We start from the raw sequence: 116,000 nt of genomic DNA on the forward strand, positions 1-116,000 counted from the left end.
AAAGTGCTTCAAAAATCTTCGTTACGTCAAAAAAATTTATTTAGTACGTACGTCTTTATTGAAATTAATACCCTGTCTAAATCTTAAAATATCTAATCGAAAAAGTAAAGCAACTTTGGGTTCTAACGAGAACGCGCCGAACATTGCGGGTGGCATCTAAATGCTTACGCAGGCGGTCACGCCTCCCAAAAAGAGTTGAGAAAAAGCTATTTCACGTGCTCGCTGTTAAACTGGTCTACGTTTAGAACTGAGTAGAACATAGAAAAGTACAGACAATCGTGTAAACATCGTTTTATATAAAGCTTCACTTTCAGTGGCGGCGTGCGTTCAAAAAATTTGCATACACTTGCATTGAGCTGCATTTCTTTACACGTTTTAAAGCATACAACTAAAGCTAAAAAATTAATATTGATTAGAAAATTTTTATATTAGTCTAAACTAACAAATAAGTTTAAACTTTAATTGTAATAAAAAAAATTAGTTATCATTCAAAAAACGGATTTCACCAACTATTTGATATACAATTTTCAAGTTTTTTTTAACATTTAGGAAAAAACTTTTAATATACAAAAATTACTAAAAATGCAAAAACTAAAAGAATAATATTGTGATGTTTGAGTAACCCTTGCTACTGTTTCAAGTGAGTTTTTAGAAGGTGAAAGTTGGTGTCTCAGTAAAATGTAATCCTCTGGAGGCGTGGCATTTCCGCCGCCATGTCTAACCAGCGATGACGGCTTTGTCTACTCTAAACTCTTAGATTCAGGATTAGAACAGGTTTAGATTTCATCGCTAATAAATGCTCTATGAAGATAGAAGGTCGGATAAAACGCTTACCGTAATTGCCTTATTAGTCGTTCAATAAATCGGATCTTGTATTTCAGCATCATGGAGCGATCGTTCTCGTTAATAGACGTAACAACATTTATGTGTGATCTCCTCTAGTCGTGATGTTGCATCGAAAAGGAGATTTCTTCTAAATTTTTTTGATATCTTATTGATGTTGTTGGCGCCATTTACTAGCCGACCATCTCTGTTTATGAATGCGTTCAGTTGACGATGAGTACTGCCTTTTGACACAGCGTTCCCACTGCTGATTGCATTTAGTTCAGCTGAAAGGTATTCCTGCTGAGTCACTTGAATGATTAGGTTTTCAGCCTTTCTTAAGTCTCTGATGAAATGGCTTTTCTAACCTTGGTGTCTTGTTTATCAATGTGTGCCCTTATTATCCCTAGTATATGATCAAATGACTCTACAGCAACTCTCATACAATCTTATATGTTTTTTTGGTGTATTTTCCACAAAATTCTTTCATTAATACAGTCCAAGCAGCCTCAGTAAATCTTCCCAATAACGTTGGATGCACCCAGTAATTTCTTTTCTTCACTTTTTCCTTTTCTATATAAACAAGCCAAATGCAATAGCAGCTAGCTCTTTCATCTTTGCAGTTCTCACCAGAAAGTGGTGGCACGCAGCAAAACAAGGTTTCATCTGTGCTTCACTGAAGTCTAGTACAGTATCTAGGCCATGAATTCGCTCTGATAGACGCAAATGATATCGCACCAAGTGTGCTTTGAGGTGACATTCGTTTGACGCCTTACCCGCAACAGCTTCACTCAATTCGCCTTTAGTGTGCTCACACTTTTATGCTACCATTTTCCTACACTATCGTTACTATCCATGATGCCCATTCATGACATTTTATAGGTTTCATTACATCTTCTTCAACTAGCCTGTCTATCTCTTTTTCAGCTGGTTCTTTCAATGCGAGGGGTATTCTATAAGCTTTTCACTGATTGGCTTACACCTTTTTTCATGTATAGTTTAGCAGTAATGTTTTTCAACATTCCTAAACCAGGCTAAAACAACTCAGTGTGATAAGCCAACACCTCATCCAGTTAAAGATCCACTCCACCACTCGGCTTGCCAATTCCTCCGTTGTGCAGAATCTGATACCAGTCCACAGGAAGTCACTGCACTTAGTCTCGTCCCAGAATAACACATCTTACACCAGTGACACTTACAACCATAAGCCTCCCAACCAATCTCCGCATTGTACCTCTGCCTACATCCTTCCTTTACATGCTGCAGATTCACCTGTAAAACTATAAAATTTCTTATTGGAAGCCTGTAAAAAACCGTCTAGATTTGCAATCGTATACAAAATCAAGAATACATGTGTCATAGAGCAGCCAGTATCAACTTCCATCAACAGATTAACACCACTAACAACACAAGTTGCAGTTATAAGTGAGCTCCTTTTTGCTTCAGTTGCAGTGTTCACTACCTCTGATGTTAATTTACCAAATTGGTTCCGCCATCATCACTGTCTGGCTTATAATTTCATAGATTTTTCACACTGTCGACAACTCTCTAATTCCCCCGCTGCTTGATCTTCTGCTCATTCTACTACCCATAGGTTTTATGTGCCCTTTCTCACACAAATAGCTTGAGCTTTCTTAAATGGACATTTCTTAGCCAGGTGAGAGACACATCCAAATCTGTAACATGCTTTTGTGCGAGCTGTGGAGTTTTGCACCTGTCTCACACTGTCGACCTTTGTCTTCATATCGTCTATCATTGCTACAAATTTTACTTGTTTGTTTGAATATCATTTGTTCATGGGCATCTTTACGAGCTCCGAGCATCAGCTTTCACTTGATCAAAAGTCAACTCTGAATTCTCGAACAGCTTCTCTCTTAACCATTCATGTTAACAGCTATACACTTATTGATCCCTCAGGTATTTGCTGAGAAAATTTTTTGCAGGGCGGCAATCCCAAAGTAACCTAGTGTTTCTAACTAAGTAAACATCTATTGACTCCTGGTTCTTGTATAGATGATCTGAACGTATGGCGTTCAATTAGAACGTTAGCTCTAAATCTGAAGTGCTTATTAAACTTTGGTAATATTTCAGCGAGGGTTTCTTCATGGTCATCAGCCAGTCCAACTGTGTTGTATATCCGTAACAACTCCGACCCCGCTTAGAGTCAATAGAATTAAGCCGACAGCTTAATGTCATGCTAGCTTTAACCCTTTAGAACCCAAATGCTAATAAACATGAACTTAAATTATTTCCTTTTGAATTCAAAACCGAGAATCGTCAGTTTGGCTAAAAAAAATTTGGTTCACCCACTATTAAAATGCAATCGGCAGCGTGTAACAGATATGTAACATTAGGCTTCGGGGTCACGATTGCTTTTATTTACAAAAAATCAAACAAAAGTGTAAAATATAACAAACATAAGTTGTTGCCAAATGTAGGCCTACTGAATGTATAACATCACTTGCCAAACCTTTGGGCCATTTGGAGACCATTATTTAGTGTGATACTCCAGAAAACGGTTCATAGCTCCAGATCATAGCTACCACGACCTAGTTTTTTTAGTGCTTTTTCATCTTTCAGTTTGCACCCACGAAGTCGGTTTGATGGCACCGTACCGATAATGCATTACATTACGTAATACATCCATTGTTCCTTCAACTTTCTGATTTGAGGAAGACTAGTGAATGAGTTGTCAGCATAAATTTTATTTTGATAATTTTGCTGTAGAGCATACCTGAGCTTCAAGACGATGTCCCCCTGTCCCAGCTCGGTTCTTTGGCTATCACCTCTGGTATACATGTCAAAGTCATAGAGAATGCCGTTCATGCCAGCACAAGCCCAGATTTTAAAGCCCCACTTGTGAGGTTTATTACGTATGTATTGACGTATTGGGCTTGTTTTACCACGGTAAGACACAACCATCTCGTCAATGGAATTGGGTTTTTTGGAGTAATGGTTATAAACTTCTCCCTCACTGCATCTAACCATGGTGCAACCTTCCACAATTATCAATTTTCTGTTCTTCTGTCACAGTGGTATTGTCAACAATACGAAGATCTTGTAGTAGGGCCTGAAATTCATTCCTTGCCAAGATAGAACACGCTGGTTCATATACGGTGTCCAGCTCCCAATATTGCCTAATTCCACTCATTTGAACCAGGCTCATTAAAAAATAAATGTTGATTGGTCCTTTTTCTTTTTTACAAGTGTTTAGGGATTTTCCAGACTTGCATCCTGTACTTATTTGTGTGATTGGTGACACGTTCCAGTCTGCCGTTAGTAACAAACCTACAAAAGTTTTGGAGAGGTGATTTGATTTACATATCTGCTGGCGGTGAAAGCTCTTCTAGAAAAGCAGTGTCTATGGAGGTAAAGTCCTTTTTCCTCCATCAAGATCCATTAGGTCAATTAGGTACTAAGTTGGCCGACGGCTCATCGATATCAGCTTATGCAGGTTCATCGACCTCATAGCTGTCACATTCCTCGAGCTGCAAGCAACAAAAAGTGTAAAATTGAATAAGCCATTCAAAACTACCCATGCATGTGTACACACAGTCTGATTACACATAAACAACACACATGGTCTTGAATGTGTTCAATTGTATTTTACCGGTTGGATTTTTGGAGTCAACCAGTCTTCATTAGCATTGCTATCGGTTTCCTGGATATCATCGGCATTGCTGTCATCACAGCTGATCATGTCTATTATATTCTGCACACATACTCGCCTGGCTCGCTGGTTGCTACCACTGCCACTTACAGAGGCCATTTTTCACTATAATTGAGAATGTATGGTGGCTGACAGAACAGTTTATGCATTCTAGTGAATATAATGGTAAGCCCAAGGCTCTGTCATACCTTGACTGCATAGCGAATAATAATCATAAATATCAAGAAGCATAGTCTTTCAAGCCCAATGTTACACCGGTGTAACAGGTAGTTTTAAAACTAATATTTTTTACAAAGTTTTATTTTTGATAACATAAACACTCAACATCATGACCAGAAAAACGTGTAAAAAGAAGTGAACAAAAAATTAATTACTCATCTAATCTAATATCTTTGTAGGAAGAAATTTTAGTCCTTGTTTTGAACTCATCGGAAAATGATAGAGGTGGCCATCTTGAAAATCTCACGATGATCACATGATGCTTCAGCAGCCAATCAAATCTTATTATTTATTGTTACACATGTGTAACTTTGGGTTATTAGTTTTCCAAACCCAATGAAATCGTTTTATTATGAGTTTAAAAAATAATTATGATGGTGTATCAAGGATGTAACATAGGGCTACAATGGGTTGAAAATAGCACACTTAGCACTGCCTGTTTAGATGTTTTTTTCTCACGTAACAGTTTATGTTTTAATAGTATGAGATCATTCAGTCAATGCAGCACAAAATAACAAAACTCTGAAAAGTGATTACCAGGGAATATTGTGCGGGTGGCTGATATATCAGCCACACGGCAGTCTATCAATGCCTGGCTGCCAGGGCTGATTCCAAGAGTTGACTACGGCTATTGCCTTTTTGATTGCTTCATCAGTCTTTTCAATGACTACAAAACTCGCTATATTTTGGCAATTCACGTTAGCTTTTACCACCATGATATTCAATAGTGTGTAGTTTTGTGGATAGCGTCAAGTAAACAGATCTCGTTGCCATATTTGTTCAGAAGTTATCGATCTCTGGTCTGATGCACGAGCATCAACTTTTCTTCATTATCTGTGTATTTTTGGAGACACCATCGATTGTTTGCTATTGATTGATCATTTGTTTGGTGTCTTGGTCATCAGAGTGGGTACTGAAAAGTCCCCTTGAGATCATCACCGAAATATAACTTGCATATTCTTGAATTCCTTCCTTTTAAGTTAGTCAAGCTTATCTATAGCAATCTGGTCATCATTATGAAATTGAAGCACTTTGTCTTGCGGCTGGATTTCGAGGGGTGAGTTATGAATCTCACTATATTATATTGATATGTGATAGAAAACTTATGGCATAGGCATTACATATTAATATTTTATTTAATTCTACAAAAAGATATGAAAAGTATTGATCAGGTATATCTGTATAACTTACTGGTTAACAGCTGTAAAACGATCTATACAGTTCTTTAAATTTTCGGCTGATGGATGGAACCCTCTATTAGATTTTGGTCGCTAATTACCATGAATGAAACAAAAGCTGGTTTCGACAATATCTGCTAGATGCCTTGCAACCAATTTGGTTTGAGTCACATACAGCTTGTTGACTAGCACATTTAAATGTAGGGCTCAGGGTTCCATGTATGTGAGACAGTATAATTTATTAGGCAACCACTAAGAGCAACCTTCACAAAGAAAGAACACAATAGACAGTGACATATCCAAAACTTCACAACTTGTAGCCCATTCGGATATATGCCAATTAGTGTTTTATTATCAACAGTGATGCATTCACAATGCGATTTTTTAATAGTTTTGTTTACTTCACCAATTGAATGGCCTTGGTGCTCAGATGCATAAGTAATGGTAATTATAAATCTCTCCCTGAGAAAACATTGTGCCATCTTCATTGCATTTGTAGATGAGGCAATTAATTACTAGTCCTTATCTCTCTGAATGCCACTCATGTAGTCAAGATGAATCGAATTGGTAGAAATCAAATCATACACATCAAGCTGGTGTAAAATATTCGATGATAAAAGTAAAAACAGATCAAATTATGCCCAACACATACTCCTTGATAAGTTGATGTCGATGTCGAATTTCAATAGGTTATAACAGCCCAAGCATTTCAAGAAAATGGCTGGCTGGGGTTGTTGCTGGGTTATTGCTGCTCATTACATTACCACTGTAGTTCACCAGAGAACCTTCTTCAAAAACTATTCAAATTGGATGGAACTGAACAAAAGGACACAACAGCGTCCATGGTTATTTCAGATACTGAAGATGGGATGTAATAAAGACATGGTATAAAGCTCAAAAAGAAGTGTTGAACATAATCCTTGGTAATCAAGCAAGGACAGCCCTGTGACATGAAGTGTCGATGAAATACATTGGACCCGTTCAAAAATTATGATTGCCATCTGCGTTATGAATTTGTTGTTGGTGTGGTACCTCAAAGCTAGCTATAACTATTTGCTTAGCAATGTTGGCTTTAGCAAGGCAGTTAAGTTTCCATGAGTCCTGTATATAGACTCTTTTCTTTTCAAATTTGTGATCCTTATTCTGAGTTTGCTCAGCCTGCAACGTTCAATAATCCTTCATTTTGTTGATGTCATCAATTCGTGCGCACATGCGCTGGTTCTTGGAAACGCCGCCATATTTGTAGGCAAACAAGTACCACTCTCGTTCACTTTGCAGATTTCACTTTGCATATTCTCATTCACTTGGAATAGTATTTTAGTGTTATGTCGTGTTTACATCGGGATTCTCTTGAAGCAAGTGTTCAGCGTCACTATGATGAAAAAACTAGTGAGAGAAAGACACGCCTATCAAACTGGATAGGTTGATTTTGTCCATTTCCCAATTTATGTGACAATTTGGCTGTCATACCTTGTTTGAAAGAGTCACAGGCACTAAAGGTTTGTTATAATCAAAATGAACCAAAAACTCAAAAGACTTTAACAAACTTGTTGATTTTTCGATTACTTTTTGAGCAATCAACCCCCGAGCGTACCATCTCTTATCTTTCCTCATTAAATCAGTCAGAGGCTTTATGACTTCTGAACAGTTCGCAATGAATTTTCTATAAAAACTCAATATTCCTAAGTCAGATTTTAACTTTTTTCAGCCAGTGGTACTCTTGCATTAATGATGCTCTCAACTTTGCTAGGAACAGGTTTTACCCTTACTTAATCAATAATATGGCTCAGATATTGTACCGATGGTATCATGAATTTACACTTTTGTTTGTTCAGTTGGCCCAATTTTGTTCACCTGCCCATCACCATATCTAAATTACTATTCTCTAGTTCAGAAGTTTCTGTTACAAGTATATCATCATAATAAACCTGTTCTCCACATAACCCATTCAACACCTTCTTCATCGCATGCTGCTAAATAGCTGGAGCTGTTTTTATCGGAAAAGTTTGCCGTTTTAACCACAACTACCCTTTCAACATAACAATTGTCAGTAAGTTGCCATGCCTTATCTACTCTCATTTCATTATATGTCGCTGATAAGTACAGAATTGTAAAAAATTTACTAACAACTAATTTAAATAAAATATCATCTGTGTATTTTGGGGGAACAACCCTTGTAAACACCGGTTAACAGTGGGCTTGAAATTTTCACATAATCTAATGCTACCATTTTTTTACACTATGCTTACTATCCATGAGGTTTATTCACGACATTCTATAGGTTCTATTATATCTTCTTTAACTAGCCTGTTTATCTCTGACTCAGCTGGTTCTTTCAATGCGAGTGGTATTCTATAAGCTTTTTTCTGATCGGTTTACACCTTTTTTTTCTAGTATTATTTAGCAGTAATGTTTTTCAACATTCCTAAACGAGGCTGAAACAACTCAGGTGTGATAAGCCAACACCTCATCCAGTTAAGGATCCACTCCACCACTCGGCTTTCCAATTCCTCCATTGTGCAGAATCCGATACCAGTCCACAGGAAGTCACTACATCCAGTCTCGTCCCAGAAGAACATACCCTACACAAGTGACACATACAACCATAAGCTTCCCAACTAATCTCCACATTGCACCTCTCTCCACATCCTTCCTTTACAATCTACAGATTCACCTGTAAAACTATAAAATTTCATATTGGAGGGTTATAAAGTGACATGCCTAAATTTGCAGTCGTATACAAAATCAAGAATAAGTGTCATAGTGCATCCAGTATCAACTTCCATTGACAAATTGACATCATTGACGACACAAGTTGCAGTTATAGGTGAGCTCATTTTTGCTTCAGTTGCAGTGTTCACTACCTCTGATGTTAATTTACCAAATTGGTTCCACCATCATCACTATCGGGCTTATAATTTCATGGATTTGCTACACTGTCGACAACTCTAACATTCCCCCCACTGCTTGATCTTCTGGTCCTTTATATTACGCATAGTTTTATGTGCCCTTTTCTTACACATATAGCCTGGGCTTTCTTAAATAGACATTTGTTAGCCAGGTGCAAGACACATCCACATCTGTTATATGCGTTCTAACATTGTTTGTCAAGGCTACACATGCTGGTTGTTCGAATATCATCATTTGTTCATGGGCATCTTTACGAGCTCGAGCATCAGCTTTCGCTTGATCAAAAGTCAACTCTGCATTCTTGAACAGCTTCTCTTAACCATTCATGTTAACAGCTATACATTTATTGATCCCTCAGGTATTTGCTGAAAAAGTTTTCTGCAAGGCTGTAATCCCAAATTAACCCAGTATTTTTAACTAAATAAACATCTATTGACTCATCTGGTTCTTGTATAGCCGATCTGAATTCATGGCGCTCAATTAGAACATTAGATCTGAAATGGTTATTAAATTTTGTTAATATTTGATCGAGGGTTTTTTCATGGTCATCAGCCAGTCCAAATATGTGTATATCCGCAACAACTTCAACCCACCCAGAGTTAACAGAATTAAGCCGACAGCTTCATGTCTTTATAGCTAAAAAATAGAACCCTCAGCACTATCCGTTTAGATGTTTTTTCTCATGTAACAGTTTGTTTTAAGAGTATGATATCGTTCAGTCAATGCAGCGTAAAATAACAAAACTGAAAAGTGATTACCAAGGAATATATTTCATATATGATTTGCTGATATTTCAGCAGCACAGCAGTCTACCATCAATGAGTTTGGCTGCCAGGACTGATTTCAAGTCTTGACTACAGCTATTGCCTCTTTGATAGCTTCATCAGTCTCTTCGATGACTTCAAAACTCGCTATATTTTGATAATTCATGTTAGTTTTTACCGTCATGATAATCAATAGTGTGTAGTTTTGTGGCTAGCGTCAAGTAAACAGATCTCGTTGCTATATTTGTTCAGAAGTTGTTGATCTCTGGTCTGACGCACGAGCATCAGCTTTTTTCCATTATCTGTGTATTTTCGGAGACATCATCGATTGTTTGCCTTTGATTGATCATTTGTTTGGTGTCTCGGTCATCAGAATAAATGCTGAAAAGTTTTGAGATAGTCACTGAAATAAAATATGCATACTAATGAATTCTTTCCCTTGAAGTCAAGTCAAGCTTATCTATAGCATTCTGGCCATCACTATGAAATTGAAGCACTTTGTCTTGCAACTAGATTTCGACCGGCGGAGTTATGACTCTCACTATATTATATTGATATGTGCTAGAAAACTGATGGCATTAGCATTACATATTAGTAAATATTTTATTTAATCCTACAAAAAGATATGAAAAGTATTGATCAAGTGTTGGATTATATACTGGTTAACAGCTAACACGATCTATGCAGTTCTTTAAATATTCAACTGATAGATGGAACCTTCTATTAGATTGTGGCCACTAGTTACCATGAAACAAATTAGTTTTCACAATGCCTGCTAGATGCCTTGCAACCAATTTTGTTTGAGTCACACACAGCTTGTTGACTATATGTCACTCGGTCTTGCGCTCACCTATCTGTTGGTAGATGTCCTAAATGCTAAAGAGTCAATTGCATATTGATTGATATTTTATAAATTAACGACAGCATATGGGCTTTTACATTTGTAGATAAAATTTGACCAGGCATTTAGACGATACTATTCAGTGTGTTGCTGGCACATTTAAATGTGGGGTTTAGGGTTCCATATATGTGAGACAGTATAATTTATTAGGCAACCACTAAGAGCAACCATCACAAAGAAAGAACACAATAGACAGTGACATATCCAAAACTTCACAACCTGTAGCCCATTCGAATATATGTCAATTAGTGTTTTATTATCAACAGTGATGCATTCACAATGTGATTTTTTAATAGTTTTGTTTACTTCACCAATTGAATGGCCTTGGTGCTCAGATGCATAAGAAATGGTAATTATAAATCTCTCATTGCGAGAAAATTGTGCCATCTTCAATGCATTTGTAGATGAGGCAATTAATTACCAGTGCTTATCTCTCTGACTGTCACTTGTGGTAGTCAAGCTGAAATAACTTAGTAGGAATCAAATAATTATCATACGCATCAAGCTGGTGTTTAAAATACTCGATGATAAAAATAAAAGCAGATCAAGTTATGCCCAACGCATACTCCTCAATAAGTGTATGTAGATGTTGAATTTCGATAGGGTATAACAGCCCAAGCGTTTCAAGAACATGGCTGGCTGGTGTCGTTGCTGAAGTTGTGCACTTCAAAGATTACATTACCACTGTAGTTCACCGGAGAACCTACTTCAAAGACTACTCAAAGTGGATGGAACTGAACAAACTCAATTTAACCTTTTGTTAAATGGAGATTAAATCAAAGTTTTTTTTAATCACTGTTAGTGATTCAGTTCTCTCAGTGAAAAGTCTCTTTTTTATCACTATCATTGTAGCCAGTCATACTGAAGAGGGGCTCACTTGTCACAAATGATTGAGGACCATAATTATTTAGACAAACTTCAAAAGTTGATATGGAAATAAATATAATAAAAGAAAGCAACAAATTACATTCACAACCAAACGAGAGCAATCCAAAAAAAACAAGCAATATATCGTCAGGATCAAGAGAGAGATAGATAACTTCATGCATCGTCTGTTTAAATAACTTTCGTAATATAGTAAATAGAAATATTACACTGCTTTTTGTTTCCTTTCTCTGTTATCTTCCTTGTGATTGGCCGTAATAAATCTTATCGCTGTAATTGGAAAATACCACACTATGATCACGTCCTGACTAAAGCAAAAAGTTCCTCAGCTGTGTTGATGTTGATCAGACTATAGACATGAAATAAATAGTGTGGTAAGCCCGGAATTCATTAGGAAAGAGTAAGGAACTTGCAGCTGATGATCTTTATTGGTGTAGCAAGCTAAAATACTGTGTTCTGCTAAATAGTTGATCTGTAAAAAGTATCTGAACTTTCAGATTTTTTAAGAAAAGATTGGCCGATTCAAATACTTAACACCCATATCTGCACCAACTCTAATGCCAAAATCGGGTCAACTTTAGCTGATCTGAAATTATGACATATTTTTATGGCATCTCTGCCAACTCTAGTGTATACGAGCGCATAAAATACAGTGTAAAAGAGTTTCATATGTAACCACGGCTCTGATGGATGCTGATTCGTTCTGATCTTGTCGTACAGTTGTGCTAAGTTTAATTTGGTGCCTTTTGTGTTTATAAAGTATGACAACATCAAAAAACAGCGTCAGTGTATCATGTAATCGCGAATATTGCGTACATATTTATTGATCGATATGCAAGATATCACGACATAATGTAGGAAAGAGATATTTGAACTGTTTGAAACCTACATATCTCGTAAAACGTGTTTAAATCATATATCTGAGCACTAATCAAATGGGACCACTGATGGACTCAGTTTGGTGAGGAAACAGCAGACACGTACATTCTTATCAATAGTCGAAACAGTTTTTCCCCATCTATAAGCTTTAAGAAGTCTATTAGTATTGGTCCATCTATAATGCCAAATTTCAGGCATACAAGACCGATGACTCTTTCGACATGAATGCGAACATTAGCATTTTTACGGAACCCTTCTACATTCATTTGGTGTAGCTGGGATTTGCTTTTGGTATTAGCCAGAATGGCTAATTCAGCTTAACAAAGGCTTACACCTTCCTCAAATGTAAATCCTCGATCAACCATCACTACATTACCTGGCAAAAGATTTTCCAAAATTCTGAGTTTTTCAGTTGTGTTTATCAACATGCACCCATCCGAACCAGTAGAAATAAAAGTGATGGGCCCTGTGGGGCTATACCAATCAAATATTTTACGGAATAATAATGCTTATAGTTCGAGTATGCATACACTTTGCTGAGAGAAGCACTGGGTTTTTCAATTTTCAATTCGAAACAATCTAAAATTACAACACCGTTCTTAGCAAAATATTTTCTGAATGACCTGGGCATTGATACTCTTAAACGTTCTCTTTCGGACTATTTCACACAAAAAACTTAGTCTAACATACAAAAGATCGAGGACAGGATGAAAGCATATTTGAACAGCCGAGAGTGATATATCAAGTCGGTATGCTAAATCTTGAAAACAATTATTTAATCTGAGCTTAATCAGGCATAACATAAATTGATTTCTTTTCAAAAAGCATTTTAACAAATTACTCAACTGTTTTTAAAATAAATCAAATACTACTTTTATAGTTTCATAATCATGCAGTACTGTATAAAAAACTACCTTTTTATCATTTTTATCAAAAGTAGAAAAACTATAAAGACCTTTTCTTGGAAATGTATGCTTGCATGTAACAGGCTTCCCAACCTTTTTTACTCTGTTCCCCCTAGACCTGTTCAGAAGTTTGAATTCTTCCCCACAAGTAATACATGACTAATAACAGCCAATACAAATTATAATCAGTCTTCATTGTACATGTACAAGCACAACAAAATATTTTCATACAATATGTAGCTATGTAATTATTGAGATTTCTGTTGCTGCTCATTTAGGCACAGTACTTCAGTACAAGGATTTGTTTTGGAAAGGGCACAGTGCAGATCATCTTGTACCATCAATTGATCCCAAGGTTTAGACGTAACGGTAAGTAATGTTAAGAAGCCGGACTCACCTGTATGTTTGGTCACAAATGACAGCAATTTTAGCAGAGCAATTGTCGCTCCCTTAGGATAGTTAATGAGATTTCTGTTGCTGCCCTTCCGCACAGTACTTCAATCCGAGGCTTTGTTTCGGACAGAGCACAGTGCAGATCATCTTGTGTCATCAATTGATTACGAGCTTTAGACTCAATGCTACGTAATGTTGAGAAGCCTGACTCACACATATGTAGTCACAAATGGCAGCAGGTTGTTTACGGCATTTTTCGCTACCTTAGGATAGGACGTGGTCGTTGTTGGCCAAAAGTTGTCAATTGACATTGTTACGAATGAAAGTTTTGCAGCCGAGTCAAATTTAAACTCCAGAAACTCATCCTGACAGTCATCTAGTACGACGTTGACTTCACCCTGTAATGGATTGATGGTCAGATCCATGTCTTTGTTGGGTATCTCAGGGAAATATCTTTTGAACTCTGGGAAGGTGTTCCAAATGTTCTGCAATCTCATTCTGAATTCTGGCAGGAAGAGCAAGGTTGCCACTGTTCAGCAAGTTGTTTAAGCTTTCAAACATTGCAACATTTCCAAAAAAGACTTTCCTTTTCCAACTCATCAGCTTTGCTTGAAAAGCATTCAGCTGATTGATAATTCTGATCATGTCAATATTAGAACCCTACATCTTAAGCTTTAGTCGATTAAACTGCTCATAAATATCCGCTAGATATGCGACCTGAATAATCCAGTTGTCTGTGAGCTTTCTATGGGAACTCATTTCCTCGTAGCTTGGTAAACAATATCAACAATAACAACAAGTTCATTTCGGAGGCTGAAAACTCGATCCGTGACGTAACCTCTTGATGACCAGCGAACATTTGTGTGATATTAAAGAATTTGGTGCCTAGCATCCAGGTCGTTGCAAAGTGCCTCAGATAGCCTTGTGTGCAGTGCATTGCTCTTTAGGTAGTTAACTAATTCAATGATCTCCTGTAATACAACGGAGAGTGATAAAGGAAGGGTTCTAACTGCCGGTGCATCATACAGTAAGTGCTCTTTACATTAAGTGACACTTTTTACAAGGGCTTGAAAGCCTGATCTTGTACCTAGCATAACTGATGCCCCATCTGTACAACAGCCAATGACATCTTCTCGTTTTAGATTTACTTCATCAAAAAAGTTGGCGACAACATCTAAAATGGCTTTAGCTTTGTTTGTGGCTTCCAGAGGTACACAACCAGAAATTCATTTCTCTTTTATTTCTTCATTTTTTACATCGCGCGCATACACCGTTAGCTGTGGGCAAGAAGCTACATCAGTTGACTCATCCAGCTGAGTAGCAAAGAGCCCAAATAGAGATGACTTTATCTGCTAGACACCCTGATCTTTAATGTCATTGGTCATGTTGCTAATCCTTCTCTGCACCATGTTATTAGATAAAGGCACTGTAGCCAGCTTCTTCTCAGCTTCATTCCCCAATATAAGTTCCCCCGCAATCAGTGTACATGGCTTTATTAGATCTCCTTCGATGGTATGTGGCTTTCTGACTAGCAATTTCAGATGCTACCTTGTACGAGACCTCCAGTAGTTTGGAGTTTGATTCCTGAAAAGTCCCACTCGTGTCTAGCCTCATCTGCTCAAGCTGTTTTCCATGTTGCTCAAAGAAGTTTTGATCCTTTTCTGTATGTTGAGAATGTACTGAGGAGATATCCTGCTTCAATTTGTTAGGTTGCATTGAATTATTGCTCAATACTTTCATGCATAACACACATCGTGGCTTTTTTCACCGTTGCTATCTAAACATTAAAATCCATATTGAATTAAGCTCACATCATATTTTCGTTTTTTGCTAGTACTCATTCTGTAATGAAAGTTATTATTAGTTCAATATTTGAGCCATATTTTAAAATGAAAGTTGTCGTTTGAACAATTTTACACACTCCACACTCCCACATACACGAATGCACATAATATACTGACTTGATGAAAAGCAGAATATGCTATACTGCAGCTATCCTGTTGACTGTTGAGTAATTACTGTTACTAGTATCTACTATTACTTGGTACAAGCAGCCAATAAGAATGCAGCGCTACTGAACATCATACTATAAGCAAAGCATTCATGCCTGGACGTAGCTGAACATCCTAACATGGCAGATGACTAGTATTTCTTATGATGGAAAGTGGAAATTGTTAAATGAAGGCACTTGGACTTACACTACAGAATAGAAAGAAAAAATCTGAAAAGTCAGACACCTCTCTGTTCTCCCCTGTATGTTTAAAATTCCCACCAAAAAGGAATTACCTTTTGGTTGGGAACCCACTGCTCTAAGAGACATGCCTTATTGTCATTTTCAATTTTTTCAATATATCAAATGCCAGATCTGTTTGAGTTGCTACCTCAATGGTAGATACAAAACTGTCAGTTTGTGTCCCTTTTTCACATGTAGTAGTTACATGCAGGTGCTTCTAGAATGTCTTTTATATGTGAGTAATGTAAACTCGTTGCATTGTCATTTTCATGGACAATAATTTCAGCAGCAAACGAGAGTTCTGGAAGGCCACGAGCGTAGATATGGCATTCGATACTTTTCTTTGCCTAATTTTCGTTTGCTATGATGATACCTTGCATGCGATGGCTCTGGTATGGTATCTGCCATGCTGGATTATTTCCGTCATGCAGATATGCATTGTCACCTACAACAACAAAAACAAGCTGCATACAGATGATACATTAACCGTATATACTCTGATGGATAACACATTAGTACCATTAAACATACATTTACAAATTCTTTCTAAAGAGATGATCGCATATAATCATGAGATCATCACAGATTTATCAACCATTCGTTACCAGTGTCCACTAAATTATAGACATATATGACATGTGTCATTTAAGCGTGAGATGAGGTTAAATGAAATAAACTATCTCTATTTGTTATGTAAGTGGAGAGGGGGTGGTTGATACAAGTAATGCTGTATTATGTTATTTCACTGGTTTTGTTATTGCCTAATGCTAATGTAGAAAACTATTCACTTTTGATTACCAATGGATGAACATGTTGCTAGCCACTCTTGTCACACCCTGAAAGTCTGCTAGAATTCAGTGAAGATCATATATGTTGATTGAAAAAGGAAGTTATATTATTTTTACATAATAAATACACCTGTAATAATGTTCACTGAAACTTGTACTACCAACAATATGGTATGATTGTAATCTCCGTCTATGAGTAGTAAAAACTGGATAAACATTCGAATAGCTGACTGAGACAGGAATAGTAAGCCCAAAAAATATGAAAATACACGACTATATGACCCTTTGAATATCCCACACAGCACATATTCAGTCATCAGAAACTAGCCTAAAGATAAAAACCATCACAATCTACAAAAGCGCCAAAAGTTACAAAAAAATGGCTACAATGTAAGTAATGAAGTGTTAGTTGTAAATTCTGAGTTACTTATAACATGAACAATCAGTTAGAGATTGGCAACGAGAAAACACAGCATGTTTACTTTGGCTGACTTTAAACAATTACAATTACGTTGGTTAGCTACAATGTTTCTTGTCGCAACAAATACCCGCTCTGATGACACTGACATAGCCTGGATGCTCAAGTATTTTTGGGTTTGCTGAGCCAAATAAGAGAAGGTCTCCCTGTGGTCTCGTCACCATACTAGTGGGTCCGACTTCATCGATAGTATCAACAGGGAGGCATAGAGAGAAATAACATAAATGAATTTTGATTATCAGATTAAAAAGTTATTTCATCAATGGATCATCACTGTTTTCATTTTTTTACCATAGATAATTAATTATCAATAATGCCTTGCTCAAGCAGTCATGACTATCTAATCCCAATCTCATTGTGCGCATTTGATTGGCAACCACAGACCACAATCGATTGATTCTGCCTAATGTATGAGAAATGTTATTTAATGTATCCACCCTTTTTCTCTCTGCTCTAAAATCCAAGTCTTGAGAGCTGACTCCATAGATGGATAGGCTTCTAGCAATAATGCCCTATTCTGTGATGGAAGTTCTGTTAGCTTGGCACCATTTGTTGTTTGGGCCAAGTTCCTCAAAGCTGTCTTATTAGCTCTCCATCTCTGCAACATTCTCCTATCAATACCATTTCTTCTAGCCACTTCATCCAATTTAGCACCTTGGTCCACCTCCTTCACTAGATTAAGCTTGTAGGCTACACTGTAGGTTTTTCGTAAAGGTTTAGCACAGTGACTAGTGGACATTGTTGTATCAAATTAATGAGTTCAGTCTTGCTGCTGCTAACGATGTAAAATAACTGAACGCCTGTGGTTTGCTGCAATTTGTTTAATGTGGTGAGTTTTGCACTCAGTTTGGTCCATAGTTTCTGCTTCGATGTCAGCAGGTATCAACACGCTCCCAACCACTTGTCTCTCACTCGTGTGTCACGAATTCATCTCGACTTAGCGCAATAAATTCTTCTTTAGTCTAAAGTATTCCATAATTGTAACCTTAAAAATAAACGAGTAGGTCGCCAAAACCCCCGTACATAAAAGTGTATCATGAATGCGATTCTATGGCTATAGCGCGGGAGCTGAGCTGAGACCGCATTTATTGAGAAGCTGTCCTGAGCCTCACGTAAGTTTTAAAAGAATGGTCTTTGTCGCGGTCTATGACCTTGAACCAGAAGCTGCGCCCAACGACAAGCTGTGCGGCTTGAGCATGAAGACTTGTAGTATTCGTTAAGTTGTTTCTGTCTGCGCTCAGTCAGGTCTTCACTTGAGGCACTGTGATTATGTTTTGCTTGTTACAATGACTTAATGGATGTTAGTTGGTTGTTAGTTTTATGAGCTCTTTGTCAAAAGTCCACTGAACACTGCAATAGCAGAAAAATAAGAACGTATTACTATTAAAGCCTGGTTTCCATATGACAGCGCAATGATCGTGCGCGGCGTAATGATCGTGCGCAACGCATTGCGTCGGGTGCGATGCAGTGTTTCCATAGCGCGCGCGTAGGCGTCATGCTTTTAGGAAAATGTGGGGTTTTCCAGCTAAACGTTTTCGCTTTCGTCATTTCCGATTTACTCTTTCGTATGGGAGACAGAATTCTTCGCGATATAAACATCATGGTGACACGCAGGCGGAGGCTTCTACTTTTGCTGTACCTCAGGAGAAGGATGCGCCGTAAAATCAACGCACTCAGAAGAATGCCCAGGAAACATGCATTTTGGATACGTGGTTCACTCAAAAAAAGGAAACAGCTTGGCCAGTACCATACTCTTTAAAGAGTTGAGGGAAGGAGATCGGGAAACCTTTTTCAGGTGAGTTGCGTGCGTCAGTACGTGTGTGTTTTCTTCTTTTTCATGCACGTAATAATAATGATAACGGTAATAATAACATTATCAATGCTGACGTACATACATACTCTAGTATCAGTTAAAAATCTGCGATGTGCTTATTGTTGCTTATCATCGTTGCTCAATTTGAAGATATATGAGGATGACACTTGAGCGATTTGACCACCTGCTCAGCTGTGTCTCACCATATATGAAAGCAAGATTCTGCCGGAGTTGTGAAGCTATCTCCCATGAGGAACGCTTAGCAATTACACTCCGATACCTTGCAACTGGTAAGCTGGAACATGATGCCTTTGATATATTTGTATTTTATATTTATGTATTTCACTGCTGCCTAACAGACTACAATCGACAAATCTTGGCCATTCATTGTTATACACTTAAAAACATGCTTACCTTGTGTTATTCAATTAATTGTATTAAAGGTAATTGATTACGTTTAGGGCAATGGTATTTGTTGTTGCAGGAGATTCTCAGCAGTCTCAAAGCTTCGACTTCAGAGTTGGACGCGCAACAATTTGCAAGATCGTTCGTGAAGTCTGTCAGGCTCTGTGGGGCTCTTTGAAAGATCGCTATCTAAAGGAACCACAAAGCAAAGAGGACTTTACACTGATTGGAGACAAATTCACTTCTGAATGGAATATGCCAAACGTCATAGGAGCATTGGATGGTAAACATGTGGCTATTGAATGTCCTAGTGGAGGTGGCTCGTTATATTATAACTATAAACATTTCCATTCCACTGTTCTCATGGCTGTCTGTGATGCCGATTATCGCTTCCTAAGTGTGAGCATCGGTAGTTATGGCAGCGAGAATGATGCTGGGATTTTTAAACAGTCATCTTTTATACGAAGGTTTGACCATAGAGTACATGATCTTCCTCCACCCACACAGCATGGTCAGTACTCTATCCCATACTATTTGGTTCGAAGAGAGATATTTCCACTTACCAGTTGGCTCATGAAACCATGGCCAGGCAAAAATCTGAGCCAAGAACAACAAGTATTTAATTATAGACTCTCAAGATGTAGAAGAACAATAGAAAATACATTTGGAATACTGTGTGCACAAGGCGTATATTCCGCCGGCCAATCCGTGCAAAATTGGATTTGGTAGACCTGACTGTCCAGGCCTGTGTTTGCCTCCATAACTACCTGATGCTCACCGATAATGCTAGGTACAAGCCAACAGGTTTTGTTGATAGCTACAGCGATACGGGCGACTTGATCGAAGGCGATTGGAGAAAAGAAGTAACAGAGGGTGGTGGTGCCTTAGGCAGACTCAGACCACGACCCCTCAACCATACATATACTGCAAAGGAGATCAGGGAATGCCTCACAAGATATGTCAACTCGCCAGAAGCAGCACTTCCATGGCAAGTACAGCTTGTCACAAGCACTGGGAAGCGGCAACATGGTGATACTGTGCAATGAGTTCATATTTCTTGTTCACTTAATTCAATCTGCGTGTCAAGTTATTTTTTATTTTATGTTTCTAAACTGTCATGTGACACTATATTATGATGTAAAACAAGTTGAAACAATACACCACAATGAATTCATCACAATACATGAAGTCACCACAATCAGACTAACTCTATTAGGATGTATATACATATTTATATGTGTGTGTATATATATATATATATATATATGTGTGTGTGTGTATCTACATATGTGTATATATGTATATATATATATGTATAATAGATATATGTATATATAGATATATGTATATATATAGATATATGTGTACATATATATATATATTTATTTATACATATATATATTTATACATATATATATTTATACATATATGTACATATATATTTATATGTACATATATATATGTACATATATATATATATAGTTATATGTACATACATATCTATACATATGTATATTATCACACATAAACATTATATAGAAGCTCTAATATTATATATATGCTTCTAAAGCATTTGCATGAACTGGCTAGTTTCTTTACTCCACTGCTGCTGCTCTTGCTGTTGGTACGTAGGCTCCAACCACTCAGCGTCATCCAAAATTCTCAGGATGTCGAGTTGTGCTCGGCTTTTCACTCGTCCTTTGAGACGTCGAAGCTTTGGCACAATGCTCATAGCAAACAATTTATCCTCATCTTCCTCTTCTGGTTTTTCAAGAGCCTTCAGGATTTGTTTATCAATCTACAACAATGAACCTCAAATAATACATAAGAAACATAAATAAATAATAAACATATAAAATAAATAAGAAACAGATGAATGAGTACAATTTAGCAGTAACAGATATTTCAATATGGACTACCTCATCTGCCTCACTCTCCAACTTGCTAGCCTTTGACCATGGTCGTTTTCTAGAAGAGGTATATTTAGTTTAGCAACTGGACCAAATGACGGAACAGGTGATGGAGCTGATGATGGAACAGGTGATGGAGCAGATGATGGAATGGGTGATGAAGCAGAGGATGGGTCAGGGGATAGAATAGGTGATGGAGCAGATGACTCAGATTGTGCTGATGTCACAACTCCTCTTTGTTTGATGGGCGTGAAGAGCCATCGATATTGCTCATACTCGGAGTCTTCACATATTATATCTTTTAGTCCAGACCCAGAAGGCCCTGCTCTTGCTCTGACATATCTATGGAAAAGAAAATAGTAACAAGTTACCACAACCATACTTCAAATACATATACTTTTATTTTACTACATTCACTAACTCACTTAGCTGATACACTTCCCTACCGTACGTGAACGCCTTATTTATTATTAGTATTACCAAATAATAATACATATACACAAGTGAAAATGAAACTAATTATTTTGAATCATTATCACGCTTTTTTCGCATCGATTTTGTTGTCAACAATTCCTAGTAATCACCCAGCATGCCCTGTGCTAGTGTAAACATATTAGAGTTCATGTCATCATCTTTCACTACGAAATTTTATTAATTTTTTGGTCTCACCTTCCAATCCTCGTTCGGAACGAACGATAGTATTTCTGGCACATTGCCACCGACGATTCCATTCTCTCTGCCACTTGGTTCCACGCATTTAATTTTAGTCTTGGGTTTCGAAAGCACTGGCTAGATTTATTATATATAGCCGGATATTCTTGAATTATTGAGAGCAGTTCAGATGTATTCATTACTGCCCCGCTTTCCTCTCCAATGTCTACGCTTTCCTTCTCCAATTTTACTGCTGCGTATTCCACCACGCTGATTTCTCGTAAACAATAACACTCGAACGTTTGCATTATGGGATAGGTTGAAAAGGTCGCGCGGTGTATTGTGGGATATCTCATCGCACGCACCCATCGCAAGGATCCATTCTGTTGGATCCTTGCGATCAGCGTACGCATGTCGCGCGACCTACGCACGATGTCGTGCGCCTTGTTGCGAGCCTTGCGATGGCATATGGAAACCAGGCTTAAAAGAATTATGTTTGGGAATACATAATATTATACAAACAAAATATGATAGCGTCAACGGCTCTTTTATTTATAATCACAATATAAAGTAATATACGTCAGGTGAGGTAGAACTTCCAAGCAAGTTATAGTGTTATATGATGGTATATTTACCTGTTATGGCTCTCTGTACTGTATCTAATTGATTGGAGAGCCCTAATTAACTGCAGTCCAAGTCTCAAGGTATAAGGGTTAGTTCATTTATCACCCATTTCTAACATGTTGTGTACTTTATTGCAGGAGATAACTAAAGATTAATCCAAACTGCAGGAATAACTTCAAGTACCATTTTGGGATAACTCATAATTACTCTGTAATGTAATTATTAACTATTACACTGTAATAATTACACTGTAATGTAATTATTAACTATTACACTGTAATTACACTAACAATTACAACAGTAACTTATAATAAATCTTCCAGGAAACCTTTAGTTTTTCGAGATTGTTCAAGTTTGGGTGTACTTGTACTGTTTATGACGGTTAAGTACTGGTTGACTCTAACTTCAAAGATGATTAGAGGCAGAAAACTTTGGTGGCATACCTCATTGTTTCTTGTAGTAGTATGTGAGTTGAAAAATTTTAAACATGTAAACATAAACTGCATTTTCTGTGTTTATTTTGAAGTTGTCAACTCCTGACTTGTTTTTTGTACCCTTTTGTATACGAGGGAAATAAAAAACGTCACTTGCTGTTTCTGCACAGATCAGAGCTTATTTATCTATTCATTTTCTGCTGAATCCAAGTAATATTAGATGTTTGCACCTAAAGAGACTGGTTCTCCACTAGCAGCTGCTTTGGTTTCCATTGTGATATGCTCTTGATTTCGAGCTGTTTCATCAAATGCTTTGAAAAAGACATGGTAACATTCCTCAGACTAGAGAATTTAGATCAGCAAGGAAAGATGGTCTTTTTTCAAGTGTGATTAATTCCATGATTTCTCTCCCTTGGTGATGCCTTTTTCAGGCCCTTCAAGAGTTTCACTGAAATGCATCGCATTATTTTGTATTATCTCAATAGTGTGAATAGTATTTTTGACATATGTATTCAATACCGCATCAGCGTATACCAAGATCGGTCTACACATACTTGCATATGCAAACTGCTTGATCTTTTTTGGTGCTTCGTACATGAGGTGCTTTATGCGCCTATGTATTCTTGTATATATTTTGGTCAAATTTCTGATCTGATTGTACAGTTATGTCAAGCTATGTAGCAACTTCAGCCTATTCAGCGAACGAGGATCCGAGGGTGAATGTTGTTTCTGTTTCCATATTATGATACATGCTTTGTTTTAATGGCATCTTTCGGCTCTTCGACCAGTTGTACACAACATTTGAGGATCACTGGAATCTTTTTGGCGTCCGACTGAACTTTGATAGAGTATGAGTATCAACACAGTTTGATAGAGAAGTGTGTTGTCAGTGCAGAGGTTAATTTTGCAAGATAAACCATCTGGTAGGTCATTTATATAACCAAGGATTATAGATTGTTAACCAAGTAGCCGAGAGCTCTAGAACTGAAACTCTATTGGCACTCCCTCTCAGAGGCAATTTCTGCAGTGATTTAGACTAATTTAGCTATGAGGCATTCAAAAATTGGTCATTCACATCTCTGAGAAACCTCACAAAATCATGTTTTACGATATCAATAAAATGTCTTCAGTAGACACAATTGAAAGCAGAATTTTAACAATTTTTATAAAATTATTTTGCATTGACTTAGGACAAGTCAGCGAAGTCGAAATTCATTTTTCTATCATTTTATGTTCTGTGGTTGTTACATGCACTTGTCTAATAAATATTTAATAGCTTTATTTCATGAGAAAAAATGAAAGCTCTATAATTATGTTCGATACCCTGACCATTTTTAGTATCTACCTGACACCGATGAATCATAGAACATTGAAAGAAAGTTGTGTGCTCTGTGAAGGTGGTGATTAATAGTACTGACATCAATACCAAATCTTACAAAACTAGCTGGGTTACTTTTAAGTATCGCATGCTCCAAGTATTTGTTTAACATGTTGAGTTCTTGGTAATCACACTCGCTATCGGCATCCTCTGCTACCGTGCATCATGGTAGTTGCAGTGCACGCATGTGCAAGGCAGCTTTGCTTTTACACAAGCACATCTCTGTTACCATGGTAGTTAGATTTTTCGGCTAGGAAATCATCTGACATTTGTTCATGTGCATAGCTTTCAATATCACTAAGGCGGGCATGCAAATAAATCCCACTTGCTCCCACAAAGGCATCGTCATTGTTTTCATCAGCAAGCACTGCGCGTGATAGTGCATCAGGCACCGTATGATATTTGCCAGGCTTATATACTACTTTCAAATTGCATTCCTGTAGTTTTAGAGAATACTTTGCTAATGCAGTAATGAGTGAGCTAGCCGAAATGCTAGGGATTGACAAAAGGCATAGCACACCTTACCACGCGCCTACCAATGGTTTAATTGAACGGCTCTTTAGTACATTTGCCAACCTTATGTCAACTGTTGTGAATCGTCATCAAAGTAATTGGGACGAGCTTACACCTTAGGTTATCTCAGCATTTAACAATACTTCACACACTAGCACAGGCTTTACGCCTACCTACTTAGCTTTTGGACGGGAACTGGACTTGCCATTTGACTTGTGCATACCTGCGACTCTACCTAGATCACTAAAGCCTGGTTCCCATATACGTAGCAAAGCACCGGCGGTAATATCGCGCAGCAAAACACTTGCGGTGCTCGGCGCAGTTTAATGTTCACATAAAAGCCACATCGTTAATGATATCGTAAACAGAATTGCGTAATCAAATAAACTGTTCGCTCGCCATAACGTTCCTATAATGGTGACCTTTACCCGTACAATGCATTTCGGGAAGGTTTTGCCTGCGGTCGTTTGCGAAATTTGAACAGCGCTAAACTATTGCGATGCCGCCGTCAACTACCGGCGATCCTCGGCGCATATGTTCCCATTTCATCGCTAATAACCTGCAGTGTGTCGCCGGGGCTTTGCGACGTATATGGGAACCGGGCTTAAATGAGGACATGAATGTAGCGGAACTGACTCGTCATTGGTTGGCAGACGCATGGCGTATAGCCAGTGACAACTTGGACTCTGCGCAGAAAACTTATCAACTGTACCATGACATGCAGATTAGTGGTCATAGCTTCAAGGAAGCTGACATAGTGTATATATCCGTACCTAAAACATTACCTGGACAAGTTAAGAAATTCACAAAAAAACTGGCACGGACCATATATAGTCACCGGAATACGGTCACTTAATGCCTATGTGCGAGCTTTAGGGCTTGATGGTAAACCGACAGGCGTACCTTTTGTGGTGCACATGGAACGCCTCAAAAAAGCCAAAAAGCCAATTGAATGTCATGACCCGCCTAAGTATAGAGGGAAAACTGCACCACGTAGGGAACTTTGCGACGGCACAGTGAATACTAAGACAACTGACGCAGACGAGAAACGACAACCACCACAACCCAAACCAAGGTATAATTTAAGACCAAGACATTAAGATGAGCCAAAGATTTGAATTTTGACGAAGAAAAAGGATTTTTTTTAAAGTAAATAGGTTACATTATATATACGAAGTAAAAAAAAGGGGGATTTTTTTTTGTAATAAATGGTAAATTATAATATGTATATATATATGCATGGTAGCTATAGGCGGCCTCTAGTTACTTCTTCTGTCTCGTTCCTGCAAAGGAACAGGGTGTGAATGAGCATGTGCGGTAGCGCGTAATATGGGATGTAAAAGAAATTAAGGAGGCTACAGTGGGTACGGACGTAATAGCATAAGCGTAGTACTCACCCAATAACCATCCCAGCAGCTCGACGGCTGCGGTGGATAGCAACGGGCTAATCGTCAATAGTAATGGTAACCACTTGGGGATGTCCCAAGTGACCCTCTTGAAGCTTGTCCTAGTCCTCTTCTCTGTAGATCAAGATGTTCAGTTGAGCTAATAAGATGTTCAAGTACAATGGTATAAGAAAAGAAAAAAAAGAAAGAGAAGATAACTGTGACCAAACTTACCATCAGTCATTGAGAACAATGGCGTAGATAATCTCATGTTTGCTGGATTGTGTAGTGTTAATCGAACCTTGCCGTTCAGGTTGTAAGGATGAACTGACCGATACTCTCTGAAAGTTGTCTGGAGAGTTGCTGCTCCAAAGTCAGTCAGGAGCTGACTTTTGTTGAGGGGAGGGGTGTGAGATCCCTCCCCCACCTTTGTGTTTGTGAAATTATTATATTCTTTAGAAGATTGGACAAATATACACCATATATAAGCAGCAGGCCATGAGTCCAGGTGTGCTGGACAGCTCGATTTACGACAGAGCTGACCAAACCAGGTGTCTGGAGATGAGACAACAGCTCTAAAATAACACTGATATAAATTGATGTGATGCAAATGTAATAAAAGACAGTCTGTTCTCAGTAGATGCTGGACTGGAGCCAGGGACAATTGGGCTGCAGTACTATTTATAACATATTATCTTTTGTGGTTAACTTTGAGATTGAATTTGAGTTTTTGTAATTATTTGTAATAGTTCTTTGTGCAATTCAAATTGTGTTCTGAATTCCTGCAATGCGAATCCACGTAATTTTACAATTCTCTTTAAATTTTTGTAATCAAAGAAAATAAAAGTTGAATAAGCTCCTATTATATTATGCTTTGCCAGCTGCAAGTGGATCACATACTTTTACAATTTTCTTGTAAATTACACTTTCTTGTATTTTCTTGCACTCGTATTTTCTTGTACTTGCATTTATTAATCTTATAATTTAGTTTCAGCATTTTAGCACTTTAACCCAGGAGAGGACAAATACCAAAGGACATCAGACACTATATGCACAAACAATTGACCCTTGCAATTAACCACGAGGACATTATCCCTCAACTACACATATATACAATGGATGATGGACATTATATACGGTGACACTATACAGACATTCTATACTACTCCATATCATCCGATACCGTAACCACGCACTATCTGACATATACATATATAACTGGACCCTCTCATCAACAAAACAACAACAAAAAAGTTAAGTTAATCACCCCAGTACCCTTTCAGCAGTTTAGTAATGAATTCTTTTGTCTATATTTTGCCTTTTTTTGTGTGTTTATACTATCGGACTGCCTCTTTTGTTCAAATATTACAGGCAGACGGAGCCCCAAGTATTGGCAGAGGGCTAGATTGAGCTATGAAGAAGAGATGAGTCATTGCGTCACCTAAAAGAAAACAATACGGACTTATTATACAAAAGTTCCGTCACTGGGTCAGTGACTATTTCCGGCGAGGGAGGTGTAAAGGCTAAAAGAACATTCCCATCACAGTTACAAAGCCACACAGCTAATACTTCAACAAACTTTATCCACATCATCTTTATTAACATTATCTTAAAGAAGAAACCGGCAATATAAATATGACAATACCGCCGGGCTGCATCACATCCATCTCCGCTGTAGCAGCGATTACATGTTCAACAAGAAACCTAAAGACTACATTTACACCCATTAAATATATCCTACGATCTCCGCTTCTGACAAATACACCTCCGAAAAGATGAGAAGACAAAGCACTGACCTAAGAACGAACTTATTTTTTAGTAATTTTATAATAGACTCATCTCCTCTTCATAGGCCAATCTTAGAATAATGTAACCAAATCTTTTAATTATTATTTCCAATTTTTGCTATACAAAGCTGGCGCACAATTCATTCAGCGCCATATATATATATATTCTTGTAATTACCAGTGTATCTACGTTATTAGCTTCAAGACTCGTGTGGGAGTTATCGGTTGCTGCTAGCAAGGTTAGACTATCTTATATTCGTTATATTTTCATAATTATATCTTGTGCATCTTTTCTTATTTCCATTTATTGTAATTGTATTTTGTGCATTAAGAATAATTGTTACATATTTTAAAAGGCATTATTTAATAAACTTAGAGTGGTGTTTTTTGACTACAAACAACTTCATTAATCTCAATCATAACAATAGTCAGACAACTGCACTCGAAAAAAAGATCAGTACTCATTAGAGGCTGAATCCCTGAATCGTTGAGTTAATCAATAATCACAGTAAAGACAGGCTCAGAACTAAGTCTTTACATAACATGTTGAGTTCGCTATCGGCATCCTCTGCTACCGTGCATCATGGTAGTTGCAGTGCACGCATGTGCAAGGCAGCTTTGCTTTTACACAAGCACATCTCTATTACCATGGTAGTTAGATTTTTGACACCTGCATTTAACTGTTTGCAGATTATCAGGTTGGTGATAATGCCGATTTGCCACATCCCTGCATACTTAATAATTCTTTCACGTATTATTTACCCATGTAAAAAAAAGGATGGAGCATTGATGTTGTATTGTTGCCTTTTTCCATATTGCTGCTACATATTTGGTGTAATGCACATGTTCTTTAATTGATTGATGACGGGAAGGAGGGACTGACTTGTACCAGACTTGGACCCAAATAGTCTAGCTGGTTGATGTCCATGCCATTTTCTTGGATGCCATTTTCCTGGCCATAGTCTGCAGGTCTAGGTAAACAGAGAAAATAAGGTTGTCGCCAAACTTGAAATGATTTTTCGCGTCCTTGTTTTGTCCGCTGACAGTTGATATCTGTTGTGATGAGTTCCCAGTGACATTTTTAACTTTTGCTGGCAGAGGATGAGACTACATCAGTTGGAGAAAGCATGCAAACCTATGAAACTCTCACATAGATTATCTCTGAGCATAGTCGCCTTTGTCAATAGCTGCATGTTGTCCCTTTGTCCAGTAAAAATAGCTAGTCGGCAATTGATATTTTTGCTATGGGCAAGTGCCATGATAGCAATGTCTAGGTCAGAAGACTCGATCACCTCCTGTGAATAATTATCAGCAGCATGAGATGCATAGCACGAGAGTTGTTTCTGCCGCTCAAGTGAAATCGGGGCAACTCTTGAACCCCGCCAAGCAGTAACTGATGCTTGGTTATAATAGCCTAGACATCTTCAAATTGTTAATATATTAATTACAAATAATTACAAAATATACTTTCAGCACTACCAGTGTAAAAGCCGTTAATACCGACTCACTGTCGCACAGTCGATAGCAGACTGGATATACCAATGCAATCCAGCAAGAGCCGACAACTCAGACTATTTATCACAGCCGATAGCAGACTGTATATGGGCTTGTCCATAATTGTGAACAAATACTGACAAACCAACAATAGTGACAAAAAACATTGATATTATTATGAGATACGATAGAGCAAGAGAACGGACGAACATGACCAAAAACAATTCCTACTTACCAGGAGTAGCCGCAACGGTGGTATCTACCTCAGCAGTGTCTATTTTGGCAGTATCCACTCTGGTAGTACTATTTTGTTAGTATCTACTTTGATGGTATCCACTCTGGTGGTATCTACTCGGGTAATGCTTGTCTCGTTGACACAGGCTCTCACCATGCCGAAGCATGTGCAGCGCGAGATGTCACAGGGCCAAGAAATAAAGAGATAAATCGTAGGACAGTTATCAACCCTTGTAAATATAGATCACTCATGTCAGACTCAAAGTCGAAGGAGAAATAAATCACTGTATCAGAAAAGGCAGTGGGACAACGCCCACGAGAACAACTATTAGGAGGAAGACTGAGTATACCATTCTGAGTTTTGAGAATTCTGAGCTATTTGAGAAAAGAATGAACTGTCACCAATATCCAGAAAAATATTTCGCAGAACCTCGTGACACAAAAGAGGGCTCGTATTGGTCACTATCTTCTCGCTAATCAACTGATATCCCCGCCCACTTTTCAAGGCCACCGATTGCGCAAACTTATAATTTACTTCCAGACAGGAACAGAGCAATTGCACTCCAATCGTACCCAATGCGATCCCTCACCGTTAAGCGTTTGATTAACTAGACTCAACAGCAACATGATTTATTACGGAATATTCCTATCATGATTGACAAGTCAACGGCTACACCACTAATGACCATTTGACGAATCACCACTTGGAAACTCTCTACATTCACCCACTTAGAATTCACAACAGCTTCTCTTGGTACACTATCACTGTCAGAAAATAACTGAGATACATACGAGATGAGTTTGATTTATTTTGATAGGTTTATTACTTTGAAAAAAAATTATATAGGGGGCAAAGGAAAGAAGGAAGAGGCAAGAGGTCTACACCTCGCTGGCACACTCTCACCAGAGGTCCTGATGCGTAAACTGCCTGCAGTCTCAGCAGAAACGGGCCTGTGGATGCATCTTATGTATACCCTCTAGGCCAGGCACTCCAGACCTCACTCCGGCGACCTCGCCCAGTCCTCTTCCTTGAAGCTCTCCTGCCACCCTGGCAGGACTTTCGCAGTTTGTAACTTCGAATGAAGACAGAACATCTCCTGAACCACTGATTAGAAACAAGAAGATGATTAAAGGACACATCCCCCGCTCTAAAGCTCACATGGCCTGTTTGTCCAAATAGCTGAGAAGTCTCTTTCCCGCACCATTGGGCGCCTCGCCAGCTCAATGGGCACTACCTTCGCCAGCTTCCAATCAGTCACAGAGGTGAACCCCGCAGCGGCCTAGTTGGCCTTAAAGATGTAGTTGCCTCAAAAATGAAATTAGGACCCATAAAAGGCTAAAACATCAGCTACAATTTGATGCCATTTTTGTCTTTGTAGACCAACCCTGTCCAGAGATATATGCGTTTGAATGAGACCCTCTTTTAAAAATCTCACGTTCCAGCGGGTGGCTATTTCGTGACGTCACAAGCTTGTTATCTGAAACGAAACCACAAGCGATAAATATGAGGTCGCTTCGTTAGCCAATCACGAGCGCGAAATTTTTATATAGGCCGTAATAAATGTTATCACTCGTAAAACGGGTTGTCTGTGATCTCGAAGATTCTCCTAATTAGATCTCATTACTCGTTACTGATTCAACGCGTTTCAACAATTACTAAGTTATACATAGTTTTAAAATGGCTTCAAGTTCGAGCGACCGCTACTCAGAGTTATCTGAGCAACTTTTAGTAAAAGATTAGAGTAGACAGCCTATGGCCAAAGCTGACAGGCGTCAGCAGCGTTTTGCTGCAGAAGAAGACAGAATGGAGGTAAATTAACTTAGAGTCTTCTATACTTTAGTAAATGTAATATTTTTTATAGTCATAAATACATATACTAATTAATAAAATGATAATTCTTTGCTATCTCCAATCATCGTTTCATTGCTTATCTGCTGTTTTACCTAGCTGTAATATTTTTTTCGAATTTTCTTTGGTAAATTAGAGTCATGATTACAAATTATTTTCACTCGTAGGAAGTGGGTAAAATCGATTGATCATTGCAAATCTTTAATTTCCAGAACCAAAGCTTCGAATCGTTGGCTTGGCGTACTTGTGCCTTTATTAAATGTTTATTCGTTTTTAAAATTACACTCGCAATCTATTTAACTCCCAATTTGGAAGCTGTCAATAGATACGCTTTAGAATGACATATATTTATTGCATTTTTTTTACTGATTACAGAATGTTTATGTCGTCCCACCAGCCGAAGAAGCTTTGTCAGTGTGGAAACTGCCATAAAGTGGAAAGAGAGACTTGAATGCGTGCTGCATAAGCCATGATGTTTTGTTTGAGTTTGTTGCAGTAGATGAATTTGTCTTATTGTATCAGCTAATACTATCTGAGTGGCCACGACTTGATGAATATTTTTAATAAAAGTTTTATGCCGAGATGAAAATATTTTTGCTTGTAAAAATTATATAATAAAATAATATTGTTGAAGATAATGCAAAACATGATTTGCAGAATATTGTAGTGAATCGGATATGGTATATGGGTGTCCGCAGAACTGGAGAATGTGAGTTCAAATCCAGTTTGCAGCAGACTTCTCATTCTTAAAACTCTATCCCTGTCTATATTCTTTTCAAAGAGGTGGCTTGCTTATTTCACTTTTCTAGTATTCGGTAAGAATACTACTAGCAAGAAACGAGTACGTAGGCAATAGGTAATAGGCGACATAATGTGGGCGGGGCTTATGGGAGGCTGTATATCGTTTGTATGGGTAGATGCAGAACTGTGCTGATACAAAGACCGCGTTCTACAAAAGTGACTTGACAGAATTACCGTAGACCGGTAGAATTGGTAGTCGATACCCAAATGTTTACACAACATTTGGAGAAAGTGAGTAGAACAAATTTTCAATTTTCGTTATTTGAGGCCTTTTAAACATTCATAATAATGCATCTGTAGCAGGATTTAAAATTTTATTCTAGCCAACATGAGCAAATACAAAATAAGATATATGCCAATAGAGCCGCGTAAGACTAGACTTTTATCGCAAATAGCCGATGTGAATACGAGAGATAGAGACAGGTTGCCAAACACGTGACATCATTTTTGGCGAGGCTGGGCACGTTTTTGTGGCCTGAGCGTTTTTACGGCGATCAGATTTTTTCGGTTTTAATCTTCAAATATCTTGGCAATGCGATCGCGTAACACAAAAAACAACATATCAACTGATAGAGAAAAAAAAATGCTTTCTTTTAAGATCAACTTAAATTTTGACGCAACTACATCTTTAACGAGGTGACATCAGTTTGGGTGGAGGCCTCAGCTGTTGCAGGTTGTCCTTAGCCACCAAACAGCCACTCGGCAATATCATTGAGCCTATCACATACAAAATATAGATCAACACACCGCTGGTGAGTAAATTAATGATAATGCACCTAGCTTGAAACTATAACTGTCAACGTGCTATCCAGCCTAATTTACTTTCTCACAAATGCCAAAAGCTCAGTAATAACCGTTTTTGCGAATGTTCTGTTTGCCATGTTGCCTGTAAATTCTGCTGTGAATTTCTCACAGTATTTATACTATGCGTTCCATAATACCATCAATTCTTTTCTAAAAAATATGATATATTGCTCACTGCATTTTAACAACTATATTTTTTAACAGGTACAGAGTGTCGTAATGTTTATCAACCTGGACTAGTGGCAGATTGATTACCTAGTTTAATTAACCACACCATAGTCCACTTAACCTTAAAATGGAGATTAACTATAGCCACCGTAGAAAATAGGTGGTGTGCCTCACTTCATCTAGTGAAAATTGACTGAGTTTTTACGATAAACGTTATTGTGAAATAGACATGGCACATACCAGAAAATGAACTCATTTAAAACTTTCAACTTCTATTTTGAGTTTTTATTTTTAAGATAAGACAGGTTAGTGATGAACACAGATGCTTGGATAAATTTCTTCCTGTAGGTAGCTCCAGCAGTGGAAAATAAAAATGCCTTACCCACAGTTGAGTCATGCTTGCTGTAACATATTTTTGTGATTTTAGATTTCCCAGAGGCACGCCAGTTTTTGCTATAATGTTATATGAAGTTTCTATTTCAAGATTTAGCCTACCTTCCTAGCCATTAGACCAATGACTACAGCCGGCTTACAACTGTCCATACATACTGACATACGCTAGGACTCGTTACTTTGCCAAGGGAGACGCGATACAAACACCAGGACAGTAATACTTGATTCCGAAATGACAATTGACACTCATCTAAACCTCACGGCAAACTAACAACCATATACCTCTACGACTAAATTATGCCACATTGTTTTGAAAAAAAAAAAATATCTTCATGGTTTTGGATTTTAACTCATGGTGTTGGTTTTATTGATTGGGATTCCAAGTTTAATAATTCTGGTACATGGGTTTTAAATATGACCATTTTAACTTTATAACTTCTATTTTCACTTGATACATATTTTTACTACCTTTACGCCAACAGCAACCTCACCATGGAACGCCGACACCGATATGAGGACATATCATTCTTTGACAAGGGAAGAAATGTTGTATGGAGTTATTGCCAAAACAAGATACCAACGGGGAATGTAGCCCGACCACAAAATAAGCATGTGATACCGACAAGTAGCAAGATGCCGAAAAGACATCAAAAGATTTGATAATTGAAAACGTCAAAAGAAAATTATGAACTTTAAAATTAGAAGAAATCAATCATAGAAACTTCGTCAACACCATCTACAGAAACCACCGAAAGAGTATATAAGCAATTGAATATACCAACCAACACCAAGCACCGCTGAAAATAACTGAACTTACTTTCACCCTGACCCAGTACTTTTCCCTGACGTACGCACAGCGCCAACGAAAACAATATTATGCAATCATGACATCCAACCCGCAGGATCATCGTTCTTCAGATGTCATACCCAAAGACCGTGTTCCCTCCGATTGACTAACTCCTACGACATAAAGATATAATGCTGAACATTTATTATACCTGTCCTCAGGCTATCCAAAACACCTATAAAAGAGAGCAATTTTATTAGCTCATTCTCTTTTGACGCCTTGTAGATGTACAAGACAGAGCTTAAGGGCAGATACAGCTGTTCGGCGTAAGACATACTACTTAGCTTTTACTACTTGTTATCTTTCTCCTGCTCTAGAATTTTGCTACTTGTGAATTAGGTTTTGGTTCATGAGAATAAAGAATATTGCTATATCAACATTTAAGGCTTAGCATAATTAGACTTGCACTAAAGATCTGGGTCAAGTACTATAAATTGAACTATCCACTCTTGACAACCATAACAAACAAGGCAGCTCGCCTGTGCTTAACTAACCATAACAGCTTAGTTAGATTAAAGTAGATGCAGTGGTTATTGATCGTTGATGTTAGTGTGGTGTTCAAGTGAGTAAATTCCTTAAATATCACATATAACAGCATTAACCATTAGTCTTGCTCTTGTTTATTAATTGGACAAATCATGTATGTTCTCATTCTAGTTTATTGGTCTAAGCTAACTAAGTGATAGCGATTTCTCCAGTCATTGTTGTGCTGCCATTCATCTAGCTAGATTAAAAGAGTCAGAAACCTGCTACTCATGATACACCTTATCAAGATGAAGACGGGCCACCAAAGAAAATAACAAGATCCAATTCTGCTGTCCACTTATACGCATTAAGACCTACACTTGAACATACATGTATATGCTTGATTTGTGAAAATAAGGTGCGATGCTACACACACAAATCATTGCAAAGCTGTCCTTCATGTGGCCAAAACTGTTTCTGCTAGTATGTCCATCTATCATGTAAATTAACTTAAAATATGATTTCTTCAGTTGCTTTGACTATGATCAAATAATTGATAAGCAGTGCCCTGTATTGTTTTGCAGACCAACTTGTGCTGGTACGGCACCAATGATTGGCATCATATCGCCCTACAAGAAACTATGGCCCTCACAACGGATTTACACTTTTATTGCCATCATCAAGCATGGTTTTGTAGAAACAACTTGCTAATTTTGCGAGCGGTGCACCTGTCTACATATGCAGATAGATTGAAGAATGCTGCTACCATCCAACATGAAGAACGTGTACTTGGTAGAACATTGATCAAGATGTGGTTGCTTTAGAGATGGCCTCTCATAAAAATTGTTATGATGAGTATATCTGCGCAATGCTCAATACACGACTGCGTAAGTAGTGAAAATGTTGATCAATCTTGCCTCAACAGAATCAATTAACCCTTTTGTAAGTGATGCAACATTAATGTCCCCCGGAGTTTTGAGCAAAGAGACATTTATGTCATTTGGGAAATCCCAAAAGCCGTTATTCGTCAGCCATTTTGTTATTGTCTATTTTTGTTTAGCTCTTCAAATATTCTTTTAGCTTTATATTACTAAACATAATATTATTGTGTTCGCTATAATAGTCAGTCAAACCTAACAAAAGAACAAAGTTCTTATTGTCACTATGGCGATCAACTACCACCGAAACATCTATCGCAAACTACTACTACGCCTAAAACTACTATCGAAACGAAACAAAGGCAAGTCAAACGAAACGACCATGTCGAAAAATTGCTACTAAACCAACTAGGAGAAAGATATTTCTGATTATGTGGTTGAAACTGATGAATCTTGTTCCAGTGGAAGCGATATTGATGCCAATGATTTCGATGTAGAGTCAGAAACCAGTAGCGATAATGATGAATCTGAATGTGCCGACGGTCATGATCCACGACGACGGTGGGGTTATGCAAAGGTGACTGCTTCAAGAAATATTAAATGTAGCTACTTCTATGTGTGTGAGTTATATTTATTTTAAATTTCATGTAGTTATTCCTGTAAATAAAAAAGTTGACGTTTTATGTATCCCTATGTACAAATTGCTAGTCGTTTTGCAAATATATTCCCTCTGTACACCAAGGTTTAATTAATTAATATACTTGCGAAAGGGTTAAAATTGTTCGCTACTTACCTATGGTATTTGGAACTTTTTATGTAAGGCAACAAGCAGAGAGCTGCGCTTCTAACTGCAGTTTTGTGGATATTACAGCCCAGATTCCTAGAGGACAACTGAGTTAGAAACCTCAGAAGACTAGTTCATATTTATGGCAGACATGATCAAACTACCATAAATTCAGAGACTCCAACCTATTGAGGATGTGGGGCCATCCTTGTAGATGCCATGGCGCTTACCCAAGCCCTGCCTGCCAGTGCCATTCTTTCAACATTCTGTCAACTGCTGATACCATTCTTGATGTGCTTATTGCTCATGCTAAAAAGTACAATGCTGCTTGTGTGGATTTTGTGATTTTGATTTTCGAACGGTTGTATCCATTAAGTTTTACAGCAGTGGGTAAAAGTTTAGCTTCCACAGAGCAGATGGTGTTTAAGGTGATACAGTTTGTTTCAGCCCCCGTATCAATCTTGAATGGAATCTCCAAGACTTTCTGCTTGTGACTTACATTCATAGAAAAAATCCAAGATTTAACAGACTTGAGATTCAATTTGCTTGGAATAGCGTTTACCGAGCCAACGAACAGACGATTCATCTGTCTCTCAGCGTTGCTTTTGGGTTTGTGGCATACCTTTTCAAAATGATTTTTTAGACTACAGTTGTTATAGGTCTCTCCATAGGCGGGGCATCGGCCTCTAGCATGGCTATATCCACAATACTTGCATTCTTTGCGAGGTTTGGGTCTTTTAGGTATAGCACCCAAGTCCCGTTGAACATAATTAACACAAGATTCAAGAAGCTCATTCAGTAGAGTATTTACAGCTGTGTCACTGGTAGATAATCAGGACATTTGATGTTTTGTGATTTCTACAGCCTGTATGTCATCCAAAGCATTCTGTAGGTTGATGGCCCGGTCCCTAAGAAGACGTTCTTTCAGTTTAGCATCAGATAACCCAAATACAATACGACATAGCAGCATTTGATCACGCAACGTACCAAATTCACACTTGGAAGCTTCTGTTTTCGATCGTCTAACAAACATGTCAATAGACTTGCCATCAGTTTGATTCATTGACCAAAATACATACCATTCATACAGCATGTTTCGTCTAGAGTTACAATGTGCCTCAAATTTTTATAATACATCAGTTAATACGTCTCTGTTTTTGCCAACTTCATACTCAAACTGACTAAATATCTCTGTAGCCTCCTCACCGGCCTGATTAAGCAGTATAGCTACTTGATGTCTGTTAATCAAGTAGGCTTTGGCTGCTAAGGCTTTGGCTGCTAACCAAGAAATGAGAAGGGCATATGAAATGCAACCTAGTTTTTCTGCTCTCATAAAGACGGATGCAAAAAAATAATGGTCTTCGGGTGTAATCATAGATCATCATGACTCTTCCAGGTCTTATCTTGTAGATAATGGCCACTCCATAGTCCGGAGAAACCGTGTTCCCTTGAAACCTGATCATGCTCGCATGACTACAGTTTCTTCTAGGAATGCTGATGCACAGTATTCTCCCACAGACAACAGTGATGTTGCAGGCTCCTGCCAAACCACACCTGAAATACTGCCTCAACCTCCGACATCTCCCAGAAGTCCTGCATCTGTTTATGAGCGTCAGCCTCGAGCTAATGGCGGAGTCCTTCCATCTAGGTACAAGGACATCCACATGGAGTAGGCGTTTGGCCCATTCCAAAAGAGTCGGCTTTGGCCACTCCTTACCCCTGTAAATAGTTATTAGCTACTAATCATTTGTTATCTTTTTAACCTATACCTATCAACATGTCCCAAGACTAGTTAAACTATTGATATTCATTTAAGAAAAATACTCGTTCTGTCAATCATGCTTAGGAAGGAAGATGTAATGGAATTAATTAAGTGCACGTGACATTTTAATGCTCGTAATTGCAGTGAAAGCACAAACAAGCACATACAAGCAATAAACAAGCAGACTACAAACACGAACTGGATTGAGATTCTGATCGCGCTTTAGCAGTTAGTACCCGTCCTCCTGGCCGGCCAGTCCCTGTTCTTCCGATAAGCTCTGACTTTTACTACGATACCTGTATACAGGTAATTTGCCTATGATACATATTATTACAACGGCAATTCAGCATAGTAAATACAATGCAACTAACTATATTGCGCTAAGGATAGCAACACTTTTTACAACAAAAGTTTTGCTGCTGAAAAGGAATTTTTATTATTAAAAAATAAAGGATTCGTAGCGATGGTGTATAAACAATAAATACCAACAATAGCGCAATCTAAGCAGTTGCATCGTATGTACTATGTTGAAGTGCACTCATACTTTTATTGTGTGTCATCATACGTTTCTTGGACTATACTAATTGCAAAAGCTGCTAAATTCGTGCTCGCTAGCACTATTCTAGCAGCACAGAATAATTCCGTGTGTTTCGTTCATTTCGTGATTTTGGTCAGAACCAACAAAAAATTTGTTACGTTTGGGCCGTACTTTCACTAACTTATTATTTGTCCATAAATCAACATGATCAAACGAAACTTCACTAGTTTCGGTTTGAATCATCTGGCCCAGCATTTATAGACTGTCATGTAAACAGCAATGAAATGTCACTACACACTGACAGCAAATAAGTTTCCAAGTCTGTGACTGACAGTGATTATTAAAGACAATCTCGGTCTAATTTCAGTTCAAGATGTGTAGCCCTAAAAACTTAAGACGCCTGTCACTCTTGGCGGAATAAACAGTAACGCTCCCAAACATCACTAATAAATTTGTGAAGGTTGCTGGTTGAGTCAGGCTTTTGATTAGCGGAAGTGCAAGCTGAACAAGTTTCAATTTTTCAACGCAACCCAATGCTGCCAGAATGGATATTCGTATTAAAATAACGAATGTGAAGAAAGAGGTTGTTTTGGTTACCAACTTGAAATAGGTGACGACAGTGATTTTAAAAGTGACGACAGTGATTTTAAAAGTAACTATTCTGACAACAACTTTGTGTGGTAGCCGGTAGGACCCCACAATTTGCCTCGCACAAACAATAATATTGAAGGATGGCACAGACACATGCAAGCAAACATCAGTACCTACCATCCCAACTTCTGACATTTCTTGATCATACTTCGTAGAGAGCAAGCAGTAAATGAAGTCACCATCACCCAAAGGATAGCCGGTGAACCAGGGCCAACGCAAAGACCAAAATATCGAGCTATATCGCAGAGACTACAGGCCATAGTTGCAGACTATGATAATAGACCAATTTTTGAATTCTTATGTGGTATAGCACACTATATTCAAATGTAACTTCATGATTGTCTAAAAATAAATGTCCATACATGTATATGTTTTGCAAATATATGTGAATTACTGTCTGTTTGTATTAAAATACAATTTTGTGATTAGTTTGTAAATAAATGCAGTTATTTAAGTGTCTTTCATTATTCCATATTAATTACTAGTTAAACCATTACAAATTAGCAAGTAGTTCATTTGTTTTAAATCAAAAATTTACTGATTTAAATTAAACTGTATTATTATCTATTACTATACGCTGGGCATCTTGCACATACATGGTTACCTCTACAATAGCCATAGTCTTTAATAAAGTCTCTTGTTCTTCCCTGGCGTCATCCCCTCATTCATCTGCCTCACCCTTGCAGAACCCTTACCCTGGGACTTTAGGGCAGTCGGGTTGCTTCTGAAGTCATTGCGAATTGCTGCTACAGCGTGCTTTCCATCTATTTCAGTTTTCTGGTTTTTTAAAATTATTTCCTTGGCTCTCATCTTTTTATTTATGTCTTCCAAACCAATATTTGCATCAGGCTGGGGTTCTCTTGACAAAGCTTTGTCACTCATGCCTGTCAATAACCTCACCTTGAGCATCTGTTTTTGCTGCTTTTTCCAAATCCGTACTTAGCAGCCAGTTCATACAGGTTTCTAATATATTCTTCATTAGATACCTCTGGCTTCTGATCTCGACTGCTCAACAATATAGTGTAGTGTAGAGTGGTGCTCAGTGGATTAAAGTGGTTCGTAAATGCTGTACCTGTCCTTTCATATAGCAGCTGTAGGTTTTCTTTTACTTCATCATTAGTTGGAGTTGCTATGACCAATTGTGCATGTACTTTTTCTACCTCCTCACTCATGATGGATATTAGGGTGTCCACCTGCCTAGCTGCAGACTTCTGATCCAAACCGCTTGCTCGGCAGTATTGTTCAAATCGAGCCAACCATTCAGTCAATGTCTCTTGTAACTTACTAAAATCTAGCTCACCAGGTGTTTTTATTCCAGAGCTAGCCATAATATTAGCTGTATATATCTCTATGCGATCGTTATGGCTCAACAACAATCCTGCCTATGACGCCATGTTTTATGTTTTTATGTAGATGTTGGTTCTTATAAGTGTTTCGGAGGAGGTTTTATTATTCACATGTGTATTGTACTACTCTCTAGCTAGCTATACCTTACAAGCTTGGCCCTTCATGCTGAGAGCTACATAATGCGTATATAGTAAGTATGTGATAATATTGCAAGATACTAATTAAACAGCAATAATAACATTGGCCTTTCCTTGACTGCAGCAGCAATGAATAACAATCTTGATACATCTAGCAATACTGTGACAGTGCTAAAAAATAAACAAGGCAAATGCTAGCAAGGCTGGTGAAAGGAAGTGTCTCATCTTTGAAACTACTAATTTAAAGATGAGTACTTACTATTCTTTAAACTATTTATTTATATAAATTTTTTAAATAGATATTATTTTACCGTGATAAATAAATAAACTTTCATGCTTTTAACTACAACTAAGAGTAGAGAACTCGTAAATAGCAACAAGTTCAAGATACCAACTGCCCTGTGTGATTGTGTTTGCAAAGTTTAATTGAAACAAAATCTAGTGAATTGTTGATGTTACGCAATAATAATAATAATCATAGCTTTATATAATTCGATGCAAAGATATTGATACTTTTCAAAATTTAGAAAAAATCCCTAGTTTTTCTCCCTCCACACTTGCGCTTCCAATTTTCATATTCTACCTATTTTCATATTAAGGCTTTTTATTTGTTTACGTTTGGAGTTGTATAAGCAAGTCTTTTTTATTACACTTTCAATGTTCTACCAGCTGTTATCTCTAGACCATAATTACTACATGTATATGCACTACTTTGTTTCTATCACTCAATCAAATAGGATAAGTTCGAACTCTGTTTATTGCGCTACAGAATGTCCCTTGTGTTGTATTGTAATATCGGAACATTAATATTCATACATGCGGTAAAAATGTTGTCACAAAAGCTTTGTTCTAAAAATAAATAAGCTAGCTGGTAAAAGTCAAGCGCAGGAAGGCAAAGTTTGAAATACACGAATGTAATATGACCCACAAAGATCTAGCTACATTGTTGAGGCTCGCTATAAAAGTTGAACGCTCACAGCTTGTTCATGTTACTGAAGCAAATCAATAGCTTACAGAATGATTACGTATAACACGGTAATACATTTGGACGGAATGGCAAATGTAAAAACAAATTGTCAACCAATTCAAGCGGTCTTCACTAATACAGATGAGAACAAATTAGAAGACTAACTTGTTTCTAAAATTCAAGATTATAGATCATAGTTTAAACACAAATAAATTGTGTATAAAAGGGACGTTTAGATAAGAAACAGAAAATATTGTTAGAATACAGCACGAGATTCGCATGTAGAAAAACTATTTTCTATTGGATCGGTTGAACCGGCTTCCTTGTTGATGAGAATCACCATAGTAACCACCCTTAGACTGAGATCCCTGAGATTGACTCGCATAGGATGACTGCATATGAAAGCTCTGGTTGGACGTTTTACTCTGACTATTTGGCTGTGTATTGCCTTTGACCTTTCCTGCTAAAACGCATTGAGAATAGTAACTGTTGGTAATAGGGCTTTTTTGATATTAAGGAAAACTGTTAGTACGCAGTCTAGAAAACTACATAAAGATTAGCATTGTCTTGCCAAGCATACAGGTAAACATTTTGAAGCAGATATCCGCATAAAAGTGTAAGTGCACCGCAAGTGCTCAAAGGTAATACCTTTGAGCACTTGCGGTGTCATGCAAGTGCTCAAAGGTATTACCGCATGTGACTAAGTCTTGGAGCTTTGTGAAAAAAGATTAAACTAACGGAAGATGAAGCTGAAGTAACAGAAAATAGACTGAGAACCGAACAAGCGGGTTGGTAGACACATTTTGTTGCAGGGTATATAGGCAATCAACTACCACAAAACAGCATGTATAGAGCACACGCTGGTCCTTGGACTGCTAGGTAACTGAGCTACTATATGGGGTGGAGACAAATGCGACATGGATATGAGCTCCAAAACACACACTGATAGACAAGTCTATAGTACAGTGACATGTTCAGTTTATCATCGTAAAGCCTTTGTTCCATCATGACTTGACTGGGTTGGAATAAGGTGTCTACTAGAAGTGACTGTAAGTAGAATCAGTAATCCTTTCTACCAGGTCTTGATAGTACAAGATGTTCATATGAATTGTGGTTGAGCAAAAACAAATGCCACGACAGCAGCAAGCGAGGCAAAACATACCCATGCATAACCTCTGTTGAAAGCTTGGTTTCCACTAGGTAAACTTGATGTAAGCAATGAAAAATAACAGGAGTAAAACGGTAAATTGAAAACCTCAACTCAGAAATTAATGCTTAAAAATAATCAATAATTCCACAGGACTTTAGATTAGCGGCAATATATAACACCAGCATGCTACCAGTGCTTGAGTTGGCTGGGAAAATTCGTTATAGAAAAATGCTATCAGGTTCATCCAAATCAATGCACATTCAGCTCGGACATAATATGTAATATATGATATATGGTTTACAAGCAGTAAATCATCATTTTGTCTTACACACAGATCTGGTGTACAGTTACTGTGTTCCCATATGCGCATGATTCGCAAATTTGAGCCAATCCGCAAGTTATCCGTGTCATGGAAACTGGCATAAATCCACAAGCTAGGCGAGTTTTGCGACCGCAAAATTTTATTGAATCCATAATGTTTGCGAATCACGGAGACTGCTCTTGCAAATCATGTGCATTAAAATATCTATTCTAAATATTTTCACGCTTCAGTCGTTTTTAACTTGGATTTGAGCAGTCTCCAATGTTCGAAGGAATGCTGCTATGCTTAGCTGACAAGACTGTAGCTATTTATAGTCATTAATTAGGCTAATACTTGACCTATGGGGTCAAGCACTGACGTTAAATGCACATCGTGCAGGTGTTCATTGAAACACTCGATTGCAAAGTGGTCTAACTGAACTTGTGCACAGCCACAAATGCTATCACGCGAGTCATGGAAACAGTGAATGGCTACGGCGTTTTCAAGCTGTTATTTCATCTATGAAAAAATGAATATATCATTTAGCTAGTTGCTATCTTAAAATTTGAAACCAAAATTTTGAGTCAAGTTTTTCTAGGTTTCATGGCAAAACAGCAGCGCCTGACAAAAAAGTGAGCAACAGCGAGTCTAAATAAGCCAGTCAGAATAAAGGCCTGTCTACAGGCACCTGTGAGCCTGGCTTTTGGCTAGCTTATTGATCGTGTTGTATTTTCTTTCAGTTTCTGTCCGCATATCTTTTTGATGCCCAACATTAAATTGATAAACAAAAACTACAACAGCAATAATAAGCGTTGTTATAGAAGTACATGTATCTTTGTTATTCAGATAAGCGAATACACGTAATATCTGAATAAATTAGAGTAACAATATCACTGTATTGAGAAAATGGACAAAAGACGTTTCCTGTTCGACAGTCACTTTTTACTAAACAAATTCGAAGCCTAATGGAAACCAAACTTAGCACAATTATGAAACGTGCACAAGAGGTACAACATTGTTAACAGATAAGGGTTGGTACCTGCAAATCCTTTACCATGTACTGGAGTTAGCTCTACTTACAATTGATCAAAGCACCAGAATTACTTCATAGTAAATACATTAGATTTATCAAGTTAGACACTCTGCGGAAGAAGTGTAAAGAAAAAATTATTAATCATATCTGAGTACTAAACAACATATCTGTATCAGACAAACTGCAAGACTACTTAATTGTCATATTATATAACCTTCCCAATATGTACACCAGCTGTATACAACAGATGTAAATCGATTCATGTAATAGCATGTGAATTTGTACGCAACTTACTAAATTTAAAGAATTAAAAGTATATAAACATCCTCTTTTGCAATTGCATTAAAACATAAAATCATTAAGCAAATCTACATGGATAATACAAACGAATATGGTATAGCCTTTATGCTAACCAGGACGACTTTACACGAGACAACGTAGATATGTGTTTACACTAGGCGATATTATGAGCACTTATGCAGTATCAAATCAACTACAAAGCTGGCATGTATGAACAGCAAGTCGCACGATGATCAGCAGCAGTTCATTCCAGTATCTGTGGATCAACATACCAGGGTCAATTGACCGATAGTGAGTGACAACACACTTTCTATTCCTCTCATTCGTTAGTGTTCTCATGCGACCATTTTAAATGTTAGATATGTTACCAATGAGTGCACCCTAGTGAATTGTATTAGCCATTACTATAGTTCAAAAATTGACCAATAAAAATCGCTGCTATAGATCAGTATAGACAGCATGCCAATTGCATAGCGACTTGGACCATATAATCGCATCGCGCAATCGCCTAGTGTAAACATACCTTCAACATCTACGACATAGAAAGCTAGATTAAGGTACATACTATTCTGCCACCAGTAAAAAGGAAAAACGATTTCACACATACCTCGCACTAGTGGCAGAAACCGAACCCCCACGACTAAAACAGGAGCGACATACTTCCTAGTCTAGCCAATTGAGAAGGCTGGTTTGACAAAGCAAGTTCCAGTGACTGGCTGGGGGGGGGGGTGTGACAGTTTTGTGACATGCTATATTTGGTGGTTATTTATGCCGTAAAGCCTCTATTTGAACGCAACTTCTATTTTAGCGCCACTATGGGAGAAAATTTAAAAAATAGAGCGTCACCATTTAATTGAACGCCACTTCTGTGTGACCGCCACTATTTGACATTCTTTGATCTTTACGAACCCATAATAACAAGTGATCAGTAGAGAAGTCAACAAAACTACTAATAATGACTAGATTACATCAATAACAATTAAGTTTAACAATTCCTTGTTTCTATTTGTATTGAAATCCGTTTTCAACTATTTATGGTTTTTCCGTTAAACATGGAATGCAACACCATAGAAATAATTAGTAACAGTATTAGGTTAATATTAGTTCCTTTTTAACGGGGTTTTGCTACTTTGATGGATGTTAAAAAAAGTTTGTGGATTTACGAAGGAGTCTGTGCTGCTACATATTTTGAGGCTACAAATTTGAGGCTATTTCGATTACATGTGGTTTCTCTTTATTCGTGTGAGTAGTGTAGCTTATACATGTATTCTAAAGTGCGTCGCATAAAGGTTTTGCTTTGCCAAAAATTTTGGACACTAATATCGACTAGCTCAGCTGTGCCAAAGAAGAACAATTTGGAAGGTAATGAACAGCCAGAAGAAAATGAAATGGTCTCAAATGATGGTAACGATCAGAACTCAACTGGCCGCCGAGCAAACGAGGCTAATATTTTTGTTTTAAAAATTTTAATTTTTTGTTTCTGATTGTAGGATAAATATGATTTATGTCACTTGTGCTTGAATATATATTTTGTAGCCTTGGATAGATTATTATTATTATATAACTTATAAATTTGCCAATTTATATCATACATGTATTATTTTATAGCATCATTGCAGAAATATGAATTCGGCTTAAATTGGATCGACGCTCGTAACCCCTCTTCTATTGCGCATAAAAAGCCAGTTTTGGCTGCAACCGGTAGCAAACATATTAATGATTGCAATGAGCTTTTATTCAACCTTGTTAAATATAATTATAGAATGAAAATATGAATTCAAATTTAAAACAAAATAAAAAGTTGAAAGCTTCAACTAAATGCAGCGCAGGGTGTAAGGTCTTCGTAGATTAATTGCAAGAAATAAATATCAACTGGTAGAGACATGTATCGTTTTCCCCGTGCATATGTATTTATTTAGATATCTACGATAGGTTGGAAGTAAGTTAGCAAATTTCTTCCACACAAAGGCTTAATGTCGCTCCACCCGAAAAAAAGTGCGAAATAAAGACGACATTTGATTTGCTTAAGGGTTAAATTTGTCTTCTCAATATTCTGATGAGGTGTTTGAAAAATACAACGCCACCCTTTATTTAAACGTCACCTCTAATAAAGCGCCACTCCAAGAGAAGGGTTGAAAAATAGAGCACCATGGCGTTCAAATAAAGGTTTTACGGTATATTGTTTGTAGCTGCATAGAAAGCCAAGGGAATGCTGATGAGCATTTAAACTGAAGCTATGGAATATTGTCTCGGTTTGACTCTGAAGGGTAGCAATCTCATAATATCCATAATTGCATCTCAAAAGGTGGCAATACTTCAACAAGTCTGAGCAAGTCTTCATATTTAACCCATGAGAATAGTGTACACCCTCAAATACTGCCGGCGCGCTTAGATGCTTCATAATAAATTTTATAATCTGAAATCACCTGCTACTAAAACCTCATGTGTAGCCAAAGAATTCAAAGTCATACTGACTGTGTTAGTGATCCTTCCTTACCATTGTCTGCCCGAGCCTCATCGCGGCTCATAGAGACTCATCGCCGGCTCTGGACCAGTAGTGGAGGGTCTCATTTGTTAATGCAATAGAAGGACAACTGTTGTTGTCATCATGTTTTCATGTTTGTGAATGACTAATTTAAAAAAAACAAATGCTAAGCATTACTTATCTATTGCCAATCGCTGTTCAACTATAAATACCTTTCGATAAAGCAAAACTTTTACAAACTATCACTGCACACAGGTGGATCGAATAGCAACTCACATCGCGATTTCCTCAACAAACTTCGTAAAAAAAATCATGACTCAGAATCATCTAGTGTAGGTACTATTTAAACAGAACCTAAAGCTTCCTCCCTACATCATGACACGCAATATACCAGCGGGAAACAACGCCATGACAACAAGAAAAGCATACCTCTGTCGTCAGCGGTGGCAAGCATGGATGGGTCAAACTGAAGTGTTCCACTCCAAGGAGTTCGTTCTGTAAAGCTGCCGAGGCTGACATTTGTGACCTTGACCGGGACCTGACCCTTAACTGCTGGCATCACGGGATTGATACCGGGCAGCAGTTGGCTGTTGTCAGACAGCATCTGCTGCTGTTGCTGTGTAATGGAAATGGCATCCAATTAGAGACAGGACTGCAAGACACAACTTGTATCTAGAGACAAAATGTGATCGCAAAAGGCAACTTATCAGCACTGCTAATAAGGATGATGGCTGACAATAGTCTGGTGCCATAGGCTGAGTGCGCAAGGTCGGGGCTTCTAAAGACAGTCGGTGTACCTGGAAAATTTAACACCTCGCTCTAAATTATTTTTGGCTCAGAGACTTTGAGCAGTAAAGGAATGAACTACTATACAAAATTGAACTGTTGATGTAAGCATGGAAGTATGTCTGGATTCAGATGAGTATTTAGGAAAATGTGCCAGCCCTAGAAGTAGGCAAGACAACAGAACAGGTTGTGGGTTGTACTTAGAAAGCCTGGATGCAAGGCAACTGTTTTATCTATAGGCAATGTCAGAGCAGTGAGGAAGAGAAAGTCATGCTTTGAAAAAAATTAATATGTAGGATCTCAAGCCATAAAATTTAGATATTGTAAGGAAAATGTCGGTAGCAATTCTATCCATTTTCCTTCAATCTTCTTCAACTCTTTACATCCTTCTCACTAAGAGGATGAAATGTAAGTTGAGAGGCAATTCTGCCGTTTAACTGAGTCTTAAGAGGGTTTTTAGAGTGAATCTCATTGTGAATCCAAATAATCAAAAGCACACCATCTTTGGCTCAGGAGACAAGTAGAGCAGTCAAATATAACACATTTCTAGAAACATCTTTGAAATAATAATTTTTTTTATCTCCTAATATTGTGTTGTCACTCATACTGCCACACAGCAACATTTACACATAGCAGGCACCACAAATAAAACACATTCTTTATAAAGTGTATTTATCATTCAAACTGATATGAGTAGGCGATACTTTCAAACTGAAATGTGACTTGACCAGAGGCTATTGTGAGGATTAAAGGCTACCGTGAGGACCAAAGGCTACCGTGAAGACCAGAGGCTACCATGAGGACCAAAGGCTACCGTGAAGCTGACACAAGTATGATCACAACAATCAGGAAACTAATGAAATATTCATTAGTTTTGTTTTAAAATGTCCAAAACATCTTACTTTTGCTGAATTTTAGGAACAATTTCGGTACATAAAATAACCTTTTGGATGTATTAAAGACTTTCCTGTTTGTCGCCTAATTTCAATTGCCAAGATAGTTGAGATATTCGAATCATAACAGCACGCTAAGGCTATACAGTCCAAACCCAAAAACTCAACTGCACTCATAAACACATGATTCATAAAACTACTTTTCGAGATGAAGGGCTATTCCCAAGACAAAAAAGATTTTTAAAGCGATTCGTTTGTAAACAACTTTATAGGTGAAGGTAACCCGCTTGACAGCATTTGCAGGTGCCGGAGCAACTGGAATGAGGAGTGCTGCACAAGTGATTACCAGAATGCTGCACAAGCAGGCGAGGCTGACTACGGTGCAAGAGAAGCATGCCTGAGGTAACTGAGAATATAGCGACTAGTCTAGACTTGCCTTACCTCAGCAGACCTCTCATCTCCGTACTTCAATTATTAGTGTTACATTGTATTACAAGGTTTAAGGACATATTAGTGTCCTTAAAAAACAGAAATGCTTTAGCTCAGTTTATTGGACTGATTGACACCTGTCGACAACTCATTACTGCTGCTGCTTCCAATCACTAGAACTGCAGTGGGCTTACTAGACAGCATCAGAGTACAGTAGTCCTCATGCACCGTATACATCACCAGTTTAGTTTATTACCGTTATAGCCTAGTCGGGATAGAATCATGGTGTCTTCTCATGAAGATGGCTTGCAAGCGTACCAAGGTGAGGCATATAAGCAGATTTCCATGGCTATAAGAGAATATATCTCTACTTATGTTAGTCTAGTTTTACCTCTTGTTGCAGATAGTAGAGGGATGCCTTCAGTTGCTCTTCCTCAGATACCGGAATTCCATCAATAATGGTGAGTGATGGCATCCGGTAAACAAGAAGGGGACGGTGCATGAGGCGCCTCGACACGGGGCAGCTAACTAGGCTGAGCTCTACAAGCTGTGTGAGAGGGGACAACTTTTCAAGCTCACTCAGGTCCTGAATCCTATTCATTCCAAGATAGAGCCTCTGCAGGCTTTCCATGTGATGCATGCCAGGGAGGTCCCTGATTCTGAGTAAGGACAAAGATTTGAAGTGATTTAGAAATTTAAACATATCCTAGCAGATCTACCACCAGCATGCATCAGAAACATATCATAGAAAAGTAGCCAACCCTATTTAATTATACCTTCTATAAACACAAAACTTGGACTGAAGAGTTTCTAGCTCCTCGTATTATGGTTCCAAGCTTTATGAGGCTCACAGAAGCAAACTAAAATCTTATTTTAACAAAATACAAAATATGAGGGACTTAGACTGTGATAATCTGTAGTAGGGGGCGTGTCCGTACACACCTGTTCTCCTCAATGTGAAGCTCCTGTAGGTTCCACTGACTCACAAAGCTATTGTCTGCCAGGGTCTTAATCTTATTTCTGTCAAGGACAAGTTCTCTCAGGTCATGCAGACCCTCAAGACCTGGAGAAATAGGAGCAGCAGAAGTTACCAGACAGGAATCATCACGGTCAGGTAAGCACATAAAACAAACATTTGCTGTTTAGTGATAGTAGTCGCCACTACATTGTCAAGAAGTTGGACTATATTGAACAAGCATTCTTCAATAGTCATGAAAAAGCAGTTTTCAAAAGATGGCTACCTTGTTCAAAGGCCAATGGGTTAATCCGATAGGTTGTGTATCTACGTTTGATTTTAAAATTGATAGCCCTAAAGTTCATAATAAAAGCAGTTTACCTGAGTGGCATTTAACATGATAACATAAGCAAAGTTTAGCCATCTCAACACAATGAATAAGCAAAAGGTTATATTTCCATCTTACAGTTATAGTTATAAAACAGTTTTACTAGGCATGCAGCTGACTAACGCATTCATCAAATGCTAACTGTGAATAAAATCCAAAAAAATGAAGCATATCAACTACAAATTTTATTTTAGTTATGAAATGAGTTGGTTAATATTGAGCTCCTTTCTAGTCATTATTTTATATTGCGAAACTCAGTTAAAAATAACAGATAATTATATTAGCAAAATTCAAATAAAATTGGTTGCCTAGTAGCTTCTCAAAAGTTTTAAAAAGTTCAGAAGTTGAAATATAGAAGCACATTTACCCCAACTATCCTCATAGTTGCGGAGTAAAACCATGGCAACAATGGCTTGTACAGAGACTTACATGTACAGTGCATGCCTACCTCCAACCACCTGCAGCTCATTGCCTTGGAGAAAAAGAGCCTTGAGGTTTCGAAGCCTTGAAACTTGCAGCGCTGTCAGATCTTTGATGCCGTTGTAAGCGAGGTGCAGGACTTCTAATGATTCAAGGACGGGAATCAATCTATCTGATGAGTATTCTGATTGGCTAGCCTGCTCTCCTTTGGTAGTTATGCTCTCAATCTTGTTGTAGTTAAGACACAGCACCTACAGTCAGCGCATCAGCAAACTATCAGAGTTAAATGCTACGATGTCATATGATTGGGGTGGAAGATTCACATCTTATCTTGCAAATTTTTTTAATTATCATAAGCTAAATGCAGGCATAAACCTTAACACTGCCTTGAAACCTATAGGATGAGCATGACGAGAAAGGTGAATCTGTCTGAAACAAATGTGTTTCTCATAGATTGTTTGCTTTCCATTAAGTTTTCTTGATTGGGACTACTATCTTACTTATCTACTATGGAGCGAAACTACCGAGTTGCTTAGTCAACTGTAATTGCACGCCAAGTTGAATCTTAAGGCATATGTTGTTAGCATGCCGCTGTCATGAGTGGTGAAAAAACTTAGCATCAATATTCATTCACATTCCAGATTGACCTCTGTATCATGAAGGCGACCAGCATGGATCCTTGACCTCCAGTTGCCACGGTGTCTGGAGACAGGCACATGTAAACACCAAAACAAAGCACAAATAAAGCTTTCAATCTTATCATCAGTTTAAAACTGGTCATAAAATAACTGGCATCAATCTGAATGAAGCAATGTTTATCACAATATTTTAAATTTACTCTCCTCCCTGATTCTTCTCCCAATTTAGAATATAACAGATTATAAACACAAACCCGGAGGTTGGGCAGTTGTACGAGCCCCCCAAAGCTTGTAAGATTGTTGTGCTCCAAGTTAATACTTCTCAGGTTCTCAAAGGCATTCCCATTCCCCAAGTCAATAGATCTGAGTGCCTGCTGTGGCAGGTCCAACTCTCGGATATCAGAAAACGCAGAATGTCCTACTTTCTCAGCCACAAAATCTGTTGTTAAACGACCTCCCAAGATCTCTCTTGCTTGCAAGATCTCCCCGTTATCCTACAACATCAAGCCCTCAATTCATACAGACAAGAGAGAATTTCCATTTCCAATTTCCAACAACTAGACTGGTAATTTGGAGTTGTCCTCCTACTCTGTGGAGTAAGACATAGTGTAGCTTTCCTAACAACAACTGGGCTGCTAAACTTACCACAGGAAGACCATCAAAAGCTTTGAGCGAACTGAGATGGTAGATCATAAACAGTCTGTAGTTGTCCGACCCTGTCACTGGGTTGTCACTGAAGTCTAGTATGAGAAGGTTCTGACAATTCTGGAACGATTAAACAAATTGAATGACTGTAACTGAATGAGTGGTTTCTCATGAGGTAAGTTTGGCTAATTAAGATTTGCAGGCAGAATATATGAATTATGACAAATAACAAATTCTATAAAAATAACAAAGTGCAATACTGCAACATAGGGCAGAGCTGCAAGATTTCATCTGAGTATTACACAAATTATATTAGCAGTAGTTTTTCCCATCCGTGTTTGACAAGGTTAAGGTTGGGCACCCACACTTCCGCAAACCCTCTAAACTAAATTACACAGGCTTGTCTAAGAATCCTATCAGCTAAACAAACAATTAGGCAGACAGAGATGCCCCCATACAGGCATACGTGCAGGCATACGTACAGGCATACGTACAGGCACATGTAGAGGCATACGTACAGGCATACGCATAGGCATACATACAGGCATACGTACAGGCATACGCATAGGCATGCGTACAGGCATATGTAGAGGCATACGCATAGGCATATGTACAGGCATACGTACAGGCATACATACAAGCACACGTACAGGCACACGTACAGGCATACGTACAGGCATACGCATAGGCATACATACAGGCACATGTACAGGCATACGTACAGGCATACGTGCAGGCATACGTCCAGGCATACCTACAGGCATAGATACAAGCACACGTACAGGCACACGTACAGGCATATGTATAGGCATACATATAGGCATACGTATAGGGACACGTACAGGCATATGTACAAGAAATAAGCATTCAAGTAAAAAAGTAGATGAATGAACATATAGACAGACAGAACGTGAAACAAACAAGCATGCACATCATAACATGTCAATGAATGAACATGGTATATAATACAGGCTGCGTATGGCCCTATCCTGAAAAAGATCTGACATACTTATATATAGGTCAAATATTAAAATGTGAACCGTGGAAAGGCTGCTCACAAATACCTTGAGATAGAAAGCATCTCTACTATTGGTGATTCTGTTCTGGGACATGTAGAGCTCAATGAGTGCTTTACACCGCTTGATACTGGAGAGTGAAGAGATCTTGTTATGATCAAGAGCAAGATAGTGGAGATGAGTCAACTAAAAACATAAACAACCAACAAACAGAGTTTTTATTCTCCTTGCATTTTCCTCCTCTCTCTAACTATCTAACTCACTACCCAGCATATACTGAACAATACAGACGCAGCTCGGAATGTTTACATCAATTCATCATACAGGTTTTGAATGAATTGTCAGCCCCTGCTACTACCTGCTCTAGTTGGCCTGCATCAAGGTGCACAAGGTAGTTATCAGAGAGACTGAGACGTCGCAAATTTGTGAGTCTATTCAGCCCCTCAAGCTTGTAGATGCAGTTGTTATTGAGATAGAGCTCCTCCAGTTGGTTACAATGGTCCAACCCCTGCATGCATTTCACATGATCATTACAGGTAGGTACAGTGAAGCAAATATAATGTTACATTTTATGATTCAAGACTTCTAAAGGTCTCAGTGGATATCAGAAAACACTTGATGAGTAACTAGCTATTACATAGTGTATAACATGAAGATTGATGTTTATCCTACGAGAAGCTCACTAAAGCATAAACTACCTGATACGACCAGGTAATAAATTACCAAAGGGGGTGAACCAGGAATACTTGGCTGAAAAAATACAAGTGTACAAGTATGATGGCTATAAGGTAAGGTAATTAGCTTTTCATTCAATCACCATCAACTACAGGAGGGTCAGAAGTAATAAATAATCTTTTTCAACAATTTTTTTATAAAGGTATATAAGATAATATACATAGCATATACCAACTACAATGCTACTGAAGAATATACATAGTATGAAATTAGTTACCCCTGATCGTTTGCATACCCCTTATGCTACAGCAATTCCTGGTTATATGCACATACTATTGTCTCATGTCTGAAGATAAACCCAAGCTGAAATCTACAGACAAGTTCAAGCAGGTGTATAATACGCACACAGAGGTAGCAGGACCATACCACAGAGCGCCAAAATCCTATTTAATGCTTCACACAAAATATGTGAGGATACACCGAACATATAGATAAGCATTCAGCAGAAACATATATAAAACTGTGTGATAGATAGGGGTTCATCTCTTAGCACAAATAAAGCAACCAGCCAACAGAATAACACACCAATTCTGACTGCTGTTACGGAGGACAAACAGAAAATGAGATAAGGAAAAAGGCAGAGGCTCATATAAAATCATAAGTACATGAGTCTAAGTAGTTCACTGCAAATCATTCTTTGATTTAAACTCCAAAAGTTGAAATCAACTCATTATATTGAGTGTTTTGGAGATGCTCGGAGCCCGATGCTTGCTGAACCGGATAAGCCTCCCAAAAATGAATTGCGATGTAAAATACATGTAAAGCAAACAAAACAACTTCTACATAAAGCTGGTGACTTTCACATAGCTTGGCGCTATGCTCACTTAAGTAGCCATTCATTTGCCACGCTGACATGGATTGAATTATGAACATTGTTGTATCACCACAACTAGATGACAATTTCAACATTGAAACAAAAATCACTGCAGTTGAACCAAATATGTAAACAAACGAACATTACCCACCGTCTCCGCTATCTGGAACAAAAAGGAAATTGAAAAATGTAGAAGTAGAGCAGCAGCAGCCGAGAGTGTCTAATAGAAGGAACATGAGAGTAAATGTTTCATGCCTTCACCAGTAAAGAGTTGTATACTACCAGTCATAGTATGCACTACAGCTCACATAGTGAGCTTTAGTGAGCTATGACCACGACTATGTGAGCTCTACGAGGAATTAGCTGAGAGTTGTAAGAAACCAATAGCATTTACATACAGAAATGACTAAACTGCCAGGCATTAAATATGTCAAGCTTTATTTCCTTTACAATGTAACTCAGATACTAAGCATAAAAGGCCTGGCCCCAAACACTGGCTGCCCTGCTGCTGCATCCTCCAACTCAATCTTAATCTGGGTTCGATCAAATCCTAGAGATTCGGTGAGTCAGTCTCAGGAGTTTGGTGAAGGTCTCTCAAAGGCGATAGCAGAAGTCACATTAATTTGCAAATTGGCATCTTTATAAAAGACTAGTGGAATGTCCGGTGTTGCACAAGTACTAAAAATCAGCTTATAAACAGTAAGAGGTAATGTATGTAGTTGCCTGCCACTTGTCATTAGCCTTGCACATTGCCAATGGCTAGTTTGAGTAAGCTTATTAATAAGAGCCATGAGAGCAAGCATAAAATTATGTTGCGCCGTAATAGAGAACAATAGCATACTTTCACCCACATAGCGACATATATCGCCCAAAGAATTCATCAATCTCGAATAGCCTCATTGGTAAGGTATTTGCCTGGCGAACGAGAAATTCAGCGATCAAATCTTCTGCTATACGGATTGTTCATTCCAATGTTTCATTAGCTATAGCTGGACAAACCGAAGTACACACACAAACTTTGAGATTTATATATATATATACTGTACATGTAGATAGATAATTTGTTGTGAGTCTATGCATTTTATTGGTTTTGTTCTTTCACACAGTGAAGTTAATGCACAGTTCATTTTGTGCACCAGTCAACCATATACTTTTGTCTCAAATGTGGAAACAATCAAATTTCATTTTTTCAAAAAAGGCTTCGGTGAAACCTCATATGAAACAGAAGAAAGGAAGTTCAGTACATCAAACAAGATTAACAATGTTGCTTTAATTGTTTTATCATCAGCTACGTAGCTGCTAGCATTAATTATTAAAAGCTATATTTCCACACCCTAGCTGTGGTATGCATGCCATATATGATGCTACACCATGAAATGAAGATATAAAAGAGCTTTGCTTACCTCCATCTTGACAATGTCATTGTGACAGAAGGAAGCCCACTTGAGATTAATCAGTTTGTCAAGAGCAGACAACTTAGAGAGGTGCTGCCGATCAAGGCAAAGCGAAGTTACCTATGACCACAACAGCAAAGTCACTAAGCAAATAGCCTGATAACATGCTGATTAAATATGAGTGACAGATGGTAGCATTTGAATTCTCTGAGTTTCTATAGAAGCAATGCTTGATTACATGCTGCGAAAGAAGATTCCGGAGGACACATGAAGGGTATAGAGCAAGCTAGCCAGACTAAAGCCTTTAGTCAATTGGTCAATTATCAACAAGACTTTGATAACAAAAAATTGCTCAACCAATGAATCAAATAAAATTTAAATTAAATAAAATAAATTAAATTAAATAAAATTTGATTCATTGAAAGCTTCATGAAACACAAGATAAACAAGTAAAACTTAAGCTCCAAGGAGATACAAGACGATTGAGTGTTTAAGAGGAGATGAAGTCCGCTAACCTTAGTGAGCCAAAGGCTGTCCGAGTCTGAGACTCTATCATGGAGGGAGCGGGAGGCAATGTGAGAGTTAATTTGTGCTGTTGAACCAAGGCTAAGAGAACGTGGCTTGTTCAATTCTGTCCGTCCATGAGACACAATATGTACCTGTATGAGATCAACGCTTGATGTGGGTATTGTCCTAAGACTTAGAGCAATTTTTTGACGGATATTTTAAAAATTTTCAAAAATTCTTGATCTTTAATTTACTTTTTTACACATGACACTCTTAATGAGCAATTTGTTTAGATCTCGTGTCGGCCAGCAGAGTTTATAATAAAAACAGTTTTAAAATAGTGATAAAGATTATATACTTGTCTTTATGGTTTCCTTCTGAACACCAATTATAAAGATGCAAGTTTGAATGCTCTCTTCATAGCACCAACATGTGCGTCTCAGTAAAGTACTATGACACGCTAGTCATGGGTGCAATATGTAGAGTTACCCAGCGCAGACGGATTGCTAGCAATTATGGCAAAGGTAGCGGGTGCAGCTAAATATTTACAATGACCTTGCTACTTAGCAGTGATTGGTTGAAAAAACCACAACACACCCTTGGAGGTTCACCAGCTACATAATGTGTGCTAGTTTCAGTAAAATTTGAAGTTTTAGAAAAAAAATCTTTTCTCAATATTCCCACAGGCTAGATTGAGGGGCCTCAGAGACCGATCCTGGCTTGCGGGCCAGTTTGGAGAACCCTGGTTTACATACAAGTCGTCATGTGACAGGTAAAACCATTTACAACATCGACTAGTGTAAACCGACTTTATGTATAGCAATCTTACAGTCCGGCATGTAGTTACAGTTCAATGCTCTGTGTAATTACCTTGGTGTACACAATGGAGCTTTGTGAATTCCAAAAATCACCAAACGACTTGAAAATGCAAATTTACAATATCGAATCGAACCGCGATATATCGCGAATCATCCGTCTATAGACATTTTACAATATTATTATGTAAAAAGACTTGCCATATTTTGTTAAAATGTTTTTTTATATTTTAACCTTAAAAAAAACTGTTTTGTGTTCGTGATACTTAGAGACATTTATTTCATGAATGGCTGTATGCGTGGAAGGCCATGGAATGAGCTTACAATACGACTAGAAGGCCCATGCATTTCAATTTTCGTATCGCTCACTATGAAAAACTGTCAAGAGTGAGATACATTGCCATTACATGAGTATATCATTTATTCAATTGACGATATCTTTTGAAACAGTGACCATTTTCAAATCATCTACTTCCAAAATTGTCACCAAACATTTAAATCGCCATATCTCGAAGCCCTAACACAATCTTCCAGAAGGTTCCACGAGTCGATGCTAAATATGGCAAGAGAGTACACTGAACCTACAGTACTAAACAAGTATATTAGCTACTTCATAACGGTTTTAAGATATTAACATTGGAGGACAATGAAGTTATTGCAAAATAAATTGAAGAGTCCCTCAAAGTCTTTTTAGATTGAATGTGAGAATGAAAGACCCCATAATTATGAAAGACCCTAACAGCAGAAGCTGTTGTTTCTGCTCAAATACCAGACCTGCAGATCATCACAGTAAGAGTTATAAGGTTAAATGGCAGCACTAGTATCGAGTTGCTATCCTTTAACGCTTATTTACCAGGGTAAAACAATCCCACTGGGTTCAGCAACACCTGTTATCACTTGCCAGTACACGATAAGGAGCCCTGACTACTAGCAGTCTCACAGTGTTCAGCAACACCTGTTATTACTTGCCAGTACAGGAAAAGGAGCCCTAACTATTAGCAGTTCCACTGTGTTCAGCAGCACCTGTTATTATTTGCCAGCACACGATAAGGAGCCCAGACTACTAGATGCAAAGAACAAAGATTGATCTGATCTCCTTCCTAGTTACCAAAACTTCCTCACTTGTGAGATTCTTGATCCAGCTGCTAGTCTAAGCGCTGCGGTAGCCTCAGATTCTGATATGGCGGTGTTGTCAAGTGTCTGCAGAGACTTCATTCTAGCAATAACTCTCAGCCTAAAGTCGAGTGGCTGTAGCAAATAAACAAACTTAGCAAATTTGTAAGCCACAAAAAAGCTTTACACATTAAACGCATTAATAACATAACAAATGATTACAACTAGGAGGTAAGGCTACCTTGAGCCAGAGGTTGTGCTGTGTCATAAGATGCTCGAGTAAAGGTGCATGCTTCCTCAAAATGGCAAATTCATCTCTGATGTAGCGCATACAGTTCCATGACATGTCTAAGGTGCGAAGGCACGTCATGTTCTAAAAAGACAAATTAAATATGAATAAGCTAACTACAGAAAGTGACTTCATGCAGTAACGCTCCCAGAACCTAAAGAATAGCATGACAAATGATAGGATTTGCACTCAATCGCTGCATGTGTACAGTCTCACATAATATAAACACACTGAACATGTCAAACAAGATATAACTGTATGAACAAGCAAATGCTGTCTGGTATCTTTAGTGTATGATAAACATTTACAATGACTGGCAGACTTTCAGCACCAACATCTACACAACTAGAATTGAAAGCTAAGTAAACAGCTACATCATTGGTTCTAAGCAACTCAGCCATACCAATCACGTAGAATAGTAAGTCAGTGTATCTACAGCACAGACTTAGGCAAAGGTTAAATGAGGAATAGGTAAGCTGCTCTAGTAGGTCAAGGTAAGCAAAATTAAATTACCGTAAATATGCACCACTACACAGAATACGTATATCTACACTACTACATACAGCATACACTGTTACACTGCTACATACCTTACATACTGTTACACCACTACATACAGTACATACTGTTACACCACTACATACAGTACATACTGTTACACTACTACATACAGTACATACTGTTTCACTACTAGTTACAATACATACTGTCGCACCACTACATATAGTACATACTGTTACACTACTACATACAGTACATATTCTTTCACCACTAAATATAGTACATACTGTTACACCACTACATACAATACATACTGTTACACCACTACATACAGTACCTACTGTTGCATCACTAGATACAATACATACTGTTGCACCACTACATACAGTACATACTGTTGCACCACTACATACAGTACATACTGTTGCACTACTACATACAGTACATACTGTTATACCACTACATACAGTACATACTGTTGCACTACTACATACAGTACATACTGTTACACCACTACATACAGTACATACTGTTGCACCACTACATACAGTACATACTGTTGCACTACTACATACAGTACATACTGTTGCACTACTACATACAGTACATACTGTTATACCACTACATACAGTACATACTGTTACACCACCACCATCATTCTGACTACTAATTTTGAATGGTAAACGCAAAAAGCTGAAGCAGAGCAGAGAATTGCAGCTGCTCACCTTCATTCCATCGAGGGTTGTCAGTTTGTTGAAGCTGATATCAAGTGTTACAATCTTCTACAATGTCAGAAAAACCAGCATTGGTACAGAAAGGGAGCAGCAACCTTAGAGACACACTTCAGGATGACACGATTGACAATGTAAAAGAGGAACGCTGTATACACCTTCTATCACACAAGTATGTTATCCCTCATCAATCACTTTCACATAACCCTACCATGTTAACCAAGTCATCCACTCGGGAGAGGTTATTGAAGCTGGCTGTGAGGTGCTTGAGGCAATGCATGTTGCTGATACCAGTCAGCTTTGATAGCCCTTGATTATGTAAATTCAGCTCTGTCACATGCTCTAAGCCCTCGACACTCAAGTAGGCTTTCAGGCTTTCAACAGACAAGGATCCAAGTCTAAAAATAACAGTAACTTGTGTTTACATCCTCAAGGTACGTGGCACACCTTTGAATATAAACAGCTTTTTTGCGTGTAAAAAACAAGAACGCTGCTAAAACTATTTTGACAAACAAAAGCATTTCTGTAGGCTGATTAAAACATTATTAAAAGTGATCATTAAAAACACAATTAATAAAAAAGGAATGCAAAAGTTTGTTAAAAGAGTCAAAAGAAGAACATAAATACTAATGTCGATTACAAAAGAGAGTTTTAAACCGAACAAAGCAAATCCAAGAGCCAGGTTTAGTAATGTTACAACTTAGTCTGTGTACCTGTCGGTTGGGTTGGTTATAAGCACTGGTTGCATTTGCAATACATCTTCATCAGAAGGGAGGCTGAGCTTTGTTCCAGGATCAGGAACTGACTGCAGAACTGTGAAATCAAACTGTTCATAGAGATCAGAAGGCTTCAGCTGAAAAAATACACATCTAAAAGTAACACTTGTGCAAAATATGTTAAAATACCAGGACAGGATTAAACTGTAAATCAAACCTGCTGCCTAACCAATAGCGCCTCTGCATGCTTACAGTAGCGGATGTACCTACTGCCATACCACATGTACTTAAAACTGTAATATTCAGTATAGAGAATAGGTACGGAACTAACTAATATAGTGTAACATATGTTATCACAATTTCATACCTAATAGATAATTTACTGTTCATATATATTCATATATATTAATACTCATCACTATATTATTAATACTCATCACTATATTATTAATACTCATCACTATATTATTAATACTCACCACTATATTATTAATACTCATCACTATATTATTAATACTCATCACTATATTATTAATACTCACCACTATATTATTAATACTCACCATTGTGACATACTCAAAGTCGACTATGTATTCAGGCACAGCCATTTCGTGGTCAAAAACAAACCACTCCGACTGTTTGTCACTGCATTCACATGTCTCAGCTGGATTGTTCCCTCCTTGCACCATAGCCGTAGATGCGACTCTTGCTGATACAGGGCGTGGATACTTCTCAAAAGGTCGGCCTCTCCAAGGTTTGTACACAGAATCACATGTTGGGTGCCCTTCTTTTCTTATACTGTACAAATAGAAGAATATTTAGTAACCAACCAGCGTACATGTATAAGAAAAATGAGAATAACAGCCGAGATACATTGTCATACTTCAACATACAAAGTTCAACTATTGCAATATCTACTTTTAATGTCCAAACATTCCAGCGCACAGAAACGATTATAAATGCTTCAAATACTTACATATCATGTTGAACCAATTACCGTTATGTTTAAGGAAAAACCTTTATTTAATACACTGCAAATGATTTTTAGGCCGAGAGAAATATTTGCTCAAATTTTTTTTCATGTCAAAAATCTAGTTATGTTTAGACAACCGATATTCAAGATTTGCCTGTATTGACAATCACAGGCTTCACATACCAGTATATTGATAATATGTAATAGTTTACATCTACGTTGAAAAACGGACAGGAATTGAGCAACACTTAAGAGTGTACAAGTTATAGATGTGCAAGGTGTTCAGATGGATAGGTATTCCACACGTTTGTGTCTTCATATTAGCCTCATCATCCTTGACTGACTAGCAGTTACTATTGTCTAATGGCCAGACACATTCTTCATTTATTTATCAGAGGAATCTGCTTGCACTTCCTTCTTGAACTATTTTTTTCTGACGCCAGTGTCTGGAACCATGCAAGGTCTTCAACTTAGACGCCAGTGTCTGGAACCATGCAAGGTCTTCAACTTAGACGCCAGTGTCTGGAACCATGCAAGGTCTTCAACTTAGACGCCAGTGTCTGGAACCATGCAAGGTCTTCAACTTAGACGCCAGTGTCTGGAACCATGCAAGGTCTTCAACTTAGACGCCAGTGTCTGGAACCATGCAAGGTCTTCAACTTAGACGCCAGTGTCTGGAACCATGCAAGGTCTTCAACTTAGACGCCAGTGTCTGGAACCATGCAAGGTCTTCAACTTAGACGCCAGTGTCTGGAACCATGCAAGGTCTTCAACTTAGACAGCAATAATTGGCCGCTTGCTCTACTAGTGTACTGAACTGAAAAGTAGGTTCATGAAAACGCTCATAAAGAAAGCTATTTTATAACTGTGTAAAATACAGTATCGATTGTAGCATTTGGCTGCTACAACAGCCAATCATATTTACTAATAATGCGTATCGTTTTGTAAAATTTTGTTTGCATCTGCACAGGTGTCTCATGATTAGGTCCATTAGTCTTCTTGTCATTTTCAGAGAGTTTTCAGAAAGGCTTTTATTAATAGTCAAAATTCGTGAGGTCTGCGCTAATCTCAGTGTTTGTCTGTCTGTCATCTGTGTGTCCAGTTTTAGCAATAAAGTTTTATGAACAAAAAATACAGTTTGCTCTAGATTTGAACTCGGAACCTTCAGGTCTGCAGACAGGCGAGCTAACCACTAAACCACATGGCCTAATTAGTTTTGCACATCATACTTATTACACCTGCCAATCTTTCATGCCAATTAGTTAAAATACTCACGCTTCAGCTAGTATGCTTAAAGACCATGACGCAATCTTTTGTTCTAACGCTAGCCTATGTTCTAATAACAGCTCTCATTATAGTTCTAGCTTAAGTTACTCAAATTCATTGGGCAAATTTATATTTAATGCCAATTGATTAAAGATGTGGCTGCGTCAAAAAAGTCGATTTAATGCAATTAAGACCAATAAAACGCTAAAACATCAGCTACAATTTGATGTCATTTTTGCCTTTGTAGACTAACCCTGTCCAGAGATATATGCGTTTGAATGAAGTCATCTTTTAAAAAGCTCCCTTTCCAGCGGGTGCTTCGTTCGTGACCTAACTAAAGCGATGCACTAGTCTAGTGATACAGAGTCAACTAGTGATGAAAAGATTCAACGAGCGATAAATATTAGATCGCTCCATTAGCCAATCATCAGCGTGAAATCTCTATTATTAAATTGCATGGACATCGATATTTACTGAATTAATTAACATCGGTACTTTAATGAATTACTAGATCGACGCATTTTATTGACAAACAACAGAATTGTAAAAATTACTGTAAAGTTACTGCGAAGGTGACTCCGAGTTTTTTGAGCATCAGGTGGTTAAAGTGCTACAGAAGAAGATAGGAGAATGGAGGTAAATTTCTCTTTTACTTTGAGTCTCCTATAGATATACTGTTGTGCTTACATTCAGATTATATTTCCCTGTTTGAGGCTATAATGTAATTTCCTGTGTGCGCGTGCAAGATAAGGACGCACAGTGAGTTCTTGACGACTTCATTTTAATCTATAGCATCTAGCAATACAATGGCTTAGATTGACGAATATACTAAAGGCAATAATTTTAGTACTCGCAAATACATTTACTAATTAATAGAATTATAACTTTTTGCTATCACCAATCATCGTTTTATAATTTTTTGTCATTTCACCTAGCTATATTTGCTTCCAATTTTCTTTGGTAGTTTTAGCTAGTAAATTAGATTTATGATTTGACTTTAGATGTTCACTTCTCACTTGTAGAAAGTGAAGAAAATTGATTGATCAATGCACATCTTTAACTTCCAGAACCAAAGCTTGGAATCGTTGGCTTGGCGTACTTGTGCTTTTGTTAAACATTTATTCATTTTTAAAATTACACTCGCAATCTATCTAACTCCCAATTTAAAAGCTTTCAGTAGATACGCATTAGAATGACATATCTATGAATGACATATATTTATTGCATTTGTTTTACTGATTACAGAATGTTTATGTGGTCCCACCAGCCGAAGCAGCTTTGTCAGTGTGGAAACTGCCATAAATGTGAAAAAGATACTTGAATGTGTGCTGCATAAACCCTGATGTTTTGTTAGCATTAGCTGCAGTAGATGAATTTGTCTTATTGTATCAGCTGAAACTATGTGAGTGGCCACGACTTGGGTGGATATTTTTAATACTAGAAATTCCCCTGTCATACAGCCCACGACCAAAGTGATAATAGAAAAATAAAGGGTACTGCTGGTTGAGAAATGCAATATTAGCAGTCAAATGGCACTGCAGTGCTATAGGAGAACTGCAATTGTAGCTGCAATGGTAGCTGTAATGTACTGGGTGTTATTATGTACTACAAACAGCAACAATGAAAGGAAAAGATTATATGTTTATATCTCTTTCCTGCAATAGGAGAAATGCAATATTAGAAGTAAAATGGCAACCTGCTGTGTAATATACACAGGCTGGGGGCTGTATATCATTGATTATAGCAACCAATATCAAGAAGTTGTGATATTCATCTAGATTTCTGTATTTATATCTAAAAGATTATGCTGAATTTAAAAATCTAAACAGATTTTCGCTGGTCGTCATAGAAATAGATGTATATCTATAAGAAAATGTAGGCCTCTTACTTAATTTTGCAGATATTAAAAACGGCTTGGCAGTACCGCGATATTGGGCACAGCCGCAGTATCATCAACAAAATCTTTAGAAAAATAATAATAGTAACATATTGTACACCATCGGTCACTATATACTTCGATCTTGTAAATTCGAATGATTATTCTTATAACTAAATCTTATAATAATCGTATAAAATCAAATAATTATTCTTACAATTAAATATTGTAATAATCTTATAAGAATCATTAAAAAAAATCATCGTCATTTCCTTTACTTTCACTGCTTTGGACATCAGTTGGAATACCAAATTACTCATTATAAGTGTCCAAAATGTCAGAGTCCGGTAGAATCAGCAAAAAAGAAACGATTATTTTTCAGTACTTCTACGTTAATTACAGAAACTGTCGGCAATTGGACAATGCCATTAACTGGTGAAATGTGCACGTTTTTCTCATGAAATGCGCACGACTTAATGGTTCTACTCTCTGTCGCACGGCCTTATCAGCGTTTCGTTGGCCGGTTTTAATTTTGATTTAAAAAAGCTTGTCAAGTTTTTATAGCGATTTTAGGCCAAATTAACCGTGTATATTTATGTATCATCCGATCAGATGGGTTAGTTTTAGGATATTGCAGAAACTTTTCAAAGACTTGGTAACATATTTAAATATGTTTATATGTGTTTGTATTGTTATTATTCTTAAACGGCTCTACATAAAAATGGTTAAATTTTTTGATTGGATTTCGGTACAAGGGTTTGGTAACGGCCGTTGATGGATAATTTTTCGGGAGTTGTGTACGCATATGCATTTATCATAAAGCGCCCAAACAATCGCTTCGCTCGTGTTTGGTCATGGGAAAAGCTTTATGATGGGATGGAATTTTTTTGGCTTATAAAAATTATATAATAAAATATTATTGAAGATAATGCAAAACATGATTTGCAGAACATTGAATACATCATAGCCCCGTTGACACCTGTGCTGAAGTCTTGTCTGATAGATAGATTTATGAAGTGCAATCAGAGCTGCATGGACAGGCGTTTTTGCATAGCTCGATCATTGGTTTAGTACTTGACTTGAACCAACTAATCAAATGTGACCAGTGAATTTTTTCTACAAATTGATACCGATAATGACTCGATAACGCTGACAGTCGACTATACAGTGTACATGACTTTTAGGGATGAAGTTTGTTTCGCCACATATTCTTTTCAAAGACTTGCTTGCTTATTTTACTTAGTAAGAAACTAGTTTTCGGTGTCGGCAATGATGTACAGCCCCTCCCACAGGATAGGCGACGGGCATCATGTGGGCGAGGCTTTTGTGGAGCTGTATATAATTAGTGCGGGTAGCGATGGAACTGTGCCGATACAAAGACCTTGCTCTACATAGTTTGCTTGACATAATTACCGTAGACCGGTAAAATTGGTAATCGGTACTAAGATGTTTACACAGCATTTAGAAGAAGGTAATATGACAAGTTTTTAATTTCCCTTGTTTGAGGCGTTTGAGACATTAGTAATAATGTATCTGTAGCTGAATTTAAAATTCTATTCTAGCCGACATGAGCAAATACAAAATAAAATATATGCCAATTGAGCCGCGTAGGACTAGACTTTTATCGCAAATAGCCGATGTGAATACGAGAGATAGAGACAGGTTCTATCACATGTTACATCATTTTGGGCAAGTCTGGGCATGTTTTTTTTGGCCTGATTTTTACCACGATCAAATTTTTTCGATTTTAATCTTCAAATATCTTGACAATGAGATTGCCTAACACAACAAACAACATATCAATTGATAGACAAAGAAAAATACTTTCTTTTAAAATCAACTCAAATTTGACGCAACCACATCTTTAAAATACTCACGCCTCAGCTAGTACGCTTAAAGACCATGACGCAATCTTTTTTCCAACGCTGGCTCAATTTATAATAATGGCTCTTATTATAGTGAAGTTTATTAAAGTCATATTATAGTTATTATAATATAATATCTATATTAGGCTACTATCTACATCTAGTATCTATATATCTACTCGAATTCATTGGATAAAGAAATTTTGCAAATTAAAAATAATATTGCTAAGCAAAGTCTTTTTATTACCCTTTTTATTACTCTTTTTATTACCCTTTTTATTACCCTTTTTATTACCCTTTTTATTACCCTTTTTATTACCCTTTGTATTACCCTTTTTATTACCCTTTTTATTACCCTTTTTATTACCCTTTTTATTACCCTTTTTATTACCCTTTTTATTACCCTTTTTATTACCCTTTTTATTACCCTTTTTATTACCCTTTTTATTACCCTTTTTATTACCCTTTTTATTACCCTTTTTATTACCCTTTTTATTACCCTTTTTATTACCCTTTTTATTACCCTTTTTATTACCCTTTTTATTACCCTTTTTATTACCCTTTTTATTACCCTTTTTATTACCCTTTTTATTACCCTTTTTATTACCCTTTTTATTACCCTTTTTATTACCCTTTTTATTACTCTTTTATTACCCTTTTTATTACCCTTTTTATTACCCTTTTTATTACCCTTTTTATTACCCTTTTTATTACTCTTTTTATTACCCTTTTTATTACTCTTTTTATTACCCTTTTTATTACCCTTTTTATTACCCTTTTTATTACCCTTTTTATTACCCTTTTTATTACCCTTTTTATTATCGTACAACGCCAGGCATTCATCTAGTTTAAACCTAAATCCAATAAAAAATAATTGTCAAAATATGAATCGGCTCTAGAAGACATCCTATGAAAACTAGCAAATTACTGAGAAATGTTGTTGCAGGCGCAGAAGTAGAACATATGCAGGCTGACTGATTGCAGCACCATTTTTGTTCTCGCGTCTGCTTACCTCTTGCTGTCGGAAGCTCGCTGAAAATGGCCTAAAAAGACCTTGGCTATCACAGCCTGACCCTGTCTGTACGGGTAGGGGTTGCCAATTTTTCCGTGTGGTCGGCTGTCAAGTGAGTGTTTAATTCGGCCTCTGTCAGCCAGACTCAAGCAGTTGGAGAATGTTACAGCAGCATGCTTTCCTAGTTTCTACAAAGAAAGTTTATTCCTTAGCCATGCTCAACATAATGATAACTCCTGGGTACCAGGACCATTGTAACAAGGCCTTTATTCAAATAAAGACAACTTCTGCTTTATTTGAATGAAAGCACAAGTTGTCCTTATTGGCACAAGACAACACACACCCACCCACACGCACACACACATGCACACACACACACACCCACGCACACACACCCACGCATGCAGGCACACACACACACACACATACATGCACGCACACACACGCGCACACACACACACACATGCATACCCGCACATGTGCACCCATATGCACATATGCACCCATATGCACAGGCACACGCACATGCATGCACACACAGGGTGAGCATAGCTGAGAGTGATCCATCTGAAGCTGCGCCAACAGAACAAACATTGATTCTACCTGGCAACTTTCCGAGTCAAGAAATCCTTCCTCAAGTATGCGAATAGGTTGGACTTTTCCACCAAGAAGCTCATGGTCCCACATCCAGAAAAGGTATTCTATGTTACTCTTGAGAAACTTTGCCCTGCACAGAATGTACACAAGATAGCTAGAAGTGAAAAGCAAGTGTTTCAACTTCACATCGCAGAGGCTAAAACTTTTACTAGGTCTCAGCATAAGACCTACATTTTAAATAGTTTACTTATTTATATATGAATCTCAAAGTTCATCGTCTGACCAGTTATAGTGATAGGTTTATGAGTGCGCTTTTGTTTGTGGAATGCGCTTTGTGCTGGATTTGAACATCATGTCAATTGCAACCGCAAGTTTGCAATCACTCACACCTAACCACAAGGCTAAGTTGTTATTATCATTAGTGCCATTTTATCTATGGTATCTTAATCGCTAAATAGGGCACTTTTTTTATTAAGTAACATTACCTTTAGCATATGTTTTGTATTCTGAAATTTTTAAAAGACTTTCAAAGTTCATTACTTATTTTTTTAAGTTGTAATTTTCAAATGTGATGTTTCAATTTCAAATGTCCTATTACCAGTATTTGCTATTACCTATTTCCGGTTCTGCCTTGTGGCGATCGCTAAAAACTATTAAATTTAAAACATTTACACATGGACTATTGTATTATCTCGAGTAGGAACTTCATCTATATTCTCTTTCCATTCGGCCAGATAAAGCATCTGACAAAAACAGTTTGATATCTCAATTTAACATTTGTACCAGTATCGCGAGGTAACAGTATCGTCGTATACAAAGGTTGGATGGATAGCTGGAACAGTAACCTTTTTATACACATACTTATATGAATTGATTGTTATTATTAATTCAAGATATTCATGATTTTCATTTCCTTTTCTCAGTTCGTATTAATTGTCTCAGTATCAAATCACTTTTTATTGTAACAAAACAGATTATCTAGCCATTACTCACTAATTACTTACACCTTTACAGTTGTTTTAATTTTCATCTTAATTTATTCAAACTGCACAAAACATTTCTCTCATGATATGAAGTTTAAAAGTTTTAATGGCAAATACTGTATGTGTTAAACAAAAATAAACTTCCCATTTATTACTTGGACAACGCCAGGAATTCTGAAATATGTATACTAGTTGAATGCCCGGTGTACAGCTAGTATATATATAGTATTTACTATTTGATATACATGTACATGTATATCAAATGTATACTAGCTATATATATATATGTAGCTAGTATATATAGCTAGTATATATACTAGCTATATATACTAGCTATATATACAGTATTTACCATTTGATATACATGTACATGTATATATCAAATGGTAAATGCTATATCATTTACAACAAACATTTGTGCGTGTGGGTGTCTGTGTGCGTGTGTGTGCATGCATGTGTGCGTTTGTATGTGTGTGCGTGTGTGCATGCGTGCGTGTGTTTGCGTGTGTGTGTTTGTGTGTGTATTTGTAGATATATAGTATTTACCATTTGATATACATGTATATATCAAATTGTAAATGCTATATATCACTTACAACAAACATGTGTGTTTGTGTGTGTTTGTGTATTTGTATATATATAGTATTCACCATTTGATATATGTGTATATACCAAATGAAAAATGCTATATATATATTCTTTACAACAAACATGTGCGTTTGTGTGCATGCCTGAGTGCATGTTTGTGTGTGTTTGTGTGTGTGTGTTTATGTGTGTGTTCGCCTGCGTGTTTGTGTTCGTGTGTTTCATGCGTGTTTGTGTGTGGGTGTGCATGTTCAGCTTTAACTATTAAAATTTTGAAATGAAGAATCCATATCACAGAAGATTTGATCTCAGAACCTCTCCTTCGCCGACAAAATATCTTACCAATTAAGCTACACGAGATTTATGGATTCATTGGGCGATATATGTCGCTATGTGGGTACAAATATGTATACCGCTCTGCATACAGCGCAACGTGACTAAAGCTTGCTCTCACAAGTCGCATTAGTGCGTTTAACAATTTAAGTTAGTTTAAGTTACAAGCTAACTCAAATTAGTCATTGGCATTGTGCCAGACTAATGGCAAGTGGCAGGCACCTACATTACTTGTCAGAGTTTATAAACTGATTATTAATACCGTGCAACGCTAGACATTTTGCCAGTATATATATATATATAAATACTCACAGTATATATATATTGTAACGTACAAAATTTATACTTTTATATTATATGTATATTTGATATCGTAATATATAATATATAATATATATAGGTTATATAAAAATTTTTTCTCAAGAAATCAAATAAATTGAATTTTCTTCTTTTCATTGATTTTTCGATTTCTTTGATACATTTGATTTTCACTCAATTTTACTCCTGCATTTTGTTTGTGTATTGTATTGCACATCTGAATGCTGGAGAACTCACTTTTCATAGTTAGTGACTTACATGCTTCGATTTGTCAAAACACACTGAGTTTTGCAAGATCATAAAAACCAAAGAACTGATGATTTTTTTGAAAGGCTCATTATAGAACTAAATAATTTAAATAATTTTTTTTCCGGTCAAACCTGTTTTTTATAATCTGCATCTATAAACAAAGATCATTCATATTATTCAGGGTTATATAAGGAACCATGCTTGTACATTAAAACTGTTCCGTTATTGTTATCAATATTGTTATAATTATTGCTATCGCTATCGTTATTGACTTTAACCAACTGAGCTAATCAGACACCTTTCAAAGCCTCTGAATGATTGTGTCAATCAGAGAATAAATATTGCGATGTGATGGAAGTAAACAGATAATTGGACATTGGCCAGCAATAACAAATATGAGAACACATAGTACAATACTTGGTTTGGACATACTTGTTGATGCTGTCGTCAGATGGTCCATGTTTGAGAAGCTTGGAATCAAAGCGGAAGCGAAGCATTCTGTTGTAGACTCTGGTGACCCGATGTATCTTTATGCCTTCGATGCCAAGATCTTTGTAGTCAGCAGCACAGAATCGTGACAACATGAGATCTTGGCACGAGTTAAACCTGTTATCAGAAGATCTTAAATTCATCTTCTGACTAGCATGTATCAGGAGTTAACGTGATGACAAATAAGCCATATTGACAAGCGATGAACATTCCACAAGATTTAACAAACAGATGATAGTATCTAATGGCATTAGGAAAAAGAGAAGAACATGACAAACTTGTATTTGATGAAGAGGGTGGCTAAAGCAATTGATCAGATTGTCTAATATACAAGATTGTTGTGTTAGCTCCTGTTAAGAGGTAACTTTCATCCCTACTTTTCTATGGGTAAGTAGGGTGAGTTTGTTATAGGTAAGTAGGGTGAGTTTGTTATGGGTAAGTAGGGTGAGTTTGTTATGGGCAAGTAGGGCGAGTTGGTTATGATTAAATAGGGTAAGTTTATAGTCAGAAACAGTAAGTAAGTCATTCAAGCTAAATGTGACAACTAACCAGGGATCTATTGGAGAGCCAGTTTCAAACTTAATATTCCCTCCACTTTCAAGTTCAAGACAAAGCCTGTCCGTGAGAGCAGAGAGTGTCTGGTTACACTGGGCTATGCAATTGTCATGCACAGCGAGGGCCCTAAAAGAAATACATGCAGCACTTCGCTGTTTTTCTAAGATAAAACAATTTATATCTCAAAACAGAACAAACCCCGGTAAGATATTACTAACACCTGCAAGGAAATGTGATGCGTACACTAATTAATCTTTGCTATGATAAGAGTCACGTCTGTTCGTCAGCCATGCTTAGAAGTTAGGAAAAAAATGCGTTGCACATAATTTGAGCTCCAATATTTGGATTAGCAACCGGTCACATTACCAACTATGTCACTCACCCAACTTGCATCATCACGGAATAATTGTACACAGACTTATTACACATGATGATCTCTCACAGCACCTACTAGTTAAATAATAAAATAACAAAACTGGATGATTTCAAACTAAAATATTTGACTACATTCATTGTTAAAGCAATAAATTAAAGAAACCTAAACATAATCACTCCTTACTCAGTGCAGCTATTCTCCCATTTGAGAATTCTCTCTTTGATGGCAGCCATCTTGATTTCCATTTGAGAAAGGAGTTCATCTGCATTTGCTGGAGCAGAGACAGCCTTGTAGAGGCGGTTTGTCTCCAGTTGCAGCTACAATGTTGCCATAACGGTTTATAGAATGTAGTTATTCAAACAACCGTAGCGCATTTAGCAATCGAAAAAGGAAACCTGCCTGCGGCTCATTACAAGCAGAACTTGAGAGAATTGGTAATGCTCAGCAGCATGTTTCATTACTACACAGAAAAGTGTACATCGCATGACATAACCTAAATGTAAAGTGTTCTTTTTTTTGCATTTCAACTGCTCTGAGTTTCCGGAGCGGAAAGCATGAGGCTGAGATACACCCTCAGGAGGTCCAAAACAATGCCATGATTTTGTTAATATCTAATAGCTGTTCAAAATCTTTGACTTCCAAAAGACCAGCAAGTCACAATTTCTTCATGCAAAAGAATATTTGTAAGAAAGTTCTAAATTAAATTAAATAAAGCCAACACTTGTTGGCCGAAGCAGAAAAATAATAGGATTGCCAATATACGAGTGTACGATGTATGAGTGTACGATGTATGAGTGTACGATGTACGAGTGTACGATGTACGAGTGTGCGAGTGTACAATGTATGAGTGTACGATGTACAAGTGCATGATGTACGAGTGTACGATGTACGAGTGTACGATGTACGAGTGTGTAAGTGTACGATGTATGAGTGTACGATGTACAAGTGTATGATGTACGAGTGTACGATGTACGAGTGTGCGAGTGTACGATGTATGAGTGTACGATGTACGAGTGTACGATGTACGAGTGTGCGATGTACGAGTGTACGATGTACGAGTGTACGATGTATGAGTGTACGATGTATGAGTGTACGATGTATGAGTGTACGATGTATGAGTGTACGATGTATGAGTGTACGATGTATGAGTGTACGATGTATGAGAGCTCTGACAATGGTGAGTCTGACAACAGCAAAGAGGTCAGACAAGCCCATAATTATTTTAACGATAAAATAAAGACTACAAATAAAAGCATTGCATTGTTCATTTGAAATTTTTAATGGAGCGCATCATCCTAAAACATTACACATGAACACATGAGTGGACAACTCTCAAGCTTTGGTCATCAAAACTATTTTAAACTGTCTAGCATGTAAAGAGTTAGGAGTAGTTGCAATAGGTCTCTTTCAAGGTTAGTTAATCACCATCAGATATTTAAATAATAAAATATATTAAAATATCTAAAAATAAAAAATCTGCGGACCTGTTTGAACTCCTGCCAAAGTTTGGTGAGCCTCTCTCGTTTCCCCTTGAGCACCGTCTGATCTCTAAACTCATTAAGTTTCCTGATAAAGCAGCTTGATGTCCTCTCTAGGACCTTTAACTTCATGTTATAAAACATCTTCTTCTTTAGCACCGTTGACTGAAAAAACATCGATTTTAATTGCCTTTATTGATCAAGATGAGGATAATTAATGAAGTGTTTTTGTTAAAATGAACAAACCATTTTCTAAAGGACTGAAAACTAGAAATCTTCACCTCAGCCAGCAGTTTGTATGGCTTGTTGGCAATATCATGGCCGTCAAGCCTCTGCAGGTTAGGAAGGTGATATAGCACCTGTGTTGTGTAGTTACATAACAGGCAGATAGGGTTGGCTTTATACTGCGGATCATTGAATCCCAGGCTATGAAGGTTAGGAAGACGTGATAGAGCCGTCACATCCTGTGTGTCAGTCAATAATGATAATTATAGTTTCAATATTTACAAAAGAAATTTACACATCAATAAATGAAAAGCAATTGGTTTGTTCCAGCACTAAAGAACAGATGACCTAACAGGTACTAGTGTTAGAGTGATGACTACCATTACAATTCTATTTTTCCGCTGAATTTTATGTGAATATTCCTTTCTTTTAGCTAATTATTTATATTAGAATAATTAGTATTATGATAATTAGTATTATGATTATTATTATCATTATTAGTATTATCATTATTAGTATTATCATTATTAGTATTATCATTATTAGTATTATCGTTATTAGTAATATCGTTATTAGTATTATCATTATTAGTATTATCATTATTAGTGTTATCATTATTAGTATTATCATTATTAGTATTATCATTATTAGTGTTATCATTATTAGTATTATCATTGTTAGTATTATCATTATTAGTATTATCATTATTAGTGTTATCATTATTAGTATTATCGTTATTAGTATTATCATTATTAGTATTATCATTATTAGTATTATCATTATTAGTATTATCATTATTAGTGTTATCATTATTAGTATTATCGTTATTAGTATTATCGTTATTAGTATTATCATTATTAGTATTATCATTATTAGTATTATCGTTATTAGTATTATCATTATTAGTATTATCATTATTAGTGTTATCATTATTAGTATTATCATTATTAGTATTATCGTTATTAGTATTATCGTTATTAGTATTATCATTATTAGTATTATCATTATTAGTATTATCATTGTTAGTATTATCATTGTTAGTATTATCATTATTAGTATTATCATTATTAGTATTACCATTATTAGTATTACCATTATTAGTATTATCGTTATTAGTATTATCATTGTTAGTATTATCATTATTAGTATTATCATTATTAGTATTATCATTATTAGTATTATCATTATTAGTATTATCATTGTTAGTATTATCATTATTAGTATTATCGTTATTAGAATTATCATTGTTAGTATTATCATTATTAGCATTATCATTATTATTATTATTGTGATTACTAGTACGCTCACCAGTTCCATGCATTGTGAGAGATCATCATGAGTAATCAGTATGTGCATAATTAGTTAATGAATCACTAATGAACTGAGTGGTGTAATGGTAGCATGCTTGCCTTTGAATCTGATGCCTTGAGCATAAGTCCCAAGAGAAGCAATATTTTTCCTTTGGATAAGCAGACAGACACTGCTCTTATTATAGTAAATATTAGTATTATCATTGATAAATGATATCATATAACATGGCATTCCCATGGCATCTTTAGCTATCTTATCTTCAATGAGTTTGTAGGACGAGTTTGTTATGTTACTCGAGTTATATTTACCAACTCGACTAGCTATCTTATTTTTGTCGACTGCTTTATATACCATTACTGGCTGAACGCACGCCGTTGCTTGGGTAATAAGGGTCTTTGCACAGAAAATTTATTTTTATTTAACACATAACAACAGTTACCATTCTAACTTTCCAACTTGATATCATGAGAAAGTTTAAATAAATTAAAAAAAAATTAAAACAACTGTAAACGTTTTCATATTTTGTCAAACAACTTTTTAAAACATTTATTGAGCATCTTATTAACCAACAAATCCATAACTACACTATTAAGAAAACATTATTGCTGAATCTCAATTTGGATTTCAGAAAGGGAAAGGAACTCGTGAAGCATTGATAGAATTCACAAACAGTACACTCGCAACTTTAACAATAGTCTATCTGTTTTATGTATATTCATTGACTTCTCAAAGGCCTTTGATACAATAGATCACTCTATTTTGATTAATAAGCTTAAGCAAACAAATTTTTTTCATTCGAGTTTAGAATTAATTCAAAATTATCTATCAAACCGTCTTCGAAGTGTTATATAATTCAGAAAATTCCCCAATCTTTAGTAATTAAATGTGGAGTACCACAAGGATCCATTCTTGGACCAACACTATTTTTGTTATATATAAATGATCTTGTAAAGAGTACTGATAAATTTAAAACCATTTTGTTGCTGATGATACTAACTTATTTTATATCGCTAAAAACCTGAATAAAGATATAGCTATGATAAACAAAGAATTAGGCGTGATAAAAAATTGGTGTGACCAATACAAACTAACATTGAATGTTGACAAGACTACTTTCATAGTCAGTCATTCAAAATCCACAAAATAAACTTTGATTAACAAAAACATTTCCATGAATGAACAAAACATACTAATGACAAATGTTATGATTTAATGTAAAATAAAACAAACTAACCAACTTCATATCATGAGAAAAATGTATTGTGCAGGTCAAATAAATTAAGAAACAAAATCAAACAACTATAAAAGTGTTTAAATGTAAATGTCAAACAATTAGCAAGTAATAGCTAAATTAGGTCTGTTTTGCTACGATTATAATAAAAGATTATTTGGTAATGATACAATTAATGTGAACTGAGAAAACAAAATAAAAATTTTGAATATGTTGAATTAATAATAACAATTCGCACAGAGAAGTGTGTGTGTGTATAAAAAAGATTACTGTTCCAGCAGAAGCTATCCATCAAAACTTTGAATACGATGATACTGGCACTTCTTGATACTGGCACAAACGTAAAACGAGATATCAGACTGTTTTTGTCTGGTACTTTGTCTGACCGAACGGTGAGAGAATGTAGAGGCTATTCCTACTCAAAATAATACAATAGTCCGCATGAAAAGTATTAGCCTTTACCGATTTAGCAATCTAACCTTACAAAAAATTGGAAATAGAAGTGTAATGGCACATTTGAAATTGAAATGGCACATTTAAAAATTACAATATTAAAAAATAGGTAATGGTAGCAAAAGATTAGCTGTTAAACAATTTAAGAAATAAAAAATGCAAAAAGTAATATTAATTAATACTCAAAAATGCACATTTAGCGTGTGCATACGATATACGGCGTATGATGAGAGCAAGAGAATGCAAAGGACTGTATAGCTCAGTGGTTGAATGTGTGGTTTGAAACTTGCGGTCGCAGTCTCCATGAGTTCAAATCCAGCACTCAGCGCCCTTTCATTCCAAGATTTTTAATAGCTATAATTGGACAAACTAAAGTACACAACTTTGAAATTCATATATAAGTATATAGATTTAAATCTTACTTTAAATGAGACGAGTGAGTTTCCGGAGATTTCTAGAACTTCCAAGTCAACGCAGTGGTCGAGAGAGTGACCTGAGATGAGACAGTTTGTTAGTGATAAACAAGTAGTAGAACAGATGCATTCAACATAGTCTTAGGTACAAGTAATCACTTGAACGTTACAATAAAGATATGCAACTCTAGAAACAATTTATTCAGACTTAATATACCGATGACACAAAACATAAACACAGATATTATCATACTTCAATGCATAGAAATATTGAGAGATTGAACGAAATGTTACCAATAACTAGATGTAGAACTTTTAAATACTAAAATAAGCAGTACATAGATATTAAACTAAGCAATATCTAGATAGAGAAGAAAGTAATATGAAAATAAGCCAAGCAACAAACTAAACAATACCAAAATATACAACTATGCAATACTTGGCTAGAAAAGCAAAGAATATCTTGATAGAAAACGAAGCAATACTAGGATACTAAACAATTGATACTAAACTAAGCAATACTAGGATATTAAACAATTGATACTAAACTAAGCAATACTTAGAGAGAGAGAATTTAGACACTAAAAAGAGCAATACTCACCAATAGCATTGATTTTATTACCAGCCAGATTTAAGTCTCTGAGATTCGACGAATGCTCAAGGCCCTGAATGCATAAACAATCATAGCAATTAACATGAGTCCAACATCTGAAAAAATAAAGCTGACAAAAATGCCACTTCTCTAAAGTTATTAAAATAAGGAACAGTCTGAAGATCTAATCAGATCATGAGCATCAAAAAACATTACAAACCTGGATGCCAGTGAGACGGTTGTTGCTTAACCAGAGAAGCCGAAGTTCACTGAGAGAGGATAACCCTTGGATGTGGACTATTTGATTGCCATACAAGTAAAGCTTTGACAGGCGCTTTAGGCTTGATATGCCACTAATTTTCTAAAGCAAATATTTTAAAGCAAATATTAGCATAATATTAATGTTGAAAAATGTTATAAAAGAGTACACAAAGTCTAGATGCAAATGATAGGTTAGCAAACTGAAATGAATATAACAAACCCAAATAATACTCAAACAAACATCAAGTATGATAATATCACATTGAGCTTGTGTCAAACTTTATCACCTTAATTCTACATTCTGCTATCCATAGTTCTTCAAGTTGAATCAGTCGGTTGATATGATCAATTGTCGTCACCTCTTCTTGCCCAACAATACATAGGCAAACCAAATTGGGAAAGCAAACTTCTATTTTAGGCACTAGGCGAGGAAATCCACTGAAAAAAGCCTCAAGAGTCTCTATAGATGTTCCTTCTACTCGAGCTTTTTCATAAGAGAGTCCATTCATCGTACACTGCAATAGGACACAAGCAACTATAAAATGGCTGCAAAACTGTGTCAATGTGTGAAATGACAAGTTGTGAGAAAAAAGATTAAAAATAAACATACAACCTATAGATAGAAAATTCAAAAAAGACCAAGACACATCTTACGCCCTAGGCACAGCAAATATTGTTGATTGAGAATGGCTAGTAATTAAAGTTAAACTAGATTTAGAATAAAACTGAATTTTGGGACGCAAGTTCAATAAATATTTCTCTCTTCTTGTTTTAAAACCAAACTGCCCTATGCTTTAAACAGGATTTTAAGTGTAGTAAATACTTTTTGTTGCTCCCGTAAAACTGTCATATAAGAACATCAAAAGACGAAGCATGGAACCGGCTTAATTAAGAAAACCTACTAATCACAAGCAAACTTCAAGTAACAAAGTACTGCAAAAAAGACTAGACAAGTTTACCAGCTCTCTGAATATTTCATCATCGCTCTGTTTAGATGGAGAAGAAATAGCCTTTTTCAATTCCTCGGGTATCGAAGGAGCAGAAAGCGGAATGTCCATGTTGCCAAAATCCAATTACTGTCGTCTCAGAAGCTGCATTTTATCCTGCAACAGAATTTTGTTGGTCAACATAAAACTTCATATAACGTAGTACTAGTTAATATGCCCATTAGACTTATAATATTAAATATTTTAGATATTCACTTACTCCGAGCTTTTTATGATATTCCCAAAGGCTCCGCTGAATGGATGTAGCCGACGAGTTCTTGATTGAGGCAAAAGTGCGTCGTCGAAAACAAATGTATCTGACTCACCTTATTGTATATCATTTGTGATTTTTTTTTTCTTTAACAACTCTATTTCTTTTTCCATAGAATCACATTTTTGTCAGAGAACATTTGGTCTCCTTTATAAATTGAATATTTGCAGCATTCCCTGTGTTTGTAGGTTTCTTGGGAATTGTAACTTCCGTTCTCTTAAATCCAAGAGCTCGTCATTTAATAATTGCCTATTTTTATTACAATCATAGAATAAACATAAGTTTTTCATCGAAAGTTTTTCTTCACATTTGTGATACGTTCACAGGAAAGGCCCGCGAGTGAATAATGAACTCCGGTTATCTCTCAGCCGAGCTATGCAAGCTTCCGCCCTATGAGCAACAATTTACCCATCTCGTGAATAGCTCGATCGTTATTGATACATGTATAGCTTTCATAAATAAAAGGGCTGTCCGCTCTCGTAACAACCCGAACGTTTGTCTATCAGCATACCAAGAATCATTCAAATACTAGGCACTGGTGGACGAAGAAACCAAAAATTTTACGTAGAACAGTATATTAGCTGCATAAAGAACAACATGTAATGAATAGATAAAAAAACAATTAGCATGCGAAAATGCATGATATGCCTGCATGCAATTAAATGAATACCGTTATGTGTGCTTATGGAGGAATCGCGTAATGGATGCTTGTTCTGCATCCACACATACATTGGTGTTGAATTTGTTTTCTCATTTTATTCTATCTTTGACGGTTTAGTTTTTGTGCTTTTTCTTAAGTTGTATGTACTAGTTGATTAGTATTGGTTTAGACTTCAGACACCAGAGAAAGTGCAATGCTATAACTAATACCTATATTTACTAGTAAATGGTATATCTTTATTTCTGCAAGTTCAATATATTAAATATACAAACTAAAGAAATTTGTTAGTTTGGATAATACGTAGGATGAGTTTGTTATGAATAAGTAGGATGAGTTTGTTATGAGTAAATAGGACGAGTTTGTTATGGGTAAGTAGGATGAGTTTGTTATGGGCAAGTAGGGTGAGTTTGTTATGGGCAAGTAGGGTGAGTTTGTTATGGGTAAGTCGGATGAGTTTGTTATGAGTAAGTAGGGTGAGTATGTTATGGGTAAGTAGAGTGAGTTTTTTATGGGTAAGTAGGGTGAGTTTGTTATTGGTAAGTAGGGTGAGTTTGTTATGGGTAAGTAGGGTCAGTTTGTTATGGGTAAGGTGAAGTAAATTGTACTAGCCAAGGATAGACGACTCCCAACTCAAAAACGAGTTCACGCAAACTCGATAAATCAATGAACAGTTTCGTGGGGAGCCGGTAAACAGACTCGAGGGCGAACCGATAAACAGACTCGAGGGCGAGCCGATAAACAGACTCGATGGTGAGCCGATAAACAGACTCGATGGTGAGCCAATAAACAGACTCGTGGGTGAGCTGATAAACAGACTCGAGAGTGAGCCGATAAACAGATTCGTGGGTGACTCGATAAACAGACTCAAGAGTGAGCCGATAAACTGACTCGATGGTGAGCCAATAAACAGATTCGTGGGTCAGCCGACAAACAGACTCGATAGTGAGCCGATAAACAGACTCGTGGGTGAGCCGATAAACAGACTTGTGGGTGAGCCCATAAACAGACTCGTGGGTGAGCCGATAAACAGACTCGTGGGTGAGCCGATAAACAGACTCAAGGGCGAGCCAATAAACAGACTCGATGGTGTCTTTTTTTAACTGTTACACCCTAGTAAGCCAAGCGCAATAATTCTTGATGTTCGGTCAATAGCACTTATAGTGAATGCAGCTATGATACGCTGGCTAATATCACAATGCTAAAGTCAGAAACAGTGACAAGAATTTTATACACTATTTGCTTTTGAAAATCAAGCAGAGCTATTGTAAAGAACGCAGTATCTTTATTGGTGTTATATCTCACAGCACCAAGCAGTAACACAACAGCAATGACAAAACTGAAAGGTTATATAGCAAACCAAGGGAAAAATCTACAGTTGATTGGCTGCACAATGATTAGGTCAACCGTTGCCACAATAAAGTATTTCGAATACAAAAATGATGATATTTGTCACTAATCACGCAATATGAGTATTAATAATTTTTTGAGTATTTATATAGTAACATGCAAATCTTAAAACAACGGGGCCAACAATATAGTAATAAATTGTTAACATAAAAATTTGCTAATATTAAACATACATATAATATTATACTACAACGAACATGTATTAAACGAGCGCATTATAATTGACTGCTCAGATTTGAATAAACGGCGATAAATTCAGAGAACTCTATTACGCACGTTAGCAGTCTATAAATATGAGTACCGGACTGATAGTCACTTCATTAGTTCCTCTCTCCCATCTCAGCTCTCCTCGGGGCCACCATTCCATCCAAAAAGCTCTGTCCTGTGGTGACAATGGTGGGAATTCCGTGTCATACTTACCGCCAACCTTTTTTATTACAAGGGTAAGTTTGCTTTGGGTAAGTAGGGTGAGTTTGTTATGGGTAAGTAGGGCGAGTTTGTTATGGGTAAGTAGGGTGAGTTTGTTATGGGTAAATCGGGTGGGTTTGTTATGGGTAAGTAAGGCGAGTTTGTTATGGGTAAGTAAGACGAGTTTGTTATGGGTAGGTAGGGTGAGTTTGTTGTGGGCAAGTAAGGTGAGTTTGTTATGGGTAAGTCGGGTGAGTTTGTTATGGGCAAGTAAGGTGAGTTTGTTATGGGTAAGTAGGGTGAGTTTGTTATGGGCAAGTAGGGTGAGTTTGTTATGGGTAAGTCGGGTGAGTTTGTTATGGGTAAGTAAGGCGAGTTTGTTATGGGTAAGTAAGGCGAGTTTGTTATGGGTAAGTAGGACGAGTTTGTTATGGGTAGGTAGGGTGAGTTTGTTATGAGTAAGTAGGGCGAGTTTGTTGAGTAAGTAGGGTGAGGTGGTTATGAGTAAGGTGATTCAGTTTTGAGTAATATGTAGGGAAGTTTGTTATATTAGATTTGTTGGGGTGGGATCCTTAGACATGAGCCCTATCTAAAGAACTCTCCTTGCACCATTAAATATATTTTAGTCAAAGTATTTGAATATACCAATGGCTACACCAAACACCCATAAAAGGCAACAATTTCCAGTTCCCATTGCCTTTTTGGTCATCTGAGGCTGACAGATCTGCAAAGAACTGGGCAGAGCATGAACAGCCGGTCATATAAGGCTGTGATATTTTTGACTATTTTATCCATTTTTCACTATTATTATTTTTAAGTTTTATTAGTTTTTATATATAACATATTTAACTTGTAGAAATAAAAATGTATTCTTTACTAATAAATATTGGTTTAATTACAGCTTTGCATGTTCACTAGTATCTGAGTCAATACTATCAACTAGTTCATACAACCTAAAAAAAGGCACACAAACTAAACATAGTTAAAAATAGAATAAGATGACAAAGCAAACTCAACACATGTTTCTTCTAACAACACACATAACAGCACGTTACTGCTGCCACTCCATCGAAAAGATGGCCTTGTTATTGAGGTCATATACATGTAGATAGTACCATCAAAAAATAGAGACAACAAATAAACACGTAGATTATCACAATGGAATACAGTAATTGCAGGCTAAGTTTAGAATCTGCAGCATGTTGGTGATATGTATATTTCTCTTTATTATAATAGAAATTGAAGGAGGTGTGTAATATCATGGCACCGTTACATTTCTACTTTTGCTCTGTGGCAGGAAATGACAACTTCAAATACAGTATTTCAATGATTAACAACGATGATAATAATATAATTTGATTTAAATGTTGTACACAAAACAAAAAATAAGCTTATACTCTTTGCCGCTAACTAGTGTTCAGAGCGGAGTAATGCAGTAGTGAACTAGTATTTCAGATAAATATGAGAGCGTATGTACATGTAATGCGTAATTTGCAAGGGCTGAGAGTAATGCCATTCATCATGTAGGTTGTTTGTATAGTCTAGGCAGCATAGAAAGTGACAAGTATTATAACAACACAAAATAACGAAATTAACAAAATAAAATATTGCACTAAATATCAAAATAATCGATCAGCAGCATGGATATAAAATAAAAACTAAAATATATACTTCATGTTGTAGCGATTGTTCGCAGGTTGCATGTTTTATGCAAAAAGAAAAGAGGAAATCACTTGACATGTGTACGTATTTGCTGATGTGCAGCTGAAGAGCCATGTCGAGAGAGTATAATCCTTCATGATAAGATTCTGCTAATTGTAGTTTCTACAAAGGATAGCAGTATTTTTTAATTTCTCAAGTGCATACACACAGATGGCAGCACACGACTGGCTGAACATGGGGCAACGCTTAACGTTGCTAAATTCTATCTTCCCTTATTGAGTATATAAAACTTATTTGAAACTTCTTATGTGAGACAAAGAGAAAGTGACACATAAAGAGAAAGTGACACATGAAGAGAAAGTGTCGCTCAAAGAGACAGTGTCACATGAGAAGGGGGTGTCACATAAAAAAGGATGTCACATGAAAAGAAACTGTCACATGAAAAGAAAGTGTCACACAAAGAGAAAGTGGCACATGAAAAATGGTACTACAAAGTACATACATTAGATGCCACTGCAGTCACCATCGAGAAGAGGCTTCATTGAGAGGCAACTTGGAGAGTCAGGCAGTTCTTCAAATCCTGAGCTCGCACTAGATGTGACACTCGGTAGTCTCTCGTGCTTCATAAGCCCAATTGGAGAGCTCATAAGGGCTTCATTCTGCAGTATGTAAAACATAGCCTTTGATCTTGATAAAAAGGATAGTTTTCTGTAGATATTGAAAGACTCTTGCGCACCAAGTGTAACATGATGTTAGCATTTTCAATACCATCAAACCTTTACATACAAAGTTATTTATGTATTTTGCCTAATTTGTTTTATCAAACAACTAAACAAGAACACTTCAGATAGTTACAAATGCAATAAAACGAATACATTTTATAAAACTATGCAAAAACTGAATGTAACAAAACCTGTTATCTGTGAAAAACTAATAGTAATGATCAATAAAAAATGTTTTTATTGCTACATTATTATTATTTGAAACAGAAATACAGGTTCTACACAGCATAGGGTCTGAGATGTGGATGGCAACAAAGATAGGATAGAGCCTAAATTTCTTTAAACTAGACTGTTAAGTCTAAATGTATTTAATATATGTTTTTGTTGATTTTACACTTTTTGTGTGTAATTTTTTTAAAGCCATTATAGATTTTTTTGAACCTGCAATGCTTTTCAAACCTTCAAACATCGTATGTTAAAAATTACTTCAGGTGTGAAGTCAAGGATTTTTTCAAATGTTGCATCATGCATGGACAATTTGTATGCTGAGGTCAAATGTGATTTGCTAAATTTAAAAACAGCTGTTTCGGTATAATTAATTATTTAGGATGTTTGAATGAATCATCATAAAAAATAACTTATTTTTTAAGGCAAATGAAAAAATACCATTGCTTAACCTTTTTAACTGTGTACCAACTCTGTTAGCTAGTAGCCAGATCTCACCTCAAGCAGTCGGCTCAGCTGAAGGTGAACAAGAATGAAGTCTGGTCGATCTGTAGGGTGATACATCCAGCATCGATTCATTAGTTGTCCACTAAAAAATGTTGAAGACCATCATAAAAATAGTTTGTTATATGAGTAAACCATGTCCCATTTGATTCCCAAGTGTAAACTAGTTGGTACATGTATGTAGGGTACAAACTATTCATTTATATATATAAACCTCAATGTTTGTTTGTCTGTCGTTGTCTGTTTGAATGTTTGTCTGTCAGGCTATAGCTATTAAAATCTCACATCCGGCTGGATTTGACCTCACGAAGATTGCAACCCCAGATTTGCAATTCAATTGTATAACTACGAGTCTACAAAAGCTCTTACGATTCAGAGCCCTTACTATATAATGTATACACACTTTTACCGATTTGACACGCTAAATGACAAATTAGTTGAAACTCTATAAACTCTATGAATCACGATGATTTTTTGTCCTCGCCGTACTAGGGCTAATTTTTTTTTCACAAATTGATATCGACAATAATCCTCTCGAAATTAAAATTTCGCGATTTTATCTCAGTTCAGCGTCATCCATTATGATAAAAACGGGTTCACAAGCAGATAAGTTATGAAATTTTTATTAAAAGTTTATAAGATGCATACTAAAACTTCTTTCAAGTATGTATTTAGTAAGCTAAATTCATATAAGTTAGATTCAGCGTTTATATTACACGTCTGTCTTGAAGGTAAGAACTCTGCACGTAGTGCATTGTAATGTTATGTTTTCTTGCAGATCATAACCACAAAATGCTCTAAGGTATTTAGGTAACTATATTTACTAAAGTTAATATATTGTTTTGTTACTATTTTTTAATGATGATGATTTTTACTAGACAGTGATTGCACTAGATCTTTACTATGGGTTTTTATACCACTCTATACATCTATACGATATTTTCGCTTTAAGATGCCAACACTGAAATGAACTACAATCATATAATCGTATACCAAACAATTTTTCATTATAATCGTAGCGAAACAGGCTATATTTAGCCATTACTTGCTAATGATTTCACATTTACATTTAAACACCTTTATAGTTTTATTTTTCCTCATAATTTCAACAAAATGCTTCTTTCATGATATGAAATTTAAGTTATTACATTTGTTCGAAAGTTTGAAAACTTTTACAGCTGTTTTATTTTTTCTCTCAATTCATTTGAACTGCACAAAAACACTTTTGCCATGATATGTAGTTTAAAAGTTGGAATGGTAAATGTTGTATATGTTAAGTAAAAATTAATTTTCTGTCCAAATGCTTTTTTATTACCCGGGCAATGCCAGACATTCACCTAGTTATATATATATATATATATATATATATATATATATGTACATTTACACATATAAAGAAGTCTGTATGTACACGTACACATACATAAATTGGGCGACATTATAAACTTTAAGTTTCTATAGGCAGTTGCAATTACAAGAGAAATAATCTTTCAAAATCACCGAGCAGGGTGATTTTGACACCTGCCACATTTGCTATAATTTGCAACTAGATATGGAAAAGGAGTCCTAAGCCTAAAAACAATCAAGAAGGCATAGTGATATTTGGGTGACATACATTGAGACATAGTGATATTTGGGGTACATGCATTGAGACATAGTGATATTTGGGGTACATATATTGAGACATAGTGATATTTGGGGTACATACATTGAGGCATAGGGAAATTTGGGGTACATTCATTGAGACATAGTGATATTTTGGGTACATGCATTGAGACATAGTGATATTTGGGGTACATACATTGAGACATAGTAATATTTGGAGTACATACATTGAGACATAGTGATATTTGGGGTACATACATTGAGGTATAGGGAAATTTGGGGTACATTCATTGAGACATAGTGATATTTGGGGTACATACATTGAGACATAGTGATATTTGGGGTACATACATTGAGACAGTGATATTTGGGGTACATGCATTGAGGCATGATGGTATTTGGGGTACATACATTGGCTCGGGGCAAGTCTCTGGTGGGTTCATTTTGTAGCCATACTTCACTTTTGTTGCTACCTCTCCAAGGTCCATGCCTGTGTATGGTTGTTCTCCATAAGAGAATATTTCCCATAGCAAAACCCCATATGACCTGTAGATCATACCAATTATGCAACGACAACATATTTATACATAATGTGCATGTAGTCAGACGTAATGTAAGAGTGCAGAGTGTTAATATAACTAGTGTTGGATTAAGTCTGGATTATATCACCATAAGTCAGGGTTAATCACACGCTACATCAGCGATCATCTGTGATAACATTGTTCACACTATCACAAACCCATCCATGTTTACATCAGTAAATAGTCCGTAATGTGATGTTTTCATTACCCAATATGGTTGCTAAAATGATGAAATACTAGTCCCGCAGCAACTATCATAAATATCAAACAATCCGCGACAGCCAATCACCATACTCGAAGTAGTGCGCACTATCATTGATGCTCGGCGAAATATCAGAAAAGTTGACAGCTGCAATGTTTCCTGACATATCCACAATATCTCGGAGATGTCATCAGTTTACACCGCACACAGTCGATAAATAATTGTCAGGAGGACAACTCCGACATACACCAGCACAGTGCGAACCAGCCTTTGTTAATTAACACTTGTTTTACAGTGCGAACCAGCCTTTGTTAACTTGTACTTGTTTCGTGTTTTTCTTTGATTCCAGGAGCGGTTATACCTACCAACCAGGCTTTATCTTATTCAACACAATTTGATAATCTTTGCTAGTTACGTTGAATGACATTTTATGAATATTGAATGTTATCATAAACTTTTGTTTTGTGATGAATATAATGCTCACAAATTTCATAACTCTCATGCTTATAAAATTTGTTGGGATTGCTGCAATAGTTGCCAAAGTTGTTAATTTTAGTGTAAAAGATATTTTTAAACGCACGCTGTTAGGATTCAACTTACCAGACATCAGATTTACTCGTGTGTTTGTGCTCAATGATAGCCTCTGGTGGGTACCATTTGATGGGAACTGGCTTCGAGCTGCTAGGGCAATAATCCTCATGGTAAATATCTCTCGATAGACCAAAGTCTGATATTTTAGCTACTCGATCTGGTCCTTTCTCAGTCAGAAGTACATTCCTTGCTGCTATGTCCCTAGAATTGCGCAATTAGTTGTATAGCAAAGTGACAGAAGATTCGTGTAAAATCCTTTAAGACCATTAACATTGAAAGGTATCTCCTGGTCAGTAGATAAAAATATGACTTAGTTATTTATCAATAACACCAGTTAGTGTAACATATACATGTAGAATATTAAACATATATATTGTTATTAATCATTTAACTAATAGGGTTCGACATACATATACTTCTCAAAGTTTGTCTGTGCTTCTGTGTATCTGTCTGCGTCTATGTATGTACAGCTATAGCTATTAAAATCTTGGAATTTAAAATTCCGCATTATGATGGGTTTGAACTCACGGAGACTGCATCCACAAATTTTCAATCCATGTGCTCTACCGCTGAGCTATACAGGGCGTATTGATAAAAGGTTCTATCATGTATGGTGTAGCGTATGCGCACGCTAAATGACATATTATTTGAAACTATGATTTCTATTAACTCTATTAAACACAATACTTTTTTGTGTTTTCTTGAGCTTCTATTTTTGGTATTTTGTAAGGTTCAATTGCTATATCTGCAGTCAAGGCCAATTCATTTCCCGCGGAAAATTGACATTATTTTCGGAGGAAGAGCTTCAACATTCTCTCACGGTTCGGTCAGACAATGACAGTACGATATCTCATTTTTTCATTGGTACCAGTATCGAGAGGTGCCATTATCGTTGTATTCAAAGTTTTGATGGATAGCTTCTGGTGGAACAGTAACCTTTTTTATACACACACTTCTATGCAAGAATTGTTATTATTAATTCAACATATTTAAGATTTTTATTCTGCTTTCTCAGTTTGAATTAATTGTATTATTACCAAGTCATCTTTTATTGTAATCATAGCAAAACAGACTTACTTTAGCTATTATTTGCTAATTATTTCACATTTACATCTTAACCCTATTATAGTTGTTTTATTTCTTTAAATTTATTTGATCTGCTCAAAACATTTTCTTCATGATACAAAGTTTAAAAGTTACAGTTGTTTGACGACATTTGAAAAGCTTTACACTTGTTTTTGCTTACTCTCTTAATTTGTTTTAACTACACAAAACATTTTTCTCATGATATGTAGTTTGAAACTCAAAATGGCAAACGTTGTTATATGTTAAATACAATTAAATTTTCTGTCCAAAGACTTTTTTATTACTCGGGCAACGCCGAGTTGTACAGCTAGTATATGTATATAGGTCAAACCCCAATAGTTAAATAATTAATAACAATTGATTTTACATTAAGTTGGTGTGAAAAGGTACAACAAGCATTAATCTGTACATCCAAAACATACACTAATACTACCACAGCAGGAGGCTTCTAACACTACTCACATAAAAGTTTATTATTTTAGCTCAGGGCTTACCGGTGAATATATTTGCTTTCTTCTAAATATTTACATGCAGACACAATTTGGCTCGCTATTTTTATCAGGTCACCAAACAGCAGAGCTGGTGTGGAAGTCTGCAAACAATATACATATGAAATAATTATTTGTATAACATAGGCCATTTGTCAAGCATTGTCACTTGTCAAACATTACATCTGCATCCTTCCCTCTCACGGAAGAAGGTTACAGTTATGGGGGTCCTACCACACAAAGCTGTCGTCAGAATAGTCACTATTAAAATCACTGTCGTCACTTTTAAAATCACTGTCGTCACTTTTAAAATCACTGTCACCTTTTTCAAATTGGTAACCAAAACAACCTCTTTCTTCACATTCGTTATTTTAATACAAATATCTATACTGGTGGCACTGGGTTGCGTTAAAAATCTGAAACTCGCTAGGTTTGAACTTCTGCTAACCAAAAGCATGGCTCAACCAGCGACCTTCACAAACATATTAGTGATGTTTGGGAGTGTTGCTGATTACTCCGCGAAGAGTGACAGCCGTCTTAGGTTTTTAGAGCTATATTTCTTGTACTGAAAATAGACCGAGATTGCCTTTAATAATCACTGTCAGTCACAGACTTGGAAACGGATTTGCAGTCAATGTCGTGGCATTTCATTGCTTTAATTATTTGGCAGTCTATAAATGCTGGGCCAGATGCTTCAAACCAAAACTAGTGAAGTTTCGGTTGACCGTGGTGATTTATGAACAAATAATAAGTTAGTAACGGTACGGCAACACGTAACAAAATTTCCGTTGGTTCTAACCAAAATCACGAAATGATTGAAACACAGAATTATTCTGCGCTGCTAGAATCGTGCTAGCGAGCACGATCTCAGCAGCTTTTGCAATTAGTATAGTCCAAGAGACGTATAATGACACACAATAGTAAAAGTATAATTGCAAATCAACATAGTACACACGATGCAACTGCTTAGATTTCGTTATTGAATGTATTTATTGTTTGGGCGCTATAGCTACAATTTGTTTATTTTTTAATTATATTTCCTTTTTAGCAGCAAAAGATTTGTGTAGAGAATGTCGACATCTCTAGCGCAAACAAGTCAGTTGCATCGTATTTACTTTGATAACTTTCTGTAATAATTTTCTTGTGTGTCGCATTATGTTTTCGGACTACATATATCTTAAAATTTGCTAAAGTCGTGTTCGCCAACTAATAATAGTGCGACTTAGACAGTTACATCGTGTGTTCTATGTTGAAATGCTTTCGTATTTTTATTGTGTGTCACGGTACATGTCTTGGACTATACTAATTGCTAAAGCTGCTGGAATCGTGCTCGCTAATAATTTCTTTAATCTGTTAAAAGCGTTCGTCGACAAACTCGGTGGGCATGCACAGCTCAAATAATTCTGTGAATTTCGACCGATTAATTCTGCGTTTTTCGTGATTTTGGCCAGAACTCCGAACCAACGAAAAATTCGTTACGTGCAGCCGTACCTTTAGTAATCTTATTTACGCAATCCTCGTCACCTGCATTGGTAAATGGTCGTCTCGTCTGTCACTTTTTAAATATCCCTGTCGTCGCGTCGTCAGAATCGTCACAAAACATGGGAGGACCCCCAGTTATCATATTTCCGTAATCAAAATATTCAACAGTACAATAACTTACGTTTTGAGAACGCTATCCAAGAGTATTAGTTTTCGCAAACAAGCATACTATTTATTGAAGTATCACCTATTCAACATTGCACCATTGTGTTAGTGTGCTACCATTTTTAGACTTATACCCATAAGCAAAAGAAATCCTCTACTGTGTTTTGTAAATGGATGTACCCCGACTTAATATTTCAATTAACCTACAGCAATCGTACTCTATATTTAAACACTGCAGCGACTGCCGTTAGCTCAGTTTAAACGGAACATTTGAAGTTTAAGTAAGAGCTGGAGCTCTTATACTCTATTTGTAGTGAGGCCAGGCATAGCCACAATGGTTGCTACAACAGTTATCAGAAAGAAATACTCGGTATATGTATAAAACATCATTACAAAACATATTAGCCTAGTTCTGGTAACAATAAAAAACATTTTTAAACTACAGCAAGCATTATTCATGTTTATGCATGTTTTTCAAAAATTTGAAGTCAGTATTTTGTAAGGAGAACATTTAGTAGCAGTATGTAAAAGAGCAATATATAAAGAGGCTGTTAAGAGTTGTGTACTCCTGCTATCCTATAACAGCGCTCATATCTCCATTAAAAATACTTCTGCTAGCTATCTCTACATAACTAATGCTAACTGCTTAAAAACAGATAGTTTTCGCCTCATGTTAGCCTTTTCTGAGCTTGATAGTCAGCCATTGAGTTTGCTTTGATAATGCTGTAAGTATAACCTACCTGTTCATTGGGTCTGTTCTCTTTAAGAAAAGTAAGTAAGTCACCTCCCCTCAGTACATCCATGGCTATTCCAATAATACCATTAGACAGCTCACACACTCCTATTATCTTTATGATGTTAGGGTGGTTGAATGAGCTGTGAAAAATATAATATTTCTATCATCAACCTCAACAAAAAACGCTGTTCAGTGTGTTAAAACATTCTTTGAACACTCACCAAGCGGGTGAGTAACACTCAGTACCACTCAGAGCGGGTAAGTAACATGACAAGAGTCAAGTTTGAGTTAAAAGTTAAGATTAATATAGTAAGTATGGCTCAGGTCTAGTAACTTTAATATCACAACTAGAGGCTTCAACTAACTTGATGGTCTTCGCTTCCTGTAAAAACTCAGCACGAGTCTGCGGTGAGTTGTCTTTTGGCTTTTTTATGGCAACCGTCATCTCTGGACTATTCCATGAATCAGTCAAGGCCAGCCTTGCTTCAAAGACAGTGCTGAATCGACCTTCACCAAGGTGACTATAAAAACACAAAAGACTAAATTCTAAAAGCTCTAACATAGTCACACCTCTACTTACAACCCCCTCACCATATGAATTATCTAGTGTGTTGATATGATGCGTAAGCAAATATTTTATTTCACTCTAAAAATAATTCCCAACATACAATTCTTGAGAATGCTTAAAATATTGCAGTTGACAGGTAAAAAAAACCATAAAACAATATAAAAATGGTACAAACCATATTAGCTAAATTATTTTAAACTAAAGTGTTTAAATTAAACTGTCCTACACCGTGTAACACCATACCTAACTCTATTTTCAAACTTATGCGTTGCTAAGCCTACTTTTCTTATTTGATTTCCCTAAGGTAAATTTTTATTAATTTTAATTTAAGTAATTTGGTTTGTATAAATAATATAGTTTTTAAAAATCAGCTTTCAGAGAGTTAAGTAAAATGTAATTTTTTGATGCTATGTATAAATTACCCGCAATATTTATTATGGTATAAAATGAATCAAACAAATTGCAGTGTGTTTTTATGAGCCTATTATTTTTAATACATGATAGTTTAATATGCATGTTGAATTGTTCTTATATTACAAAAGCACTTTGTGAGGTATAAAACTAAACTAGCACAGCAAAAAGAATAGATACTTTTCTCAACAGACTTCAACAACATTTAGGCTTGAAGAGAGAAATAATAATAATAACAACACTGAAGTAGACGAAGGTGAGGTGCTGAGACATATGAGAAGGATAGGGGAGACATATGAGAAGGATAGAGGAGACATATGAGAAGGATAGGGGAGACATATAAGAAGGATAGAGAAGACATATCAGAAGGATAGAGGAGACATATAAGAAGGATAGGGGAGACATATGAGAAGGATAGGGGAGACATATAAGAAGGATAGGGGAGACATATGAGAAGGATAGGGGAGACATATAAGAAGGATAGAGGAGACATATAAGAAGAATAGGGGAGACATATAAGAAGGATAGGAGAGACATATAAGAAGGATGGAGGAAACATATGAGAAGGATAGGGGAGACATATGAGTAGGATAGGGGAAACATATAAGAAGAATAGGGGAGACATATGAGAAGAATAGGGGAGACATATGAGAAGGATAGAGGAGACATATGAGAATGATAGGGGAGACATATAAGAAGGATAGAGAAGACATATCAGAAGAATAGAGGAGACATATGAGAAGGATAGGGGAGACATATGAGAAGGATGGAGGAGACATATGAGAAGGATAGGGGAGACATATGAGAAGGATAGGGGAGACATATAAGAAGGATAGGGGTGACATATGAGAAGGATAGGGGAGACATATAAGAAGAATAGGGGAGACGTATAAGAAGGATAGGGGAGACATATAAGAAGAATAGGGGAGACATATGAAAAGGATAGGGGAGACATATAAGAAGGATAGGAGAGACATATGAGAAGGATAGAGGAGACATATGAGAAGAATAGGGGAGACATATAAGAAGGATAGGGGAGACATATAAGAAGAATAGGGGAGACATATGAGAAGGATAGGGGAGACATATAAGAAGGATAGGGGAGACATACGAGAAGGATAGGGGAGACATATAAGAAGGATAGGGGAGACATATGAGAAGGATAGGAGAGACATATAAGAAGGATAGAGGAGACATGTAAGAAGAATAGGGGAGACATATAAGAAGGATAGGAGAGACATATAAGAAGGATAGAGGAGACATATGAGAAGAATAGGGGAGACATACAAGAAAGATGGAGGAGACATATGAGAAGGATAGGGAGACATATGAGAAGGATAGGGGAGACATATGAGAAGGATAGGGGAGACATATGAGAAGGATAGAGGAGACATATGAGAAGAATAGGGGAGACATATAAGAAGGATAAGGGAGACATATGAAGAATAGGGGAGACATATAAGAAGGATAGAGAAGACATATAAGATACCGTATCATTGTGATCCTTTCTTCAGGAAGTGCATCTGGTAGTCCGTCATATGCTGCATATGTGGGATTGACATCCATCTTCAGTTGTGGGTGATTTTCAGAAAATTGGTGCTTATATCGGTAATCCCCAGTTTTCTTTAGCTGTCGTATAGCTGTATACACGTACAGCTTATATAAGTATAATGATTTATTTGCATTACTCCCACAAACCGTTACCATAGCAGTTTAGATATTGAATAAACTCTAAAATAAGGTAACACAGTTTTTTTAGAATGAGCACCTACATGGTGCTAGTGTTTATTACAGGAAATATAATAACTAACGGTTATATCACAGGCTATGTTATTAAACTTTGTGTTAGTACAGGTGGTACTACTACGTGTTATGCTCTTTTAAGCTGTTCTATTGCAAGTTACAGTATTCCAAGCAGCATGGGTGCACAATGTTGTTTCTATAGTTATAGAGTCAATTATCGCTAAATGACATAATCAGAGGTTGGCGTGTTACAGCTTATAATTATTCTAACTCAGTATAAACTCAGGCTACTTATTTTTAACTATATTCCTTCAGGCTACCGTATTACAGGCTTATATAATCACATTTATAAGTCTAAGTAGCAACCTTACCATAAACCAGGCAGAAACTCAAGACAAGAGCGATGGCACCAGAAGTAACAGAAACAATGATAATAGCCGGTCGTGATTTGGAGCTCTGTGGTAGGACTAAAAATAAAACAAGATCAGCATCAGCGTACTGCATTATCAATCTCTCACCTACTCAATACTTCTTATATTACGTATTTTGAATGCCCAGTTCTACTCCACCTTCTTTTTACTGTAGATCTAGACTGTGGCCCATGCTTGTATGATTGATAATTATACAATGCCATGGCAACTAGTAGAGATGGAATGAACTCTAATATGCCACAGTAATATTAGTGAGCACACATTGTCAAATTCACCTGTTGGTACATGCCATCTGCTAATATATGTCACCTGTTGGTACATGTCGCCTGTTGGTACATTGGTACATGTCACCTGTTGGTACATTGGTGCATACCATCTATTGGTACATGTCACCTGTTTTTACATGTTACCTGTTGATACCTGTCACCTTTTGGTATATGTCACCTATTGGTACATGTGAACTATTGCAATAATGAGGTGTTTCTATGTAGTCCTTAGCAGCTAATGAATAGTTTATTAAACTTACTACTAGGCGTTTCACATTTGTAAAGGTGATGTTTGGGAACCCATTTGCTGTTGCAAAGGCACTGATAGTCAGAATAGCTGCCATCTAACCATTGGCATGGCCTGTCATTGCATCCACATGGAGGTGGTTGCTCTGTGACCTCCACAAAGCCTTGTGGGTATTTGGGATTAAACGGGTCCCTTTGTTTTAATGCTTGGTACTCAATGAGACGACTGTTCCAAAATGAGGTTCCCTGGGAGCCAGCCGAGACGGAACTGTCATCTTTGGAAGCTGATCCTCCTACATGCATGGTATAATATGTAAATGATTGAGATGAAACTTTTTTGATAACTTGTCATATCAGCTCTTTTTACCCTATCACAGCAAGGGTCAAACTGGAGTGGTTTGTTAGATTGAAGAATCTATATAAAACATTTGCACCCATAAATCACTTTCCACAAAGCTAATTTTTTTACAAACTAAGACTGACACTGGCGCTGTTTCTTCAACAGCTAGTAAAAGTCTCACGACATCGGGTCGGGAAGCTATTTAAAAACTTGAACAGAATGCAGCTGTAAGTCATGAAAACTCATAAAACTAGAAGGCAAATCTGATATAACTTCCACAAAATCCTTTATCTGACCGACAGCAGTTAACCTGAGTCAGAAAGCAACACTGTTCAGCTACATGTATATTGTGTGAGTTCAGACTCAGATGAGTAGGTTCACAGATACAGTACGATCATGTACATGTAAGTAGGCATTCTTCTAGTAGCCACAGTTGCAGATGGCTGTATTGCCAGATGGTTTCAAGAAAGTTATAATTACATTTATCCAGGACAGAGTTATTTTATTTAGCCAATCCGAAAGCACAATAATTTTTTAGATTATGGCTTTCACAGTAGATATGTAACCACGTAAATATGCATTCTAACTGCACAACACTCTGAAAATCTTAGTTGGGTGATCTGTGTATTATCCTGTGATTTTATCCAACATTTGCTCTGAACACATTTTTAACAAAGCCGGATAAAATCATAAACGATTACATACGTATACACTTGATGTATGTACATACAACAAGGAGTACACTGAATGCACGTACATAAAACAAGGAGTACACTAGATGTATCTACATTCACCAGGATTACACCTGGTAAATGTAGATGAGATTAGGAGTACATTTTGCATTTAGATGTGAAATTTAATTCATATTCTAAATAATACCTTTTACATAGAAGCATAAATTTAGTAGTCTACCCTAGCATCCTAGTATCCTAGTACCCTAGTACCCTAGTATCCTAGTATCCTAGTACCCTAGTACCCTAGTACCCTAGTATCCTAGTATCCTAGTACCCTAGTATCCTAGTAGTCTACCCTAGTACCCTAGTATCCTACCTACTCCACACCTTAGCAGCCTCTCTTTAGATTAGTTATTACAAAACATGATTAAACTTTCAGCATTACCGGATAGTTTTGCTTACCCTGATAACCCCCACCTCCTCCTCCTGCTGTGCACCCACCGCCGCCTCCACCGAATCCTCCCGGAGTGTTAAAGTATTTATTATATTTCTCACAGCCTTGACCTCCTAAAAAGCTTGTATTATTTTTGCGTAGCAAATTGAGATGTTGAGCATCTTGTTGTAGCGGAGTCCAACTTGGATTAACCTGAAGAGAGCCTCCAATTCCTGAAAAACACATAAAATCAGTTGTGTTGTATTTTACCTTTCCTCTCTAGCCACTTGTACTTACTGTTAATCAACTATTCATCACGCTGTCACCCCAATACTATTTTTAAAAGTTTGCATTCCAAGTAGTTTGTATAAGATCTCTTCTTTATATTCATAAGAAATACCTGGTCTGATGGGGTATTCGGGGCAGCTGCTGTTGTCACAGTCGACTGCCATTAGTGCCTCAAGGTCTTCAGGACCTGTTTGATCTATCCGACCCATGCCACCACCACCTCCAGCAATTGCCAGTAATATCATAGTACCATTTCTTTCCTGTGGTAAAGTAATTGATGATTTACTCAAAACTGTCTTTTTTACAAAAAAGCACACACAAATTTGAAAAAAACCTAAACATCTTGAATTGTAAAAGAATGTTCGTAAGCACGGGTTAACCATTATTATAAAAAAATGAAGATAGACAGTAGAAGAAAATACAATAAGGAATGCTTCTTCTTCACACCTGTATGTCACAAATGCTCAGAGTACCTAATACTATTCCACAGTTGTTATCCTCCTCTGAGGAAATTATTTAGTGCTCCCCGCCAACCTACATCGAGTAACTTACCAAATACACTAAAGAGGCTCCTCCACCCCCTCCTCCACCACCATATTCCATGTCTCTTCCAACACAGTCTTTTGGATTCTTCTGCAATGACACACAATAAAGCACTTGCTGATCTTAGAAGTAACTGTTTAGGGGTCAAGGGTGGCTCAGAATGTGCTTCATATAATAAGTGTATAAATTAGAATAATGATAAAATGTATGGCTGGTTACAGAGAAGCTAAGAGTGCTCTCAGGCTAGGAATGCTTTCAGACTACCCTATGTATAGGCTACTTGTGATGTGTTCAGATTCCAATTACACACCCCTTACAGTTGTAAGAGACTCGATCATGGTACCCGAGGGTACGCAGTCACCAAGTCAGGTAGGGTATTATTGACCGTGAATAATTGCGTATGAAAACTTTAATAACTTTATAATTGTAGGCTATGATAACAGGATACTTGGTTTACAACAAACTTGATCAGTCTGCGAGAAATACGCTCTATTGAATCAATTCACAAGTCAGTCATGAATCACTGAATGCTGCATTTAGGAGATAACTCCAAGTTTTTGACTATTTGTAGAAATACTTGAAAGCTTATCAAGGCCTTCATTCAACATTACATTATATTGCAATATATATATACTAGTACCCTGACAATTCAACTGGATGTAATAAATATATGTACAATTGTTCCAAAATGCTAGAAAGCAATCTATAAGCGCAGGTGTTGGAGTGGCAGTTCAGCAAGTTGAATGTTGTTGCTTGGAGTATAGTTGTTTGATAGAATGTGTTCCCAACCTCCAAGCAGGGGGTGTTGGACAGATGAATGGACATGGTTTTCATTACAGAAAATATTTTCTCACATGTAGTTATTTAGGACTTGCATGGGGAGTTTAAAAGCCCCTTAAACATTGATATTTATGGTGATATTATCATTTCATGGTACAATTAGTGTTTTAGGAGTATATAAGCAATTAGGAGATATAGTTACAGGCTACGAGCTGAGTTTCTTAAAACGCTTCTCATTGAAACTTTAATTGCAGTGGTAGAAACAAAACCGTGCACTAGTTTCAGGTTACAATATAGAAATGCACATTTCTAGGATGCTACTTTTAAAATTTATGCTTTTACAAGAGTAATGTGGTCTCGCGCTAATGTCAAGGTCATGAAACAGATTAGAGCAAATACCAACTCTTTACAGATAGTAACAGCTGTCAATTAGCCTTTAGAGTTGTGTCCTTTAGTTTTAAATCTGCCGATGGTCTGCTCATCTAACTTCGTTGCTTATTTTTACTAACAATTTTGTGCAATATTTTGTACTTCATATACGTATATTGTACGTATATGAAGTACAATATACGTATATGAAGTACAATATACGTATATTGTACGTATAATTTGTGTCAACAACAAAAACCTAGATTTGCTCTCTGTAGTCTTAGCGCATATTAGTACAACCGTTACTAAAGATGGAGTATCTCTAAGCCATTTTCGCTCTCTTGGTGATCAAATGTTGGTTTAAAGGCTTCATTGTAATGGTATCCACCTTACTCTTTTAAGAATTTAGACAAGCTGTATAATAAGGTGGAAATTTTTATGTATCCTGTATTTGGTGGAGGCTATACCTAGGTAACCTGTATTCAGTGGAGGCTATACCTAGGTAACCTGTATTCAGTGGAGGCTATACCTAGGTAACCTGTATTCAGTGGAGGCTATACCTAAGTAACCTGTATTCAGTGGAGGCTATACCTAGGCAGCCTGTATTCAGTGAAGGCTATACCTAGGTAACCTGTATTCAGTGGAGGCTATACCTAGGTAACCTGTATTCAATGAAGGCTATACCTAGGTAACCTGTATTCAGTGGAGGCTATACCTAGGTAACCTGTATTCAGTGGAGGCTATACCAAGGTAACCTGTATTCAGTGGAGGCTATACCTAGGTAACCTGTATTCAGTGAAGGCTATACCTCGGTAACCTGTATTCAGTAAAGGCTATACCAAGGTAACCTGTATTCAGTGGAGGCTATACCTAGGTAACCTGTATTCAGTGGAGGCTATACCTAGGTAACCTGTATTCAGTGGAGGCTATACCTAGGTAACCTGTATTCAGTGAAGGCTATACCTAGGTAACCTGTATCTGGAGGTAAATAGATTAAGACACCCAGTATTTTGGAAATTAACAGGTCAAGATACTCATTATCTGGAGACTGATATATCCAGATATTCCAATTTAGGAGGCAGCTGTTGCCGTGTAATTTTTATTTGAAAGTAGATTTGTCCTAGTGTTCTGTACATATGACAAAGTTTGATATATTTGGAAGTACATTTGTACGTGTTTTTTGAAACAAATGCTTTTAGGCAGCTTTGATCTAGAAACAATTGTGGCTAGACACCCTTGAGCTAGAAGCAGGTGCGTTTAGGTAACCTGGATCTAGCAGAAGGTCCCTTCAGGCACCCTTGCTATAACAGTAGATATCTAGGGACCTGTGATCAAGAATCAAGTGTGTTCAGCAGACCTCTGTCTAGAAGCAGTGAGATATGAAAATATAGAAAAGGAGTCTATTGCTATATAATACCTTGTCACAAGCGTTGGTTCCAGCTTGTCCAACAATAATGTACAACTGCTCTCCCTTCACCAGTTGTAGTCGAATGTGCAGACGAGATGGCCATATACTTAGAGGAGTAGCAAGGTTCCAATACTCGGTATATCCTCTCAGTATACCCGGTGTTGTTTTAGTCTCAGTTCCAAAGCCTCCGGTTGCACCATAAAGAATTATGCTGCAAACCAGCCAGATAAACTTGCAATGCGTTTTTATGTTTGTCTTGTTTTATTGTTTGTTTTTAAAAGTTTGTCTCGTGATAAATTAGCAACAATAACATTACTAATCTATATGCTGTATAAATTTCAATGATTGTCTATCTGTCTGTTTGTTTTTCCACGTGTCCAGTTATGGCAATAAAGTTTTAAGAATGAAAAATCCTCTGCACACTAGATTTGAACTCAAAACCACCAGTTTCACAGACAGGCATTTATTCAATGCAGTACACCGTCCACTAGCTATACTATGGAATAAATTGGGTACATACTTAGTACACATTCTAATCCTTCACGGCCTCACACTTAATACAGCAGCTAGCGTTAGGCGGGAAGCCATATTAGAAGAAAAGTGCATGGTCATAAGGGAAAAAATGCACATGGCCAACATAACTATTGCAATCAATATAGAGCTGTAGTAGGCACAGCAGCCGGTACAGTATGAACTACACAGAAATAAACAAAAGACCTTCATTTAAAAGTTACAATGGTAAACGTTGTATATGTTGATTACAAATAAGTTTTCTGTGCAAAAACCTTTTTATTACCCATGCAACACCGGACATTCAGCTAGTAATAACATCACTATGAATAGCGCATTTAGTCTAGGATCAAGAGCTATTAAAGGTGGTAAGGTGTATGGACTTGGTGTTGGAGGTGAAGAGCATGTGGAACGCAAATGCTGAAATAGCTGCCATAGTGATTTCGCTTTAGGTGCTAAAAATTATCTCTACTCTGTTTAGCCCCAAAAAAAGTGACAGAATGCAACAGACTAAGGAAAGCTCTATTATCTCAGCCTAGTGGCAAATGGTAGAGAAACTAGGAGTTGTGGTCTAATGGATACCACCACTAGTAATATTACTAGTAATAACTGCCTGTGCATTGTATATGACTTTTGGAAACATGTTCCCAAGAGACTAGTAGTCAGTGTTCAGCAGCATACATTATTATTATTAATAATAATACAATTTAGTCAACAGTCTGGCTAGAATACTTTTTTGCCATTTTGTAGTCTGTTCATGAAGTAAGCTAAGTGCAACTAATTCCTGTACCAGCCATTCTGAATAAAATAGTGACAAATGTCAACAAATGTTATTTGAGTGGCTGATGGGTCAATGACATACATCATAAATCACCACAAACATGCAAGAAGGGGTGAAGATTTCGCTACAGAAAATCTCAATGAAATTTAGCTATTAGACCTTAGAGACTCTTTATAGAGAAACCTTAAACTATGAGTTTGTGATTGAACATAGTGGGTCATTTTTTTCTTCATAAAAACATATATTTGCTGCCAAGGCATCGTCAGAACAACGTAGCATATGAGAACTTCCTACACAGTTTAAGGAAGCCTTGGAACAGAAGGAAAAATAGTGTGTATGGTTAAAAGGCTATGAGCCTAGGAGACCTGCTGCAACATATCGGCCAGGAGACCTGCTGCAACATGCCATACGAGACTAATCAATATTATGATTCACCATCAGTGCTGTTTCCCTATTGAAAAGAGACTAAGGAACCATGAGCCTTCATTTATTTATCTACTATACTCATTCACCGCTTGAGAATAATGCTAGGGAGCCGATCACTGCTGCCCGAGTCACTGCTGCCCGAGCGAATACCTCATCAATAATTGTCTTGCCCATATTAATAACAAAAATAATTATGTAATAGAAGCGTATAAGGTCTTATAGCTTTTTGCAAACCAGTTGCTTGAATTGAATTACTAAGAACATGCCAAAAAGAGTCTTGCAAAAACTTTGCTATCAAACAATTGAAAATTTTTGGGTCCTTGACCATTTCTCTGAATGTCGTTTTGAGAGCTTGCAGAACTGATGGGTCTAACGATTAAATATTTATTACCTCACAGTCTTATTCTACCTTCAAGCAGTTGAGGCAGGTGCTATTTACAAAATATGGATGCAAAATGATTGTTACACTGTGCATTGTGTAAATATAACACCATTGTGCACTCTGTGACTCACTTGTGACACTCTGTGCATGTGTCACCATTACGGACATAAGCAATCACCCAAAAAACTAAACATGAAATTCGTTGCGCACAAACACTGAAAAACAATGTAAACCTGAAAATATGGTGCAATGTATACCAATCCATGAAGTAAGTATTTTGGAGGCTACTAACCGTAGTTCTATAGTAATTCAGCGGATGACATTGACATGGCCAGCCAAAACTTTTAGTAGAACATACTCTACTCACTTGTAAAGGTTTGTTTTAGGAACCCTCCATTTTTGCACTCCTGGCATATTCAGGTCATCCATGGTGACATTGACATAGGGAGTACGGTTAGTGTGCGCGTACGACTCTCTGCATTGCTCTGAAGTGGGTCCAACAGGACCAGTAGACTGACATGGGAAAAACCAATAGCTTGCTACAAGTAAGAGTGTAATTTTATTAAGTATACAGTGGTATGCTGAGGTCTCAAGAGAACCCTAGACCACAAAGAAATATAAATATTAACTCCTATATATTCATTGATATAAGTAAGGTAGGGAGATGAAAAAGAAACCATTTTTCTAACTTAAACATTGATGTATTACTTTGCAATTATTATAATTTTTTCTACATGACTGTTTTCATCATTCTGTTTAAATAGATGAAGATAGAATAGAAATGAAAGAAAGCCAATGCCGGAAAAGGAGGAGTGTAGATATATGTATGTCTATATCCGTCTGAATCATTGCAGGCCTTTCTGACTCTTGATTTCAAAACCCCTCAGCAAATAGTATGTTAGTCGGAACCTCTAAACATGCTTTTAGTGCACCAAAACATCCTAACAAAGCTTTCTAGTGAGGGCAAAATCAGTAGCAGAAAGAAACTTCCAACTGTCAACATCCTGTATGACTCGTTGTTATTGAGTTAACTACTCCCAGCTGACCAACATGTAGTAGGGACAACTTTTGAGAATACATTTAATTCAATTATTATGTAAAACCACTCAACCAAATAAGTCAGCAGCAACATGACAGACCCCACGTAACATTATCATACTCGTATTTACCCTATATATTTTATAACCTTCTAAAAACTACGTAATTTTTACACAGAAATTGGTATAACATTTAGCCTAAATTTCAAATGAAGTCTGAGGGACGATAATTGTGGAACAAACAGACTTGGCAGCTTGGGAAGCAGACTATTCTAGGCCCAATCAACTTTGTCAACTGTCAGCTTTTTTACCTGCGCTTGCTTCCTCATAATGCCATCTCAAATCTTATCATCTACTACAATCCCAATGTATTCTCTTAGGCTGCCAGAATGAATGCTTAGTTTTTGTAAACAAGAGATGAATTTGGTTGCAAAGTTTTGGTTCACGAGTGATGTCACCACTCAGAACAAATGTCAAGAAGTGTTACTTGAACAGCTGAAGGGTCAATGACATGTGTGGTATATTTCCACTGCCATCCAAGAAGGGGGCGGAAAGCAAAAAAGATATTGCTGCAGAAAGTCTCATCAAAATTGAAAAATTATAAATTTTAAAACCGGTGCAAAGAAGGTGGCAGGTTTAGTGTAAGGTAAACGCTCACTATGATTTATCTGTTTTGTAATAACATGATGAATAATGATGATAATTATAACAGGAAAACTCTGGCAGCGCATTCCTCCCAGAACAACGTTTGAAAAATTGCAGCAATGCAACCTTTAAAATGAAAGAGCACTAAGTTTGACAAGCAAGGCTCTGAGGCAGTAAACATGACTGTAAGTAAATGTATGTGTAAGTCAATGTAAGTCAATGTACTCACTGGATCTGTTGGCGACGGACAAGTTAGCAGCGGTCGTGATATAGGCGGAGAAGGTCTCTACAAAGACAAGCATCACAAATACCGTCATGATGAGGAGTGAGCTGTACAGGCTCAGTGCCATTGTCTCCTATAGTATTTTACCTCGAGATAAGGTGCTCCAGGACAAAAACCTATTTGTTCTGATAAGAACAGAACCTATTAGAGAAATGATGACTCCCAGAGGAGAACAAGCCTCTGGTACATGTACAAGTAAATTCTAAACAGCTAAAAGTTTTTCTGAGCGAGCACGTCAATGCGTCCTTAATGTCAACCGCCTGCCAGCTGTGATTATCCACTCGATTAAAAATTTAACTAGCATACCGCTGCCTCTTCTCCGCTCGTCTATCGAACACTCTGATATTCATGCTGTCAGACTGGGCGGGCGCTTTGCTGATTACCATGGTATAGTGCAATGGACTATGCAATGAGTTGGTGTGGCATCTCAGGGGAAATATTGCACTGATGAGCTGATAACACTGAGTGACTTGAGAGAATATACATAATTTATATAACGTTCAAATGATGAGTTTATATCATGGCATATAGGAGCAGAAGCCAAAATAGTTCATCACTGTGTAGGATTATAGATGGTGGGTGTTTATACTAAATCCTTGGCCAGTAAATACTTACGCTATTGTTCTATATAATCTAGCACCTGCTAGTTTGGGCTGCTTGTTTGTTTAAATCAACTAATGAGCCGTAGTATATTGTAACATGATAAGAATATTTTTAAAGTGGTTTAGCAAAGTTTTATTTGGTGTCATTTTCTTTCAGTAGGTTGTGACCCAAAGCGAGATATATATATCGATAACTATGTTACTGAAATTATTGTCTCGACAGTGCCCTCAGCAGCCCCTTTGGGCAGGCACTTACCAAGGTTAAACTACGGCGACAATGTCATATACATTGTACCTTGTCCAGGGTTAATAAATGCCATAACTACCACCTGATCTCCTCACCAGTAATTACCTTTTTGTCTGACATGCATGCTATTGCTGCTCAGCCACTGCTCATAAAGAGTTTCCAATTTGGTTTTAAGATTGCCTGCCAAAACTTGACTGTCTTGCCAACATAGGCGTAATCAAAAGCGACATCAAGTAGAAGACTGTTCATACCTTGCAGTCAAAAATCTGGGCACTGTGGCAGAGCAATGTTTGAATGTTTGAGCATTCGCACGCACATACATCTACATGCATGTACGTACATGTATGTACATGTACGTACATGTATATACATGTACGTACATGTCTGTAGATGTACGTACATGTATGTAGATGTATGTATTGTCTACTACTGAAGGTCTATGTTTAATATAAGTTAGTAACTGGTTAAGATTTAACGAAGAGACATCTCTTTTCTATTCTCTATGCTCTTTGCTTCCTCTCTGCCTCTCTCCTTCTTCTTCCTCTCTGCCTCTCTCCTTCTTCTTCCTCTCTGCCTCTCTCCTTCTTCTTCCTCTCTGCCTCTCTCCTTCTTCTTCATCTCTGCCTCTCTCCTTCTTCCTCTCTGCCTCTCTCCTTCTTCTTCCTCTCTGCCTCTCTCCTTCTTCTTCATCTCTGCCTCTCTCCTTCTTCCTCTCTGCCTCTCTCCTTCTTCTTCCTCTCTGCCTCTCTCCTTCTTCTTCCTCTCTGCCTCTCTCTCCTTCTGCTTCCTCTCTGCCTCTCTCCTTCTTCTTCCTCTCTGCCTCTCTCCTTCTTCTTCCTCTCTGCCTCTCTCCTTCTTCTTCCTCTCTGCCTCTCTCCTTCTTCTTCCTCTCTGCCTCTCTCCTTCTTCTTCCTCTCTGCCTCTCTCCTTCTTCTTCCTCTCTGCCTCTCTCCTTCTTCCTCTCTGCCTCTCTCCTTCTTCTTCCTCTCTGCCTCTCTCCTTCTTCTTCCTCTCTGCCTCTCTCTTTCTTCCTCTCTGCCTCTCTCCTTCTTCTTCCTCTCTGCCTCTCTCCTTCTTCTTCCTCTCTGCCTCTCTCCTTCTGCTTCCTCTCTGCCTCTCTCTTTCTTCCTCTCTGCCTCTCTCCTTCTTCTTCCTCTCTGCCTCTCTCCTTCTTCTTCCTCTCTGCCTCTCTCCTTCTTCCTCTCTGCCTCTCTCCTTCTTCTTCCTCTCTGCCTCTCTCCTTCTTCTTCCTCTCTGCCTCTCTCTTTCTTCCTCTCTGCCTCTCTCCTTCTTCTTCCTCTCTGCCTCTCTCCTTCTTCTTCCTCTCTGCCTCTCTCCTTCTTCTTCCTCTCTGCCTCTCTCCTTCTGCTTCCTCTCTGCCTCTCTCCTTCTTCTTCCATTCTCTTCCCTCTTTCCACTCCCTTTTCTACTTTATCCTTGTTCTTTGCCTTTTAATACTTCTTCCAATATAGTGCTCTCAGTTTTAATCTTTTCAGTCGCAGCTTCACTGCACGTGAGGTATTTTTTCCAAGCTTAAAGTTCATAGAATGTGCTCTCTTATATCATTAGTTTCCTTTTAATGTAGAAGAAGTTCCCGGGTGTAAGGGTTTGTATGTATGAACAACCCAAAGGGCTTCATGCCAGAGTTTACACGCTACCCAAGGGTAAGGGCCAATGTTTAATACATGATTGTTTTGACACGAGTCTGCTAGCAATGTGATGACAACTAGCCTGTGCTACAGTTGTATGCACGGCAAATGAGTGCCATGATGCAACTTATTTCATTAGAGAACTATTCAAATATACCTAATAGAAGAACCACAGGCTTTTAGGGTGAAACTGAGTGCAACCAGTTTGAATCAGCACTTTTTGCAGCACTTCTAAAGTTGTGCTGCAGCCGTTGCCAGTTGTTTAATGTATTTAAATTATTAATTATCTATGCATAGTGCTATGGCAGATTATCTTTTTATAAGGAATTGTTTTCTCTTGACAAACATGGTTTATAAACTATACTAGTGAGAGTGCCTGCCTCACCTGCTGAATGCGCAAGGGACGAGAGAGGATCAACAGTTATGAGCTCATGGAAGCAACTATCACCAAAGGTAACATTCGCTATTCTTGTTGTTCCATTATGTTCTGTCGAGTGGCTTGAGAAGGATATGTGGAAACTAAAATCAATGTTTTAAAAAGGTAAAAAGTTTAACCTTGACCGATTCCAATTCAAAATTTAAAAACTTTATATGCATTTTCATGAGATGCAATAATGATAATATAATATAATCTCTATTAATCTATTATTATCATGTTTTTCTGTTAGTCTGAGTAAACATTATCATTATGTGGTTCTGCATCTTTTGACCAATTTCGTTCAAATTTCACGCGCATATGTTGCGTGCCTTTCATCAGTTTGTCCAAAGAATTTGGCTTCAAAACTCTGTCTGAATCCTGATAACTAGCTGATCCTGATAACTAGCCTCGTAAACATACATCTAATTAAAAACTCGGTAATGCATGTTCGCGTGCATTAACAACAGCTGCCTCAATGAACCCGTTCATGAAGTCTTGTCGTGAAGCAATGTAGAAATTTGTGCTAAATAATCTACATCGTGCTGCGGGCCATCTGTTTGAAATGAAAAGAGGCAAATCAAGATTTATCTATATATATATCATAAAGTTAGTCTTTTGTATTTTTGTCATCAATATGTCCAGTTATGGCGATTAAAACCTCGCACCGAAAAATTCCCACTGTACTGAAATTGACCTCAAGGCAACTGCAATTGCATGTATGCAAGCACAAACACCTAACCACAAGGCTAAGCTGTTCTTTTCATTTTCATTGCTCTTACACTATAATGTAGCCTTAAATTATATGTTCTGCATTGAACTATAAAGCAGCACAACGAAATTTTTGAAACATTATTAGAGCTTTGCAAATATGTCAAAGATGTGATGAAAGCCATTCACCAGACAAACCTTAATTTCCATAGCTTTCACTTTTCATACATATAAATTCATTTCAGTTTTGATGTCATGGTATATTGAAACCTGTATTTCTGTATCATCTACTAAGAAGCTACATGCTTACCTTCTCAATGAACTGTCGTTAGTGTGAATATTAATTTTAGAAGTTTGCCATATTCTTTGCTCGTTCTCGTTCCAGGACAGCTTAGCTAGTTCACGAACTGTCTCATTATTTGTAAACTGGTAGTATTTTATCACTTGAATGTAGGGATCAGATTCATAATTGACTGAATAGTGCTGATAAGTAATCTAAAAATGAATGATATATGTCAAGTACTACATTTTTCCCAGCTCACTTATTTTAAAGTTTTGCCCCTACTTATAGACAACTTCTAAAGCCATCTCGTTAATCTTTATCAAAACCTCTTTTAGACACGTGTACTGGAGTTGGCATACAATGACAACCTGCTCTACCACTTTCATAGGCTTAGGGTAGTTTCCTAGAAAGTTTAAGTTCACGCTGGTTTTTTCTATTTCAAACAATCTCTTCTCAACTTATTGATATAGACTATTGGGTTGTTTTCTTGACCAGTTTTTGTTATACACAACTGTTATCATCCTACTCTCTTTGTGCTCAATAAAAAGATTTCAGACGCACGCAGGATTATTATATGGGACTAGTACCCCTTCAGTCCTGTGTACTGAGAGAGATCATCAGAAGTGTCAATAAAGTACAGAAAATAACCATATGCACAGCAATTCTACAAATGTGGATGGTGAATTATTTGTGCAGGTGGTAACATGTTGTGTGGAGTAACATGCTGCGTGGAGTAATGTGCTGCGTGGAGTTATGTGCTGCGTGGAGTAACGTGCTGTGTGGAGTAAAGTGCTGCGTGTAGTAACATGCTGCATGTAGTAACGTGCTGTGTGGAGTAAAGTGCTGCGTAAAGTAGTGTGCTGTGTGGAGTAACATGCTGCGAGGAGTAATGTGCTGTGTAGAGTAACGTATTGTGTAGAGTAACGTGCTGCGTAGAGTAACTAAATGTCATGGGTTTTAACCCTGTACATTGCAATCTTTCTCTCAGCCTCCAACCTTGGATTTGGACTGGCAGTCAAACATGGTTTTTATCATAGTAAGGATTGGCAAAGCATGCAACCAGTTTTCAACAAATGTATTATAGGTAATATTTAAGGTGCTATTCTTATGTGTGGCTAATTATCATTAGTAAAGATCAGAGTGTTAAACTACATGTTATTCTGTTATCACTGCATGAAGATTTCTAAAACTTGTCATAAATCACTTGCACTGCATCTAATTAGATGTCAGTTTATAAAGGTGTCAGGAACTTACTGTTATTTACCAAATGCTCGCAGCAATATTTACCTCACAATTGGTGCCAGTTATAGAGGGTATCTGTGGACTTGACCAAGTGGCAGGGACGCTTAAGCTTTTATCAGTAATCGGGTGGATTTCCATGTAGCCTTCTATAAAAAATGAACAGCAGTTAGTTAGTGATAGTTATTATATATAATTATAATATATATGTATATATATATACATGTATATATATATATATATATATATATATATATATATATATATATATATATATATATCGATTCTTAAACGATTCTGTGCAGCGTCCACTTTGTCTATATATATATATATATATATATATATATATATATATATATATATATATATATATATATATATATATATATATATATATATATATATATATATATATATATATATATATATATATATATATATATATATATATATATATATATATATGACAGACCTCATATATATAAAGTTTAATAACATCTAGCAGAAAGTCAGGTAAAATTTCGTCGAACAACAACGGCGATCTAGCAAAATATAGAGCACAATATTATCTGGTGTTGTTCAATAATAGGTTTCTTGTGCACAACAACCAGCATGTAAAGCAACAATGAAGGAGCTCATGGTAAAGTAATTTTTGTTTATTTGGTAGTGTAGAGAGTTTAGAATAACGATGGCTGCACATTGCATATGTATGTTACAGTGCACAGTCAAACCTTGATATTAAAATTTTATTTGCTTCAAGATCTACTTCATATGTTAAAACAGTTGTATGTTGGATTCAATATTTCTATAAGGGTACTTATTTGAGAATAAGAATAAACAGTGAAACCAAGAATGAAAAGTAATTACTGACCTTCAGGTGTCCACCTGACTTCAGGATATTCATGACTTTCTTTCCATCCATCACACATGACACCCTTTTTAATTGAACAGCTTTTGTCTGAAGTGTACAAATTTCATTTGAGTTATCTCTTTATGCTATGAGAGACAACTCTCAAAAGCGCTCACTATATATAAGCCATACAATAAGCCTGCGTGTGACAAAATTAAAAGGATTAAAATGTCGCTTCATCTACATGAATGTTATGATGTATGAATCTTATGATGACTATAAATGATACCCAAGTGATGTAGTCAGTCTAAGAGGCAAAATCTTATCAGGCAGTCCAGCAGCTAAAATTAGTTTATATAGACAACGTTGCTTTTGGTTGTTAAATTAATGAACTCAAATCAAGTGCTTTTTCTCTGGATTTATATTTAGTTCATGAATAAATATAAGTCATTAAGAAATGATGACTCCAATAGGGACTATTGTTAAAAAGTATTTATTTGCTGTGTGGCCTGAATGAGATAGTGGGAGGCTGAGTGAGATAGTGGGAGGCTGGGTGAGATAGTGGGAGGCTGGGTGAGATAGTGGGAGGCTGGGTGAGATAGTGGAAAGCTGGGTGAGTAAGCTATCGTAATAGAAAAAAGTGAAACCTTCTTAGCATGTAATAACACTGCTGAGTATGAATGTCTACCTTCTTACCAACAAGATTGCACAATGAGAATTGTACTGAGTTGATGTTCACACTGAGCATGCTGTCGTTGGAAAGTGCTGTCAGCCTCAACTTGAAGGGTTGGGAGGTTTTATTCAGAACCACTTCTCTGCAGCAAATATCATGTAAACAGTTAAACCTCCTTATTATAGAAATCTTTCAATACACGGTGTAAATTGAGTTATGAGAATAAGGAGAGGATGATCAGCGTAGACACACTGGCAGCAAAAATACAGATACAGCTGTTACGTGTTGAACTACGAGCAGTTACATCTTGAAGTTGCGAAAAGTGTGCATATGTTTTAATTTATCAATTAGTAATTTCAACATTGACAAAAAATTAATTTAGTTACAAGTTGATTAAATGACAAAAATGAAAACTTGAAGTTGACATGAAAGCCTGTGTATTAAAACTTTCAGTACTGCATATGTCAATCTTCTAAATCATATTCCACTTGTTAAATAATCATTCGCCAAATTAGTTTTTTTATGTATTATGAAGTTATAAAAATACAAAGAGAATGATCAACCGAGACACAATTAATGCTACATGTTTCTCCAACAAACTAATAACAAAAACATTGCTTTGTAATATCACGGTATTATGTAGTTATAAGAATACAAAGAGGATGATCATCCGGGACATTCTATATGCGCAGAGCTAGTGTTGACATCGCTCTATTAAATTTCAATATAGCATAATGAAAAGCATTTACCTAGAGCCATATAAACATACAATCAATAATCAACTTACCATCACTTCAACATGTGAATCTTTCAATCTATGGTGTTAAATTTTAGTAAACATTTCAGTCTCTAGTCAAAATAATTTATAGCGCATGATACTCTAGGTTTCTCAAAATATATGAGTTATATTAAAAATACAAAAGGATACTAAAAATTAAAAGGACTCAATGGAAAAAATATAACAATAATAAAATTATATATATTAGTTAACCTGAACTTGACCTACATTTAGTTCGAGTCAAAGATAACCACACTGCATTTTTGATCAGCACATTTGCTTCCAAACCAGTGCACCATTTTTTCACTCTACACTTCCTGCCTACACTTCTCTGTGCATTTCTCTTAAATCAGGCAGTGATAAGGACCTTTTTTTATTGACCATTACTTTACTAATTTAGTGTTTTATATGATTTAGTTTTTGATATGATTTAGTCTTTTACATTTAGACTTTTACATTTAGACTTTTACATTTAGACTTTTACATTTAGACTTTTACATTTAGTCTTTTACATTTAGACTTTTACATTTAGACTTTTACATTTAGACTTTTACATTTAGACTTTTACATTTAGACTTTTACATTTAGACTTTTACATTTAGACTTTTACATTTAGACTTTTACATTTAGACTTTTACATTTAGTCTTTTACATTTAGACTTTTACATTTAGACTTTTACATTTAGACTTTTACATTTAGACTTTTACATTTAGACTTTTACATTTAGACTTTTGCAGTTTTGTATAATGAATTTGTTTTAAAGCTATGGAAAATTATAGGCAGCATCTAGTAAGGTTTCCTACTAGATGCTGCCTATAATTACCCTAGGTTTCTGAGTTGAGAAATGAATTACTGTAAATCAATTATAATTTATTGTTTCAGAAAGATTTGTTTGACATGGCAAAAATATTGAAGCAAATTACATGCAGCTTCACACTTAGAAGTTGATAGGGGAAAAAGTAGATAATACCACAAGTAGGAAAGAGGTAAAGTGGTGTGCAACCTTTAGGTAGATAGTAGGATGGTCAGGGTAAAGTGGTAACATGATATTGGCAGCTCTGAAGAAACTCAATAAACAAATGTAGTAAAGAAATACAGTGAACTATAGTGATTGGTTCAGCGAAATATTATACAACAGTTACTACTAGAGCTTAGTCGGGGACGGCAGTTGTATATGCTAGGAAAGAAGTGTGGGGGGGAGCATGGAAAACATAGAAGTGCCTGCTAACAGAAAGTTCATAGTACAGCATAGGAATAGGTAACAGTACGAGTAGAGTTTGTAGATTATTATTCGCAGTAAATGATTGATTAGATGTCTAGTGGAAAAGGAGAAACTAGTAGTGTCTACTAACAGATCATATACTACATATAGTCTTCACCAGCTCAGATAAGTCTAGAGGTCTCGGTAACAATTCAGCATGCTAAAGACCTGACAAGGGCGGTCCTTGAGTGCAATGATGAGGTGTTTCAATCGACACGTCGCAGAATCGAGAGGATATAGCTGATTATAACAGTGTTTGAAAGCTTTCAAGCAGCTAATCTTTCAGCAAAACCAGCTATTAAAACTTTCTGAGACAAAATCTCGTACAGATGAATTTGCACAAAACTTCTGTAGATTTTTTCAGAAAATATAAAATATTGGTGTTTTCCTAATATTTGCAACTTTGTCTGTTGTTTTAGGTGATCTGACTACCAGAATGTTTCAAGATTAAAATCGACAAAACTTGATCAGGGCTTAAATGATTCTATCAAGGGAAAATGCGAATATGATGTCTATAGTTGTGAAGAGACAGACAGAATAAAGGTGCATAACACTGGAATTTGGACACAATAGCCGATATCAACTATAGCAACGATAGCAACTAGTGACGTCATGTTGCACCTTTTTTCTGAGCGTTTTAACTGCGCTCAAGTTTTGTTGATTTTAATCGAGAACTATCCTGGCAGTCAGATAACTTCAAAACATCAAAAACAATCGCAAATCATAGAAAATTATTCATACTATTAAAAATTTACTAAAAATATTTTGCGAACAAACAAAAAAATGACTAGAGACAATTTTTACCTTGGCATTATTAGACATGTGTTAGCAGGCATAATAAACTCTTAACAAAATTCTGAAACTGTCATCGACCACGTCTTATCATACCTCACAGCGGCAGCATCACTGAGGTATGCTATTGGCCAAGAGCTTGCATTTTGTGTCATTATTTCAAGAAGCAGCGTGTTTCCGGGTGACGTGATGTAGTCTACTTCCATTGTGCAACTGGATACTAAATTTTCTTTGTAAGTAACTGACTCTATGTAGCTTCGATTCACTTCTGCATGTAACACTTCTAGCGCATCTGTAACAATCATGGTAGGCTCTAAGTGGGAGCATCAAATAAGGAAGTTGTCTTGCCACAGCATTCAATTCTTACACATGACAACACGCTGTAGTGCAAGGTCTCTTCAGTTAGAAGATAGGCAGAAGAAACTGATGAACTAAGTAAGTTATTAACATGATATTAACTAATATTTAGTAACATGCAAGTGCTTGTTGTTATAAAGGGCGGTAGAGCTGGGCATATAGACAATTCTCCAGCCCCACCCTCAACTCTCTAGCTATGTACTTACAACACCTCAGACTGTCAAAAGGCATACATGAAAATTTATGCCTTATTCAACCCACGCAAAACTAAGCGCAATGCAGCTGGTGCTAAAACTATATCCCTAAATTTGTTAAAATATAATTTGGATTGTATTATTCCCTTTTGCAAACGGGTAAATTATTTATCACAAGGCTAATACAGTTTTATACTGAGGTGAACAGAACGCGCGTGAAGACTTGAGGGCAAATCATTCATTATGACAAAATTGAATAATTTATGAACTTGAGAAAATCTGAGATAAGGCCGGCTGATCCCATTGAAAAATCAATGCTATTTGCAGCAGGTGAGCTGCCGAGCGAATAATCAAGCAATCAAGTAGCTGTGGGATTTATCAGGCTTGTTCGACTGACGCACACGCCACTCTCTGTCATTACACGCCCCATATAACGGCTGACAATTTATAGAGACAGGGTTAAGTGCAGCACGTAACCGTATGCATGCAGGTGTACCAAATCGCAGCGCAATAGATGCAAAACTCTTACATATTTTTTACGTTCCAAAGCCAGTAACAGAACAAAGACTAATTGCAAACATGAGCTGGCAGGTTTTGGTGAAAGAACAGGATAGTCAAATAGGAAAAACCAACTACCTGAGATAAACTTGCTAATATTAAACCATTGCTTACCTACACACCTGTGGACTAGGTCTATGATACTAATAACTAGGCCTTTGCAGAAAAGTTATGGAGTATGAAAATTAGGTTTATATTCCTGCCTGCCCACTCGGACAACAGAGTGGGCAGGCAGGAGGGCACAGGTGTCAGAAGTGTCTCAGGAGGAAAAGCTTGACGCTGCCACAACTTAAATATAGCTTTTTCTTGCGTGACAGCAATGAACAAGTGCCTGTAGAATCTTTTTTTCATTTCACGCCAAATAATACTCTTCACAAAACTTATTAAATTAATTACTGGTGCTCCTCTCTTTAAAATATTAAAAATGACCTGTGGGTAGAGTTTATCTGGTTTTATTGTGAGAGGAGTCTGTACTCTCCAATCTACATAGGCACGCGTTAAAGTG

The 116,000-nt window shown here is 36.8% G+C and overlaps 2 protein-coding genes across 2 annotated transcripts; both read right to left on the reverse strand.

Annotated features, from left to right (window-relative positions):
• Positions 1 to 41,901: 41,901 nt before the first annotated feature.
• LOC137399468 (leucine-rich repeat-containing protein 9-like) lies at positions 41,902 to 79,631 on the reverse strand. Its single transcript, XM_068085598.1, has 29 exons — positions 79,499 to 79,631; positions 78,827 to 79,054; positions 78,499 to 78,639; positions 78,288 to 78,351; positions 77,696 to 77,766; positions 74,335 to 74,517; positions 74,060 to 74,218; positions 72,759 to 72,892; positions 72,194 to 72,325; positions 71,588 to 71,761; positions 68,694 to 68,817; positions 68,091 to 68,278; positions 61,662 to 61,803; positions 61,096 to 61,235; positions 60,594 to 60,780; positions 60,377 to 60,433; positions 59,103 to 59,234; positions 58,871 to 58,996; positions 56,942 to 57,085; positions 56,436 to 56,546; positions 53,842 to 53,991; positions 53,532 to 53,669; positions 52,468 to 52,587; positions 52,077 to 52,316; positions 51,213 to 51,435; positions 50,364 to 50,484; positions 49,813 to 50,080; positions 47,743 to 47,929; positions 41,902 to 42,504 (listed from the first exon to the last, which is right to left on the reverse strand). Exons 1-29 carry the CDS (start codon positions 79,595 to 79,597, stop codon positions 42,335 to 42,337), a joined length of 4,353 nt encoding a protein of 1,450 aa, XP_067941699.1. The 5' UTR covers positions 79,598 to 79,631; the 3' UTR covers positions 41,902 to 42,334.
• Positions 79,632 to 83,481: 3,850 nt separating this feature from the next.
• Positions 83,482 to 108,977, reverse strand: LOC137399892 (leukocyte tyrosine kinase receptor-like). Its single transcript, XM_068086151.1, has 19 exons — positions 108,820 to 108,977; positions 107,769 to 107,902; positions 104,832 to 104,888; positions 103,288 to 103,459; positions 100,831 to 101,032; positions 98,274 to 98,354; positions 97,834 to 97,981; positions 97,463 to 97,666; positions 96,001 to 96,279; positions 95,415 to 95,510; positions 94,790 to 94,940; positions 92,687 to 92,842; positions 92,326 to 92,461; positions 89,945 to 90,042; positions 88,374 to 88,565; positions 87,402 to 87,536; positions 85,380 to 85,470; positions 84,437 to 84,593; positions 83,482 to 84,096 (listed from the first exon to the last, which is right to left on the reverse strand). The coding sequence occupies exons 4-18, from the start codon at positions 103,347 to 103,349 to the stop codon at positions 84,438 to 84,440; spliced, it is 2,187 nt and encodes a 728-aa protein (XP_067942252.1). The 5' UTR covers positions 103,350 to 103,459; positions 104,832 to 104,888; positions 107,769 to 107,902; positions 108,820 to 108,977; the 3' UTR covers positions 83,482 to 84,096; position 84,437.
• Between the last annotated feature and the right edge of the window lie 7,023 nt (positions 108,978 to 116,000).

This window comes from Watersipora subatra, chromosome 7 (assembly GCF_963576615.1).
Source record: "Watersipora subatra chromosome 7, tzWatSuba1.1, whole genome shotgun sequence".
In the NCBI taxonomy this organism is placed as follows: Eukaryota; Metazoa; Bryozoa; class Gymnolaemata; order Cheilostomatida; family Watersiporidae; genus Watersipora; species Watersipora subatra.

Coding starts and splice junctions, on each gene's coding strand:
- LOC137399468 (XM_068085598.1), bottom strand. CDS start 79,597: ATGGACATTCCGCTTTCTGCTCCTTCGATACCCGAGGAATTGAAAAAG. Junction 72,893..74,059: donor TTTGGCAGGAGTTCAAACAG/GTCCGCAGATTT, acceptor GCAACATTGTAG/CTGCAACTGGAGACAAACCG. Junction 53,992..56,435: donor ATGACATTGTCAAGATGGAG/GTAAGCAAAGCT, acceptor AAATGCATGCAG/GGGTTGGACCATTGTAACCA.
- LOC137399892 (XM_068086151.1), bottom strand. CDS start 103,349: ATGGATGACCTGAATATGCCAGGAGTGCAAAAATGGAGGGTTCCTAAA. Junction 101,033..103,287: donor CCTAAAACAAACCTTTACAA/GTGAGTAGAGTA, acceptor GCTGGTTTGCAG/CATAATTCTTTATGGTGCAA. Junction 96,280..97,462: donor AGGAGGTGGGGGTTATCAGG/GTAAGCAAAACT, acceptor CCATGCATGTAG/GAGGATCAGCTTCCAAAGAT.